The sequence below is a fragment of the Corapipo altera genome, unplaced genomic scaffold, assembly GCF_003945725.1.
Source record: "Corapipo altera isolate COAL_440 unplaced genomic scaffold, ASM394572v1 56, whole genome shotgun sequence".
Taxonomy (NCBI): Eukaryota; Metazoa; Chordata; class Aves; order Passeriformes; family Pipridae; genus Corapipo; species Corapipo altera.
In genome coordinates this window covers 10728841-10872314 of record NW_020884896.1, presented here as the reverse complement: position 1 = coordinate 10872314, position 143474 = coordinate 10728841, and the positions used below count along the sequence as shown (strand labels likewise).

The 143474-nt window shown below is 39.1% G+C and overlaps 4 protein-coding genes across 16 annotated transcripts; 1 reads left to right on the top strand and 3 right to left on the bottom strand.

Moving 5' to 3' along the window:
• Window positions 1-8853: 8853 nt before the first annotated feature.
• Window positions 8854-26737, bottom strand: PLEKHS1 (pleckstrin homology domain containing S1). Its single transcript, XM_027648352.1, has 14 exons — window positions 26707-26737; window positions 25432-25523; window positions 25220-25326; window positions 23748-23882; window positions 22355-22430; window positions 21565-21672; window positions 20787-20882; window positions 17229-17342; window positions 16133-16248; window positions 14630-14839; window positions 14292-14393; window positions 12754-12889; window positions 11864-11954; window positions 8854-10150 (listed from the first exon to the last, which is right to left on the bottom strand). The coding sequence occupies exons 1-13, from the start codon at window positions 26735-26737 to the stop codon at window positions 11886-11888; spliced, it is 1392 nt and encodes a 463-aa protein (XP_027504153.1). The 3' UTR covers window positions 8854-10150; window positions 11864-11885.
• A 4020-nt stretch (window positions 26738-30757) lies between these two features.
• CASP7 (caspase 7) lies at window positions 30758-54222 on the bottom strand. Of its 6 annotated transcripts, none has more exons than XM_027648286.1 (7): window positions 54204-54222; window positions 52692-52792; window positions 35946-36094; window positions 34972-35100; window positions 34308-34483; window positions 32916-33054; window positions 30758-32367 (listed from the first exon to the last, which is right to left on the bottom strand). In XM_027648286.1, exons 2-7 carry the CDS (start codon window positions 52790-52792, stop codon window positions 32144-32146), a joined length of 918 nt encoding a protein of 305 aa, XP_027504087.1. In that variant the 5' UTR covers window positions 54204-54222; the 3' UTR covers window positions 30758-32143. The 6 variants fall into 6 exon arrangements, with proteins under 6 accessions (XP_027504087.1, XP_027504092.1, XP_027504088.1 ...); XM_027648291.1 differs by having other exon boundaries at window positions 52688-52792; window positions 54204-54221; XM_027648287.1 differs by lacking the exon at window positions 54204-54222 and adding an exon at window positions 54072-54128 and having other exon boundaries at window positions 52688-52792.
• A 5658-nt stretch (window positions 54223-59880) lies between these two features.
• NRAP (nebulin related anchoring protein) lies at window positions 59881-110246 on the top strand. Its single transcript, XM_027647872.1, has 42 exons — window positions 59881-60116; window positions 60398-60492; window positions 61190-61277; window positions 63445-63549; window positions 64091-64195; window positions 64858-64965; window positions 65816-65920; window positions 66458-66565; window positions 68084-68188; window positions 70868-70972; window positions 72848-72964; window positions 74695-74799; window positions 75703-75810; window positions 76513-76617; window positions 78978-79076; window positions 79586-79690; window positions 81171-81278; window positions 82100-82201; window positions 82710-82907; window positions 83120-83224; window positions 85492-85590; window positions 87076-87180; window positions 87656-87763; window positions 88384-88695; window positions 89721-89825; window positions 91896-91994; window positions 93811-93915; window positions 94297-94404; window positions 94856-94969; window positions 96325-96522; window positions 98415-98519; window positions 99535-99633; window positions 100426-100530; window positions 100893-101000; window positions 102611-102922; window positions 104505-104609; window positions 105277-105375; window positions 105493-105597; window positions 107132-107239; window positions 107887-108198; window positions 108447-108599; window positions 109831-110246. The coding sequence occupies exons 1-42, from the start codon at window positions 60045-60047 to the stop codon at window positions 109930-109932; spliced, it is 5214 nt and encodes a 1737-aa protein (XP_027503673.1). The 5' UTR covers window positions 59881-60044; the 3' UTR covers window positions 109933-110246.
• On the bottom strand, window positions 99804-132773 carry HABP2 (hyaluronan binding protein 2). 8 transcript variants are annotated; one of them, XM_027647876.1, is made up of 15 exons: window positions 132607-132684; window positions 124649-124685; window positions 120528-120674; window positions 119508-119633; window positions 118318-118425; window positions 117784-117900; window positions 117312-117431; window positions 116136-116307; window positions 115618-115706; window positions 115268-115493; window positions 114583-114725; window positions 114110-114244; window positions 112478-112623; window positions 111406-111598; window positions 109307-110459 (listed from the first exon to the last, which is right to left on the bottom strand). In XM_027647876.1, exons 3-14 carry the CDS (start codon window positions 120610-120612, stop codon window positions 111422-111424), a joined length of 1644 nt encoding a protein of 547 aa, XP_027503677.1. In that variant the 5' UTR covers window positions 120613-120674; window positions 124649-124685; window positions 132607-132684; the 3' UTR covers window positions 109307-110459; window positions 111406-111421. The 8 variants fall into 8 exon arrangements, with proteins under 8 accessions (XP_027503676.1, XP_027503677.1, XP_027503675.1 ...); XM_027647875.1 differs by lacking the exons at window positions 109307-110459; window positions 120528-120674 and adding an exon at window positions 99804-99994 and having other exon boundaries at window positions 132607-132773; XM_027647874.1 differs by lacking the exon at window positions 120528-120674 and having other exon boundaries at window positions 109307-110000; window positions 132607-132773.
• Window positions 132774-143474: the final 10701 nt, after the last annotated feature.

Here is a 143474-nt window from a genome sequence, read left to right as displayed (position 1 = left end):
CTGAATTAATGCCTTCTACAAATCAGAGCAAATTTGGGGATTCTGTTTGGCAGGCAATTGATTCTAGAGGTTGAATCTTTAAGGAATTATGCACGTTTTTTTGGGCCTTCGAGGTCTTTTTCCTGACTAATTTTTGCACCAAGTATGAGCGGCTGGAATAAGCACCCCAAAGTCAAACCTTAGTCACAACTCTGACATCTTCTTGCTTCTGTAGTTGCATTTTCAAGAATGACTATTCCTACAGAGAGGGAGTACAGAATCATAGAATGGTTTGGGTTGGAAGGGGCCTTAAAGGTCATCTCATTCCCACCCCCGTGCTGTGGACAGGGACACCCTTCACTAGACCAGGTTGCTTATCCAACCTGGTCTTGAACACTTCCAAGGATAACACAGGTATGTGTGTGGGCTCACAAAAGGGCGATTTGCAGTTCCATTAGTTTGTGCCAGTCGGTAACACAGAACTGAAAGAATCTGGCTTTCAGTGTGAGGCACCTTTTGCCTTCTGTGGCTCTTTACCTCCTGCTATCAGTTTGTACCCTGTTACCCAGAAAGAAGAGTTGGGTCCTTTTTAAAAGCAAACTCATTTCTGAAACTAACCACAAAACTGTGTGTCTTGGAAGACACTGACATTGGCATCTGCTGGATTGACCCAGTCAATCCTGCCCTGATGTGGAACAGATGGTGATGGGCCTTACTTCAGTCAGCAGAGCAGAAATGGCTTTAGTGCTTTATCCCTCGGGTCTGTTTCCAGTTGCCTGCTCTGCTGTAGGTATTTCTGCTTTCATTCCTCCCTCTTTCTGGTTTGTATTTGCACTTCTACTGGCTGTTTTTTGTGGCTAGATGAATTCCGCAGCATTTCATCCACCTTCATGTTGGGACATCTCTGTGTTACCCAGTTACTTGGCCTCTTTTGTATGGAAAAAAGTCTTTTCAGAATCCAAACTCAGGAATAAGTTATTTTTGTTCTCTTTATTGTAAAGGAAGAAGATTAATAACAGGATTAGATTGCTTAGATTGCCTAGGAGGACATATTACCAGATGTGGAAAACTAAAGAGAACTAACAAGAATTTTGTGGGAAGATTTTGTATGACAGGACCTTTTCCTTTGTCTTGGTGATTCTGAGGGACATCTCTCTAACCTCAGCATGTGAAGTCCCCTGGGGAGTGCAGACCTGGGATAAACCCGATGTCAGTGTTATTGTGCAGGTGTCATTAATTAGGACTTAGGGCATGGCTCCACTTTTCCTAATGGAGTAAATGTTTCTTTTAGTCTTTGAGCAGTGCTGGCATTAGAGATACAGAAGTGAAAGCATTTATTATTTTGGTTTAGAGAGGAGGTTCTGACTGCAGCAAAGGTACCACCTTTTCACAGTCAGTAGATGGGGACTTTTCATCTCTGTGGTGTTAAAGGAAGACCACACCAGGGTACTCTGGTCAGTGGGGTGGATGAATCAATCTATGTCCTTAACCTCACATCAAATGACTCACATACTGACATGAATAATACCGGATTTTACTAAAGCAAGATGGGCCTGTGAACATCTCAGATGCTCTTCCAGTTTGTCTAATGCTGGCAGACTCAGGGCAGAAGGCAAAGCAAATGAAAGGGGCAGCTGTAACACTTGCTTGATCAGTGCCCAGAACAGTTTTCAAAGCCAACCACTCTAAAGAATCACTTTGTATTTCCCATCAGGACTCCTGCTCTGATTACATATCGCCCCAATAGGCAGATAAATGAGCTAAAAGCAACTCTGTTTGAAAAGGGTAGCAGGAGGGGAGAGGGGAAATGAGGAGAGCAGCTCTCTGGCTGTGCCGACTCAGGCAGTGGGTTTCAGGCTGGCTGTGATAAATAGGAGCACCCATGGCCCGTGGCTGCTACCGAGGAGGCTTCTGGGGGGGAAGGAAAGTGCAAAGCATTGCAGAATAAAAGCATGTGGGCAGTTAAAGGGAACTTCAAGGTGCTGGTGTCTCTTTACACCTTGATGTGAAATAACAATTGATAGCAACTTGGAGTGGGGAAAAGAACTGAGATGCCGTTGGGGTGGTTAAAGCATTTCTCTTATTTGATGAGACCTGTCTGCTCATTTGAGCTTAGTAAAGGCTATTAAGATGAATTGCCATCTGAGTTTTTTCTTTGCTTTTTAAGATAGTGTGACTTCAGATATATCCTTCATGCAATTAGGGATTGATTTTGACTGAGACTGTGTTTTGAATTTGAAGACTGCTTCAGGGGGTTATGTGGGAGACTTGTTACCATGTCAGGGCATAGATACAGTTATTGCCTTGATGTGTTTTCTGTGTCTGAATAATTTTTGGTGAGTTTTCTTTGGTAGGGGACAAAAAGCAGATGAATTTTGAGAACAAGAAAATGCAGCTGAAACTTTCCCATTCTTCCTTAGCTACAGAAAACCAGCTGCTGCTCATTTCAGAACCAAAACAGATAAAAGCATCACTTTTGAGGGTGGTGCTTTATATGTTTAGGCTTTATAGTCAAAGGATGCAATTTTAAATTTTATTCAATAGCCACCTTTCCAAATCAATTGCGTTTACAAAACATTCAGTGTTAATGTTTGTAAAACACATAGTATTAGTACCTAGGGGGAAATATGACAGGGATGAATGAAATTCACAGAAATCATTGAAAATTTGTCAGTGCCAACATTAGAAATTGGAGCTCCTGTACTGAAGTTTCACATCTTGGTTCAGATTATAAATGTGCATTTGGAGTGATGAATTTAATGCTCTCCAAAGCAGTGCAGAGAAAAGCTAGAAGGACCCTACAACCCTCTAACAGAAATGAAGGGACGAGGCAGTCTGTCACTGTTTGCAGATAAGAAAAACAACACAGGAGAGCTGACTGCTGCCTTTTTGCTGAGTCTAACCAGCTCTACCTGCTGTCTGTGGGCAGGAGTTTCAGTGCAAGAGCAAAGGCAGAGTCCTGCACAGCCTGGAGGCCTCCTCTCTTTCTCCTTTCTAGTCTAGACCTTTACCCAGTGCTGTACAATGGCACCTTGTTATCAAATCTCCAGCAAATACTTTGGCATGGAAAAGGCTTTTTCCACTCTGTCACATCTGCTCTGGTATCTCAGAGCAGATAGGGACTTGTTTGTGCCAGTTTCCAATATGTTCTTACATAAAACAAACTGTTTTTAAAACCTCTAAGCTTTCCCATTTGGCATTTGAATTAAACTTCATTTACCTTTATTTCTATATATTGTTTTGGTTGTTAAGGCCAGAGGAGGAAAAAAGTTCATCATCTCGGAGAAAAAGATACCAATGGTGCACCTGAGGAAAAGGGGACATGAGGACACAAATGTGAACAAGGGTGACTTTGAAGCCGAGTTCAGCAAGACCAGGGCTGGCTATGAGGTTCTACATGTGCTGACTCCTGCTGCTTCCCACCCTTCCTAGCTGCACATCACCTTCCTCCCTGCAGAGACAGTGATTTCAGTGAACTCTATTGTGAGAAGCAGATTTTTTCTGACTGGTCTGGTCCTTTGTCGGCTCCTAGCAGAGAACTCCCCAAATGTGGCGGTGCCAGCAGCAGGATCTGACCCACTTTTCAGCTCCTGTTTCAAAGAAGAGATGGATCAGAGCATTTATCTCAGCAGGGCTTCCTCAATCAGAGAAAGGCAGGTTGGATTTCACTTGTTACTGAGGCTATGTTATTTGTTTGGCTCTCTGCCCTGCTCTTGGTCACATCTCTTGCCTGAACAAGGGTGGTAAAGCTGAAATTCGGCTCTTTGTGCTGCTACCCAGCGACCATCTGAGGAATTGAGCTCTGCAGCACAGCAGGAGCCTGGTTTTTCTCTAACGCCTTCATGGTCACTCAGAGCCCAGCTCATTCCTCCCTGCTCTTCTGCAAGGGAGAGTGTCTGTGGGGCCCACAGTCAGGCAGGGGAGAGCAACATCCCACAGGATTGCTGGGGCAGGGACTGACAGCCCTGGGTGGGCAGAAATGGGGGCCTGGGCCACAGAGAACACCTAGAGTGGGTTGAGCAGAGCTGTTATGGACTATTGGTGCCCTCAGGGCCATAGCAAACACTTCCAGTTAGTATGTGAAGGTTCCTGATTTTCTGCCATATAAAATACAAAGTATTCTGTATTTGACAAAGGAGTGGCAGGGGAGGGACAAATGTGGCAGACAGTGGTACACTTAGTGACAGCTCATTAGGAAATGACTAACTACCCAACTGCCTGAAGAGATTGGTGGGGTGGGGTGTCCCCTGCGCTCATTTGGCATGACTCACAACACTGGAAAAGCTAGGCTGAGGACAGCAGGGTGAGAGGCAAGCAAGGCAGGGCTCTGTGGAGCTGCTGTCAGCAGCAGCTGGGGGTCCACATCCTCCCTGCAGTGGTGCACACACCAGCACCACCAGCAGACCTCCCCCACCACTTCAGTGGGAGTTACTCAGGGGCATTTTGTCACTCTAAACATTTCTAAACCTCCTTTATGAGCACCATTTGCTGACAGTGTCTTGGTTTCATCCTATCTGGAGGACCAGGGCAGGAACCCGACGTGAGCATTCCCTGCTCCATAGAGTTTGAGATGTGACAGCAGCTCTTGGGTCCGTGGGCTCTGCAAGGGCTCTGGATGGGGCACTGCAGGAAGATCTAATGGCCCTCATTCACCTGGTTTTTACACCAAACAACCAAAGGAACAACTGCCATCCAGTCAGCCTGATTCCTCCCACTTCAAATACAGCCTGAGAGGAGTTGCCAGTCATCTGCTACCAGTCATCTGTGAATGAAACCAAAAGGATTGGGGGACACCATCAGGCTCATAAAGTACCTCATACACCAAGTGATTCAAATCAAGTAGTTTCCTTCTGTTGACCACCCACTTCTTTCTTCCTTTTTCCTCTTTTCATGTTAATCCCTGGAGGACTACTAATTTCAACTGCAGATCCTCACTTGCAAATCACAGCCTAAGCCAAAGGCAGAGAGAAAAGGTGGGAAGGACTATGAGTGTATCTGTAATAAATATGATATCAGCAGAGTGTTCTGGAGTGAATGAAGATCTGAAAAGGTTGCAGACTGCACCAGCCATGAAATGTGATGTTTAATCAATTAGAGAATTGCACAGCAACAGAAGCGAATGGTCAGTGGCTTCAGTCAAACCCAGCAGGGGTTTGGGCTCTCATGTCCCAGTTTGGTGTCTTCCAGCTTGCTCCTGAGATGTTCATTCAAGCAAGCAGCTTGATTCCTATGCCTGGGGCCAGCAGACATCTATCTTACCTTTGACTGCTACAGATCTGGCTGTGACCCTGGGCTGTTCATCATGAAGAACCGGGAACAAACATGACAAGGACTAGCTGAACAGGAGCCTATCACACAGGACAGCTGCTTGATGAGGTGAAGAACTATGGCTCAGATCACACCTCCAGCTACACCTTGAAGCTGCTACTTTTCTTCCCTTTGCCCCTCTTGGATGTTACCACATGGTGCCACAGCCCCTGGGGACACAGCAGATGTGGGTCTCCTGTGGGGATGACAGCAATGACCACCCCCTCCTTCAGGCACAAACATCCCCCCATCTCCTGGCTGCAACACCAAAACATCCCTGCAGTATTCCTCAGCATTTGTGCTGTTGGCAGAACTTAGACAAGACAAACAGATGGAAAGTCCCAGGAAGCCCAGACAACAATGCGTGTTTCATCCAGGTGCCAGAGAGACTGGACACATATTTATTTTGACTTATTTCAGTGTTTTAGCTCATCTTGAAGAGTAGGTGCTACTTACTGCCATTTGTCTGATGCTAGGAAATAACCTTAAGCAGATGTTTTTTTTAATCACTAAATATAACAAAAATATATTTAGAGCAGAGAACTCCTGTTTTATCATCTTTTACTTACTTTTTTCCTATCTACAGTCCCTCTTGCTGTTTATAGGTATTCCTCATGACTGAATTTTTCTTCCTCTCTATTCTCTTCCTCAGCTAACTTTCCAATACTGAGGATCTCTCAGAAATTGTTATTCTTAGAAATTGGAGCACAAGGACATTTGCTTGGAAGCAAAGTGACATCTATGAAGAATGACTTTGGACATTGAATAAAATAGAAGAAGGGCAAATTGGAGGGAAAAGGCCAGAATTTCTGTCAAGCATCTAATCAGTTTTAGGACATTAATCATTTAAATGAGGTTATTTGGGCAAAATGAGTCCTGGCGTGGAATATGTGACTGATCACTAGGGGCTGCTGAGTGGCAAATACTCAAAAACATTGGCTTTTCCTGGATTGTGCAACCTTCATTGCTGATGGAGGTAGTATCCTTCCAACAGCCCTTGAAGCATAAACCATGGCTCTGTGTTTTATAGACAAAGACAGAAACACATTTCTTGGGAAAACTTATAGAAGCAGAAAAAAAATGGATGTGGCTTAGTGATGTCCATAATGATGAACATCACAAACATTCAGCATTTTAAAACAGAGGATTAGCACCACTGATAGCCATGGTCTTAGTGCTCTCACCAACTGCTTAACTTGACCCTCCACTGCTGAGTTGTAAAAGAAAAAAAATTCTCAGGCACAGATCAACCCAAGCACATTTCAGGATGGAAAACTGAACATGGCCAGACACTTGCTGTGGCAAGTCCAGTCCTGCTGCCACCACACTGGTTTGGTGCCCTCTGAAGAGCTGGTCCTGCTGTAAGGTGGAAGTGGGATGTTTGTGTCACCAAGCAGCTCAGCAGCAAGCAAAAGGCTCCTGGATGCTGAGAATCCTCCTCTGTGGCGGTGCAGAGACGTGGCTTCTCTTAAGGTGTTCCTGCTGAATGAAAGATGTGTATCAACCTTGGCTGGCCTCTCCGCTTCTTTAAAGGATGCGATATATTAGGAAGTGATAAAGGGCCAAAGGGAACATTTGAAATTCCAGTGGCATTTCTAGGAACTGCCTGTCACACTCCAAGTTCCTTGCAGTGACTTGCTGGCCAGCCTGCAGGAAGGGAAGTGCTGGCTACAGCAAGGCACATATATGGAAATACTGTTTATCCCTGGGAAACAAACCAAAAAAGCTCTTAAAGCATGTCAGATTACCTTGTCAGCTGCATAGACCCAAAGGTAGACAGTCCTGTGGTTAAGGCTTTCTGCTGAGGATTCAGTGCACTCTCTAGCCCCTGCCGTGACAAAGGGAGTACGAGCAAGGAAGCACCCTTGTAACTATTAGTATGTCCCCTAATGGGACTGAAGTACTGGATGAATCCATTTGAATGAGACTTCCATAGACCCTGCTGAATGCAGCTCTCCATAAGCAGCACGCAGACGAGGTAAGCCAGTTCCTTGCAGGGAAGTGGGAACATCACCCAATGTTGCTTCATGATGGAGCAGTCTGAAGGGCAACTCAGGGCAAGACAGTTTCTACAGGATTTTAGGGATGGCTTCTTCCTTAGCATGGAATGGGCACATCAGCATCTCTCCATAGCATGCACTCCTGAACCAACCCTTTTGCCTGTAATGTACAGGTCTGATGGAGGCTTTTCCAGCGATGTTCTCAGAGCTAAAGCAATTCATAGTATTGAATGTGATGCTGGAGATCATGTCCATGGTAAGAGACAGCATGATGCAAATGTGTCTGAAATTACTTCTTGAATTTTACTGTGTGTGCAAGGAAATTGCTCTCCTGAGGCGACCAGAAAATCTGGGGCAAAACATAGATTAAGCACCTGGTGTCTCCAGCTCACCACTGACCCACTCTCTGCCCAGTATGCAGGCTGACATCGCTCTCCTTTAATGCAGCTGCTCCTCTTTGACTCCATTTGCAAAAATTCCAGCCCCACTGAGGCATTTAGATATTTAGATATCTCTGTTAAATACATAGATATTTATTTAGATATCCCTATTAGATATTTAGATATCCCCTCAATCCCCCAGGCTGGGGGGACTCTAAATAAGCCAGGTACTGCATTACGCAGAGCTTGTCTCTGGCTCAGTGTCACCCTTGAGAGGAAGTGTGGGGGTTGTGTGGGCTGGTTTGTTCTTGCTGTTCAATGGGCTTTTTATTTTTCTTAACTTCAATGACTTCACACTCATATGGAGACTTCTCACACCATTACCCTTTCTCTGTTCCAGGACTTGCTTTTCTCCTGGGCAATTGCCATCTTCCTGCTAGAGAGTTGGAAAGAGTATGACTCATATTTGGGAATTCAGAGGGCAATATGAGCAGACAGTATACAGTGAGTGCAGCATGGGAATGTGCCACAAATTAACAAGCAGGGAAACAACCTAAAGGCACTAGCTGTATTCAGTGAGAGGAAATAAAGTTGTTAGTGAGGAGCATGTTAATTGCTAACTAATCACATACTCTCTGTTGCAGTTGGTTGGGTTTTGTCTCTCATACACCCAGTTTGCAGATGCTGCTGCTGTTTTACATAGACTTGTTAATTTGTGGACTCACTGAATTTCATCTCATGCCAATTTTAACATTAGTGTTCAGAAACCCTGAATAACCCAAAACTTACCTGGAGACTGGATAAGAAATGATTTTGACACCACGGAACAACAAGCTTCTTGATGCACCAAGAAGTTACGATAGTACCTATTCCTTTAGGAGTGTGTGTTTACACAACACATTTCCAATACCTATAGGTGATCTAAAAAATGACCAGTTATCCCTCAGATGGCATGGGTTTAAAGACATTCCCTTCAGGTGTTTCAGGACTAAAAGCGAGCACTGGGTAGTACCATGCATGAAATCATTTCCCTTTGCTGTTGATTCTGGAAGCAGCCAAGAGATTTAGCAGAATTTGCTAAATTTTCACATTGGGAAAAAGTGTTCCAGAATGAGGTTGATCTTTTTTTAAGAGTAGCTTTTTAAAAACGGGCTGTTTAGTGACTCAGCTTCAGGTTATTGGGAAGTTACAGGTGGTCTTTGGAGGACAAAGAGGGGCTGTGTTAGGAGAAAGCGAGGTATTTTGCAGCCTACAATGTGTTCTAAGTGTTAACATATTTATTAATCATATGTGGGCATACAACTTCACACACCCTACCAGAATTTACTGTACCAATGTCATTTCCATATTGTATCTCTGTAAGTGTTAGGAATCAGCCAATATGTGACATTAATTATCTGCATTTAGCATTGTGCAAGCTGACATAATGATCAATTATGGAGTAACACATCAGTAACTGTTTACTGAAGTACAGAAGTAATCCCCCCAGGTTTTCTGAAATATTCTGTACTTAACTACCCAAATCCTATTTTTTTCCAAAAGTAACATTTTTCCATGGCTGACAGGTGCAACATGCAGTACTCAACTGCTTCAGCGGCAATGCCTCTTGCAGGTTACGTGGAGGGGCTCTTCTCCCACCACCACATGGGAGCTTCTTCACTAGTTCACCTCTTTTTGGAAATGTTTTCTGTGAAGTTCTAGAAAATTACTCCATGGCTTTGAATTTCTTTTTGAAGAAATTCTTTGAATTTCAATTTCTCACCTCCTTTGTTCATCTATAACTGGAAACACAAGGTATTTGTCTCACAGTTCAGTGACATATGACCACTTGCAGAAACTGTTTGAAAAAATGATGAAAGAATGCAGGATACTTGGTCTAAGAAAAAGAGTAGGGAGAACAGGCAGAAAAAAAACCACCTTCCACAGTGAAGGTTCCTCTGGAGAGAGTGGAAATCCAAATATTCCCCATGCCTACTTAAAACAAGGCAAGAAAAATCAGGTTAACTTTCTGAAAAAAATGTCTAGGATAAACAGTAGAAAAAACTTCCTAATTTTAGAGAGAGATGAGTCTTGGAACAACACAAGAAGGTTTGGACTTTCCTTTTCTAAAGTTCAGAAGAAGAGCTTAGGCAAATCTTGGCCAGGAAAGACTGAGGATGACATCCTGGTGAATACTCTTGAACTAGACGATCTGTGATTTTAGGGTTCAGGCCATCAGGACTGTCCTAGCAGGCTGACACAGTTACAGAGCTGGAAGAAGCCCTGTATAATGATAGCCAGCCATCCAATCCTTCAGAGATTCCTTGGGCAGAAATGGATTTGCTGTGCTCAAAGAAGCAGTGCAGAGCAAAGGAGTCCCATAGCAGCTTTGGAGAAGAACTCCTTCTTCTTCCATGTCTCTTCTTCCATTTTCAGCCTCTGTAGCTCCAGAACTGGGGTTTCCCTCTGTCTTTATTCAGAATTCAGCACAAACAGGCCTTTGAACTGAAACAGAAATATCAAAACATGATCCTTTCCCACCTTGAGAAACAAGCATGTCCTGAACACTCTTATCTCAAAAGCAGAAGACACAGGCTGTGAAAACATTCAGTCTGGAAATTAATCTTTTGAACAGGAGCTGAGTCTGAACAGATTGTATATATATCTGTGTTTGCTTGTTTTGAATTACTTGACACTTTTCATCTTCAGCTAAATAAAATTTTCTAACGATTTTTTTAAAAGTCCAGACTGGATAGACAAAGCACATTTGTGAAATTTACTACTGCAGTAAGTGGCACCAATGCTGATTTTTAGTGAGTGTAGTTTCTTACTGTAGTAGCTGACTTGGCCTAATTCAATTGGAAGCTGGACAAATACCACCCTTGAGCCAAATCCACCTTAGTCAAAGCTTATATAAATCTCTTAATATCAATAATCCCGTGCCTGCTAAACCCAGGAGTTATTTTGGTTGTATCTGGCAAGATAAAATTATCTGTACTCAAACCCAGTGATTCTGTTTGTTGCCACACCGTTGTGTATCAACACGACCTATTTTACAGCAATATATATGTGTGTAAATACAGCCTCACACAAACATGAATATGCCAATGTGTACATGTTCATACAGAGCACAGGTATGTGTCATACATACAGGCCATGTCACACCATGGCTCTGTAAGCAACAGAGGTCACTGTAAGACAGGACAAAACTCCCTTTTAGCATCCACCAAAGACACCCCTGCTTATCAGGTTTCTTTTGATGTGATATTAGCTGAAAATTGTTCTTGTTCATGTGGTAGCAATGGAAGGAAGACATATCCACAAAAAAAAATATTTACATGAAATATCCTTGTTTGGGAAACAAATGAGTACTTTGCTCTGGAAATCTGTGGTGCCACTGACATCCCTGTGGCAGAACCAGGCAGCACCAAAACAATTTCATTGAACTCTGTTTGCACTGGACTGAGAGCACATGCCTTTGGATACATGACTTCTCTCTGGTTTTCCCAGCTGTCTTTACCAGCAACACTTTCAAAGAGCAGGCCAGCCCTTCTCTTTCCCAAATCCATTAATTCATTTTTCACTTAGGGCTTATTTCGGGTGCCAATTTGGAACCCAAAGGTGCTCCAGACACATTCGTTTTCTCTAACCAGCTCTTTTTCCTGTCATCCCTTGAATGTATTCGTGTGATTGTAACATAAGAGTAGCATAACATGAAAGGAGGCCCCACTGAATCACTACACAACACCAGCCTTCCCTCCAACACTACAGCTCTCAGCTTCCTTGTGCCTTTCTGTGGCTAAAGGGAATCTAGGAAAAACATGGCTTTCTCCCAAATGCCTGGTGTTTGCACACCCCTAACTGACTAGGAGTTCAGTATAAGTCAATGTAACTCAGTGTAAAGAGATGGGGCCAGACATGAACCAGTACTTTCTGCTGAAATGCAAAGTATACACAGTGCAAAGGTCACGTAAATTATTTGACCCTCTCTTTTTTTTTTCATGTAAACAGATGCAGAAACACATGCCAACATGAAATAGAAGCCAAATACACGCCATTTATGCCAAAAAATAAGTTATTAGGACATAAAATGAAATAGTCATTCTCTATTCTTTTTACTTCAGCAATAAAAGATGCCTGGAAGCTCAAGAAGATAATCTCCATACACTGTGTAACACATTCTTCTCCCTGATCTTTTGCCTGAGCTTTGGTACTTACTTAATCACTGAGGTCTTTTTTTTCAGGAACATGAGCAGCCTTTAGCATGGAAGATATCTGACTGTGGAATCCTACATACAGTAAGTTTCACCTTAAAAAAGAGAATAAAAAAGGGACATTTTTGTAGCTTGTTTTATCTGATCAACATTTGTGCATCTGTGTATCTGACTTGTATTTTAACTAGTTAAATAGAAATTTCCTACTAAGAGAGATGAGTACTTTTTTCCTTGCTGAGACTGGCTATTTTTTCTTTAGATGGAAACAGCCTCTAATGACCTCAACCTTCTCAGCAATATTCAAATATGAATGTGTTCAGGTATGGGTCATGAACCTTTATACTGAAATAGGAGTCCACCTCCACCTGTCAGAAACACATGTAGTAGATCACTGTGGAGTCAAGGAACCTCTTAGAAATCTCCCACTTTCTTCAAAAAACATGGTATCACACAGGGAGATGCATAGCACTTGATAAGCAATAGGAGGTAGGAGTCTAAGGCTCTGCCCTCAATACCCAAAACCACTATAGGCAACTATACATCGACTAGAGGCAACTATTTATTTCCCAAAGTTTGCAATTCCTAGGCCTTGGCCAAAAAATACTGGGTAACTCTAATTTATGGTTGCCCAGTAGAATCTCTTTGAGTTGCTCAAGCTCTTCTAGATCAAGTCCTCCAACACCACTGTACTGACTTGCATTCCCCATATAGCCCAGGGATAAGAGATGCCACATCAGAATGATGTCGAGGAGCTGTTTGGTGCTGAAGTTATTCATGCCAAACTTAAACCAAAGTAAACTGGTTTGAATAGAGCCTCTTGAAATGCAAAAAGGAAATTGCTTTCTCATTTGCCATGATGCCTTTGACTATTACCTTCAGGTTAGTCAAGCTTACCTCCTTTCTTGTGGACCTGCTGATGAAGAAGTAAGCCTCTTCCACACCCTGGGGTTGCAGATCATTCACAGCCACTACATGATCCCCGTGGTTAAACAAACATCCCAGTCTCTGAGGACCAGTCCAGTGTGAAACGCTGTGGTACGTGGAGGGTAGCAAGAAAGGAAACATTCAGGATATCCAGTCACTGCTCACAGATGGCAATGGCTGAACAGGATTGCATTTACAGTACTGCCCTCTGGAAATAACATACAGGTGGAATGACTTTGTAACTTTTTGATCTGGTTCTAGCTGAAACTAAGCTGCTTCATCCATACAAAGGGCATCCTCCTAAAAGAGCACATGACATTGACACTGCAGCATGTTAACAAGTGAGACTGGTGCTAGCAAGCTCACCAAAGTTGGGGATTCCAGTCTAAAAGCAGTGGCCCAGATTTGCTGTAGATGTTTTAGCCTGATGTTGGACTGATATGATTTCTGAAGTCATCCCAAGAGAATAAAATTAAAACTATTATCATCTGTTTTATCTATGTTATAACTGCCAGGATCAGGGATCCATTGCTGTCCAGATGGGACCCTTATGGAAATTCCAAGATCTTTTACCTGCTGGTCTCTGACAGACTATCCTTGATGACAAGCTATTTAGGATTAGTTGACCTGACAGTCAGACATGGTGCTCTATTCCCTTCCAGAACAAGCTCACAGTTCTTTAAACATGAATTTCTGCTGAGAAGGCTGTGTAGATTTAGATGTAAGTTCAGTTATTGAGGTTATTTTCAGACCCTTTTGCAATAGTATTTTTTCTTCTTGCTGACAGTGACTGAAATGAAGTGACTTGCTATGCAGTGCACTTGATTGGTGTGAATATGAGAGCAGTAGCAAAAGAAGCATTCTCAGTCCTGTGTGTCAGTGAAAGATGAACAGGAAGGACAGGAATATGCATTGAGCATTTTTTTTGCTCCATCCTCTTTATCCTAGTCACTGATATAGAAGGTCTAGGGAGAACACTAAATTTCAGTGAGACCACTAAGAGGATGCATATGCTCTAGCCCATAACATCTCTGCCTAGCCCTCTTTCCTAGCACCGAACCACTGCTGCGATTAATTCGGAGAGAATTCTGTGCTCACATCCAACTCGAGTCAGCTTGAGGCTGTCTTTTCCTCAACTATATCCCCTCACTTTATCTCTGAGACACAGCATCACTGTGGTTCAAAGGTAAAAGTAACTAGCAGTAATTAAGTGATTTCACACCAACATTAGAATAGATTTTGTGGTGGGACTTTATCACTAAGTATTACACAGTATGATAAGGGATCTTGATTCCTTAGAGCCCTCTTCAACAGCAGTTGAAATAGAAACTCAAGAACATGAAGAGTTAGAAAGAGCAGAAAGGAATCACTCAAGTACCATCATGCACTAATCTTGCCCTGTTCTGCAGTGCCACAACTGTACATGGATGTCTATACTTGTACACTTCTGTACCTGACTGTCACTTATTCAGATCTGACAGGCACTGTCACAAGACCTTCAGACTTACCATATTCGTCCTGCTGCTTCAGTAAATTTTAGGTAACTGTTAATATCAGTCAGGGGTACAAAAATATCCAACTTCTGCAGCTGGGTCTCATCTGTAACTTGACTGTGAGAGAAAACACCAGAGACCATAGAATTATAGAATATCTCAAGGGGGACCCATAAGGATTACTAAGCTCAACTCTCTACTCCTTGCAGACTACATAAAATTAAATGATATGACTAAAAGAGGCATCCAGATGCCTCTTGAATGCTGACAGGCTTCACACACTCTACTGGCACCTCAGCTGAAACCCATGGACACGTCTGTCTTCTCTGCAACAAAATAGAGAAGACACTCACCTGAGCAGTATAGACAACTGAACCACTGAAAGTGGTAATGAATTTTGCCTTCTCTGGAGGGTTGGCTGTGGGCTGGTGCTGCTTTCTGGGAATTCTATGTCTCTGTTTGCTTCCAAGTCTCTTAGACATGCACTGCTGTCCTGGCATTTGGGAGGAGATGGGAGCCCATCATGTCTGCATGTGAGCTGGCATCTCTCATCCAGCAACCTACTGAAGAGAAATGATGATAAAAAATTAAGTGGTTTGACCATTCCAGGGACTCTTGCAGTGTTTGAAGCTGGATCAAACAGTCATCAGTAAAGCAAAGAATAACAAGTTCTTGTAGAATATCCAGTGGACAGAATTAAAGCTAAGTAAAATAAACAGTCCTTCTAAAAACAGACCATAAATCTCAAAATAAACCTTGCCAGTATGTAAAAACTATTTATTAAGCCTGAAAATATCCCAGCTAACAGCATGCCTTGACAAAGAAACTGAGTATAGATTGTCGGCCTTGGCCGTAGTGCGTTCTGCAGGGATGTAAAGCTGTCCCCTGGGAGATACAATAACTCAGACATGCTTGAACTCATTTTAGCTTTTTTTGATGAGCCTTATAATGCCTGGAGCTGACTTCACACCATGCCCCAAACAAGACTGGGGATAGTACCAAAAGCTGTTCTTGGTATGTTTTAACTCAGATGACATAATTTTATAGTAATGCCCTCTGGGGGCTCCTAAAGACACAGACAAGTTTGAATAAATCTATTGGAATAAACTGGTTAATGGGTCTGCATTTCCAGTTTCCTCCCACAATATGGCATCATATCTGACTGTCTTTAGATGGCAGGCCATAGCCAACTACTGACCAGTCCTCTGGCTCAGGAGGTTGGCCTTACTGTGTAGGCACACTTCTCTTCAGTATTCATTGCTGTATTGTGGAGGTTGTAAAGTTTCCTTGTGGCACTAAAACTGTGACACAAAGTTCAGGTCTTTTTTTGTGACGTGCCAAACACTGTAGCTTCAAAATACACAGCATCAAATCCCTTCTTTCAATGGGCAAATGTGAGGAAGGAGATGACTGAACTCACATAACTTCTTAATGGAAAAGTAAGGAGCTAATGCCCCATCTCTACTTTTCTCTTTTAACCACTAGATAATGCTGCCTGCTTGGAGAGTACCTGTCCAAAAGGTTGTTGGAACTTGGCTGCAGTGTCTCAGTAAAGTGGTGGACTGTTGGGTCATGAAAACCTAGAAAAAGTATTAATCAACAAAAAGTACTGTATCCTGTAGTGAGAACCTGTCTAAATGCATGAGTTTGCAATGTGAGCTTAAATTTCATGTTGATGAGTTTGAATCTGACTCCAGTACTCCTCTGAGTTCTGAATTATCTGAACCAAGACCAAACAAGGACTCATTCAAACAAGATGCAGCATCTAGACCTTGTTATCTTAATACCACAGATGTCGTCTCTATCTGTCCTAAAATGTCACTTAATTTGCAAACCTTAATGAAGTTGTTACTTACAGTGATTTCATTGACATATAAATGTTCTCCTTTACTGGGTTGTTTTGCACTGGTTTCTCTTGCACAGGGACATCAGTTCCAGCTGTAAGGTCAGGCTTTGATACTTCAGCAGCGCACTGTCAGAAACACATAACAACATGACATGTAAATATTATTGCTCTGCCTACAGAAAAAAAAAATCTTAATTTCCTTAGATTGTTTAGTGCTTGTGCTGTTTAAACACATTGGCTAATATAGATTGGCTTTCCCCAAATAAGTCAAAGGTATTTGAAAGTTACAAGTTAATGGTGGTATTATTAACACTGTCAGACTAGGATGTAACCAGCTATACTCTAAATTACTACCCCCACCCCAAAAAAAGTTACATTTTAATGTAAGCAGACTGAAAAAAGAGACTTGTACTTTGTGTGTGCTTAATTTAGAGCACTTAGATTACATAACAAAATCATGTTAGTAATGTTATTCAGTCAGATGTACAGTCTCGGGAGAGACTCCAGGACTTCTGCAGAAAACTGACCACTTAGCGTCTCTTGACCACTAACTACGTGGAAAACCTAGAGGAACTAGCCTCCCAAATTAGCTGTTAAAATTTGTTTAAAATTATCAGAATGATTTCTCCTGCTCCCTTGTTTCACAGTGAAATGTAGATACTACAGCGTACCACACTGTTTTAAACATACTGCTTCATTTTATGAAGCTTACTGATGCTTCAACAGAATTATATTTTAAAATATATAAAACTAATGCACTGTTATATTCTCTAAATTAAGTTTTCACTTTCGGGAAAAAAAACACAAACCCACCCTGTTATACAATAGTCAAAAGCCATTTACAATGAAACAGTCAATTTGGGGACTTTCAACAAAATCAGCAATGTTTTTGTCAAAATGCCGCTTTCTACCAGAAAGATCCTTTGAATGAGTCTAGTGCATTTTTTCTTGTATAAATGAAAGCTCTATTACCTACTGCTTTATCTATGTATTCCTTTTGCAAGATACAAGGGCTTCCTCATACCAGTTCCTCTTTGTCTCATTAAATGTCTCCTGTGTCCTTGGAGCTGTTAACAAACCAGCAGAACTCACAACTGATAAACTACCTGTGCTAAAATATTGCTGGGAGTTTGATAGTAATCTTCTTCATCCTTTTGGATGTTTTCATCTGTATGTGGTGGCAGCAGATTTTCCTCACTTCTTCCCAGAATTTTATCCTGCTAAAAGAATGGTTTTGTATTTAATGGGATCAGTTATACAGATTAACATGTATTTTTCTATTTACGTGGAGAAGTAATAGAATCAGCACATATTCACAGAAAACATGGGAAGACATGTTTCTTCTTGAAGTAAGATATGCTCAGAGAAAGCCTGTTTTAGAAACAAGGTTTCTATATTTGTGCTCCTTCCTGTATTTTTGAAATTCAATGCACACAGACAAAACTGGTCACTGGTATTAATACTTCTCAGAGATGAATTTGTGGTAATCAGGCAGTTGCAACTGATCGCATGATCACAGCCTGTTATTTTGTTTAAAAATGAAGTGGGTTAAACACTTCATGTGTGAATCTGGATGGAAAAGATTTTTTATTTGCAATTCAGTCCTTACGCTAGGAAAAAAATCTGTAGGAAATCTAGGAGTTGACTGGGGCATATTTGTCCTTTGTAAGCAGCTTTTAACTGCTACCAAGTAAAGAATGAATTTGGGATTTCCCTGACTAATGAGAAATCTATTATCTCATACTGCTCTATGAACAAGAAGATACCCAAAAGACTGGAGATCCGACACTGAACCCTTTGTATTGTGAATGATATTCTGTCTTTATAAATACCGGAAACATTAAGTTTGAGGCAATTTGGTAAGTCAAGGAGAAGTTTACCTTTCTAAGTCACAAAGATAAATTATTTATTTTTATGTCTCCTTGTTGACTTCACTATAGTGAAGAGTATGGTAATTAGTATTTAGCTGCCTCCCAATGCAATTCTCTATGCCATGTTTGTGATGCAACTGTTTTTTATCTCTACACTTACATCTGTGGTTTCCATGGTGATCGTTTTAATAATTGCTAAATATGCCATGAATATATTACTGTTTTCAAGGAAAAGTAAATTAAACTAATTACTTTCTTACATATAAAGAGAAGAAACTGGCATTGAATATAAATTAAGGATGATTAATGTATTTTTTTCCTTGTTGGTATGAATGACATTAAAAGCAACTCACGCAGCAGGAGTCAGAACAAACCTCCAAACAGTCCTTCAAGAAGTGCAGAACAAAACCACAGCAGAAACAAGACTGGCTCTATGGTCATGATCTGAAGTCATGAATGAGTTTCCTAGTGTCTTTTTAGGGGCTTTGGATCAATCAAGGAAGTAAACATTCGGGGAGAAGGAGAAGAGAAAATGATTTTATTAAGTCTTGAGATTCTCCAATTCCTAAGAAATCTCAAAGAGCAGACAGCACTCATCAGCTTTCCAAACCGAGCTTTCAGTCAGTGACAGTGGCTATCTTTTGCCAACTGCATAGTGTTTCTCCTTGGCACCATCACAGATTATAGGGATAATGGGAAGAAGAAGGATACACTGCAGCAGTCCTGTGCTTCCCTAAAGCAGTTTGTCAACATCTCCGTTCCTCCAGGTCTCTTACCAGCAGGGCAGTGCAGTCAGCCTCAGTGTACAGTTTTTCTCAACTGAACAGCTAGACAAGTCCTTTAAGTGTCTGTTGAACCATAATATGGATTTACATTAGAGAGAAAGTACACTGTGGAGAAAATTGGCTGTAGCACAGGATGGAAATGATACCTGGAGAACAACTGAGTAATTGTTACCTATAAGCTCCTTAGGGAAAGTTATGTATTGCCCTTAGACAGAGGAACCTCTCTTTCAGAAAAACAGATGTGTGTAACAGATCCCAACAAGGGTGCCTAGGTACAGGGTGGTGTAAGTCAGGACTCTTTATTTTGATGTATTTTAGATATTGAAAGCTGTGTATCAAAACAGCTGAAGCTGAATTGCTGAGTCAGATGTGGTTTGGTAGCTTCAAAGTGTGGGTTGAAAAGGAGCCAGGTCCCCAGACCTCTCCAGCGTCCCTGCCAGCAGGACTAGACTCACTGACATGGTGAGGCCCCTTTGCATGAGTAACGACTACTGAACAAAGTGTTCTCGAGATCTGAGCCCGGATGAGGGAACCACCGATAAACAGCAAAATATATCAGATGTTTGGAATGGGAAGTCATACTTCTAAAAGGAAGTAAATACAAGGGATTAATCAGGAAGTCAGTTGTCTAGATGTCACTGAGCAGAGAATAGGTCTGGAGATGTTAGCAGACGCTAAACTTATAAGGCAAGTGAAATTTTTTTATCGAATGAACAAATATTTTTGTTTCTTGTTCTCTGTACAACAAAGTTATTTATTTTCACACATGCCAAAACAGAAATATGAGCTTCCTGCTATTCCCTCTGCTTAGGCCAGAAAGGTAAAATCCAAATTCCTTTTTTTAACCGTCATGGTCAATCTGTCTTAGTCAGAACAGCTGCAAATAATATATGCCATCTGAGGCATCGTAAGTATGAGAAGAATTAATGAACAAGACAGAAAAGGCATGCATAAGAAAGAGACACAAAGAGACCCTTGGTATGCACCTGGAGAAGAACTAGTTAAAATCAGACCAAGGGTTAACTCAATGCATTTCAGAGCTCAGAATCACAACTGAATTACTGCAGCTTTATAAATTACTGTGCATCAGCTGAGCTATGCTGACTGCCATGGCATGGCAATGTAGTTTCAGCTATTTTCACTTCTTTGCACTAAATTTAGCTGTATTATCTCATACATGTTGCTGTCAGCCTATATACAAGGGTGGTGATTTCAGCATGATTTACCACCCTGTTAGCTGTGAAAGCAGAACAGAGTCTTTGCCCTGTATCTTAGCTACTCCAGATCATAGTCCAGTGCATAAACTGTCAATAAAAGATGGGTTTAAACTGCAAACTGATGTGATAAGTCTTGGTTGTGCCTTCTGTCCTCTTGGCTCTGCTGCAAAGGCAGTAATCCACGGCAGAAGAAAACTGCTGCAGGCGCTTGTTCAGGGAACACAGGTCAGAACATTTAGCCAATAATGCATGATAACATTCATATTTTATCTTTCCAAACATTCCTGCCAAATATGGAAGTGAAATTACTTGAAGTCATATTTATGCTGACAGAAGGTCAGTTCTGAGGTGTGCCTCAATTTAGCAAGCCCTTGTTTTGTAGTTCAGTTACATTGACTCAATTGCTACTGGCAAAGGCTGAAGAAATAAACCATTTAGGAACAACTGCAGTGCAGCTGAGAAATGCGGTGGTAGAGTCAAATCCTCAGTCAGTGCAACTTATGAGTGTTCTTCATCAAGTTTGTAAGAGCTGCCTTAAGTTGCAGTTGCTGCACAGAAACTCTGAGGATCTACCTCCAAAGACAAACAGGGTATTTCAAGCAAGTTCTTAGAAGATTATTTTCAGTGCTAAACAAGAAAACAGACTAAATATCTAGGCAATTTCATAATGAAAACCAACTCAATGTGCTGGGAAAGCAGGTGGATAATCTATAGTCACAGGTGAGATAAAAGCCAATAGTCACTTCTGCAGACTGAACAAGACAAGAGCTGTTTGATTTTTTTCTGCTCACCAGGCTGGGAAACACTCCTCTTGGTGACTCACATTGAGCCTGATGAGGGCCAGGATCTGAATAAGGCCTGTTCTTGTCTTCTGAGCAACCATTCTCCTGAATACCAAAGAAAAAAGTTGATTTCTCGTAAAGACACAGTGGAGGTGCTTCACCCGCATTCATCTTCCTCTAGCTGGCCCATTTACACACAGCTTTGTGACTACAGAAACCCAACAATTCCTTGGCTGCTACATCACCCTGTTACCAGGGGATGGGGACTGCAATTGCTTGAGGACAGCAGCAGCACTTTCCTTCCTTTCTATTTTAATACTGAGGGGAAAATCTGTAAGGCACAGAGGATCTGGACCTGAACTCCCCTCTAAGCCTGGAATGAGAGAGACAAAGAAAAGCACAATTACAAAACAGGAGGAATGTGGCTAGAAGCTGCCAAGACAATCATCACATGCCTTTGCCATGACAAGGTGTGTCAAAGCAAATCTTCAGAGTCTTACTTCACGCCCAGTAATCTTTGCCAGTCAGTTTAGACAACCAATGAATATAATTTCTCATTGCCTTTACTTACATGCAGATATTACTCAAAAGAATTTCCTTCGTGGGGACCCTCTGATGTTATTACCCAGCTCTTACTCAGGAACCCCCACCAGAGAGCAGAACAGACCACCCAGGTATGCATTGCAGAAGATCTGAAGAACTTTTGATGTAAAAAAGCAACCATACAAATGAAATTTCAGTCATCCCTGGGCACAGACTTATTATTAAGGATGGCTAATCTGTTTACCTTCTGGCAGCTTTGCCTTTCTGTGAAACTGGTCATATCTATGGAATTTAAGAATAGTGGCAAAGAGGAGGGTCGGCTTCTGACTCCCAGATTTGGAAGATCTTGGTTCTAGAAATAAGGTAACAGCAGTCTAAGAAAACAGGCACCTGATAGGTGTGGTCTACAACATACCAGCACATTCTACTAGTACACATTTTACTTCTAAGGGCTCAGAGAGACTGTCTACATCACATTTTTAAGGGAGACATAAATTTGCCCTGCTGGCACTTTGAGCTGACTGGAAGCTGCAGGGATGTAAGTAACTTTGTGCCAAGTCTGAACCGGTAGGCCTGGCTGGCTGAAAAGGTGCAGAAACTTGGGCCTGAGCTTGAACTAACAAGGCTTCCAGCTGGTTCATAACATTGGCAGACTAGATGTGGTTTGGTTTGTAAAATAACATGTAAATATAACAAAAATACACAAGGTGAGGATAACACACAAGTTTTCATTCTAATGCATTAAAGGTGCAGTTCACTGAAGCGTAATATCAATCATCTCCTAATTTCCATATGGTTTACTCTTCAAAGAGATTCCTTCAATGTAAAATCAACCCAGCACAGACTGTGCAATACTTGCTTAATGCACAAAGCCAGGGTACAGGATTTATACGGAAAATGAATGAATGAAAATTCTAAATAATCAAGGCCAGAGCCAAGTTGCAGGGCAAAAATGAGGTAAATTCCTTTGCAGTTTTCTAATGGAAATAGAAACATCCTTTTTTTCCCTAAAATCAAGTACAGTAAAATGTCACCTGAGGGCAGCATCCACCTTGTTTGTCCTCCCTGCAGACTGAAGATATCAGAGTCACCCAGTCCTCTGTTTCCTGCCTGTAGGTTGGAACATAAGAAATGAAAACTTATTGACAGGTAACACACAAGGAAAATCCATTTGTCTACACACTTCTTCCTAAGGGGCTAAAAATAACTGCACCTTTATTTTTAAGAGACTGCTCAGGTAGTCATAGCCAGATGGCAAAGTTTGACCTCAGAGAGGTGCAGCCCAAGGCTAGGAACTAAAAGTTTTGCAGGGGGGCTGTGTGTCTGTATGCAAGAGACGTGGAGACGTGGGATGGTGCTTGCTGCTTTCTTTACTATGTGTGAGGCTGCTCTGTTGAGTTCTGCCACAAAGAGAGTTAACAAGGCTTGGGAATGCGTTTGGATGAGGAGGATGAGAAACATGCCATGGAAGGACCCTTGAAGCCCTGTTTCATGCTTGCAGTGTATTTAGTTGGATTAATTCTGGAATGCTTCCCACTGAGCAAGGGGTGTGAGAGCAGAGCCTCAGGGGAAGGCGTTGGGTGGCACGCTCAAGTAACACTCAGGTATGTGTTTTTCTTCTGTGCTTATCAGAATTTCACACATCAGCTGCTCTTCTGCATAAAGGCAAAAAAACCCCCTGATACACTCGTGACTGGGAACCTGAAGAGGAGAAGCTGAGAACCAGCAGCATAGGAACAGTGTGACAAACATCCTCCCTCACCTAACTGAGCTTTGGCTCATCACCTTGACAGAAGCAGTTTCTGCCCCTGCTGAGGACTGAATTGCAGCCTGGGAAAGCGGGGACCATGCCACCCTGTTGCAGCCAAGGCCCTAGTCAATACTTTTGGGATGTGTTTTCCCTTGGGAGAACTTTTGTCTTCAATCTGCTTCCCTTGATTAATAGCGTACTCTTCAGGCAATATTATTTGCTGCGATTTATCCATAAGGAGCAGAAGCTTTTCTAAGTCCCAGGATATGCTGGGTGAGAAGACAAAGGTCTCTGTGCTCTTTCTTGATCTTTAACTGGTACAGTTTGAAATGGTGCTGCCACACTGATGTACCACCACTGCTATCCCCACTCCCAACCCTGTGTTCCCACTACTTTCAGGTGTTGGATGTAACAGTGTGGCTGCAGGGAAGGTTTAGCTCACCTGTCTGAACCAGCAAAAAATTAAGTCAGCCACAGGGGGAGGGGAGAAATTACATAGAAAAAGAGCTGTTTTCTGTTGGATCAAACAGCTGAATCATTTCATCCCATGTAGCTGAGACACATGGAGGGAAGGGAGCGACTGTGAAGGAGCAGGACCTTGCCTTGGGGCAGCAGCTTAGTGTTCCATTGGCTTAACTGTAATGTCATACTGCATTTGCACATCATGCTATGCCTACCTGCTGTCCCCAATGAGGTAGTAACATCTGTTTCCAGTACTGATGGACATCACCTGCTCAGGAAGGCATTTAAACATCTTCCTCACTGTTTCCATAATTTCAAAATTTCTTATGCCAACTTCAATACTTATGATTCTGTGAAGATAAGCATATGAAACATCCTATTTAGCTATACATACATATGTAAATATACACACACACATATATGTGTGTTTGTGCATATTTTACTCTGAGTACAGCATAGTATGATGAGATCTGCATGGGAAAAGATAAACATTTTTCCACAGAAAAAAAGCTCAAGAAAATAAGCACAAATATTCAAAATGGATGGTCTTTCAGTGAAGAAAACTTCCAAGCAAAAAAGAATTAAATCAACTTTTGCAAAGATTTGGATTTTGGATCCTCATTTCTGGAAAAGCAGGCTGTTAGTCTAACACAGAACCTTGAAAATAAATGATAGTAAGAAAAATTTCTTGAAGAAGTTTTTTAACTACTATAAAACAATAAATTTGATTTGAAATTAATTGTATATTAATAGTGTTTTAATGGAGGGGAAAAGGAACAGAAGTACTCTTAATGGATACTTGAAGCATTACTTCCATTAACTTCCAAGAAGTTAATAAAAATAATAACAACAATAATGATGGTAATAATGTAACCACATACCACTGAGCAAGCTGCAATATTTTTGAAAGCTTCACAAAGTAAATCCATTTAATGAAAGAAGCACAACAGCAATGTTGTTCAGGGACCTCCATGCTGAACAATTCCAGGAACCTAGAATATTAAGCTCCAGGTCTGACGGGTAAAATCTTTGCATTTTCTGTTTCACTTCCAAGTATCTCACACCACCTGTGACATGGTAAAGGGTGCTGGTACAAAGCCAGTGACACCCAGTCTTGCTGCAGCGGGCACTGTACTGAGAGGAATGAAATGATCAACCCAAATGTGCCAAGCAGTGCAATTTCTTCATGGAGTAAGAGGCAGTGGGGCACCAGCACCAGCCCAAAGGGCCACATGAAAGCCAGGAGACCTCTGCACAGCCTGCAAAGCACCTTTGTGAAGCTGTAAGTAGGAAAAGGTTGTGTGACATAGGTAAGAGGGGCATAGCCAGTCCTTCTTCACATGTGGATGAATGCATAGCACTGTCCTCACAGGAGATAAAATATCTTCCGCTACAGAAATACAGCCTTTGGGGTCATGGAGCCAAGATGTCTGGTTTGCAGATATGACATCACCATGATCATTCACATAAATGTATTAAATTTTAATAAAGTAATTGAGGATTTTTACTTCTACCTACTGTAAGCTGCACCCAAATCCTACAAAAGCCTGCAGGGCTCATTTCTTGACTTCCGTGAGATTTGAATCAAGAACCTGAGTCAGGAAAAAGTGTCTGTACAACCAGTGGTAATTGAAGAGTGTTGATACATGACTTAAAATAAAAAAGGTGATGCATTTGAGTTACATACTGATCAACAGCTATGGAGCCTTTTACATGTTGGCCTTTTAGATACTTCAGGATGTAATTCCCCTTGCTGGATTTGGACAGGACAAAAAGACGCCTTTTCCAGGAATTCTGCCAAAGAGAAAGCAATTTGTTTGTCGTTAAAATTCAGGATAGCAGATATAACAGCTGCTTGTTGAAGGATTGCTGAAACATGACTAATCTGTGCTGGTATACCTGTGAGCTGAAAAGTTGAAGAGGTGGTGATTTGATGAGGAATCCGTGCTTGCAGACTCCACCTTCAGGGCAAAATGAATTTTGGATTCTCCCTAATCAAAAAGAAATGAACAGCACCATTACTTAATTTATTGCCAATTAATCTCTTACAAAGACCTGCTTGAACTGGAAATTGTTGCTGAAGGCTGGTTTTCTGTTCTCAGATGGCCATAAACCATATTACAATTAGAGAAGAGAAACACAAATCAAGGCTATAAAACACAGGGCCAGGCCCTACTTCCCTGATATTAATTTTATGGTTGACAACCAGCCCAAACTGTAAGCAAATGATAGTAAAAATGTAGAAGGCTCAGAAGATATCATGAGCCTCTGTCTTCTTTAAATGGTTTTATTTAAATTTGGAGTCTGGTCTTATTTAACTTTATAATTAGTGATCTGAAAGACAGTAAAGCCACCCCTAATGCAATTCATAGATGGCATTCAATCAGCTAAGGATAGATTATCTTACACTGTGAATCGTGATGTCACAACAGGAAAAAGTCTTACAAGTAAAGTTTGAGCCAAAACCTTGTGGGGAAAATACTTAAATGTTCAGGATCCTTCATACTTTGTGACCAGCTATGGTTTAAGATTCACATTTTTTAATCACTGGTGGATTTCTGATCCAAATTCACTTTAACACAACAAAAGGAGTGGCAATCTCATTCAATTTTTTAAGCATGTAAAAAGCACGTAAACCATGTATGGTATATTAAGAACTTTTGAGAAACCAGTGACTGAAAGGAACACAGGTAACCTCAGTTTGGATCTTCTAGTAAAAAACAGCAGGCAATATGCATAACTTCCGGGAAGTTTAACATGAAAAACTTTGTGTCTTAAGTGGAGGCAAGGCTTCATCACCAGTGCCTTGGAGATATTGACTGTACCTTCCAGTTCTTAGTTAATTTTTAAGGATTTTAAAATTTTTAACAAATATCAGTTCAATGTCTTTTTCAGGGACAAGAAAAATCCTGCTATGAAGGGAAACACTGCATGTAAGACATTTCCTTTAAGGAAGGAAGTAGAGGGGCAGAATGGTCATAAAGTGTACATCCAGATGAGATCTCAAAATTTCCTAGTATGCTATTTCCCCCTGCTTTTCACCTACTGTTTGCCACAAAATCCTTGACAGCTGGACGGCAAAGAGAATGGTATCATACATTGACAAGAATGGGTTGAAACCAAATTCAGCCTTACTACTGACAAATCTTAGTAAAAGAAAAAAAAAATTTATACCTGCAGAATTTCTTTTATTTGTAGAAGCCATCCTGATGATTTCTTCCACCCAGATATTAAAGACAACAAAAATACTGAAGCTAATTCCTTTCACTTTGCTTGCTGCTGAGCAGCATTTCACTGCACACACAGTTGCTGCTGAGAAAATAGCAAATATCTTACAAGTGTTAATTTTCATACTGATGATTTAACTATATAAAATAACCATAGGAAAATATCTAATAAACTATATATATAATTATAATAGTTATTACACGTAATATTTTGTTATAGATTAAATTATATGTTATATGCTATGCTATATTTATTATAATGTAATAATAAAATAAAAAATAATAAATATTATACATTTATATAAGTCAAAGGTATCATTTGCCTAGAAATGGTGAGACCTGCCATCTGAACTTCATTTTACCCTTTCTTTTGCACTAGACACAACATCTGTAACCCAGGAATACTGCATCCACATATGGTTCTGACACTGCTTTGCCAGTTGGAAGAGTCCCATGTAAAACTGGCATAGCTTGGCCTAGAGAGTTTGAAGTCTATGCAGAAAATACAATAGTAATACTATGGCAATTGTAATAACTTGCAAATCTGTGATATTCTTAATACAATGTCTTTTCAAAAGTTTCCCTTTTTCTTACCCTAAAATTGTTTGCGAAATCAAATATTGGCTGGAAGTTGTCTGTAGCTACAAGGAGGTTACACAGAGCCACATGAGCTGCAGAGCTTCTGGGAAAATGAAGGATTTGCAAGTGCTGTTTTCTAGTTCTTGCTGAGCTCCCTGGCTGGACCGAGAGATTTAAGGGCTTTCCTTTGCTTCTGTTTCTTCAGTGATTTACCCCATGGTGCTAAAAGTAAACATGGTATTGTCAGGACCGGTGCTCAGAAATGGGGTGGGTTACACACAAAATTTTACCTCTGACACATAACTAAAGCTACAGACTTCCACACCTGTTCCTGGCTGTAAATGAGAGTGACCCTCTGAAAACTTAGGTCCATTGGAGGTCTCTGCAGAACATTTCTACCTGTACTTTTGGAGTTTTTTTTAGGGAAACTTTAGCAATTTTTGCCTTTTGGGGAGAAAGATTTATTGCACAAACGCTGTGATTGACTGTTATAAAAATTTACTTCTAGGGTTTTCATCTAATGCCTACAAAAAAAAAAAAAAGGAGAAAAGAGCAATTTCCAAAACTAAAAATAACTACACACAAAGTCAATTTGCTAGTGCCAATAGCAGAGGCACACACCCAGGGTTGCAATGAAAGGCAATGCATTATTTTGTTCAGTGTGGCTGACAGAGTCACCTCGACTGGCAAACGATGCAATCATTACAAAACAATGTTCCAAAAACCTATGACAGGATAAAAGTCTCCTCTGGATGTCAGTAAAAGTCAAGATTTGCAGGTGAGAAGACAAACACCCAAGAGGTTACAGTTGTGCTATCTCACTCTGCATTTTTTGGGAAAAAGTTTTTAACTGCTACATTTAATTGTCTTTTCAACAGAAAGCAACATTTTAAATAAGTTATGTCTAATTCAAAATAGATAATGCCAATTCCATGATTATACCCTCTCAGATTTTTGTATGCCTGGCGTTAAGAGATTTGATTGTTTCAAAGCTTTTGAAATGCAATGAGACACTTCAGTCAAAACGCAAATAAAATGCTTTACATTTTTAAGATGTAAGCTATTATACAACTTCAAAAATATAATACCAAGATCAGGTAAACAACCTGTGTTAATACTTACAGGCAAAACGACTGGTTTCAGAGAAATACACCTTTAAGTATATCCAGATTCCCTGTATCGCCTCCTGCAGCAAAACACAGTATGTCCTTGTCCTGCATTGTGACTGACTTCTTATAGTCCGTGTAGAAATACAAACATCCTGAAATATGACCCACAAGGAAATGCCTGTCTCTGCATGGGAAGCAAATTAAAGACCGTTCTGGAGAGGGGAAATCCAGAAGATTAATATTCACAAGCAACGAAAAATACGAACATTTGAGGCAGTGATAAATGTCTCCCATACAGAAAAAACGCCGGAGACATCTTGTTTCTGTTGGTTCAGCTTTCTGAACAGTCCTCTTCATTTCCCCTGAGCTGTGCCTAAAGCATAATATCCATCCATGACTGGAAGATAAAATAACATTAAGAACTCTCAAAGATCATACAAGTACCATAAAATGTAGCCAACTTCAGATTTAAAGAATTGCATTTTCTAAAACATACAACAGTGAAGCAGGATTTCCTGAGCTGCCTCTATCACGACAATCTACTTCATTGTAGGGTCAGTGTAAATTTTGGTTATAATAAACAAATTTCTGGGGATTCTCTCCCGAAACAGTGTATCATTAATGATAGTGGTTTTACACAGTAAACCGTTTGGCTAATCCTGCAGATGCCAAGGGAATTGCTTTTAGATAGAAAATAGTTCTAAATTTGATCAGGAAAAAAAGCTAAAATGCCCTACAGCTTTTAAGTTAGTATTCAACAACCTGGCCTTGCTTGACTGAAAGAACCATTCTGAATGGGTTCCTTCAGGTTCTTGGGCTGGCACAGCCCTCAGCACGTAAACATCTCCAGTCAGAGGTGATGTCTGTCAGTAGGAAATTTTCTTTTTAAATAATATTAATGTTTTTTTGATCTAAAGTAATGTTCCATCTAGCAGAGACACTGGTCTTGACACAAGAGAATATTTTTTTCTTTCACTACTACTCTAAGTTATTTTTCCTCTCTGGCAGCCTCTTTGTGTATTTTATGGTGATGTTTGTATATCTCATATCCTAGAACTAGCCCGAAGGTTAAGATACACCCTCTATTTCTTCCTTTTGTTGTCAGCTAGCAGGTAGAATTGTTGTGCTCCTTTGTGCCACACCATCAGCTTTTTCCAGGAAACCTTTGGTCTGCCAGGAGAGCTCTTGCAAACATTGAGAGTGCCTTGTTGGCTTGCCACGTTACAGCACTGAAGAGTTTCAAATAACATTCCTACTTTGACTGTTTTCTTAGATAGACAGTTACTTTTTCTCCTATGTGTTGGAAAGTCCCAAGCTGCCCTCATTTGGAATCCATCATGGTAAATATATAACAAAATTTGACACAGGCTCCTGCTGCCCACTTTTTTTTTTTTTTCTTTTAGGCAAGTCCAGTAAGGAAAATAGTTTTCTTAGTCATAGATGAAACTCAGTATTGTTAACTCTGATTCTTCCCCAGCAGTCCCTTGTAGGCTTGACCAGGGACTATTTTAAGTAAGTTTTATATCTCCCCAATGCTTCCAAGCTAAGAAAAATTTGTTAAAGCTTTTTAAAAATAAAATACCATTCTCGAAGAACCTTTAAGAAAAAAAGCACCACACATGAGGAAACGTGTTCCTTACCTGTTATGCTGTTACAGTCCTTTACATTATTAAAAAAATTAAACTGCCCTGTTTCAGAGACCCTACTTGCTCCTTTACTGTTCCCAAGGCTCTCTGGCTTCAGAGCTACAATGTATCTGAATAAAAGGATGGCTTTAGAAACGGGAATATTGTTAACAGAAGTTTAAAACCAGGCTAAACTTCAACCAAATAAACACTAACGAACTATAAAGACATGAAAGAGCTTCCGGAGAAGTAATCAATACCGAAATGTTGACTGGACTCATTTCCCATGGTGAACCATGAATATTGCTAATGCCAGAAAATAGTTTAAGATGGAGCTATTTGCCAGAAGTAATGGGAAGAATATTTTCATATCCACTGCTACACCACTGTACAATTTACTGTAAAAATGGTAGATCACTGGCAGATCAGGGTATTTCTATTAAAATATTTTCAGTAACTTTGATTTAGCCTAAGAGAGGATTTGGCCTGCCCGAGCTAAGTCCCCCAATGCCAAGTTACTTTTCTACCTTTCAACTGACACTAAACCTCCTCTTGAAAAGATGCCAGAGACCATCTGCATTCTTGAATGACAAAGGTACTGGGATGTACTTTGGTTGGTTTCACTTCACCAGACTGAGTGACAAACATGCAGATATTCACAGGAAATTTATTAAAAAAAGGCCTTTATTGATGTCATGCTCAATACGTTCATAAAACAACCATTTATTTAAACAACTGTAAATCTGACTTATGAAAAAAATATATGTCTCACTATGTCACAGTATTTGTAAGAAAATAAACTTAACAATTTTGTAACTTGGCCTTAATAGTATGTACTTATTTTCTTAGAGGATTGCAAAAGAGTATAGAGTACATTAAGTGGGAGAAGAGTGAACAACTGATCATTTATTAGTTTAACCAAATAATTAAATTCACTTTTGTGAGCTAGCTACCAACTCTAAAGAGTATATAAAAAGAAGGAATATAAACATCACCAACGTAACTCTGAAACACAAAATCAAGACCATACAGTAACTAAGAAGGCACTTCTGGTTTCTGATTCAAGTAAGCATTTACAGTTTTGGCAAAACTCCTCACAAATAGAAGTTAAATCTAAACATACATTTGTTAATGGAACATATAATTCTATCATTTCAACATTAAATTTTAATATTTTAAAACAAAGCCTTGCCATTAACCTTCTGAGAGTTCAAAAATTCTGAATCAACAAGCAGACATTCTCCTTTCTGCAAGCAGAAAAACTGCAATACCACTGTTTCAGACTGTTCTATCAGTCAACTGTCATTTGCAAAGCAAAAATCTTTATAATGGCACTTTAATAAGGCATCATCCAATTAAAGTTTGCCAATCTTTTACAAGGGTTTTGAATTTCATTTTTCTACTTGTTACATTTACATATTGTTCAGGTAAATCACCTATAAATATTGATTTTTTAATATATTCATTTTATGCTAGAGTGACAACTAAGTAAATTGACTTCCAGGTTAAGCACAGAGCAACCATTAGCCTTCATTACTAATGTTCATTAAAAGGAAATTAGACTAAGAAACACCCTTTTAAATGGCTACAAACTGTTTGTCACTGGACATACCCAATAATATGATCGTCTTTGGAAATTTTCAAGGAGATTATGGTTCCATGAGCTAGTAGTAAAAGAGAAGGAGTCTCATGAACTTTTGTTTTATTCTTAATTTACAATCTGCTTTCTGCAAAAAACCTTTATGGGTCAGGAAGGTGATTCTCAGAACTTGTTTAGTAGCCAAAAATCATGACAGCCACACTAACGGAAATAAAGATACAATAATTTAGAGTTGTGTAATGTGCAGTCAACCATATTCTTCTTCCTAACAGCTGTCAGGCTGTCCCCCAGCATTTATTTCTTTAAAATACTGCATATTGTCCATCCATCAGATACTCGAGCTTATACAATATAAAAATCTAGTGTTATTACATTTCTGTTATTAAAAATGTATTGACTCCTGTTTATAGTCAAATCTCCACCCAACACCATATCCTGATCTTTCATTGTTGGCTGCATTAAAATACACTTTCAGAAGTAAAGTTCCTTCGTGAGCATAGAGACCACGCAGGGAATCTGCTTCTTCTCACTGAAGCGTGGATCATCCGACTGGGATTCAAAATTGGTGGCAACCACATAGTTGACCCGTGTGAGGATCTGCATGATCTCAAGTTGTTTTCCATGCTCATTTAGCACAGAGCACAAAGACTGCACAAACCAGGAGCCTCTTCCAGGATTTCTCCAGGAGTAATAACCTTACAGGAAAGACAAGTAAGAAAGTACAGGGGATTATTTTTACTCTTTTGTGTGAAAGATTCTGGGCAAAGATTAAAAATCCATACAAAGAAAGTTTAACTCTTATCACTTGTGTCACATATCCTACTTCATTAGAGTTGAGAATAATGTGTATTAACTCTCCAAACCTCACACTACTAAAGCACCATTCTACATTTTGGCATTTGGGAAACTGTGAGAAGTAAAATTTCACGGGTTTCCTCTCCAAGAATAAGTTTTGTGCTGTAACAGTTCCTCATCCTGCTTTCATCACATATTCAACACACTTACTAAACTGGGACATGGAAGGACAGGATTCCGAGAAAACAGTATTGCCTTTGCCATCTGTAATCTCCCATTTCCTATGCAGCCAGTGTAAAATGGGTGGACACAACACACTGGCCCAATGTACACTGGGCCTTTGTGTTTTGTCCATCAGTGTACAATGTGTCATCAATAAGGGCCCATCTACAATCCAATCAGTATGGATGATTGGCTTCTATCTCCACCCTGACTTTCTTTTCTTTACCTGGCACTGTGGAATATGCAAATAGGAAATCTGCTTCTACTGGGATTTTGTATCTCGGGTTGGCATCTGTTTCCAGAGTGTCATTTGCAGGTCCAGAGTCAGTTTGTATACCTTCATCAAATTCAGAGCCTCTGCATGCCTGAAAGCAGAGAAGACAAACAGAACTTGTCCAATAAGGAGAAAAAAAAGTGTTATACCAATAAGTATTCATCAATATTTTTAATAGATTCAGTTTTAAGCAGTATTTTGCATGTATTAGAAGCAGAAATGCAATTCTGGGGGATACCTAATTGTTCAATGATAAAGTCACTGGTTTAACCATTTTAAAATATACATCCCATACAGTAAAGGGAGGTAAAGGTGTTGAAGCTCAGTTGTTTGTCAAAGCGCCAGGGGAGCATTAGTTTATTCTAACCATGATTACTTTTACTAGTCTAGAGTCATTCTCAGAACTCAATTATTACATAATGCCTTGTGCAGCGGGACTTTTTAATATTTTTCCATTTATTTTTTTTATTCTTAATTTTCTCTTAATCATGGGTTCAGCTAAAGGGCACACTGGGACAACAGTCCAGGTTGTTAAGTTTCAGCTCTTGATCAGTAGTTTGACTGACAGCTCTTGCAAAAGAATAACTGTCTGACTGGCATGTGTAACAGGGTTGGTTGCCTTTATTAGGATAATTTTAAAGGCTATGAAGTAATCATTCCAAACTTATAATTAAAAGAAACACCATTTTAGTAGCATGAAGAGTCTAAAATAGACACAGTTTTCACTTCGAGGTTGAGGATTAATTGATGGAACAGCTTAGGGAAAACCACATCTGCTGCAAGTCCTATACATATATAATAGCATGATAAAAAAGAGACTTCATCCCTGTGGTATGTCAGTTAATAGTTTGAAATAGTGGTCTTCACAAGTTTAACTAATATGCAATTATTATATGATAATTTAAAAATGCAATATAAGTTTTTAGGCTACAGAGGAAGGGAAAAATATTTCTTTAGCAGAATTCAGTAATCTGTAGAGGCAACCATAATTCAAAGAGACATGGACAGTATTACTGCTGTTGATAATCATGTACTGTCCTTAGCTCTCTCTGCACAAGAGGAGTTTATCTTTCTGCTTTGAAGTTCATATATTACCAGGAGAAACCATGTACAAAATTACAGTGATAATGTTCTTTACATCTGTGAAACTTGTATATAAATTACCTTTTAAAAACAAACAATACAAGTCACCCATAGACAACTTCTCTTAGCACATTTTTTTCCCAACACCTCCAGCAACATTCAGTAAATTAACCTACGAGGCTCTTCTAGAGCAGACAACCAACAGAGCATGTTTTCCCCACTGCAGCAGGTAGGATACTATATTTACCTTAGGGCTATTACCTGAATGAAAAATAATTTGGGTTTGCCTATAAGGCTTTTACACTTGTCCCCTCTGAACAGCGCAGTCAAACTCTTGATAGCCATGGGTCCATCTGTGCCATAGATGAGTCCTTCTTCCCCATGGCTCAGAAGGATACAGGCAAAACAAGCGGCATCACTGTGATTCTCCTCAGCAGCTACGAATAAAATACTTCTTAGTCAAAAGGCAGCAACATTTTAAACGACAATTATATTTAGCAAACACATTTTTTTGAGACTAAATATACACTGGGCCTCTACTGGAAGGCACGGGAAGGAGTGGATAAAGACCCAGTTTTTACAATGTGATGAGTACCTTGAACACAAGGATACATCCTTTGCTTGACTCTGAGTCTGGCCCACTGGAATCAACAGGCTGGATTCATTATCTAATATGACAAGGCTCTTCACCTAACACCCAGGACAGGTGATCACAAGAACACTGTGCATTTCTGAATTCATGCTGGAGAAAGAGGTAGGGAATTAAGCCTAATCCCTTCAGAAACCAAATCCTTCTATACAGAAAATTGTATGTACGGGGCTTAAGCAATCTGTTCTACTGTAACCTTCTTTGAGAAGGCAGAAGATTCAGTGACTTCCAGAGGTCTTTTCCACTCTAAATTATTCTATGATTCTAAATTTTTACCTTGCTTCAGTAATTTCTCCATATCATCACGACTTCGGTCATTGTACGTATAAACCTCAAAACCTAAGTTTTTAAAACTCTTAGCCAGATCTCCAGCATCTTTATCAGTGCCATTGCGTGTACCCATTCCTGCCGGAAAACAAAGAATACGGTTGACTGCACGTTACACAACTCGAAATAATTCACGTGTTCAAAGGTAAATTTTTAGGTTTATAATTGGTAAACCTAAACAATGTCATGGTGACACGTTTTTAAAACAATCCTCCAACAGCAAAGAGAACAAATCGTGAGACTTTAAAAATAATGCAATGTTCAATGTAAACACATATCTTATCCTGAAAAATGCTGGCTTGCCTCCAGCACCTTGCAACATAGACCTCTGTGGATTATTCATCTCCTTTGGGTTTTGCAGTGTAACACAGGCATACAGCACCCCATGGAAAAACTGTTGAAAAGAGTCCCTGTGGTACCCAATAAAAAGAACTGATATATAATCTTTGCAGAAAACAAATCCGTGTGTTTGCCAAGTGTATAGGAAAAATCCTATAAAGCTCATTATAACACAAGTATATGTCCACTTTGAAACCATATGTGGTCTGAAAAGTTAAATGCAAGAGTGTGAACAGAGCACAGTTACAGCTATTACCTTTTGTAGCTCATAGCTGTAGCTCAGGGACAGAGAATTTATAACATGGGTTGCAGATGCCAAAGTTCAAATTTTAACAACACAGTCCTAAACTCTGGGATAAAGGTTTAGTTTGAAGTTGGTAGAGCAAGGAGACATGGTCTTTGAAACATATACCTCAAGGAAGTTGAAAAGAGTTACTCTAATGTAAGTTTTAAAGAACAGGAAAAGTTTTAGGAACAACCATTTATCAGAAAGGATAAATACATTCATTAAAATTCCATGTCCTAAAACTAAAATGCATATTGATTATGCTCTCTAATGTGTATCTTCAAAGGAAGAACATTACCTGTTTTGTCCTCAAAATTTTTGTTGTTTATAATAATACATTTACCAACTTTCTTGTAGTCCATATTATACTGGAATGTGGGTGTAACAATTCGGTATTGATTACTGAGGGAGGGCTTTGGCTGCTCTTCTTCTCCATTCTTCTTTTTTCTAGGTGAACCAAATGAAATTATTGTTAGTGACCGGTCACATGCATGGCCTATTTATCGTAATTCAAACCATTCGTGCAGCCCTACCCAATGTTTTTCCTTCTCTAATGTTTGTTTTCTTCCCTCAAGGCATAAAGATCTTGTGATTTCCATGAAGTGATTAGTGTCTGTGGTTGGATTCTGATGAGGTAAAAAAACTCTAGAGTGGACTACAGCCAACACCAGGATACGCAGATCCTGACCCACAGATAAAAAAAATGTCCCAAACACAAAGTCAGACTGGCAATAACCTTTTGCAAACTGTTTCTAGACATATTTTACTTTTATTATAAGTAATTAATGACAAACAGATTTCCCGTACTAACTATTCCAAGCACATAAAGACATGCTGTTTACTCAAAGGTATGGTAAGATTTGTTTAGTCAGTCACCATCATCCCTGAATTCTCTGAAAATTAAGACCAAGCAGTAGGTAGTTTCTCCTGATAAAGGCTACAAATGTGAGCAAGTCATGTGTTAATTTAGTTTGCCAAATAGCATTCTGAACTCATGCAAAAGCTATGCACATTTCAATGTAATCATGAATACCTGAAATTCACTTCAAATAAAACCCATGAAAAACCAGCCCAAACCAAAATGAATTATATTAATTGGTTATATTAATAAATATTCTCTGGTTATATGACTGTGTACTGACTTTTCTGCTGTGTATGGGAGTCTTAAGATTGTATTAGAAAGAGATGGAAAGGGATAGCACAAACATTAGTCACCAATTTATTCTAAATGAAGTAATAAAACTAGATAAATGACAGCCAGCATGCATGCCTGATGTATAAGCATGAGGAACTCATCAGTACTTGCTTTGAGAAGTGGACTTCTGGTCCAGTCAGGTGGCTTCAGTTGTCGGTAAGATCTCCTCAAGCAGAACTGAAGCCAGTGAGAGTCTATAAAGGGTCTGATTCAACCTCAGAATTATAAGCAAGCTTTGGAGCAAGCCCAGTTAGAAAGAATGCTCAGAAAAGGGCAGGAGAAGTTACTGGCATCTCTCTTATTTGGTCCAGTATCCTGCTTTCAGTAGTATTTATTGCTGATGTCTGAGGAAAATACGACCTACTTTCACAGCACAAAGAACTGTATAATACAGTTGGTTTTAACAAAATTAGATTTTTTCCATAATTTCAATTAATTTAGACACTTTCACTCTTCTAACTCTGACATCTTTCTAAAGAATTACTAAGTTCTTTGCTTCAATAACAGCATAGAGACATGAGATTGTTGTGAACCAATTAAATGTTGATTAGGTAATCTATTTTCTTACCTGCCTGATTTAACAATGGTTGTCTTTTAGCTTTAATTGTATTTTTTTATTACTAATGGACAAGACTAATTGGAATCTATAATAATCCTTCTTTAAATGATTCATCATGTATAAATGGTACTGCAATTCAATTTTAAAACAGCTTCTTCTTATCTCTGAGTGTTGTCATGTTCTGTTATACAGGGCCAAATTAAATAGCTGCACCTGGCACTCTCTTTACATGTGACCATCCTAATATCATCTCCTCTTTTAGACTTCTCTGAGAGACTACAAAACAAGACATTGAATCATATCTACTTGAAGATTTTGTTTGATACTCTGGAAACACATGTTTTTTTCTTACAAAATGCAAGTATCGGTATTCTCCTTGCATACTGCTTCTTGAGCACTCTGGGAGTAATAATTAAGTATGCTTTGCCTCAAGAAAAGATTTTAACCATTTTCAAGAACTACTCAGAGCTGTATGATGCTAGTATTACATCTGGCTTTCAAAGAGATCTTGGATTCTTATTTTAACGTAAAATTCCCCCAGCCCTTCATCATTAGACAGCACTCTGGCAAAGAGAGAAACAGAAATTTCAAAACAACAAATAAGCACTCAGGTCAATAAAGAGGCATTTCCTCAGTCCACAAATTCAAGTTTCTACAGATTTATCTGGCTTCATTGATTTCCTGAAAAAGCTGTATGACTAACAGTGGCTGTAAAAACACAATAGGATATTTTCAAGGGGATTGTAGACACATTTCTGTTTATGTCCAACTCATGAACAGCTGTGAACACTCGGGACAGATCCACATGAGCAGTATGGCATCATGTTTGCACTGTCTGCTGTCCTAAAATGCTGGAAGTAATCTAATTCTAGTCCAGAAATCAGGCAGCCACATTACCCCACAAAAAGCCTCACTGAAAATAGCTGCTGGGGTTGAGTGGCGTAATAACACAGTCACACAACTTCTCTGAAACCACTTTACTTCTGAGTTCAATAGTTTGCACTCATTCATGCAGAAATACTCGTGAGTTTAAGGGATGTAGCTACTATTGCAGGTATTCTCAAAGGCACGCCAGAGGCTCTGTGATGGTCAGTGTCAAATGTCACAGACAAGCCTTGGCAGCACAGTAGTGCACACAACTATAATTTCCCCATTCCTTTACAGAGGTTTCTTGAGGCTTTGTTCTAATGATTCCTCCCAAGCTGAACAGGTTAATGAGATACTAAAAAACCACAGCATGCTTTGTAGGGTTATGCCTATCATTTCTTTACTGGCAGACAACAAAAAGTTCCAGAAATCTTTTGGTATCAGTCCAAACTGAATGAATAAGGAAGCAAAGGTTGCGGAGTGTACTTATCCTGGGCCTCCAGTCCAGACAGAAATTCTTTTTTGAAGATTCTGTTTCCTGTGCCAACATAATGCAATATGGGAATTGCCTGACTGGAATAAACTGACTGTATAATGTCCACCTCTTCAGTTTCAATAAGCTAAATCAGACCTTGTAAATAATGAGTCCTTAAGGGAAATGCTCTGTCAGTGACAGGCTGGCTTATGACTGAAAGCCTAAAGCTTTATTTTCTTAACTTTGAACTAGACACCTGTAAATATAAATGTTTACTGCTGTTGTTTTTACTAAGCTTTCTAATCACTGTATTTTCTGAAAGGGTTTCCATAAGTTAGTTATGTGCTGTTATTAAATGTCTTAAACTACGTGCCCTCAGTTTTATTTCATTCTGCTTCTCTGACATCCAGTGTCTTTTATTTCCCTCTTTTGGGAAATAAAAATTTGAATTTCATGACTGTTAACTCATTCTTCAGCTCCTAATTACAACTGTGCCATAACTCCTCACTCCACTAGTGGTCACTGATTTCCCTTAGACAGAAATATTTTTCCTATCAGTGCTCTCACATATTTCATGTCCTCCCCCTTCGGTCAAGAGTTCAGCAAAAGTGAAACTCCACTCTGGCACTCTCATAGAGCTTGCACATTTTCACCCTTACAGTGTGTATAATTCCAGGCCTTAGGCTTGACAACAGTATGTCTGGGAATGTGATTTCATCAAGTCTAGACTCAATCAGTGTCAACCCTATGAAAATTATTATCATCAACTTCTCACTTTCCAAATATAAACCTAAAGTTATCCATACCATTTATCATTTTGTTGTTGAACTTTTAAATAGTAACAGTCAAATTTCTTATCACCATGAGTGGCTAAAATTCTGTCACAGTCCATGGAGATATATCACTTGCACCTGTAGTGGACTTGATTGTCTACAGGACTGCTATCTATCACAACAAATTTTCATTTTTCTTATACTTTGAGTAAATTATGATTTCATTATGATTCAAACTTTAAGGATAAAAATACCACTAATAACATTTAACTACATCTAAATATTATCTAGAAAAAATAAAACAAAATAAAGCAGTGTGTCTTAGCAGATGAGATTTCCTCTCCTTTGGCTTCCTTTCTACTGACACCTTCCTGCAATTCTGGTTTGCTGTAACTACATGGACTCCCCTTGGAAGAATACCAGCATAATGTAGGGAAAGTTCTCAAGAGAAGAGTGGAAAAAAGGGAAAAATTAGGAAAAGAGTGCAATCTCTAGGGTAGATACTGCTACATCAATTCATTCAATTAACCTCAACATTAACAATAATTAAAAAGAGGATGATAATAAATGACAGACAATAGAGCTCTGTGACAGCACACAGAAGAAACAGCTCTCCCTGAAAATAAACAGACACTTAAATAGTCTTTCAGGTAGAGGATTAGATGAATAAAGACAAATTTTACAATCATTACTGCCCAATCACAGAATGGGAGGACTTTCCTCTTTGTTTGGTTTTTTTTCTGTTTGTTTGGTTTTCTAAGAGGAAGTTAATGTCTCAATCAAAGTGAACTCTAAAAATGATTTTGCAGATGGATACCCAGGCTTCGAAACTCTTATCTCCCAGCAAAGTTAGGGACTTTTGTTGCTGTACTGAAAAATGTAAGCAGATAACAAAAATTCTACAGTTATGACACTATTCAGTTTAAGGAAGTTGACGTTCAGAGATGGGTGGAAAAGGCTATACTGATTCCATTCATTTTTATTTCAAGTGCACAGACACAAAAGAACTCTGTCTTACTCTGCTCTATGCAGTTCAGTAAATTTGAGTTTTATTTGATAAGGAATATCTCAGAACATTATGATAGTTTTTACTCTGTCCTTAATACAATGTGCAATCATATATAATTTTTGAATGACTATTTTAAAAAGAAAATTTGCCTTTAAAAATATGGTGTCTCTGAAAACTCACTATTTCAGGATCCCTTCTAGAGTCCAAATGCTTTTTGGCATTGGAGAATAGTTCTATTCCAGTTTCTGTCACACTGCCAGCCCGTCTGTTGAGTCCAGGTAAGATTACAGCAGTGGTACAGTGACAAAGTGCACAGGACAAATATTCTCAGGTAATCCATCAACATCCACCAGGACTTTCATACACTTCTTGTTGTGAGATGCAAGGCATCTTAAAACTGCAATGCTCTTTTTTCTGTTACAAACAACTGAGACGTTTCTCTTGTGATTTTTACATTTGGGGACCTCTTGATAGGCTTCATTTAAATAAATTCCTCATTAAGCTACAATATTGTGGAGTAAGTGTATGGGACAATACATTAGTTTTAAGATCTCTGAAGAAACTTACATAGCCTGTATTGCTGATTTATTTTTATGCAGTTTGTGTGGCTCTAAGCTGCTTTTTCTGCCTAAAAAACCCCCACTCCTTCCAGTATAAATTATGTTAGTGACTACTGTTCATCATAAGCGCTGTTTGCTGGGGAAAAATCCTGGATTGGACTTATTTACTTAAATAGATAGTTAAAGGATAGACAGAAAACAATGAAAATGCAAAGAGGAATGTGTTTGAATTCACAAATTTAAAATTCACCAATTTAAAGCTATTCTTCAAAAAAGTAAACAGAATTCATAAATCAGACAAATATTTTCAATATTTCAATATATTCAATATTTTGTTCTATGTTTCTATCTTAGCCTCAATAACTATTTGTCTATTTGTATATCTGATACTTTCGCATAATCACACATTAGTATGTCTTACTTCTAGATAACCTTCTCTCCAAACCATCAGCTTTAACATTTTTATCCAGATTTAATACTTTTATGCAGTCTAATTTCACTGTATTTAGTACACCCCTAATTACTCTGCACTCTCCCCTCCTTGATTTTCTTTTTAATCTTGAAACCTATTGGCAATAACAAACAAAAGACACTTGTTAAACTTGACTAGAGCTTTTTAGATCTTAAGTTCTTTAAGGCAGACTCTTTGTTCTTTGTCAGATCCGTTTTGGTAGTGTCATGTAGATTTAGAGCTGCAAGCAAATAATAGATTACCCTGTTGCCTTTTCCTATTAATATTGCATCAGGTTGGCAGCAGCAACATTTCTGGACAAGAAGAATGTGTCACTACTTGAATTGTCTTTTATAAACATGAATATTCCTTTGCTATTGAAAACCAGAAGGCATAAATTATATGGTATAAAGACTAAATCACAAGGTCTAGACTAAATACCAAAACTGCATTACAGTGCATTTGAAGGTGTGATCCTGGGTCGCACACTGAGAAGGCAACATGCTGGAACAGTAAAGGAAGCCTATGGCAAACTCTGATGAGCCACTGCAAAAGACACTGGCATTTCAGAGACCTCAATTCTGTTTCCAGTCTGTCACATGCTATGGTCTCACAAACCTTTTCTCCTGAATATACTCATATGACAGGTGCAATTTTCATCTCTTTTCAGACAGATAACACTTTAACACAGACTCTTTTGAAAAACAGCTCAATAGCTGAAACAAAAGTCTCCTGAGGAAAAAGAGACAACACACTATATAGAAAGAAGTTCAAGTAAGTATTGCATACTTTCAGTTTCCCTACTGAAAGCTATTAGCAAGTGAATACTGAATTTGATAGATGAGCGCCAACAAAATAATCAGTCCTTAGAAGGCTTTTTCTAAAATATATTCCAGATAGATGTCAAAAGAAAATTTTAAAAATTTCTAATATTAAATCAATGTCATTATTTCAGTGCAACAGAAAGACTCCATTTAGAAGAGAGAAGAAAAGTGGTTGTACAAAACTGCACATAAAAGCTCCTCAATAACATCTAAACATTAGTTCACCTAGTTTTGCATACTATGGCAAGCAGATGTCTCACTCAAAAGGCATGAAAACTGACAGCTGTGATTTAGAATAGCACATAAATGTAAACAGCACAATACAACACACATAGAGAATATTAAAACAAAAAAAACAGTCGAGTGATCCTAGATTTCTGTTCCCTCTCTTGGTCTTGTTTTGCCTGTTAAAAAAATTTAAAATTACAGTGAAACATACTAAACTGATAATACTGGAGTCTGAAGTTCATATTTATCAATGACATACAAAGTCTGTGCAGTCCTTGCATATTTTTATGCTATTCTGGTGAAATTCCTAAACTTTGAAAGTTAGTTTTGGGAAGGGGCAGAATAAAGGGAAATGGCCAGTGTGCTTACTGGAACACCACAGTGATGAGCACACTCCACTTTCCTCTTGGGAACAGGCCTACTAAAAGCAACAGGACTAGTCAGGCAATAAAACAATGACCATCTGTAAATGTTATCAAAAACAGGGCCATAAGAATTATTTACCCTTCAGTTTCTTTTTGAAAAGCCTTTTGCTTGAATGAACCTGAAGCTAGGAAGCTGCTAGGGCAGCACCGCTTGTTCCTTTGGAAACCCATGTCCTAGGCTCTTCTAATAATTGTAAACACAGTAATTTTGAACAGAATATATTGCTGTAGCAGTCTTGAAAGAAAGGAGTTAGTTAAACTACAAGATTATTTCCTTGAACTTATAATAATAATAATAGAGATAATAATAGAGATGGGATGGACTTAAACTATCATTAAAAAATTCTTTGCCCAAGACTGCACTGAGTTCATTTGTCCAGTAAAACCACATCATACTAAAAACCTACTTTTGTTCTTGTTATGACTTATGTAGCAGTACTGTTACAGATTTCACAAAAAAATTGCAAAATAAAACATTTTAATTTATTTAAAGAAATCCTTGTATTTCCCTTAGTTTCCTGTAGCATGCTATATCACCTCCAACAGCAGAACGCAAAATAAAATATATTTATTATGGCTATATGCTTGCTTTGCTTTGCCCAATGAACTTTGTTAAAAGTATCAAACAAACCAAAATGTTCAACAAGGGGGATATGTTCTGTTATCCACTAAGACTCAACTGATTGTGCTCTGGATGGAGAACTGAGTGTAAATTGTGCTTCTACGGTTGAGTACCATTGGGAAAGTAACTCCATATCTCTGGGTCTTAGTTTTCCCATTACAAAATGAAGCCTAAAAAAACTTATTTTATAAAGCAATAGAAGATAGTATGGTTTTTTCCCATGGGGATAATAGTGGTCAATATTTTCCTGGAAGGAGTGGCTGGTACCCCAGAGAGCTGTGCAGCTGTTAAGAAGGACCTTGACAGGCTGAAAAGATGGGCAGAGAAGAACTGTATGAAATTGAAAATAAGAGTCCAGCACCTGGGGAAGAATAACCTCATGGACCACCACAGGCTGGGGGTGACCTGAAAGGACCTGGGGTTCCTGGTGGACAACAAGCTGTCCCTGAGCCAGCAGTGTGCCCCTGTGGCCAAGAAGGCCAATGGTGTCCTGGGATGCAATAGGAAGAACATTGCCAGCAGGTCAGAGAGGTGATCCTGTCCCCTCTACTCAGCCCTAGTGAGGCCATATCTGGAGTGCTGTGTCCAGTTCTGTGTTCCTCAGCACAGGAGAGACATGGAGCTACTGAAGCAGGTCCAGTGGAATGTGGCAAAGATGATTAAGGGACTGGATGATCTCTCTTATGAGGAAAGGCTGGGAAAGTTGGGCCTGTTCAGCTTCAAGAAGAGACGACGTAGAGGGGACATCAACAACATCTGTCAGTATCTGCAGGGAGGGGTCAGAGGATGGACCAGGCTCTGCACAGTGGTGGCCAGCAGTAGGACAGGAAGCAACAAGCAGAAAGTGATGCACAGGAAGTTCCACTTGAATAGGAGGAAGAATTTTACTGTGTGGGTGACTGTGCACCAGAACAGGTTATCCAGAGAGGTTTTGGAGTCTCCCTCTCTGGGGATATTCAAGAACTATCTGGACACAGTCCTGTGCAACGTGCTCTAGGATAACTCTGCTTGAGCAGAGAGGTTGGACCAGATGCCCCACTGTGGTCCCTTACAATCTTACCCATTCTGTGATTCTGTACAGTAAACTAGAGAATAAATTTAAACCCCACTATTTTGTACACCTGTACAATGTTTATGTCCAGTGTTTGAGTTAGCTTACTGACACATGCCTCCTGGAAAAAAAAAATCTGTGAAACAAAGGCATTCTTATTGTCCACTGTGGAGATTTACAGTGGATCTCAGTCCAGAAACAAACTCCTGTCTTTGATTCTTACACATTAACTTCCCTGAAGAGAGAAAACTGCTAGTACCTCCACATGATTATTTAACATCAGCTGCAAGAATGACAGGGCAGCAGTTCACAGAATATGGCATTCCCCCAAAGTATCTTACAGCTCCAAAGGTCTCTGGGACCTTGGCTTAACAGGCAAGCTACCACAGCTCATCAGCTGAACTACAGCAATGGGTATTTGTACATTCCTTTGAAAGCACAATCCGAAGTGTATTAGCTTGTATCACAACAAGGCCTCCCCTATCACAAAGACATACAACTGCAACAGTCTCAGCTGTGAACAAAACCAATTAGTGAGCTGCAGTAATAGTGCTGATTGTAGTAACTGACTCACCTGAGTGTGAGCACACTTTTCATTTGATCCCTTGCAAAGCAAGCCACAAACAAAAATTCACTAGTTTCTACACCCCTGCAGCTTCTGTTTAATATGCAGAATATCTTTTAGATTTATACTTAATTTTTTTTGAAAAAGATCTATTTATGGATTAATTTATGAATAATTTGCTTAGAAAAAGGGCCTCCTATCTTCTGATCTTCCATCACTTATATCTTCATATAGCACACTATATATTTGTATAGTACAAGCAAATTATCTTTCAACTTTAGTTAGAGGAACTAAATACATTTTAAATCCCTCATTATAAGACATTTTTCAGACTCTCTTGTAGCTTTTTTGTCCCATTTTAGTTTCAGACCCATCTCCACTTAGGAGGGAGAACCTTCTCTAAGAACCTGGAAAACAGAGAAACTAAGTCCAGGACAACTGAAAATTCATTGTGTAATGAAAAGAGTTGAGCTGTTTGAAAGAACAAGGCTCAAACCACAACTTCTGGTATACTTTGTAAACATCTTTCGGAGTTCTGATAGTTACATCTAAATATGTCTTCCTCTCCTTTTAATTATGTGCCAGTGATGGCCTTAATATAATTCAAATCAAAACCATGGCTGCAATTTTATTTATTATATACAAATGAAGCAGACTAAGTTCACTGGGACTAAGCCACCTGCACTTTGTACAAAAGGTTTCAACACAGACTTATGTCTAATATTGTCCACACTTCACAACAACCAAAAAGACACAAAAGTTAAAAAAAAAAAAAGGTAGCAGAGCCCTAGTCTTTGTGCACTTAATATTTTAAGTATTGCTTACAACCTACATGTCAATTTTGTGGTGTAATGCCTGCAAAACAGAGTAAGTTCTAAACTCTCAATCATCACTTTGTAATCCAGATTCAGCTTCCCAATTAGCTGCACGGTATCTACTGTGTAGGCCTCACAATATTGTATCCAACATAATAGTCAAATAACATTCAAAAGATAATTTTTTACAAATAAAGAATTTTGCTTGCTGAAAGGCTTTCTGCTGATTTCTAGAAAACCTGCACGTACATGGGTGTTCTGGAAACTGAAATCTTGCATGTTCATATCCTAGGCAATATAATGTACACAGGCAACTGACAACTATATGCAAAAAAAAAGAAGCTTCTCTTACCTATCATAGGTACTAAGAGCAGTTAACAGGTATATATGCACTGCTTGGAAAATGACTCAAAATAAACCAACCTCTTCAAATGCTCTTTCTCAGAGAACACTCTGGAAAGGATTATCAATTGCAAAATGCCAGTGGGGTTACAATTAGCTTGCTGTAAGCACTGAAACTGAACTCTTTTTGAGTACCAATTCATGAGATTTCCAAACAGGTGGCAGAGAAGGAAGGAGACGAATAACACTCTACAGTACCTTGGCTCATCATCAAATGGTACTCCACACTGCATCTGAAAACAGCTTCAGCTTGTCCTCAAGAGGAAGTCTAATGTTCTTTGCTAATGCTAGGAGCCCACCATGCTCAGGGTTACATTGCAGAGTGAAACAGGGTGCTCTGTGTGCTCAGGCCCAAGGATTCGCATGTGTCAGCAGTGGGTCACGCTGGACTGTTCTGTGGGGCTATTCAAACCCCCGGAGCCATCACCCTGCAGGCTGAGGTCATGCAGGCCTGAGCTACCTTTGCTGACAAGTGGAAAACACGCTCCCATCGCCCTGATTCTATCACTGCTCCTAAATAAGAGTAGAGAAAAATAGAGCAGATTTTGAGATGGAGGTGGGACAGCAGACTTCCCTTTGTGATATGTCCTTCTTCCTTTTGATCCACCATTACTACAATATTTACTCAATGAGTATTTCTAAGAAAACAATGCAAATTAACTTGCATAGTTTACAAAACCTCTATGTACTTTAATTCATAGAACTACTTCCTAAATATTTACCCTTAAACAGTTTTGGTTTATTATAAATTTGGCTTAAATTTGTTTGGATTGCTTTGAAAGCTTAAACATGACACCACATAATAGCTGTCCTCCAAATGTTGTACAATACAGCCCAGAGTTTGCTGCACTGAAGGAAATAAATTACTACACTAAAAAGTAATTTGGGTACTTGACTGTGATTGCTGCAGATACTGTTCCTGGATAACCCAGTGTTTGCTGTTCTTAACAATATAAAATCTCTAAGGAGCCTAGAAACAAATGTTGACTGTGGATTAATGAGTTCTGTAATTTAGACTAGATACTATTTCAAGGTACTTGGGCATTTCCTATATGGTGCATCCAGTAAGTGTCTGAGGGAAAGTACAAGTACCAACCACAATATCCACTTGTTAAATACTCCCACAGTGTTCCCAGAAGTCGAATGCCAGATCTAACAAACATTGCGTTAACAAAAATAAAAAAAACCCTTTTGACTTTGAAGAGAGTAAGAAAAATGAAACATCTCTGTTGTTCCATGTTACAATCTCTTTACTGTCTTTGTAAGAACAGGCTATAGATTACTTCTGAAATTTTATGTTCAGTGCTTTGGGGTGAACATAAAATACAGATATTTAGCTTTTGCTAAGCAGAACCAACATACTCCAAACAAAATTAAAATTACATTATGATAGATTTTGGAGTTATGACAAATAAAAGGAAAGATCATCACCCTTTTACAGGACAGACTAAGGCACAGAGTGATTTGCTTAGAGACATAAAGGAATCATGAGGCTGAAACAGGTCAGTTCAGATATGTGAGTTGCAGCCCAGAGCATAACTTCAGATAATGATTCGTCAGCTGTTATTTGTTTCAAAGTAACTTGCTATTTTTAGTCTGTCTAAGGATAAAAGAGATACTTTTCTAAGCAATAATTGAGAGGTCTGTAATATTCTGACACCAAAAAACCCATAACAGAACTGCATTTTTAATTTTAAAATTGTGAAAGTTACAATAAAAAAGATGAACTATGATTCAAGGAATCATCTGTATTTGAACACACTAATTTTAAGGCAGGAACAGTTGATATTCACACAGTGGAGGCCAATACAGTTTCTTTGTAAACAGACATTACTAGCAGTAGCACTTTTTCTACAAAACAAGTAATTAATTTATAAGATCAGTGTGTTGGGTTTATTTCTCATTACCCTACTCTGATTTGATTGGTAATAAATTAAACTAATTTCCCAAGTCAAGTCTGTTTTGCCCAAGATAGTAATTGCTGAGTGGTCTCTCCTTGTCTTTATTTTGACCCATGAGTCTTTTACTGTATTTTCTCTCCCCTGTTCAACTGAGATGGGGAGTGATGAAGTGGCTTTGGTGGGTACCTGGTGTCAAGTTAGGACAAACACACCACAGATCAGGCCCACAGTTTTGAAACGGTCTAAAAAATAAAAAATGGACAACTCTGGAAAACATATGCATCTGCAGCACTCTGAAACTGTTCTTTGTAAAGTTCTACCTGCAAAGCAGTTTCTTTTACAAATCATATAAAAATAAGCTGTTAGCAAACAAAAGTGGATGAAAAATAGCTCCCTAAAAGAGCAAGGAACAACAGAAGAGCACAGCTGAAACGAAGACAACTTTCCACACCTGTTACAACTCCAAAGCTGAGGTTCAGCTGACATCGAATCTCAAAAATGAATATTTATTCTTTGACGGATGAGGCTATTTATTTTGGGGAAATATGGCTATACTGAGAGAAGGGCCAAGAAGCTAAAATAGACAGCTTCAGTAACATCTGTGCTTCCCCACTTGGATGCACTGTGACCCAAATAAACATTGGACACATGAAGAGAAAACTTATATATCCATGAATTGTTTTCATCTAAATAGTAGTTTAGAAACGTGGTAGATATCATAACAATACAAAGATCACAAGCATTGAACTGTAGAAGGCAAGATGCACACTGACATTTCCAGGAGACTTTCAAGTTAAGCAAAACGAAAAGGCTGCAGTGTTAAACAGCTGAAGCGCTTTTGGTGACTATAAGGCTGTGTAAAAAGCCTCTCAAAATCCTCAGTGGGATTTTCTTACAGTATTTCACATGCCTCCATTAAGGGCATTACAAAATCTCACAGTTTCAGCTGTAACCAAATAAGTTACAATTCAGAGTTCTAAAATATATATCTAGATTATGTTTTCTGTTTCCAGGTGAGAAGGGGAATATTGATTGTAATACAAGACAGTAGGGCTAGAGCAGGTAAAAGTAACCAGAGGACAAATGGTTCTATACAATTAAATTAGAATAAAATTGGTACCTTGATACTACTCACAATCACCCTCTTCTATGCTATGTTTTGTCAATGAAGCCCATGAACAGTCAGGATTATTGACAGTGCAAGTTCAAGTCTAACGAGCCTCAGGAACTTTCAGATGCATCTTTTTTTTTTAAAAAACCAACTTTGATTAGGATTAAGAGAAACCTTAGCTCTACTTAATACAGTGGAACTGCAATTTTATTCCATTTCATGTTACATTATGTTTCCTGGATGCTAAAGTAAGTTTGCTGCTATCAATCTCCCCAAGAGTGTTGCCCAATAAAACTCAAATGATACTAAATGGAAGATATTAAATTACCCTGTGAAGAAGTGAGACTATTTGTAAAGCCTTGAAAGTGTGACAGGAGCACACACAGCATAGAAAACAAAAATTTCTATGGGAACAATTCTAATAGTTTCTAACTATTACATAAAAACAGATACAGTTTTGAAATTCTCAGCTTAATCTTTGTTTAACTGTGTTTTAAACTTTCGTTGTGCACAGACTTGCCAGAGTGTATCCTGCTATTTCTGCTTTCTGAAACAACTTTTTGCTCAACTGCAAGGCATCCTTATTTTTGTTCGCTCTTCGCAGCAAAGAAAATTGATACCCTCCTGCCATCTAGTGGCCAAAGAAACCCGGCACCAAACACTGCTGGTAGATGTTAATCCAAAACTTTTTCCAGCTCTTTTCCCCCACCAAACAGTTTTTCCTCTGCAATATTAATTAAGTAATAGCACTTTTTCAAAGAGAAGGAAATACATACATACAACAAAACTGTTGAGCAGCCAGAAGAACTTGCCTCCCCTGGCATGTTCTGGCCTCTGTGGTAAAGGAGGCTCACAGACTCCTCAGAAAGACATGCTGTAGTGAGAGTAAGATTTTAATTCAATTCTATTTACTGCTCTTGCAAGATGGATCTCCAGTCACAGCCAGAGAGTGACAAATTGAAGCTGTGAAGCTACTGGAAACAGCTGGTCTTTCTGCACAGCTTTAAATTCAGTTTCTCACCACTCTGTTCTCTCAAATTAAAATTGATGTGCTTATTTAACAACATAAGTTACTTGTTTTCTTATTGGACTTATATATTTTAATCAATACAAATGTAATGCAATGCAGAATTTCATTGAAAGTACTGCACAGCTGGTAAATAATGGGTTGCTAAAACAAAAATAAGGGACAACAAAATTGTAGTCCCTCTAAGCCTTTCTAGACATTTTATTTTACAGGTTCATGTTGCCAAAATGAAGCTTTGGCAATCAAGACACAGAGACACATTGCTTCAAGTAAAAGTACATCTATCCTACTATCTGGTACTGATTAGTAAAGAGTTTAAAGAAAGAAAAGAAGTTGAGTATAGAACCTATTCTGACAGAAACCTGATTTAGGAACATCTTGCACCAAAGATTTTAACATTGATATTCCCACTGGATTTTTCTTCCACAAATACATCTAATCTCTTCTGAACTTATCTAAATTCTTGACATGTGCGTATCCCATGACTTTAAGTCAATGGCATTCTGCACTATGTGAAAATCACATCTTACCAGTTGTTTTAACCCTATTGCATGAACTGTTGATTGAATGACCCCTAGATTTCCTGTGAGGCACAAAGAATGATCATTCTCTCTTCACTTTCTCCTTCATTACAGTCACAATTTTAGATCATATCCCATCTTCCTTTATCCTCCCACATGGTTCTCCTATCTTTCAAAGAGCTTTAGCTTTTATAAGACAAAGACCTTGTCACTGTGCTTGGATTTTTAAGACCTTCATTGTCAAGCACCTCATTACTCTTTAGGCAATCATCACCTTCAAGAAACTGATAGATTTCTCATTTTTTCCTACAAAATCCAAGTTGAAACTTCTCAATCACCTCATACTTAATCTGAGCAATTTTTTACTTCTGAACAAAAATGTTTCAAATTGTATCTTCAAGGAGTTCCCAAAAGATGAATGCCTCAAACTGATGAATAGCCAAATTATTTGAAAAATTTCTTATAGAAATAAAAGAGAGAAATGCTGATTATTGCCTTTGGGAATTATTAACTTTGAGTTGCATAATTTAATAATAGTATTAGTATATCGCCTCTTATAAAGAAGACCAATTCAAATATTAAAACACACATTTCATAATGTTTAAAAGAAACCTTTGAAAAATCTTTGGTAAGATATAGAAACAAATGTTACATTTATTTATTTTTTTAAATTAATAAGACATACACATCATGAAACATATTTGAAGGATAACAAGATGAGACAGAGAAAGTACAGAGATTTTCTTAACAGCACATGAAAAGTCTTCCAAGACTAAAGCATCTTCACTTCTCTCACAGATTTGCTACCCCTACTAAACTCATAAACAGCAAAAATAAAAGTATATTCTCCATGTACTTTCTCTGAATTACACCGTTCACTTGAATGTAAGCGTCCAACAGTAAAAAAAAATCGAAACCTTTCTGTAAATACATTAGCCTTTGCATTAAACAGCTCTTACAAAATCTCACTAAATCCAATGTGAAGTAGCCTTTTGCTTACACTCAATAGTATTTATAAACTTCGCATGCTCATTTCTCATCTTTTGCATTTTCAGTCACATCGATCTCATGTTTTCAGGACTACATCAAGCAGTAAATAGTTCTTGCTTCCTATTGATTTAATTAAAGCCTATGCTTCAGTGAGACTACTATGCTTTAGAATGAAAGGCTTTTCATGTATTCTGTAAGGAGTTACATCTCTAGACTTGGTGAGGCTTCTTTGTGCTACAACCTAGATGGCACATCCAGGCTTTAAACTAACTTAAATAGTCAGCAGGGGATTTCAGTGATGCTGCAGGTTAGCTGAGCTGAATGCAGTAAAATTAATGGCATATTTAATTCCCAGCTCCACCAAAGGGTGATGTTTAAGATCAAGGATTATAATTGATGCTAAATGAACTTAGTGGTCTCTTGACTGCCAAATAAAACTTATGGGAGATATTATAGGTCTTCCTACAGAGAGATACTATAGAGAAATGCTTTAAGGTACAGACCAGATACATTAAACTCATACATCATAAACCTTCTCCCTATCCAGACCATCTATGACATTGTGGACATGGTAAACTGAACACCAAATCCATCCTTTTTATGTTCCTATGGTTAGAAGGGTAGCATGACAGCTGATACAACAACAAGAACAGGAATAAAAGCAGTAACTTACTTTCCAAAAAGTGAGAATCTGCTACTTCTGTCTGGCCTTGCATCAACTACATCTTCACCTCCCTCCTGATTAAAGTGGTCACTGTGCTGATCTTCTGACATCTACAAATAAAAATGCAAGAATGTAATGTTTCTCAGTGAAATACTTCTATAAATCAAACCATTAAACCAGACACATGTGAGGTCGTTAGTTATATACTTTAAAATATTCCATCAAGTAAGAGTGTCTACAGACTTTTGGCCCTGAATTGAGATGGCATTGCACATGGTCAGCCGTTTGCATTGCTTTGTGGCAGTTACTAGAAGAACACGTCAAATACCACTCTCAAAAATGCAGATTAGAGCAGAGCTAAAATTAATTTTATGGTGAAAGATCACAGAATCATAGAATAGAATCATAGAATAAAATCACAGAATATTCTGAGTTGGAAGGGACACACTAGGATCATCAAAGTCCAGCTCCTGGCTCTGCACAGGACAGTCCCAACAATCACACCATGTGCCTCAGAGCATTGACAAAATCTTATGAGTAATTCCCAGATAAATTTTCATGGTCTGAAAAGAAGTAATTGGGATAAAAGCAAGGGCAACTAACATCAAAATATTTGTATTTGCAATTCTATCCAGGACTAAATCACCCAGAGAGCTCTGGTGTTTTCATTTACATATACAGTCAAATGTGCGTGTAAGCGAAAAAAACCCTGTGTTATCTTCCATAGATGGTTTTAATTTAATATAGATCATTACGCCGGCAGAAAACTACAAGAAGGAGTAATTTTTCTGGTAGCACAGTGCTCTGCACCAGCTCAGCGCAGGTAGAGAAGTGCAGGGCAGCTGGGAACGCAGGATTCCCAACTTCACTCCCAGCAGGATGCGCTGAGCCATCTTGTCCAACTCGGGCTCCAGATTCTCATAAGGAAAAGCAAGAGTGATTCCTACCCCTTCTCCATATTTAGGCTGAATAAACTTGCTTTTATCATCCATTTACTGAGACGACCACAAGTTTAAAGCCACCTTGAAACCCACCCCGGAGACTTTGCAGCAGCAGCTCAGGGGTCACCAGTGACTCCATGGCTGCCAGCACCTCTCCGGCCGGGTGGCTGAGGTTTAGGAGCACTCTAAGAGTAACTCCAGCTCCCAAAAGGTGGGGATCTAGAATCGGCTTTGACCAACAAATACGCTTTTTAATCACCTCGTTAAAAAGCAGGAAGCGAGGAGCGCGCAGGCCGCGGGTGGGGCAGTGCGGAGGAGAAGCGTGGGGGCTGCCCCGGGCAAGCAGATCCACGGCCAGGAATGCGAGTGGGAAGCCAGCGCCGGGACGGAGGTGCAGGGGGAGCGATGGAGGGGCCGCGACTGGGAGGGTGTCGGGGCCGGGTCTTGCCTTGGCGATGGGGTCCGGCGAGGAAGGACCAGGAGCGAAAGCGAAACCTAAAGCGAAACCTAAAGCGAGAGCGGCGGGTGGTGCCCCCGGGACGGCACCGGGGCGGGGCGACCTCCGGCGGCCTGTCCCTACCTCTGTCTCTGTCCCTGTCACTTTCCCTGTCTCTGTCACTATCCCCATCCCTGTCCCTGTCCCTGTCCGTTCCCCGTGGCAGAGGGTCTCGGGCGCATCCCCCGGGCCGTCCTCGCTTCCCAGGTAATGACGGCTACATCACAGCGAAACCGAAATTACCACTTCTTTAATAACTATGCCCCGACACACCCCCGAGAAAGAAGAGCCTTAAGTTTCATGGTGACACGAGATTGTCTAGATCTAAGGAAATTTTATCCCCTTGTATAAACTTCAGTGGCATTTCCCCATCTTCCCAATTATTCTGTGTGTTGCATCTCTGCTAATTATGATATCCTACTGTGTAGCTGTTGCATCAGGCCCAGCAGTCCAGTACATGGACTGAAGACTGGCACAGTCTTGCTAATTACTCCTGGATGTAGGCTCCGATCCTACAAAATCATACACCTACCCAGCAGTGTGTGGCGTTTAACATTCACTACCTGAAGAGATTTACATCAAAGAGACATTTTTCAGCGTAACTGCTTCATAATTGGCACAAAACACAGGCATGGTAACAAACAACCTTTTTCTTCACAACAGGTCACTGCTTCGATGTGGTGGAGGAGCGTCTGAGCAGCACAGGGCTCTTGCCGTGTGTCTGCGTGCTACCACTGGGACCAGGCTCTGCTTCGTGGGGTTGTGCCTGTAGCTCCTGGCTGGATACGTAGCCAAAGTTTTCTCCTGAAAAATCAAACAGAATCCCGTGGTTCCTCTCACGCCACCTGTTAGCTGCTTCTTTTCAAGAAGACAGCATCACTTCTAAATCTGTAATCGGTCATCATGGAAAACAGATACACTGGAAATGCATAGATCTTCAAGTACATGCATGGAGGGGAGAGTGCTGTCACCAGTGATGACTGGCAGTGGCACCTGACCTTCAGAATATCCAAATATGCTTTCCTAGCAATGTGTATGGGACTTATCTAGGAAATCCAGAAGCAACTGTCTTCTATATCTTGATGAAAATGTTTATCCATTACCATCCAGCCACCACAGCCAAATTAGCAGACCTTAGAAATGGCTTTTTTGTAAAGGTTATTGTATTGTTATCAAAAAAGTGGCCTGATAATCCTTGCCAATTTTCAAGAGTTTGCCAATAGAATTGGGTATGGGACACATCTGAAAAAATGGTTTCTTTTTTTCTTTTCACATTGGTAGCTGGCATTCACAAAGACAAAATTTGATTCCTCAATGTGCTGCAATACCTTTCTTCAGTATGTGTTAATTTTAATGCAGTATAAGATGCTAGATTTTTTTTTTCCCAAAATCTTGCTTGTTTCCAGTATGGAGTAAGGGAGAAATTAAAAAGACAGTAGAAGTAGGAGAAAGTTTCTTGCTTCAGGGCGTGGAGTGATTGCCACCTAGGGAAGGGTCAGGAAGAAAAAACTTCTCATGTGTAATGTTGCACAGCTGGCCATATGCATTACTGGGTAGGGGGAAGAGCCAGCAATGTGATACCTATACCATCAGCATTCCTTTTCTTATCCATGGAGACTCTCTACTCCCTAAAAACAATAATAATGAAGTCTTTGACTGGCTGTATGCATTGTAGAAAATAAGTGTTTAACCACTGCGTAAGCAGCTGCAGGATGACAGTGGAGAATGCCTTTGGGAAATCGAAAGGTAGATGGCAGGTACAAGGCTCGAGGCAATTGAATAGTACCTGTCTGGAATAATAACTGTGTGCTGTGTTCTGCACAAAGTCTGTGAAAACAAGAATGGGGCTTCACTGAGACCTGGGAGACAGGTGTGGGAATACTTTTAGGATGGAGGATTTGAGTGACTCACAAGGTGATCACTCCTAAATGACAATTGTTAGGTTTTTATATATTTTGCAAGAAAGGATGGATGGTTTTGATGTGTTATGGGGAATATGGGGGCAGCGTGGTGTGATTTGGCACACCATGACTTTATGGAATTCCATAGAATAATGCATCTCAGTCAGTTTGGTGTGTGTGTTTCGGTGGGATTTCTCTGTAATCAGGCAGAGATGATCTGTTGCACGTGCCATGTTTTATGAGTTTTAAACTTGGGTCTTTTTTATGTTATGATACACAATAAATTGGCATATTTGGACACTGGTAGTCTCATTGTGTGCACATGGGCTATGCTGTGCATGCTTTACACACATTTCTTCAAGCTTTCAGCTTAAATTGTAGCACATCCTCACCAGTTCTTTCTCTGCTCTGTAACAGTGATGCCTTCTTCTCCTGTTGGTTCTTTTTTCAATTTCTCTTTTACTTTGTCTTGCTCTATTAGAAGCATTTGCAAAATCCCTACACTCTTAGGTTTTCCTGACAGTGGCAACAAAGGGAAAGTGTAAGCATAAATCCTTTTAGTCATGAAATGTAAGCAGCTGTTGATTGGTTTCCAAAACAGTGAAAATGTAAAAACTGTTTGGAAGGTGGTTCCTTAGAAGTTTTTCTTTGAGTCTTAGGAGATTTTGGTCTTGCTAAATCTTTTCCAGCTTTCTTTCAATATTTTTGCAAGCTGGATTTGCTACTATGCTAAATTTCATTAGCATGGAGAGACTGTATGAGGCAAAAGACCCTGAGTCCAGGTAACTAATCAATCACGGGATTCAGGAAAGATTATAAAGAGGCTGATCTAGTGTTTGAAATTTTACAGGCAGCTTTTAACAGTGCGTAACACTCCCAGTTTGTGTAGTGAACCAGCACAAGTTTGGGGGTTTTTTTTGCAAGCAGAGAGAGGATAGGGTTGCCATAATCTGTGGTGTCTGACTTCCCGCTATTCATGTGGTTGAAAGGGCACAGCTCCTATTCAGGAGGGACAGAGGGGGTGATCTTGACTTGAATGTCTCTCACGAGGTTACTTTGTGTAACTAATGTGTGCTTTTTAGATTCAGATTGAGGATGCAGACGTGCTCCAAGTTTTCTGTGCAGTTAATTCAATGAATTTAAGGAGGTTGGAGAGGTAACAATGTTTCTTCCTACTAATTTGCACTTTCAAGGTACTGTCTCCTTGTACTTTATGTGTAACTACAGTACTTTTAAACCACATTGATTAAGGTTCTACTGTTAAGTAAAGCCTTTTAAGATTTTCATTGATATCAAAAAGCCTTTATGGGGCCTTACTAAAGGAGAAAAAAAGCCACAATGAGCTTTTAACTGAAGAGAAAATGTCTTGCTAAGATTTGTCAAGATAACAAACTTGCACCGGTTTTGTGATTTAATTCTTTGCATGATCAAAATGCAGTGCTTACTTTGTAATGAGACTGTACAATGCTTATTTTTCAATACACTCTCTTTTCTGTTAGCAACTCAGTGTTAATCCAGGGTGGTGAAGAACAGTCCAGGCAACAGGACAGTTTTGAGGTGCTTAGAAATGGGGAAATCTTCAATAGACTCCAGCAGAAACTGTGCACAATGGATGTGAGGGAAGTAGTGTGGCTGGGAAAGACAGCGGCTGTGTAGGACATTGTGGCTTACCATGCTTCTCCTCTTGAACATGCTATAACTTGGGAGAAGCAGAAGAACTTGGAAAATGTATTTTCTGACTTCCAGCCAAGCTGGTAGTGTCTGTCGCTATGAAAAGAAGCAGTCTTTGTATAACTTGAAATGAAATACTATTTATCTGTGAAATAAAGGGCTTCTAGCTGTCTGAGAGGCTTCTTGGAAGGGACATATGGTCTCATTCCTTTCAGGGACCACTAATAAGCTCTCTGGGTGCAGAGTGTACATGGGGTCTATACACTTATGATTCCCGCTGGAGTCCTGTCCGGATGATCACTGTTCAGGTGGCTCCTGAATAAAGTATTTGTTCTGTAGTTGCCAAGACTATGTTTTGTGTGGTTCAGGGATGTCCTGCTTTCAGCACCTCTCCAAACTCATTTCAGGGGGTCTTAACCAATGTACTGCCTGTGCTGGGACAGGAGCAGGCCATGCATCTTTTATTCTTGCTAAAATGTGAGATAAGGGCTCTAGCATAGATTCAGGTAGTGTGAAGACAACTAGGACTATCGAGAAAATATACAATATAGTGACGCTTAGAGTACATGAACACAAAGAGGCAGCAATTGGTAATGTGCCAAGTGCTAAAGAAGGAGGGGACAGCCAGGCCACTGTGACCCCAATATAGGTCACTTGCATAAACAGAATGGCAATGTGGGACAAGATGCAAAGCTGTGTGAGAAGGGAACTGGGAGAATTCCAAACTAATTTTGTTCACAGGTGTGAGTGGGATAAATATTATTGTGATGTAACTTGGTCAACAAAAATCGCTCTTGATCCCAAAAGGAATAACATGAGGTAAATCAGCTGTTATTTTAATACAAGAAGTTATGTTGTGTGGGCATTTTTTTAAAATGAAAAATGCATCTGTTTATATACTGATATATCACTTTGAAAGACCTCAAGTGTTTTCAGGACTTTGTGCCACTGCTCTTCAGATTAGAGACTCTATTTTCAGCACACCAGTTGCTGACAGTACATTGTGCCAGGACATTGTCAGCATTCAGTAAAAGGAGTAATAATAAGTTAAGCAAAACTGCATATCTCTGTGGAGAGATGAATAGGAGGCTCTGTAAGCATACCTGGAAGGTTTAGCCAGAAATAATTTTGATGGAATTGTTTGTAGTTTATAGAAAAGGAAAGTGCTTAGCAATATCCCAGGACTGCTGCAGGCATGGGAAGTGGTGCAGATGTATGAATGACTGAGTAGACTTTTAATCAGATTGAGATAACTCTTAGCTGTGTCCCAGGGTTATGGAGCCCTGCAGCTGGAAGTATTATGATTAGGTGAGATACAAATCTCAAATCCTGACCATTTGTAGCTGGTAGAATTTAATAGCTTCTTTTGCTCAGAGAAGACTTCACAACCTTAATAGCTTGCTTGAATTGTAATATCAGATATAATAATTCCTTATCGTTATTTGGTGAAGGAATTTTTACATTCTGATCTGTGCCAGCCTACTCATTGGGAACACTGTTAAACAGCTGCTTTGTTCATTCTATGCAATAGTAAATGGTTCCTTTTTGAAGTTTTTCCTGTAGTAGATAGAAGTTTGGATTTGTGCCCATCATGTTTAGAACTATTTGAGATAACAGTCTCTTCCTGTCTCACTATGCATCCTCCTACAGCTGGAGATGGAGTGACAGGTTGATGAAACAGAAAGATATGAGAAATGAGTGTGCCCTGCTCTGCTGCCTGTAATGCACAAAGAGAAACTGAGCTGGCATCAAGAGAAAAAACTAATGACTCATCTGGGACAATGGTGCTACACCTCTTCTAAATCCACCAAAGGTCCAGGAAGCTCCAAACCCATCTCTAGCCTGTATCTCTGATGGTACCTTTTATTATGAGGCTGTTCCTAAATGTGCAGTAGTCCTCCGTGAGGTCACTTGTATATGAGGATGAGGAGAAACTATGATAAATTGCTGCTACTGTGTATACTTTTCTCTTCATCCTGGGCTTATGACAACAAAACTGAAATACTAAATGATCAGGCTCTAATATTCACATGGACATGATTAGTTTCTGTGAGTTCATTCTTCTATTTAGAGAAAGATATTGCTGCCCTCCCTTACGCACTGACACAGTTGCCAAAATAACCGCTCTTACTAACTGGCAGCTTTAAAAGCCAGCCTGCAGCTGACTTTGAAACAGAAGGTCAGCAAAAGGAGCAGCAGACTTCAATTCAGAGCTTTAATGGGAGCCATTGACCACAGCAAAAGGCCCTGACTGGAGTGTCTAGAGTGTGCTTTGCACAGGCCAAAAAGTCACTTTTATACTCTTTGAACCTTTTGTATAAACCTATATATTTTTCACTCTGAGGATTTCAAGATGAATGTGCAGCCGTGTGCTAGATGTGGCTATGGGGTTTACCCTGCTGAGAAGATTAACTGTATAGATCAGGTCAGTTCTCTTTCTTTATCATTTTGGAGTATAATAAATGTACAGATTGGCACTTTAAACACAGTGCAAATCTCTTGGTTCCGAAAGTTCTTTACTCATAACTGATTTCAGAACTGAAATGAGTTAATTATACATATATATTTGAAGAAAAATGCTTCAAATTAGTTAAATGAATGGTAAGGTTAAATGAGTTTTAAAACTTAAATGAGATTTAAAACTTAACAGAATAATAATGAAATACAAATCATGTCTGTTTGGTTTCTGTTTTGTGGTATTTCTAGACATGGCATAAAGCCTGTTTTCACTGTGAAGTATGCAAGATGATGTTAACAGTAAACAACTTTGTTAGCCATGAGAAAAAACCTTACTGTCAAGCGTAAGTGTGTTTCCTTTTCTTTCTCTTTTTTTTTTTTTTTTTTTTTTTTTTAAGTTTTAATTTCCCTAATTATTTTAATGTAATAGAACATCACCGTTTGGACTCAGCCTGGTTCCATGTGTGATGTGAAATTAGGTATTGTTACTGCCTTGGTGCATATCTTTGGGAAACACTTGTTACTGTACATAAAGCTTCCTCATTTGTTCAATGTGTTAAAAGATGGCAAATTAAGTTCCATTTTGGTATTATGGGAAGAAAATAAACCCAACCATAAAATTCAGCGCTTTCCAAATCAGTGGTTAAGAGTTAACAAGGTTGAGCTAATCATAAAGAAAATATATAAAATGCAGATTTTTGAGTTGGTTTGTTCTAGGAAGTTTTTATTTTATAATGATCAATTCCTGTCAAATTTGTCGGCAGAAAAAGGAGAGATGACAGTTGTTTTTTATTCTATTATTCTCTTTTGTTATTAGAAACACAGCATTGATATGATGATCATTAAAATTAATTTTGCTCTAGGCACCCACTCCATGCAATAATAACTTGAATGTAATCTGAGATCTCTGTGTAAGTGGGGGAAAAGTTATGTATAGAGGGGTGGAGGCTGGTATTGTGTTCTTAAGTGCTCAGAGAGAACCTTTCTGGTGGGCTGCCTGGTACATTCCTAATATCCTTTTACACTTCCCATTTTTTTCAGGCATAATCCAAAAAACAATGCATTCACAAGTGTATTTGACACACCAGTAAATATGAATGCGAAAAAACTGTCAGAAATTGTAAGTGAGGTAAGAATCTCGATGGTCAAATGTGTTAGTCTTTGTTCTACATTTTGATGATGTGTCTTGCTTTATAAATATAAATACGTGCTTTTACTTACCCCCTGCATTCTTTTTGAGCAGTAAGATTTCAGTTATGTTTGAATCATAATTTTTTAAATGCGATTACTCATGAGAAAGAAAGGTTAGATCTGAATTTGCTTCTGCTTTCAGAAGGAAAAATGGATAGAAGCTTCTCACCTGCCATATCTGAGAACCTATATGGAATCACTGCTCACATAAACTGCCCAGAGCTCTGTAAACTTAGCAACTAAGGGGGGCTACACAGGCTTCAGAAACAGGAACGACCTATTTGCTTTGTGATCTCTTCAGAAACTGTTGTGAAACAATAAATGAATTATACCCAGGCGGCACGCAGGCGAAAGTTCTCACAAGTACTTTGTGAAGTATTTCTGGCAAATCTGAGGCGCGTAAACGCGAAGTCCAGGGATCTTTGCACGGTTTTGCTGGAGGTGTTGGGATGGAAGCGCTTCCCGCGCCCTTTCAGCCGCATCCACCCTCCCAGGGCTGCTGTGCCCCGACCAACCGCGAGGGGCGCTCACGGCCCGCCGGCTTCCCAAACGCCATCCCTGGATTTGCACTGTTTCCCTACAAACACATCGGTTTCAAACTTGCATTTCTAAGGATTTAATGAGATTAAGATTACAGGAACGGCCAAACTCCGATAGATATCTCACTTCTCCACGTGATAGTATTTTCTTGGATATCACGTCTTTTTATATTGTCAAAACAATGTGTTTTAATGTGATTAGCCATCATTGTTGTATTTCTTAGATTATAGTATATTAAATTCATTCTGCTGTTCTGTGTCAGCTATACAAAGTTGATGCACATTAATAGCCTTCAACAGATGTTGTGTCTTTTATCATTTTGTACAGCAATTCTTGTGCATCAGTTGTTGCAATATCATGGGCCGTAACTACTCCAGCAGTGACTATCACACTTTAAACTGTATGTGACGGATCTGGTCAGGAATGAGTCTGGGATTACTGCAGGTTCTATTTCTGGTTTTAGGCAGTGATATGAGACTGATACTTCCAGTGCATGTGAATATACCAGGCGGACAAATGATAGCTCAAAGATCACTTTCCCTTGTTCTATACACCTAAAGCACCTTCTGTCCTTTTCAATCACATAATGAGGTTCTGTTCCAGAGGGAAAATTGTTAAGAGTAAAGAAGCTGATTCTGCAGAACCTACTTAAAGGGAGTGCTTCTGTAGAGATTTTGTGAGGAGGAGAAGTTTTTTTCATACTAATGTATAAAATAATGATAACTTGGGAAAAGGTTTCACTTGCTGCTGTAGTTTGTTGGTTTTTATATGTAAGGTTATTTTTGATGCAAAAAATAGAAGGTGTTTCTTCAATCCTAACATGATGTTCTCACTTAAGTCTTATGCTGAGATGTCAACTCGAATGCAGAGATAAAAATTAAACTCACTCTCTCAACACAGAATTTCTGTGTGAGCAGATGAATAATTTAGCTCTCTGCACTTCTGTGCTCAATTTATAAATGGGAATAATGGTACATATGGTCAGTAATATTTCTGTCCACTCAGTTTAAATTTTGTAGTCTTTGAGTTTTTACATCTGAAGAGTGAGTTCTATACCAGAGCTGTGATTTCAGTTGGATTTCTATATGCTATCATGCTAAAAGTAGCAGTAGGAAAATAATGACCCAGGACTAAATATAGTAGCCATTTACATATACAGAACTAGGATACCTAGTGGACACTGTGCAGGGAAAAAGGAGAATAGAATATTGCTCATCTGGTAAAAGTTCTTTCATCTAACGCTACACTGACATGTCCTGCTTAAAATGTCTTAATTATTCTCATATTTTATCTCATCCAAAAGTATCATCTAATTATCAAATTATTCTTTCAGACTGTCATGCCATATTTCAGGTGTAATACACTGCTCCTTTAGAGGAGCTCTCCAATATTAGCAGAAATCTTAGGTAGAAGCTGGGTGTGAACTAGAAAGCAGAATTTTGACCTTAGGGCTAAATGCAATCTTCACCCTGTTTGTCTCCCTTCGTGTTCTTCTCTGAAGGGGAGGAGTGTTGTTATCTACTAATAAGCTACCAAAACAAGTAATTATCTTTTTTTTTTTTCAGATAAAATATCGAGAAGAGAGTGAACAATTCAAATCAGTCTTTCAATGGGATGTAAGGTCCAGAGAAATTGAAGGTGTCTATAAAGCCCAACAACTGGCTACCCAGGTAAGAAATATCCCTCAAGTCTTCAAGCTACTAGCCTGCAGGAGACCAAGGATTGGCACTGGCAGTCCTCACTGTTAGAGGATTTAGTCACAGGATTTAAGTGCTAAAAAAAAGCCATTGCTTCTCATTTGGCTAAACTTTTCAAAGTAACACAGCTCAACTATAGCTTAGGATGCAAGAATCAGAAGAGGAGGGAGTGTATCTGTACAGTTAACTGTTTGGACTGCTGCATGTACAGCCATGCTCTATGTATCTTCTCTCTACTGGCACTGGAGCTTCACAGCAAGTGATCTGATTCCCAGAGAACATTATTTGAGTCTCACTCCAGGATCCTAGATCCTGTCATCTTGATGTCAGTTCTTATTACACAAGTTCTGCCTTGGCATTTTCTGAAGGTATTTGGAATGTAGGCCTTGTGCTGTACATCCGCAGATTTCACTTCCACAGCACTATGTGTGTTTCTTTTTTTTTCTGTCAGATCAGCTGTTTGAGTATTAAAACAAGGGTGAAGATTGGTAGTTATTTAATTTTTGTTTTGTAGAATGCTTACTATGCTGCCTACGAGGGAGGAAAATCATGGTACTCAGGAACTATCCCAGATCCTGAGATGGTCAAGATAACGCAGGCACAGAAAACTCTGAGTGATGTAAGTGGACTGATACTTGGACTAGCTTTATTGTCATGGTCTATCATATTCTGAAGACTTACAAATGCATCAAAATCAGTGTTTTGTAAGAGTCACCTCCAGCCTTTGCATGAAATACGTCTTTGGTAAGATGTTACCGTAGGAAAGACTGACATGTTTACTTCTGTCAATAACAATACTTAATTGTGGAAGTGATTAAAGTCATGTAACAGTTCTATTGCCCATTCTAGATATCATACATTAATATATTTTTGTAACTGAGAAGCACTTCGACTATGACCAAACCGAGGTGACCTGATCTAGTAAGTGGTGCTGTCTCAGTAGAGCAGAACTCATGATGGAAAACATCCTGTTTCTATTGACTGTATTTCCATGACCGATGAAAATCACTTCTGAATTATGACTGATTGTCTGTGTCCATACAATGGGTTAGTGACCCAGTCAACATAGCAAATTAACAGTGGATAATTGATATGAATGGGAACTGTTTTCTGTTCTGTGTAGGAAATAGTTTTACCTAACAAACTTATAAGGTGTAAGTTCTTTAATTTGTTTACTTTCAAATAAAGTGATACATACCTTTAGGAAGCAGGCATTAAAAGAGGAATCACATTAAACTATGATGGGTTCTTCTGTAATGAGAAAACAAATTAATTTTCTAGTTTCAGTATACAGAAGAATATGAGCCAAGGAGAGGCAAAGGCAGCTTTCCTGCTATGATCACTCCAGGTTATCAGGTTGCTAAGAGAGCCACCCAGCTAAGCAGCGATGTAAGTCACAGGGGTTTTTAATTATGTTTTAGACTTCTGAAGCCGGACAATCCTGGATTCAGGCCATTCACTTTAGACATTAGATTCTATTATGAATAACTGTTGTCCTGTTAATTCTACATAATGAGAAAATTTTAACATGATGCAGAAAACAGCCTTGACAAATTACTTGGCCTGGGAAGACAGTTATATGGGATAAATGACAATATAGGTATTTCCTGAAAAATGTAGTGACTTTTGCTGTAGTTTATCACAATCTGAAAAAGATTTTGACTCACTCTAAAATGTTAATTTAATTAATTACCTTTGTTTTCATGTTATGGCTTTATTCATCTCATTATTTACATTTGAAATTTTTTACTTGCTTTATTATTTGAAGTTAAAGAACTGTAATATTAAAATTATTTTATCTGAAAGCTACTTAAATATATGCGCAGAAAATTGCTTAGTTATAAAAGTAACTTTTCAACTGAAAAAGATCAAGTAAAAATAAATCTTACAGAAGTAATTTTAAAGTATTGGTAAAGTATTGCATTGTTTTCTGCAAACACTGTCTGCATTGTCATTGCACTATAATCTTGGGCCATTATTGACTATTCTCATGACATTTTGATCAATGTATGGCTCACATCAATCTCATATAATTTGAAAATTTGATTATTTGGGTCCATTTCTGTCTACTTCTGGGATTAACTGTAAGGAAATTGGGCCTTAAATATAGTGATAGCTTGACTGTACAGTGGGGAGTGCCATGACAGCTGTTGCTCATTTTCTCTAGAAGCTTTCTGATAGGAAATATGTATTTGCTGCTTATTGTTTTTAATATGGATTTATGTGTTTTTCTCTTCAGGTAGAATACAAGCGTGGACACGAAGAGAGAGTTTCAAAGTTCACCTCTGTTGTAGACACTCCAGATATACTTCATGCCAAGGCTGGATCACAGCTTTCAAGTGATGTAAGTGAAGCAAAACAGATTGACCTCTTTCTGACTCTCCAAGTGATTCTTGGGATATTTATAGATCACTTAAAAATATGAACACAAAGAAAAATAAAAAATAATATTTTAAAGGCAGGCTCATTTTACAGTTAAGTATTTAATACTTCCAGTTACAAAGACCATATTCAGTTTTAGGCCATTTTAGGGATTAGCTGGCTAATCCCTCTGCCTAGAACTGAAGGCAGAGAACTAGTTTGTGCTATACCCAACAATTAGGTGCCATGCGAGGTAAAGAAAGAAGATGCCTGACTCTAATATAAATAGAGCAGGCATCTTGCAGACACCTTCAGTATTTTTTTTAAACAACTGTCCTTCAGAAGATATGTGATCATGTAGTTAAAGACTACATTGCAAAGATTCAGACTTCATGGTTCATCCTCCTTTTGGTGGATGACAGCCATGGAGCGCCTGACTTTGCAACTTTGAAAACTGACTAAGTGTGCAATCAAGATACATTTGATCTAATTTCTCCTGAACTATCTTGAATTTTTACAGTTGAAATACACAGAAGACTTTGAAGAACGGAAAGGAAAAGGCAGCTTTCCTGCTATGATCACTCCAGCTTATCAAATAGCCAAGAGAGCAAATGAACTAGCTAGTGATGTAAGTGTCCAAAACAAAGTTTTTTGGGGGAAGAAAACAATAAATTATCATACAAATTTTGGATTAAAACATTTACTGGCAGCAATTCCATGAACATTGTGGAGTTATGTTAGCAGTGTACTTCACACACAGATTTTTCCAGTGACTGTCTCTTCTTGCAGGGATAAAGGGTGAGTTTTATGCACAAAAAGAAAAAGAGGCATTTGTGAATCAACACTCTGGATTTTTGTTGGCAAAAATGTCCCCTTTACCCAGCCTCATGTTGCATACAGCTGAGAAGAGCAACAATAACGAGTCAGCTGGAGCTCTTTTGATTTCCTTCTCCCCAACTCAGTATGAGAAATGAAGTCCGAAGTGCAGCTCTTTTACACAGTCACAATATTTCTGGGTGACCTTTTATTGGGGGAGGGCTGTGTTTGCAGAGCTCTGCTTTGCATGTATTTCTATGCTCTGAGTGGATCCTTACTGTTCATTTTCCTATTCCTGCCTTTGTGCTGTTGCAGGATGAGGCTTGAATATGAACTTAAGAAACTGCCTTTACACAAGCACATGACATAGTTACACACACAAGCACATGGCACGGGTATAGATTTATAAACTACAGCTTTCTACTCCACTCATTTTACTCTCCTTACTTTTTCATGGGTTTTTTTAAGCTCTTTGGTATACTGATCTTTATTGGCTTAATTTTCCTTTCCAAACATAACAAAACCACAACACCACTGTACTCTCAAATAAGCATTGTAAAAGGACGTCAGTATTGCTTCAAAATATACAGTTAATTTTGCTTTGTTATTGGAAACTGAAAGAAAGGCTCTTTTTGTTGGAGAAGATAATATATTGCGCTAACCCAATGGAAGTGAATTTAAAACATTATTAAGAGTCATTGAAGAAAACAAGAGAAGATCTGTAATTCTGAAGGCAAAAGCAATTGACTTTTAAAAAATTTGCCTTTGATCTGTGGAAAACCGTTCATTTTTGTCAGCAAACACACATGGTGATTAAAGGGCAGCGTCAAGTACAGGCATTATTTTGACTTCAGCAAAGGTAGTGCAAATCTTGGTCTAAACTTGAAGGATGCTTAAAATTCCCTTGATTACTGTGGAGATCAGCATCTTTCAGAAACAAATGCATTTATTGATGGTGTTCAGATGATTCCCTGGTTAAAAAAGTGCTCTGTGGTAACCATGAAACTACGTTACAATCAGTTCTATTTTTTTAAACTTCTGGAGCATCAGGGATTAACCACTGACAAGCAGGTGGTTCTGAACACACTGAACTAATGGTCTGGGTTGAAATGGCAAGTCCTATGTTCCTAGTGCATTATTAAAAAGGACATCACTAGTTTTGTTTTTATACCTTCAAGCGGCATATTTGACTTGTGTAGATTGGTGGCAATGAGAATTTTGACAATCCTTTATTGGCAACATATGCATGTCATTGATTGTTATTTATCATGCAGCATCTGTGTACCAGACTAAACTCACGCAGATTATTCATTTCCTTTTTTCCTGTTAGGTAAAGTATCATCAAAGATACGAAAAAGAGATCAAGGGAAAAGCCAGTCATACAGCTGGAACAGATGTTACTTCTGCAAGAGAAAATGGAGATCAGTATGGCCAGGTATGCAACATCCAAGAGATAACCCTGCTGATGTTGATCATTACTACAGCTGATTGCTCCAGAATTTAGAAACTACAGTGAGACCTATTGTCACGTTTTTTTCCTGCATGAGAAAACAAAGTCTCAAAGGAAAGGGTGGTGTGCGACTGCACCATGCTCCTAATGTGTAATACGTTTGGCATTGGCTCTTAAAAGGTGAAACCACAAGGTGCATGCACTGTCTCTGCCTGACCCTTGTGGTAGAGTCATTCCAAGAGGTGAGCCTTACCTTGGCAAATTTTGTCTCTGTGTATGTATGCACTATACATTTCTATTTTAGTGTTGTTATGTATCACACTGAAGTGTGTTTGCTTGTGGAAATGCTCCCACTCCATGAGTAAGAAAATGTAAATTCAGTCAGGAGAAAAGTCAAAGGGTTATGAAATGGTAGAAAGTTGATAGATAGCTAAGCGACTTATCCCTGTTTGTATTTTTACAAATCTTAGGAGCTTTGCAGCTCTAAATACGTGTGAGCAGCACTAAATCTCTTAGATTTTAGCTCTTCTACAGAAGGGATATTATGAGCATGACAAGCTGTAGTTCTGTATTTGTGGAACCAAATAGCCTTTAGTTCTGTTTGGGTCTGTGGCATTTGTTTTGCTTTTGTTTAATTTTTAAGGAAATATAGTTGGTTTTGTGGTCTTCCAAAATTATATTCCAAATAGCACAGCTAAACAGAACTGAATACAGCTAAAGGGAACTTGAAAGAAATTGAATAGTGTTCTTGTATAAAGAAAACTATATGGTTAATCTTAGGGTTTTTTGTCCTAGCTCCTCAGTAGATCCATATACTTTGGAGAAATGAAGGAACAGGGATTGTATTACCCTAAAATATTTGGGATTTTACATTTCTTCCCTTCTGTCCAAATCTACATTTAGTAATCTGTGAAAAGCAAACCATCCTTGAAGAATATGAGTTTAGAACTGTAGCAATAAAGCCTTCAATTAGTTTCTGTCTTTTGAACTACTACAAGTTTTAATAAGAATAAACAAATAAAATGAATTTGAGAAGGCACTAATTACATTTTCAAGCATTAGAATGCTTCTGTCTTTAGAATTGATTTAAGTTTCTTTCTTTGAAAGTGTCTTTGAAACTTCAGTCACAGACTTCAAATTCAATTTGAGTTTTAATCTTCATAGATTGGATACTGATATTATTAGTCAAATAACATAGAGTCACTGAAATTAATGGATCTTTCTGAGTAAATTGTGACTTACGATGGGCAAAGGGATTAGATTTCTAACTGTCGACATCATTAGGTACATTTATATACAACATGAGACAATTTAAGTAACCTTACTGTAAAATTCCTGTGTGCTAAGCACCAGTTTTGTTTGTGCTTAAAGATCTTAGAAGCAGCTAGAATAATTTTCTTAACACTGGAAATACTGTTTTGTAATATGAACAATATTAGAAATTACATAAAAATTTATTTGAGAAAGAAGAAAAAAACTGATTAGTCTGAAGAATTCAAACTCATTAATGATATTTTAAAAAACTGACTCAGCTGATTATTCAAAGATATTTTGTATTTTCTATGCCTGTTTATAGAATAATTTAGGTGAGATAGCTATAATTACATTATATTATTCAGAAGATTATGGTATGACCTGTCTTACCATGTGATTGATGGTGCACAGAATGACCTGCAATGGATTGTTTTTCACTGAGAATTCACAAAATGGTTATCCCAAATATTTATAGGCTTTCCTATCTCTGCTCTCTCTGACATTCTTGACATGCCACATATTATATTTTCACTTAAACTGCCTCTTTACTATAAAGGACTTACAAAATATTGCAGAGAAGACATATTACAGTATATCTTACTTGTTTGTGTATTTACCATATTCTCCCCAGATCTTGCCATGGAAAGCTTTGGAGTGGCCATTGGGCATGACCATTTGGAAAAAAACTCGAGTATTTTGTTACTAAATTATCAAAAGGGTTTTCAAACTGTCAAACATTTACACAAAAATTTATCTATAGATAGATTTAAGAGCATTAATTTCACAACAATTCTGTTTTTTTTAAAATCAAACAAATGGCATTAAAATTCCGTAAGGAGTCTACCATTTTAATACCTAGGTATTTATGCTTCATTAATTAATCCCTCTTCAAAATATGTCACTGCATCAGAGAAGTTTTATTTTGGGTCAGTTACAATGTGAAAAATGGCCATGGAAAGATCATGCGATCTCTGTAACACTACAGAGGAAGGCTGACCCTACGTTAAACTTGCTAAATATAAGCAAATCTCCTGTCTGCCCAAACCATTAGGTATTTTTATAACATTTGAGGGAAACGTGTTGACACAGAGAGAGGCAAGTAGATATCATCTCTGTAAGAAATGAGGTGAGATTAGAAGATGTATATCATTGTATACTTGAATGCTGTCTTGACCATGGCTATTATCTGCCTGAAGTTCTCTTGCAATGAAGCACAACTAATTTTACAAGTGTAGTTATTTTAACAGATAATTTTATTCTTACATTTAGTAATTTTATTATATTCTTCATTTAAAAAGAAATAATTGAAGCAATGAACCTTCCTACTAACAAGGTCTACGGGGCTTTGTAGTATCACCCATGGTCCCACCTGCTCATGTATGATGAGTAAACAGTATGAATTTTCTTCAGGGATATATGGATGAATTTGAAGAACGCAGAGGGAAAGGAAGCTTTCCTGCTATGATCACTCCAGCTTATCAAAATGCCAAGAAAGCAAATGAATTGGCAAGTGATGTAAGTATGAAACCTGAATCAATACAATTCATAAACAATTAAAACCAGCAGTTTGTCAGAGAAGTGCCTGGGAGGGGAATGCTAAAATTACACTTGAGAAGTAAACAAAAATGACATTTCACTGCATTGCTGGGAACTGAATGGCTCAGGGGATTAATAATATCCATTAATAGAAGGGGGCACAGCTCCAACTTGCATGAGGGAGGAGATGGATGTAGCAACTAATGGGGATCCCTACTGTTAGGTTCACCCTCCTGGCAAATCTGCACCTGTATTATTAATGAAACCTTCAACTGCCTTAATCATCCTGTGGACTGCTGTGGTATTCCCAGTAGTGAATAAATGGAGGATGAATGAACTGTACTGGTTTTGATATTTTGATGTATCATGCCTCTAGCACAAAGCAAGTCATAGGGAGGAAAAGAAACCATAGAGTATGACACTGTCACTTCACTAAAGTGAGCTTATTTCTAGGCTGGGAATTTTTAGTTTTGAGTGGTAAACTAAAGACTTGGCAAAAAGGTGGTGATGTGTGATTCTTGCATACAGCCCATCCATTAAAGAGCCTCAGTCCTGTTTGAGGAGACTGTTTCTGGCAGTGGCAAAAAACGGATCAGTCTGTAGGTCACTACCTTCTGGCTGCTCTGAAGGGTTCCTGTGAATGACAACCTTTGTAGTGTGGACACCTGTCCCCCATGGGGTTGTCTGAGCTGATGAGCTCAGTCTGTTTTCTGGGGAGCTAACAGATGGTTGAGTCTTTCAGCTTGCATTAGCCTGGACCAGACGTGAGCAGTGAAGTAGAGTGAAAGGATCGGTCATGTTCTGTTACCTGAGCTTATGACTGAGAGAATATAAAAAGCCTCAAACCCTTTGTGACAATCCCTATTTTGTTTAAACATGGAATATTTAACCTTTCCAGATAAAGATGGCGGTTTCATAGGTTTTCAAAATGCTAATGATCAGTAGTTTCCTAATTAGTTTGTAATACTTGGAGTGAGGAGGAGGATTGGTTCACGGAGGTAAGATTTGCACACTAAAGTTCTTATCAAGCTACCTTACTGCTTTAAAGCTGGAGAAACTACATGCAGGCTTGGAAAATAAAAGCCCCAAACACTTTGCACTCCAGCACACATAAAATAATTCAATATTTTGTAAATTATGAATCCTATTTTTAAGCAGTAACATAAGATGTAGATCATAAAGCATCTCCTCCTATGCAAGAGCTACTCAAATATATTCCCAACAGGGGTTTTGCTGGACAAAGTTTGGCAAAAGGCCAATATATGTATTATCTCTTTTCACCCATCTGAGCCCAATTTAAGTCAATAACCCGATGTCTAAATTAAATTAACAACTCCCTTATTTCAATCTCTGTTTGGTAGAGAAATACAATTCCCCTAAGAACACTAAGAGTGCAAAAATGTGTGGCTGTTTTAAAAAGCTGGTTTCTAGAAAAGGAAAAGTTTACAGAACATCTGATGACCATCTGCAGTTCTCTGACTAGATATCTAAAATCGAAGTACTGAGAATTAACTTCAGTAATAGAAGAACAGATGAGCTCCAACCAGTTAATAGCTAAGAACCTGCTAGTTATCTATTCAAACTATGAACAACAACCAGTGTTGTTCAAAGTACATATAAAATGGATTTAAAAAAATGCTTTCTAGCAAAATGTCTTGACAGGGATTTTAGGGCTGTGGGGTTATATCTGGGTTATTTCTGGAAGTAAGTACTTGCAGTGATTCGACTTAGCAATTTCCATTTACCTATCAAAGCAAGAATAGGAAAAATCTTATCCTGACTCATGAAGCGAGTCTAAATAGTAATAATGAGAAGGTAGACATCTATTTTATAATTTTCCCTACTTCTTTTCAGATAAAATACAAGAAAGATCTTTCCAAGATGAAAGGTGCAGCTCACTTTCACTCCCTAACAGCTGAAGACAACCTAGTTCTTAAACAAGCCCAAAGTGTTAACAAGCTTGTCAGTGAGGTAAGGACTTGAATCAATCTGTTAACAAGTTTGAGAGCAGCTCATACAAACATTTGTGTCTGATGAGTAAGGACTACAAATATAAAAAGATGTTGTTCTTACTGCACTGTATGCAACAAAAATCATCTGTGTGTGGCACAGTAACTGGAGAGAAAAGTTCAAGAACAGATCTTCAGATACTGTTTCCTGGCCTTTCCAATGATCTGCATGAAAACATGGGAAACTAACGCCAGAAGGGTATTTCTAATTCTGACCACATGAAGAAAAGAAATCTGAAAAAAAACCCCAAACCTGAACTGTGCTCTTAATGTGCTATTAAATATAATCACAAGTGCTTTAGGATAACTTGTGTGTGTACCTTAGAGTATTTCAAAGAAAGTTTTTCTATTAATTAAAAAATAACATGAACAAAGCCAAAATTCATACCATTCTGTTAACGCAGATTTCTGTTTTCTTCCATAATGTGAAAACCTGTGAGTTACTGATAATTGATTCTTTTTCTGCTTGGCAAGGGAAGATTGCTAGAGAATTCTCAGTAGATCCTGAATTATTAATTTATTTATAGTGTCATATCAGCTATAAAGCTATTAATAAATGTGAGTTTCTAGAACTTCCCCATGGCAGTTTTAAAAACTTATACTCTTGAGATGTCAAAGTATAAAACCTTCAATAATGAAAAACCCCTGGAACTAGGACTAGAAGGGGCCTCCTGGGCCAATGATTCCTGGTTCCTGCTGTTTTGACACAGTATTATATTATCCTCCTCTTCTAATTCCTAGCCTACATTTATTCCTGTCCACTTTATTACTCCTGTGTTTTGTGCTAACATTGCCTTTTAGTTTTAAAAGTTCTTCTCCCTGCATGACTACCTTTTTGAGATGTTTACAAATATATAATTTTCTTCTCTCTGCCTTTGATTTCCCAGACTAAGCAAGCTAAATTCTTCTTGTCTCTCGCAGTCTGTCACTGCAGCTGTTACAGGCTGAGTACACGTTCCTTAAACAGGAAGGATTATAAGAGCACATAAGTTCTCGATGAGGTCTTGCTGGAACCTGGTACATAGCACATGTAATTCCCAGTGCCTGCTCGAGGGTCTCCACATGGCCGTGTTACTTTTGCACCTTGACTTCTTTCTGTGGTCATCCTACACATGAACAATTTTCTCTTTCTTAGCCTTTTCAAGTGATGAGCTCTTGTAGCTGAAATTTTTATGACTACTCCCCATATATATTAAATTCTACATTGCTGAATTTAGTCCCATTTCCAGTAACCCTTTTAATATCACCCCAATATCCTACTTCGGAGCAAAGGTACTTGATGAAAATATCAAACCTGTTCTGTATTTAAACTTACTCTGAAGGATTCTTCTGGTAAACTTTCCCCTGTTCAATGCTTCCTGCTTTTTCTTTTTTTTTTCATTTGCTCCATGCTCACCTTAAAATTCCTTTGTTTGTCATTGTTTTTGTTAATAATTTTCCTCATGTCACTGTCTCATACACTTTGCAGAGGTCCAAATGGATGGAATTGCTTGCATTTCTTTTGCTTATAAAATGAGAAATGAGTATATGAAACTTCTCCTCATATTAATTTTCATCATATACCATCTGATGAAAACTGTGTATCAAAATCTCAGAAGAGTTGGTCTGGCTAATAAAAATTGTGTGAAGGAACTTGACAGAGCAGATTAAGGTTTCACTGTATCTTCCCCTTTTGCATTTTTTTTTACTAAGGTGGAGTACAGGAAGGATCTTGAAAACAACAAAGGCTACAGCATGAACTACTGTGATACTCCACAATTCAAGAATGTGAGCAAGGTCTCAAAATTCACCAGTGATGTAAGTTTTCAGCACCTCGTGTGTGGCTTACTTAACCTGACAGCTACTGGAATCACAAGTCATCTGTGTGTGTGTGTTTCAGAGAAGCGCACACTGGAAATGTGATTATAACTGATTTTTACCCATGTGTGTACAGCACCTATCCTAGTGTGTCCCGATGAATAACTGGGACTCATTTTAAATAGGATTATGAAAAGAACTTGTATGGTATATAGATGAGAGGTTACTTACGTTATTACTGTTTTCTGTCATAATTATTATTTCTTTCATTGTATGTGTCCTGACTGGAAAGTTAGACAGAAGATACTTCACCAGAGTTCATGCCAGAGAGAAACATAATTACTGTGTTAAAGTAACCAGTGTTAATAATTATATAACTTGTATCTCATGATCATGAAATATAATTTTGTTTCATGCTGCCTCCTACCATTCTCTGAAATGCCAGAAGAGCAAATAGTTTGCCATACAGTTTAGATGGTAGAGTGATTAATGTTTCTTGTCAAATTCCCCACTCTGGGCTTGGTGAAAGATGCACCAAAGCAGCCAAATTTTGTTTATTTGTTAATGTACAAATATTGCCTCCTTGGAACTTTTCCCTAGGATTTATTTCTGTTGAAATAATATGCAGCAATAGAATGCAGAGGTATCTTCTTTATGTGGCAGCCAGGTCATATGAAGAACATGTAAAGGACATCTTGTAAAACAGGAAATTCACAGAGGGTTTTTTTAAAAAATTTTTTAAAGTTCCAAGGTTGTGGACTAATGAGTTTCTGTATTGACGCAACACTAGCAGACCACAGCTGAAATAATTTGTCTCCCTACTGTGAAATATGGAATAGTACAACTGAACATATTTTCTCAGAGTATTTTTGCTTTTTTTTTTTTTTTTTTTTTTTTGTACAGCTTAAATACAAAGAAACCTACCAGAATGAAATGAAAGGTCATTATGTAGGTGTCGGCATGGACAAGAGAATGCTACATGCCATGAAAGTTGGCACATTGGCAAGCAATGTAAGTCTCTTTTAATCACACCTGGATGGTTGGTGCCTGCCTGTCTTTCATTTTTTTCCAGAATTAAGTTGATAGAAAACTTTAGATCATATTTTACCGGGGATCTGAAGAACAGACATGTTGGGAAGAGGGGAGATTCTGGAAACCCTTTTGTACTGATTTATAGCTCACTGTGTGGAAGAAGTTAAAATAAGAAATTTCAGTGATCTGGCAACATACTGAGATCCTGCGGTTTTCTTTGACATCAGTAGGATGCTGAAAGTTGTTTGTCACCACCCCCAGGGTCAGACCTTTGCTAAAAAAACAGTCTTTAATGAAGATTTCTGGATTCCAATTTAATTTACTGGGTTAGTCAAGAAGCTATTTCATTACATACCATTCCTTCAAGTACATTATTTACAAATCTGTAAGAAGCTCGAGAACTAAGCAGAAAGATAAAAGAGATGTGTCATAGGTGGAAGTTAAGTTAATGCTCCCACTGTTGGCACTGGATTAATTGAGGAGCTGAAAAAGAATCAATTAGTGGCTAAACTATGCAAATAATTTCATTTTCTTTGTCACTCATGACATTGAACTTACTTTGTTTCCTGCATTTAATATTAATATTATTGTTTCTCCTTTCCTCTTGACTGATTATTATTCAAACAAATGACAGCTGAAAAAAAAAAGAATGATTTTTTTTTTGTTCTCCTTGTGTTTCAGATAGCCTATAAATCTGATTACAAACATGATGGTGTTGACTACAATTACCCAGCTACTCTCACTCCTTCATACCAGACAACAAGGAAGTTGGTCCCTTTGAAAGATGTAAATAACTTCATGTTTGGTTTGTGGGTTTTTTTTCATGTGACTTGCACAGCTCATCATCTCTCTGTAGGAGAGATTGTGATAAATTGTATGTGTCAAACAATGATTTAATCATGGGAGCAAGTGGTAACAAAGTTAAAGCAAAAGCTGCAGTGTCAAGGGGTCTCAGAGGAGGAGGAAGTGCTGCCATGTCCTGTTGTTTGCTTCAGTTCAGCACAGATTGTACAGTGATGTGAAATAAGTGACTTCTGTCCTGTCCCTGCTCTGTGCTGCAAAACGTCTCGCCATCCTGGACAGCTTTAACAGCAGCATCAAGCACTGAAAGGATGGTGAGACTGAAATAGCAGTCTCATCCATTGTAAGTTCCCTGAAGATACGTGTTCCCTTTTGAGGGGGAACTAACTGGTCACATAAATGTCCATAACCTGCAGTCCATGCAAAAGAGATGCCCTCTGTGCTTGGGGTTGAGTTCCTGATGGAAAGGGGTGAGGAAATTTGTGTACTGCTGTGATTATATATGTTCTATAGATAAATGGAGGATGGCAGACTGCACAGCATAACATACTTTCACCTTTCACAAGCATTAAAAGCTTGATTGATCTCATCTGTGATTGGGAACTTAACCTGGGCCTTAGTTAGGATCATAGTCACTAGGCATCATGTATAAAATCAACAGGAAGAGAACAGCAGCTGTGCAAGGTGTTTCTGACTACCTAAGATGTACATAACCTGTTTCTTGCCATTGAAATTGCAGAAAAAAACAGAAGCAATATGCCCTAGAGAGGTCATTAACATTAAATGAGACTTATCTGGGCATAAATACCTCTTCCAAGAAAGAGGTGGTAGCATGAATAGCCAGAACTGAGAACTCTCATGTTTTTGAGGAAGTACTTGATATACTGCAGCTGTAAGAAATTACTACTGCCTCTTCAGTAGTAATTTCAGCTTTGTCTTTGTGAAAGTTTAAAAAAGTAAAGTTCAAGGTTTGATTGCTTAGTGTTTGAGAGAGCTGCATTCTTAAAGAATTCAAAGAAAGTAGGAATTCATGTCTGAAATGTACAAAACCTTTCAGCACTACCTGTGACTCTACAATTCATAGTCAACATATGGGTTTGAAACATGGAAATCAATTGGCCACAGAGATTCAGTTGCACTTGTCATGATCATCATCTAGTATTTTGAAATAGTCTCAGGACTCATCTGCTCCCTGATAACCAGCTTTGTTACTCTGAACTCTTTTAGGAATACAATTCTCTCGCACACTAAGCAATCACAAGTAGCAATAAATACATAGTTTCAGTTAAAAAGAAATGATCCCTTTCTGTGGATTTAAAATTCTCTGTGTCTCTGAGGAAGCAAATGAACTGTTTTAAGTACCTTGATCACTTTGGACCTGTGAGATAATTCAGCCCTTTCTTCCTAGTTTTTGTCATTCTGGCAGAATGAGTAAGTTTATGTGAGGATACCTGAAATAAGAAGGTTCTCATTAAAATAGTTTCAGTAACTCAAAGTCTCTAGAAATGTACTCCACTTTAATGGGAAAAAAGTGCTCTTGAGGAATGAGTTTTACGCAATGGGATTTGCAATGTTTGCAAAGTGGTGATTAACTACAGTGAATATTAATTATGGCCTACAGAGAATAATAATTGTGTTCTGTAGTATAACACTGAGTTCTTTGGCAGCAACAGGTTTGAAAGAAAGCTTTGCTATGATTTTTTAATCTTGCATAATTTTGGGCTTCTTTAGCTTATTATTGTTGCTACCATGTTAATTTGTTAGGAATGTAGTGGGCTCCAATCCTGATGGCTGATGTTAAAATGACTTTTTTTTGGTACCATATGTTTTTCTTTTCTCATCATCCACATTTCACCATACACAAAAATTCTGTGATTAATTATTACAGTACAACTCAGTAAAGAAAAAGGGTAAGAAAGTCCATTTGCTCTGTGCAGTATTACACTGGACAGACCTCTTACTAGACAGTTATAGTATTCCTTGTCTGAGAAAGATAAAAATGGACTAAGTGATGGTTAAGAATATCAGTCTTACAGCAATGTTTTGGGGGACAAGCTAGTACTGCATCTTTTAAGAATTTGTGGGTTTGTTGGGGAGGGGTTATAAGGAACTTCGTTTTCAAGGTGGGATAAAAACTGTGATCTCAGACTAGGAAATTTTCAGAGCATTAGCTCAGATCTAACCCAAAAGATCCTGACATTTTTCCTCATCTCAGTTTATTACGGTTTAAGTAATGTTTTATCTAGAGTGTTATTTAACAAAACTTTGTCTATTCAATCTCTCATTTTCCACTCTGACCATTTCTTCCTTTATTAAATCTTTTTTTTTATTTTATCTTAAATTAGGTAAATTACAGGCAAAGCATAGACAAGCTGAAGTACAGCTCTGTTGCCAACACTCCACAAATTGCTCAAGCCAAAATAAATGCGCAGCAGCTCAGTGATGTAAGTTCTGTCATCATTAGCCATCATCATTTATTAGAATTATGAGATAATTTGATTTCAGACCATTTATAGTTCATCAGCAGTTTTATAGCAAAAACAAGAGTACGTACTGAATTAAATCACTTCCAACCATATAGCAAGCATACCAGTAGGTCTAATGCTTGTTTCCATTTTTAAGATTTGTATTAGTGTGCTTTGTTAGGAATCTGTCTCCTGTGTATTTATTAATACATGGTTTTTAATAATATCTTTTGTACTTATAGATAATCAGTAGCTCTTCCATTTATAGAATAATGTTATGCTTCCTACTAATTAGGTTAGAAGTTATGAAGTTATGAAGTTATAATTGCCTTATTGCCCTCATATTTACATCAGCCATACTTATGAGAGTATCTAGAATGTGTGGCACTAATGGCCTTAAATTTAACAGCAATCAATCAGTCTAATGGTCATATTTTTAGTGAGTTAAAAATAACTAAGATTCTTGTTGACCTTTTCAATATATACAGTTGAACTACCGAGCTGAGTATGAGAAGACGAAAACAAACTACACTCTGCCTCAGGACGTACCTCAGCTAGTGAAAGCAAAAGCCAACGCTGAGTTATACAGTGAGGTAAGTCAAGACACTTGGAAATGTTGGCATTCATGATGCTGTTAACAGATAGAAATGAATATAAATATAAACATGATGATACTGTTTCTGAAAGCATTTAGCATTTATCATCTGCCTTTATACTAAACAACATGAAATATGGTACCCAGAATAGATAGGAATCCAATCTCAAGGACAGTGAAACCACTAGACTTTTTTTTTTCAAGACATTTTCAGATGATTTGAATTTCTTTAGTAAATCAGTATTCACAAAATTAACTGCTTCTGAGGTGATGTTAGCATGAAGAACCAACATTTTTACAGTTCTAATAACTCAAAGCCTGCTGAAGTCAATGAGAAGAAACAATGACTTCAGCAAACTTGGATCAAGCCCACTCTTGCTACCATTCATAATTCATGACAATATATAGAGATTCACTTGGAGACCTGAGTGCTAAAATCAAGTGCTTGCAGGAAAAATTGATCTTCTATTTTATTTTTAAAGCATTTTTCAAGCCTCCATTGTTGTAGATAGTTTTGGAGGGCAAAAAACCCAATAAGATAAATAAGTGCAAAATGAGAAAAAACCTCCAAACATTCCTGGTGTGACTTATTTTTTAGCCAGTTTCATAATTTTTCATGGTTGTGAGTTGGCCTTACTGGAAGTTTTTCATATCTTGTGTTCTTCCCTAAGTTTTACTTGCAGTGGTGCAAATAAAAAGTTGCAGTGGTGGAGAGTTGTGGAGCATCACCCATTGTGGCATGGGTGACCCTGCTCTACCGGAATTTCAAGTGGAATCTTGAAAAAGAGCTTAAAAAATATTCCTTTAACTTCCACTAACTTTCAGTAGTTAAGCACATGATTGTCATGCATTTAATCTACATTTGTGGTTTGTGTGGCTCATGAGTGTGATTTTGAAGAAAATCTGATTGATCGTAAGGTCTGCTCCACTGAGCTGTACTTCACATTGTGGGATGGTCTCAGAGCACATGAGCTGAATGCAGCCAAATTGAAAGATGCTCTCCAGCAGGTCATATAAAGAACTGCAGCTACAAATACACATTCAGTGCATGGGACCTGACTAATTCTGGTTTGGGGAGTGGGAATGAAAAATCCTGAAATGGGCAGTGAGACATTTGATTCTTAACACCAGTTGCTCTGTCCTATAGATCAGCTCCTGTAGGTCTACACTACTTGCATAAGAAGACATAACCAGAGGCACTTTTGAAAAACCTTCTCTCCCCTGTGTCTGTTTGAAAATGAGAACTGTTGGTGCATGTTCTGGAATTTAAAGTGCCTGTAAACTCCAAGAAAAAAAAATTCTCGACAATCCTGGACAATTAATTAGCTCAACATGATAATGAACTGTGACTTAAGAATATTCCAGTTTGTGGACTGAGCATTTTTAAACTTCTGTTTTACTCTTAATAATTTTCATGTTTCTTTGAAGATCTTGTGTGTTTATGTGTTACTGACATATTGCTGTCTTTCCTTTCTCAGATTAAGTACAAAGAAGGCTGGGAGAAGAGTAAGGGCCGGGGCTTTGAAATGAAACTTGATTCTCTGCCTTTACTTGCTGCCAAAGCTTCAAGGGATCTTGCCAGTGATGTATGTTATATTTAGTTACCTAGGAATTATTCTTTATATAAGTCTCTATAGCCCAGGGAAATAAAGCTTAGCTGGCTTCATCTGGATTTTTAAGTCCTGCATTTGGTTGCCCGTCTTTCTCACTGGCTAATGAACAGTTGGAAACTTTCTCAGATTCTGCTATCAAATTTCACTCTCTGAAAATTATTTTCTATTAAATCAAGTGTACAGAGCAAAGCAAAATTTGCACAATAGCCCCATAGTAAAATTCAACGTTTTGAATTGTTTATAGCCTCAAAATTACTGTTATCATTCACTACAAAGGGAATGCATATTTCTTTAATCTGCTTCTTTAGCATAAACAGATGTATGTAAAAAAATTTCCAAACAAAATCTTTCTAAACAACTTATATCATGGTTCTTACCCTTTGGAGAGGCAGAAAAGGCAGAAACTTTTTTATGCAGCTGGAAAGTGTTCAGCAGTGATGGAGATTATGAAATCTCACCTCATTAAGAAAATCAAATCTCGAATTCCTTGCTTGAATTGATCTCTTATCTTTGCCTTTAAGAACAAGGTAATTTAGCTAATCAGAAGACTTTAAGTTTTTAAGCATATCCTCCTCAGAGGACTGAGCCTTAAAGAATGAGGTTAAACACCTCTTAAATGAGACCAGCTTCGTGTCTCTGGAATTTCTGAGAAAATCTAGGAAATCTGAAGTGTCAAAGTGAGAATCAGATTAAGCCCTTCTAAATTTTTACCATCCAAATAATTATTGAAAAATATATTGCTTATCTTTCAAGTAATAGGAAATGTCCTTTGACTTGAACTGTTTTTTTCACAGATTAAATATAAAGAAGAATATGAAAAAACAAAAGGAAAAGCAATTGGAACCAAAGATTCAAGGCTTTTGCACTCTCTGCAGATGGCCAAGATGTTTAGTGAGGTAAATTATTCCTCTTACTCCAAAGGTGTTTTTCATAATTATGAATCTTTCAGCAGCAATATAGAGTCTGCCACTGTTACTGCTTTCACTGTAAGAAATTGTTGGAAGCATTTAACAAAATTGGTTTCCTTCCTCCCTCTGTTAATCTGCAGTGATTGCACAGTATATTTGTTCTCATAGGACATTTTGGGTTATGGTGTCCTTATTTTGGGGTAGGAAAATAATACCCCATTAAAACCTCAATATAAAAAGAAATCATATTAAAACCACAATATTAACATTTCTACCTAGAACTTTCAAGTCAAGAAAGGTATGTTTAAAAGTAGGATGCAATGTGATAGAGAAAATTCATGCTGGCATTTGGTTTGTCCCTTATAGGAGTTGATTTCTACGTGTGTTTGGGTTTTTTTTCCTTAATTTGCACAAGGACCCAAACAAGAGTGGTGATTTAAGACAGCTTTGCAATTTACTGATACAAACAACTTATTTTCATTGCTTCTATTTCTAGATTGCCTACAAAAAAGGTTTTGAGGCGAGTAAGGCCCATTTCCATCTGCCTATGGATATGATAAACCTGAGACATGCTAAGAAGGCTCAGGCACTTGCTAGTGACTTAGATTACAGAAAGAGACTCCATGAGTACACAGTGCTTCCAGAGGATATGAAGACCAAATGGGCAAAGAAGGCTTATGATCTCCAGAGTGATGTAAGATGATGTACACTCTAATGTTACAAGCAGTAAGAGGGCTTATAGAATTTTTCCGTTTCATGTTAGTTCTCATTTCGTATCGATGCTGTCTGATTGTACTGTGACTTTTTAAAATGTCTTTGCAATGTCTTTGAAACCGGAAAGGTTGCATATGTTCACTTGGAAACACCTGTGGACCTTGTGCCAATAAATGTAATTTTCTCCTACAGCTTCAATATAGGGCAGATCTGATGTGGATGAGAGGAGCTGGGTGTATCACAGAAGGAAGTCTTAACATACAACAAGCCAAAAAGGCAGGAGATTTGGTCAGTGAGGTAAGCAAAATGCTCAGGATTCTGCCTGTTCTAAGGTTTATGCACATTCATACCACTACAATACATGGAATAGGTAAGGAATTCCTAATAAGGAATATCTGATAAATGATAAAACTGATGGACATCATTTAGTTATTCTATCATTTAGGAGTTCTTTGGTTAAAGATTAAAATTATGTTTTCCCATTACATGATTATTGTATCAGTTTGTGAGGCAGAAGTCCCCATAGTTGTGCTTCCACCTCTTTTCACTCACCCACACATGGAGCAGAACAGCATTGAATTTCCTATGGCACATGCTACATGAAAAGCACAGAGGTTTTAAGGAGTAACACTGAAAAATTAGATATTTGTTAGCCGTGCTTGAAAATTTCCTTACTCTTTAGCAAGTAAGGGCTGTGACTTCAGTGGCAGCTTCAGCTTTTGCTGATTTTCATTACATTCTCTTGATTAATTCATGGTTTTGCACTACCATTAACCTTATGCAAGTATACTTCCTCAGCTGCTTAGCTATGGTTGAGTTGTCTCACTAGTGCCAGGAAAAATAGAGGACAGAGAGAAGAATAAATTAGGGGAAGTTTGACAAGAACGATGAAATACCTCTTAGTTCTGGAAGAAGAAACAGAAGCCAGTTAGTTACTGGGGATCACACTCTGATACCTTGGGTCTCTGACATCCTCTCACTACTTCTGCAAGGGGAAAAAAAAAAGACTTAGAAACAAAAGAAGAGCAGCTACTCTCAGATCTGGTGCCTTGCTAGGGACAGACTGACATCTGCTGCTGGGGGGTGCAGTAGTAATAATCACTTCCACAAATATTAATCCATAATGATCTGCCTTTACATTCCAGTGCCGCGTAAGGCCAAGAGATGGCTGACAGTCACTTAAACGGGAGACTGGTAGATATTATTTGAGAGATCTCTACTGCCATACAAAGCCTGGCATTTTGTCATTTCTTTGCAGAATGTCACTACATTGTGTTCCATGCAACGTGACAAAACATACTGGTTTTCATATGCCTCCCTCCCTTCCAGGTTCCTAAAATAAAGCTATGAGCACCTCTTTGAAGTGCTGCATGCTTTTTTAACTTCTGTTTTGTGTTCCCCTAGCAGAGACACAGTGCAAACTGATCTGTTCACCCATCAGTTCAAACAGAAGAATTTATCTCCTGAAATACCGAATAATGAAAAAAAAAGCATTTAAACCCTTTCTAGATGAAATGCCCCACTTCATGGTTAGAATAAGAATTTGACTAAAGTATACAAAAAGTGTTTGCTTGGTCTCCCCTATCATGCCATGGTCTTGAAATATAGTGCTGCATTTCCTTGTACTATGACAAAGATAGAAAGAGATGCTTATTCCACTCTCACGAGTGATGCAGAAGGCTGAGGCAAAGACATTGATTACAAACAGGTTTGATCTAAAGCCTGATGAAGTCTGTTGAAGTTTTCTGTTCCCTTTGGTATGTTTCAGATGTAAAACAAAAATTAAAAAGGAATAAAAGTAAGGTTAGTCTCACTTACCAAACTAAAACTCTTAGTCTCTATGCACATTTGTCCATTCAAATAGATTTTATATAAGTGCTGGTACCAGAAGAAGAATAAAGGAAAATGTTTTTTCCCATAGCCAAGACTTGAGCCTTCAGGAGGCCTCTCATAGCTGTTGGCCACAGAATGGCTTGACTGCAGTGTCTATGCTGAGCTCTGCTTTGAAGAGAACTGTGACATGATGGGGAAGATTTTGAATTCAAATTACTTTCAGGACACTGAAATTGCTTGCTCTAATTTAATTGTTATCTTAATAATTTACAAATATCTCAGTAGCATATGTTCAGTGATTTGAACCACACATGCACATGCTTGGGAAGCCTCATGGAAGAAAATGAGATACTAACATGGACTATGTGGCTTATGAGCTCTCCTGGGTCCTGATTTAATCATACCCAGTTTGTGAACCCCAGTCATTGGCTGGTGTGCAACCTAGGTCTTATAAGATATGTAGATAGTACATCTGGCACCAAAGAGTATCCATGCTTGGAGTGTTAGCAACAATGCATTTGGCATGCTCTTGTACTACCCTTCTCACCTCAAAATACCAGCACTGGGTAGTATTTGGCAGCTTATTTTGTTGACACCTGTGCTACAAATATCTTCTGAATTTACAGGGTACTTTTGGCTCTATCAGTCATGTACTTTTTGAAAGTGCTACATTCTGGGGGGAGGGCAAGTAGTGTAGAAAATTGTATGTAACTTGCTTTAATTTGCTGCAGAAAAAGTACAGGCAGAAGGCTGATGCTCTGAAGTTCACCAGTGTGGCTGACAGTTCTCAGATCAAGCATGCCAAGAAAAGCCAGGAACTTCAAAGTGATGTGAGTCTTTAACTGAATTTGTCTATTTGCAAGTAGTTTACTCATAATATGGCCATTCCTGACATAGGTACACACCGAAGTGATGGTGGAAGAGAATGCAGTCACAAAACCTTTCAATGTATAAAATTTCTTCAGATTTGTTTCTAATATTTATTAATATTATTAATATTAATATTTATTGTTTATGTTTAATACTCTCATGGAATTCTTTGAACCAGAGCAACAATGACAAAAAACAAACTCCAATCGAAATGGAAACAGAGGCTTCTCATAAATGATGTTACAGACCAGAAAAGGAGGGGATATCTCTACAGACAGTCTTGGTGACAAACTTGTGGGTGGTGCAGACTGGATTCAAGTATGGCTGAAATTTATTCTTGGCAGGATACCTGAGTATTCAAGAGTCATTAATGTCATCTGCACAAAAATTGGTTATCCACGGGGTATTAAAGCAAGGAAGGAAGATGACAGTAGACATTAGCACAGGAACTGATATACATCCATCCCAGGTTCTGTGTTTCTCTCCACTGAGGGCCCTGTCAGGCTACTTAAAGTTGTATCTGCCCTGTTAGACCACTCATTCTTCAGCTGTTATTATTTTACTTTTTTGACTCCTCTGTGTCAATAAAAACCTGGCCCTTCCTTGAATGAATGTTGTGTCAAACATGACATCAGACTGAATCAGAGGAGAGCACCAGTCTCCTGACTCCTGTTACTTATCTCTTGTGTACTGGACATGCTACCTTTCTGTACGTGTTTTGAAGTCAGAATAGTAACCATGGATTTATAGGTTTATAGTAGGGACTTTTTTTTTTTCTTTTCTGTGAGATGTAAGAAATGTAATACTCTGTGAAATGGGACATATTTTCATAGTTTTTTAACAGCTCCTCCAACAGATTTGTGGGCTAAAACAGAGCAATTCATTTCTCTGTTGTCATAGCCCTGCGAGATGATTGGAGATGGAGATGATTGCTACTTGGATCATAAAAGATCCTTGATATTTTCATTCAAAGTTGGAACATTAGTCCTCACTGGAGTATTATGTTAGCAATTACATTTAGGTCACAAATGTTCTCTGCAGATTCAATTGCTTAGTATTCTTCATTTCATCCCTAAAATTCTCTCTTTCTATGTCCTATTAAAGACTTTCATTGTACTTAAAAAGTAGCTGCAGTTTAACATTGGAAGAAATATGCTCTTGCGTACATTTCATACACAGTATAAATTACTACCAGCTTTATGGCCAGCTAAGTTATGTATCTTCTTCCATTTTCTCTGAAATTTAACCATGAGTAATTTGGTCAACCTGACTCTTTAGGTCAGCTTTTAAATTAGTATTTGACAAAAAAAATTCATGATGTTAAAGAATAACCAGATAAATTAACCCTAAAAAATCCCTGAATATTTGGTGTGTTTTAATCAGTATTCCTTCAACATTAAATGTGGACTGCTGCTTGCTGACCATGCTTTGCTTTCTGTGGACAGGTTGCCTACAGGTCAGGAAAAGAGCAGTTTCTTCATCAGTACACCATCAGCAAAGATGACCCTGTCTTCATACTGGCCAAAGCAAATGCTGCCAATATCAGTGAGGTACTGTGTAAGAGAGATTTGGATTCTTTCACTCTTGTGAATAGTTACAGCTGCTGTTGAAATATTTGTTCTGTAGATAAAAGTTAGGTTCTTTCTCTGAGTAAGTCCACGTGTTTTAGATGTAATAACTTTATATCTAAATTTAATTACTTGCTCTTAGTAAATACCAGTCACATCTGCTGTTCTGAAGACTTGCCACTTTTAGAGTTTGAAGCTGTGCATTTTTCACATGCTTCCAGAGAAGTGGCACATTGACAGTTTCACTGGAACCGGTGAGATAATGGGGTTACAGTAACCATAGTATCCACAGTTACAGTATGTAAGTGGAGACACCAGGATCTGATCCCTAATCATATGGTTGATGGGCATGGAATGTAAGAGGGACTCATGCTACTTGAGACCTTTCACAGTGAATATAGAACAAATAGAATATCTTTATAGTAATAAAGAGACTGTGTTATTGTCATCTCTTTAGAAACTCTACAAGAGTAGCTGGGAGAAGCAGAAGGAAAAAGGATTTGTGCTTCGTCTGGATGCTTTGTCATTCTTGACAGCGAAGGCAAAGAGGGATCTGGCAAGTGATGTGAGTATGGAGTCCATCATCCTTCTTTATTCTTAGGACAGCTGACAGTCCTGGTTGCTGCTAGTGTTGGAGATCTGTCACATATGTCTCAGTGCCCTGAGCCACCCTCACTCGATTCATGCTAAGGAGCAATGGAGGAGTTGTCTGGGTGATTGGCATTCCATAATTAGTCAGAAGGCTTGCTCTGAGCAATTCAGAGCTTTTCCCCACATGCTGACTATGTTTTCCTATTCTCATTTTGACCTGAGGGTGAATTTTAGAACTCAAAATGAAGCAGAAATCTCCGTGAAACATCATAACTTAATACGTCTATGCCTGGCCAGAAAATTCCTGCAAGAGCCTTCTGACCTCAGAACTTGAAGAATGTTGTTTTTCCTAAAGAGAGCCAAAAAGAAAAGATTTCTTACAGCTTTTTGTGAACATATTATTATTGAGAAAGGGTTTGTTCTTTATAAACACTAATTTCTAAGGTATTCCAGTTCTCCTTTGCAAATGATCTTCTTACTTACTTTATCGAGGACCCAGCGCGTCATAACAGCGACAGACTATTGTTTTACACTGGTAGAGCTGTCAGTTTGGCAGCTTAGATAATTTACTCTCAGTCTCTATTTTCTTCACAGATTAAATATAAGGAAGGGTATGAGAAGATGAAGGGTAAGCTCATTGGAGTAAAAGCTGTGGAGGAAGATTCGAAGATGGCTCATTCCCTGCAAATGTCAAAGTTGCAGAGTGATCTGGAGTACAAGAAGGCCTTTGAGGACACAAAGAATAAGTTCCAGGTCTCCATGGATATGGTTAACCTTGTCCATGCCAAAAAGGCTCAGAATTTGGCCACAGACAGAGGATACAAGACATCCCTCCATCACTACACAGTCCTGCCTACTGATAGGAAAGTGGCATGGGCAAAGTGGGCCTATGGATTGCAAAGTGATGTAAGTCCAGAGCTTGATGTCTTTCAATACCCTTTCATTCAGCCCATTCTCAGCCCCAGTTAGGGCTGAATTTCTTCAGACATTTATGGTTTTAATACCATGACATGTTCATGCACCTAATTTTTCAGCTATTAAACAGTTAATATTAAAACAGTAACCACTTATTTTCTCAAGACATATATTTAAATTGTACAGTGTCTTTGAGGAGAGTTATGATTCTGTTTATGAGCATGGCTTCTTCAAAACCTACTTCAAATATTAATAACACACTAGGATTCATATGTGATGTACATTTATTTTTTTTTCCTAATGTGCAGGGCAGTTAAATAATGTATAGTGATAAAATTGGTGATAAAATTCCATATAGAGACAACATGTTCAGCTGTAACCATCAGATGAACTGTGTGATACTGTAAACAGTTACTGTGTTAGATTTTGCATTCTGAGGTTTTAAGTCAGAACTTTTCAAGACTGAGGTAGAAATGTGTACAGGTCTTGTTGAGGTATGGCTGCTGAAACCCTTTTGACACCTTTGAGAAACCTGACTTACAGTCAAGCTTTTGAAGTTCAGTACTGTTGGTAGGAGAGATTTTATGAGGAAAGTGAGAAGTACTCCTGTACTCTTCCTCCTTAAAGACACATGGAAAACCAAACCAAACAAAATGCTTTCCCTCCAGTAAAAGAAAATGGTAGGGTTTGGGAAATGCTAAGGATCATTTTCTTGTAATTGCAAATCTTGAATTATCTTTTAAGCAATGCTCTCTTTACTATAAAACTGAAGTTAGAGTAAAAATTGCAAGCAACAGTAAGGTGTAGACTACTTCTAAAAATTACTTTGCAAGTGTTGGTGAGTCCTGATACTTTTATTTCATTCTGTATTTTTTTTTGCTTTCCTTAAAACAGTAGTGAACAAAACAAAACCAGGTACTAATTTGACTTGGTTGTTGTTCCTGAGATGTCTCAATCTTTTAATGGCATTTTAAGTGCATGAGCATCAACAATAGGATTTTTTTTTTCTTTGTCAGAACCGATACAAAGCAGATTTGAACTGGATGAAAGGAGCAGGATGGATAGCCACTGGGTCATTAAATGTGGAGCAGGCTAAGAAGGCAGGAGAACTCATTAGTGAGGTGAGATTTCATGACAGCATGTATCAGAATTTGCTGCATAATGCGTGCAAAATGTCTGTATAAAATTAAAATAATTTCCACTCAAAGGGGAAAGAAAAAGGCGTACCACATGAAAGGCCTCAAAACCAGGGATAGGACTGGTAATTAGAGGGAAACTAGATACCAAACACATAGCAGTAGGAGTCCATATAGCCTTTGCAAAAACAACGTAGGTGACAAATGATATTATGAATAATAATGGCAATCAAACAGTGCTCAATTGCTACCCACTAGCCTACCTTTTTAATGAAGCAAAACAGGACAGATGATTAAAAGATGGAGTCATTGGACCCAGAACCTTCTTTTGTAAGAGATACATGATCCTTCTTGCTCCTTTTCCATATATATTCATGTTAGCTATTGAAATTCAAATAGATATCTCTGTCTGTAGCAACCTATCAGCCCAAGTAATTTTTATTCTTATTTCTCCCTATAACCATTATCACTTACAGGAGAAGGCAAAGTCTAGAATCCTTTGTGCCCATCCCATGAGGCCTTCAAATGAAGTTTTGGTGGAAATGGTTAAAATATTCTGTTATTTCACAGGGAGTCCTAGTGGCCAAATCTATTGCCATAGGAGACTGAATCCTGTGATTTTTAGATACCCATGATGCAGGAGTCATCCGTCCATTCACTCAGTGAGAAGAACAGCATAACCATGGGTGCCCTGTCTCAGAAAAATAGTTATCCTTTCACAACTGACTGATTGCTAACACTACTTTTCCCCCATGTAATCATCTATAGTGAAGAAGGATGATTTTTTTAGACAAAATAAATGAGATCCTCAGGTAGTGTAAAGCAAGGCAGCTTCATAAAAGCTAGTACAGTAATGCTGGCTGGAACAGTAACAGTGAATCTGGATACCTATTCCATTTTGATGTTATAGTAGTGAAAACTGCTGAGTAGAAATTTCACCTGCTGAGTTGTTCATCTTGACCTTTTCGTGAGTGCTAAACAATGTTGGGTTGCTATGAGCCACGTCCTTTCTTACATACACACTTCTAAAACTGCTAGAAGGCAATTGCCAGAATACAATTTCTAGGAATTTTATGTAGAGATGTTCTGGTAAACTCTGCTTCGTCTCTAAATCTAATCAAGAAAAAGCATAAACCACTTTTGTCCCCAGTTACACTTACTGCTCCTTTTAAAGGGATTTCTTTCTGAAACCAAAACATTGCTTATAAGCTTATAATACCTTAAAAGTGTTTATGTGTTTTACATTAGTATTTTGAGTCACCAAAGGGTCAAGATGTTGCCTCAAATAAACTTCTGTAGATCACAGCTCAGTTTAAAGGAAAACGACATGCCATGAGTTCATCACAGGCATTTGGAATATTTAGTATGTGCTATTTGGAGAAGTTATAAGAGTATTGATGTGTTTAAGGAAACTCCTGCAGGAAGGGAAACTGTTAGTGACCTGGTCATGTGAAAAAAATGTCATTTGGCGATCAAACAGCCTTAATCTTAATTATGTATATTTAAAAAAAATTGTCTTAGAAGCTACTATGTGTCCTTTACAGCAAGGAAAATTAATATCATTATCTAGAAGATATACCATAACAATAAGGTACAGTGCCAATGGCTGCACAGATTTGATGTAGGTCTTAGAAGGAAACCTAAATCACCAAACAGTAAGTTAAATAGTTGACATTATTAACACACTTCAACTGTATATAATTTCTTGCTTAAAGAAGGTATGGATGAAAAATATAATCAGTCATACTCTATTTGAACTAATCTAATAAGATTTTAAAATCCTAGATTCTGGAGTATTTGGGTAGGCAGAATCTGATTTGGAAATGTTTTCCTTATATTTAGAGAGAAATACTTCAATACTAATTGGCAAAAGGTTATTGTTAAATTGAAACAAATATTAATCTGAAAGTACCTAGGACATAAAGATGAGGAAAGAGGAATAATAATTATGTTCACAAATTCACTCTAATCTCCAGCAACCTATGATTTTTCTCTTTCAAATAGCATGAAAGAGCAGCACAAAATTCACAGCTTTGATCTTTTTCTGCTCAACAGAAGAAGTACCGTCAGCATCCATATGCTTTGAAGTTTACCAGTATTAAAGACACTCCTGAGATGATCCAGGCTAGAATTAGTTATAACCAGGCTGTGGATGTAAGTTATAATGTATATACATTATGATTATAAGAGTGGTATCCTCTTTGAACGACCTGATTGAAGCACTGGCTTTCTCTCTCTTTCTTTCTCTGAGATTATCCTTGGGAACCATGAAACTTTTGTGTTCTGGTGTGGTGCATCCCACAAAGAGCATGTTTCTAACTTGGAATGGGAAGTCATCCCACTGAAGTGAATGGGATTTTCAAATAGAGATAGCTTTCTGTCCAGTTCTTTTTCAGAAGCAAAACTTAGGAGTAAGACTGACCTTTGACCTTCAGAGACTTCTGGCCTTTTGCGATTCATTGAGGAAGAACACATTTGGGGTTCTTTCCCCTTTTCAAACAAATCTTTCAAATTTTAGTTTCTGCATATTCTTCAGAAACAAAATGTAAGGCAGCATGACAAGGAAGAAAAAATAAATTATTTCAAGCTGTCATCCTGCTGAGAGAGAAATCCAGGAGGGGAAACCTTAAAGAAAGAATTGAGGCTGTTTGGTGTTTAAACATGTTTATTTTTAATAGAAGAGCGATTTAAAAATATTGTAGACTTAACTGGGATAATGCAGAAGCGAATAATAAGCAAAAGTCACTCAAAAAAGACAAGTTTCAAACATGAGAGGATGTTTTATTGTGAAAACAGATATTTTTAAAGTGAAGGAGAAGATAAAAGACTTTGTGTAAAACATATGCTATTGTAATACTTATAGTGTCTGTGCCTTTGGTTTAATTAATAAGATCCAAAAGGCTTACATCTCAGACAGGATAAATATAAGTCATTTTGTTCCACTGAGCCTCAGTCAAAATCAGTCTGGTGCTCTACTTCTTCACATGTCGAGTTTTTATTAGTTTTCCTCTTAAGGAGCTGCAATACAAATGGGCCCAGTTGCTAAAAAAGTGGCAGCAGGGTGAAATGCTTCATTCTAACCTAGAGAGTCTCAAACTCTTCTGCAGAAATAATGGCTTGGGAAAGGCAAGTCAGGTGGTCAAGACAGAGGTCATATCTAAGGCCAAAAAAATGGGGTCCGTCTGTACTCATCTGAAAGTTATGGTGCAATGTAAGAAGAAACTAAGCTAGGAAAAATTAATATGAAAAATGAGAACTCTGCATAGTCATTGCAGGCAAAGATTCAGTTAATTGTACAGAACTCATCTGTCTGCAGACATCTGAAAGTTAGATAGTCCTGGGCCAACCCTATATTGTTCCTTCAAAGGTTGATGCAAATAGCCTTTGAGGTCTGAGACATACACCTGTTTTATGATGGGATCAGTCACCTTTTGATGTTTTTTAGATCTCTTACCATTGCCTATTGAACACCCCCTTGCAACTAGCTATGGAATAAATTTGGGGTAATTACACAGATAATTACCATCACATTTATCTGCTAAAAAAACCCCCATCTTTGGAGAGATGTGTTTGGGGAACTTCAACTCTCCAAATTTCTGTGGAATTTCAGAGCACTGGTGGGCCACTCATGGCTGCACATCCTTAATAATTGCTGTTTATTCTTCTTCTCCCTACTCACATATGTTGGAAGTCTTGACAAATTAATATTCAAATATCTCAATTTTCATATACCTTGACTTACATGCTCAAAACTAGGAGTTCCTCTCTAGCATACTCTAGCTGACAGGTGTATCAGACTCCCAAAGCTTTTTGAGTACATTTTGACTGATACAACTGTCTGTATTTATTAATGCTACTGTCACTTTTCTGTAGTGTTTGCTTTTCATTAACCTGTCTGTTAATGTTTTAGTGTAAGTAATGATTGAATGTGTAGTTAGTACTTGCTACTGAAATTCATCTCTATTTGCAGAGGCTGTACAAGGAGCATGCAGAGAGTATAAAGCATCAGTATACACCAACGACAGATCTTCCTGAAATCCTTCAGGCCAAATTAAATGCTATGAATATCAGTGAGGTATAAATCTAAGTTTTAATATTTTAAAGGAAGGTTGATAGTGCTTTGCTGTTTGTCCTACACAGGAAATCATTGTAAATTTCTTTCCTTTCCCTTAGATCATTCTATGGTCTAAATATTTCTGAAGTAATATGGGAAATTAAATTTCTTATCAAACTTCTGCTACATTAGAAAGATTAAGAATGAACAAACAAATATATTTTCATAATGGATATTTGTCATGTGATAATTCCTGTTGTGCATCGATAGTTTTGTTTACTTTAAGCCTTTGCTTTAGAATAGAATGAAACTAATGTAATAACATTTCTAGGATCTCAGTAACGCTGCACTGTCAACCCTCTGAACAGCAACTCTGCTTTATTCCTGTTCCATATTTCCTAGATTCGTTACAAGGAGTCCTGGGGAAAGATGAAAGATGGTGGTTATCAACTGAAACTAGATGCCATCCCCTTCCAGGCAGCAAAGGCTTCGGGTGAAATCATAAGCGATGTATGTGAACTTATTGCTGATGTTGTCCAGTAGGATATGTCAGTCATTCCAGACTGTATCTGCTCTGTTGAGTGACTCTTGATGGAAGCAGCATGTCCAGCCAACTCTACATCTGGGAGACATCTGGCCTTGGACTAGTTAGTTGTGCTTTTGAAGGCACAGCCATAATGAAGTCTTATTGGTAACTAAGCAAAGGAAGGTTTATGAAAGCAAACATCCATTAGCAAAGCTGACCAGTTTACCTGCTGTAGTGACTGGGCGGTCACAGGGGTTGTTCAGGAGCTGTCAGGTGAGGTCTTCTGAGCATCTGCTAAAGATTGATTCAGATTTGTTATCGCAATGAGTATCATCAGAATTTATTGTCCATAGCGCTTTTTTATTCAGGTTTCAATAATCAGACTAATGCTTCTCTTCACTCCTATCCACATTTGTATTCTTATTTCCTTTTTAGCACAAGTATAAAGAGGCATTTCAGAAAATGAAAGGACAGATGGCTGGTTCATGTGGCCTGGATGGTGATATTCATATTGCTCATTCAGTCCATGCAACATCTCTGCAGAGTGATGTAAGTAGGAGAAATGAGATGGGGGCATTTTTTTAACTGATTTCCTAACTGTAAGTAGTTCCTTATGGAAGATGCATTTAGCTGTGGACTAGCTGTGGACTAGCTACTTATTTAAAACTTAGGGCTTTCTCTTCCACTTTCCAGATATTTTAATATAATCATGATATTCTTGCCATTCTTTTATGTCATTTGGAGTAACAATAATTTTACAATAAAAAAAGGCTGTGTTCTTGCACTACCCCCTGCTGCATGCCACTGTTTCCTTGCACAGAATATTTTACTCTGTAAAGGCAGGTCTATTTGGGAATTAGCAGTGGTCTTTGTACGGAAGTAAATTAAATTTGGTAGAGACACAAAGTTTTTCAGTGTTTATTTTCAATTTACTGTTTTCCTGAAAGACCAAAGGATGAATGAATTTATGAAATATCAAATTGGACTTTTTTGGTTGGGGAATGGTTTCTACTTGGTCTTGAGATACACTAAGAGTCACATCATTTGTTCATTGTCTATAAGAATTGCAACTGTTCAGTGCATTTTGAACACTGTGGCTTGATCCAGAAGGATATACGGGAGTGTGTTCACGGTTTTCAGAAGTGTTGGTCTTGTACTGGCAGTCTTTTTTGTGTGATGGTATGCTTAGACACGCAGGTAACAGTAAGTGTCTGAAGAATTCATCCGTCTGTCAGGTTACTTTAAGTCAGTTTGATGATCATCAATAACTCTGTATGTTCATTATTCCAATGAACAGCTTGAACATCTTGAATTTGCATAATCTAATAGGGAAATGTCATGTGAAAAAAGTTCTTTGAAGATTTCTATGCCTTTCTTTTCCTGGACAGAGACCATAAGTGAAAAACACCCCCACCACTAAAAATTACATTTAAAACTGTGAAATGAAACTGGCCAAATCAACAAATATTTTGAATGAGGATTTGTACTAATTCTAATATAAATAAGGCTGTTTGTATGTTATCTTCAGGCAGTACCTTCCTCTTTTTGTTGTACTTTCTAGAAATGAAATGAATTAAGATTTCATTTACCAGTTTGGTTAATTCTATAGATTTGATGTATCCAGTTTTAACAAAAAAAGAAAAAAAAAAATCTCAGCTTAATTGAATATAATGTAGATAGCTACTTTTTTGATGAAGAATAGGCTACCACATATTCTAATTATAACTGTTGATCTTTCACAGTATAGTTAAACAAGTTAGGGAACTTACTTTTAAAAAGAATAAATTATACTTGAAAATGGAGGAAATGTGGAGAATGTCTCTTCTGATCAAAACCTGAATTCTCTTTGCCATGCTGGGATATGGTCTGTTTTTAATTTATGTGGTCTGTTTTTAATTTAATAGGTAAAATATAAGCAAGGTTTTGAGGATACAAAGTCTCACTTCCACCTGCCACTGGATATGATAAACCTGGTACATGCCAAGAAGGCCCAGTCTTTGGTCAGCGAACAAGAATACAGGCAGCTGCTACACCAGTACACCTCTTTGACTGATGATGTGAGGTTGAGATGTGCCAAGAATGCCTACAAACTACAGAGTGAGGTAATTGCAAAAAGTGATATTTCCCGCTTGGTTCTGATGCGAGATAGTTCTGCTCCAAATCATGACAGCTGACAACGTGTGTTTGAGCAGCAGCTGAGAGATAAACAATGGCTGTTCCCCCTTGATTACATATAGGAACAAGACATTTGTCTTACTGGGCAGTTGTACAATATGTGTGATCACACTGTACTGAGAGATAAAGTATAGTAGTCCTTGATGATTCGTAGAAGAGTTTTTGCAAGTGAGAGTGATTGCACTGTTGGTGAAATGCTCTTTTTAAGGTCTTGTTAACAATGCAAACTGTTTACCAACTGGTATTTTACAACTTGGTTTTCATCTGGGTGAAATTCATGTGTGCTCCCACAAGAAAGATACCTGTTGTTAAAAATCTGATTTGTAAGAGACTTACAAACTCTGGCCCAAGACATACTCATTGAAATTCTAAGAAGTATGAGCTTAACTCCCTATGTAGTCTTAGTAAAATTATCTGGATATTGCCTTATGAATTAGTAAGCAGAGCCATGAGCAAAGGCCTTTTCATAGATCACGTTGTCTCTGGAGACCTCAGAAGGGGATGTATCTTAAAAACTTGTCTGGGCAGAACATGCTATTGTGTATCAGTTTAACACTTTCAGCCAACAGACTTAAAGATGGCAGACTGCGTTCAAACAAGTGTAAGTATCAGCTGCCAGTTGTGCTGCCCTAACTCGGGTGAAAACACATGTAATCAGAGATTCTGAGGAAGGTTTCCATCCATGCCTGTCTTTGAGTTGAGTATGAAATGCTAATTGGCAGCAACACATTTTAGGGTTGCAGAATTTACTCTCTTACCAGCTGGTGCTAATAGCTAACAAGAGGTGAGGTCCACGCTCTAGCTTTGTGCTCTCTTTTCCTTCTGATTCACAAAGGATATTTCCCATAAACAGCATCATGGTGCCTTTGAGTCTAAGGATTAGCACTGGACAGACCTGGATGGAATAGGAAGTAGTTCTATTCTCCTAGGCAGCTAAAAAAAATAAAGGCATAGTCTATTTCCATTATAAGTGGTTGACTGAACCAAAACACCTCATTAACTAAAGCTGGTTCTACCCTCAGTAAGCAGTAGCAGTTTCTACATATCCATCAAGTAGGCAAATCTACTCTTTACTAGTTATTTGGTCTTTACAGATCTTTTGAAGCAGAAAATAAGATGATCTTCCTCCTCTTCCTTCTTGTTATCAAATCAAATAATATTGTTTTAATGTATGTATCAGTAACTGATTTATAACTTTTGAAAAATTAATATTTACAGTGAGTCACTGCTAGATTTGTTGGTCTGGAAAATATTTTAACAAAGATTGTACAGTGGCTTAGTGCAATTTTCCTTAGTGTTCATTACTTATATTATGACCATTCAGAACCATTAAAAAATCAAGGCTATTTTGTCTGTAGTTTCTCTTATTTAAAAGTTAATAGCTTTTATTTAAATATACTTTCTTATAAATAAATAATATCTAGCTGTGATTCACATATTATATATGAAAAAGATTCCTGTACCTAGAAAAGGTTTTTTAAAAGTTACAAATGGAAGCTAGGATTTGAAGTATTATTTTTATACTATATATCTCCTATATAGAGTATATACTATATATATATATATATGTATATACTATTTATATGTTACTGAGACTCAATGGTCCTCAGAATCTTGCATCTCTACTGTAGATCTGTCACGGCTGTATGCACACCGACATACATAAGCACAAGATTGTAAGGTAATGCATATGAACTCTCTGTGGTAGATACTAATTTTAATGGATTTGTTTGAATATGGTTATTGTGTATTTTTGGGTGAATAAATATAGGGCATCTCAAGTGAAAACCTGTAATTACTTCTGCTTGGTTTTCCTTAGAATTTATACCGCTCTGACATGAACTTTATGCGAGGAGTCGGATGTATTACTCCAGGGGCTCTAGAGATTGAAGGAAAGAAGAAAGCTTCTGAACTCATCAGTGAGGTAACAAAAGAGGGTTTTGATTTCTCCACTATGAACAAGAGTTTGCCAGATGTCTTTCTATTAAACTGGGCTGGCAAAGTGACTCACTGGATAATGCAAGACTCCCTCCCCTTACTTTGATCATTCCATTTGTGTCCTAACTGCAAATGGGTGAACCTGATGGAGTTCAAGGCTTTGCAAACTTTGGTAACTTTTTTTGTAAATATTTTCTGCTGTGTTTCAGACCCAGGAGGTAGTTATTTTATGTTATTTATTTTAGAATTAAAATGCACTTTTTTGACTAAACATGAGGCTGTGCCTATCTATAATAACTGCCTTGTATTGTTTCTCCAAAATTAGACTGTGCTGTGGACTACCCAGTATATTCCACTGTCCTCAACTCTGCCCCTGCTTTACAATCTTAATCTGTTTTTCACTTGCTGCTTTTGTGTGTTATTGTATTTCTTTTATTTTCTCTGTCATGTTCTCTTTGTACAGTCTCTCCTAGTTTCAAACCTTGGATCTTTTGCCCATATTCACATAGATGTGAAATGAGAAAAAATAGGAGTTTTCTTCTAGTGAATAGATCCCTGCTTGCAGTGATCTTGCAGTTGTTTTGTTAATTGTTCTTATATAGGACCACAGGCCAGGTGGAACCCTGATTTTCTGACAAAAAAGTTTGGTTGGCTTATGCATTTCCGTCTCTCTCTAGGTTGGATTACCTTTACTGTAATTCCACTAGCCCAGGTTAATGACACCAAGGGATGAAATAACCTCATTACTGTTTTCAGCATATTTAGCACAGCAGCATTATTTAATTTTTTTACACCTTATTCCTTATTTACTTTTCATTTCCCCTGTGAGACTTGAATGCACCAAATTCAGAATAGCAAAAAGTAAATTAGTCTGAGGATTAATAGACAAACTAGAGTTTTAAGCACAAGAAGTAGTACTAGACCACTGGTATTGGAAAAAGTCCCTTGTCTGACAAGACAATTTAGTTATTCTGTTCATTTTTCTTTGTGTGTGAACTCAGAGTAAATATCGTCAGCAGCCACATTCCTTCAAGTACACATCGGTGACAGACTCTCCTGGCCTCCTTCATGCAAAATTCAGCAATATGATTGCTAATGAGGTAGGCTCTCCTAACGTGAATCAGAAAATATGCTTTTCAAAATGCAGCAAGCTGGGGATGGAGAAGTGGGAAAGAGACAACCCTGTTCTGAAAGCAAAATGCATCAAACAAAAGCAAGCATTCCTTGTCTGTGCTTTTTCACAGTTAGATCACATTTTATTATTTCCAAACATTTAATACATTTTTAGTTCAATCTCTTTGAAAAAGCTTAAATAGTATCCATGCAACAGAGTCCCATTATCAAGTTTTTTGCATGAAACAGACTCAAAAATCAGGACTATGGGGTGTTCTTGAGGGAGCTCATTTGCATAGTGTGGTCCACTTTTGAGGACTGCGTAAAAAAGAATCACTTTTCTAAATTCTGAAAAAAACAAGACAAAACTCATAGAAAAATTATCAAAATTATATATGAGGAAAAAATTCAAGCTAGAAAATGTGGCCAGTCTACCAGAAACAGCTACCCTTTTATTTAACACACATTCATGATGCTCTTAACATTCTTAGGTCTACTTTTGGCCTGCTGGGAACATAAGAATGCAAGGATAAGAATGCAGTGGGTTGGCATCATTATAATATATTTATAAAAAATAATGTAAATGGTTTTTATACCCAGCAAAAGCCCCACATCTTTATGCCCAAGAAAAACTTTGCAATTGCAATGGTAAAATCTTAGCTGTTCTTAATGATGGCTGACTATAGTTGTCATAATCATTGACAGTTTAAGCACTGCTGTTATATTATTGAAACAATAGAGAAAATTAACTGCAATTGTGTTTTTGATCTCTTTCCTAGCGCCTGTATAAAGCAGCAGGAGAGGACATTCAGCATCACTATACACCAACACTGGGTCTGCCTGAGTTTACACGGGCAAGAATAAATGCAGCCAACCTCAGTGATGTAAGAATTTGTCCTGTATTTCTTATATTTATCTAGGATGAAATATGAACTATGCAGTGGCAAAGAAGATGGATAAGTAGAGAACATTTTAGGTCTTTTTAATCTATGCTTTCCCTGATTTGATTATAATGATATTTATCTCAATTAGTACATATGCGGTTGTGAGTAAATTAAATCTACATAAAGAACGAGACATGTTTTGTCTGAGTTAGTAGGATTTCCCAAAGATAGTTTAAAAAAATCCTTTGATTATAAAGAATGAGACTGTAACACAGAATAACAAATGAAAGAGGGTTCCTTTGTTTGTTCCTTTGTGCATTTAAAAGTGGAACAGCAGTCTAAATGTGCCTTTCCTACTTTAGGCAAAATACAGAGAATCTTGGCATAATCTACGTGCTCAAGGCTACAAGCTGACAATGGAAGCACTCCCGTTCCAGACTGCCAGGGCCTCCAGAGAAATTGCCAGTGATGTGAGTTGAATGATTCAACCTCCCTTCTTGCCTAATTTCTGTTAACTTCATGTAAAACAATGTCTAAAGCAGATTTTACTGAATTAAAGCAACTCCATAACCATGTGAGACAAGTGTGGGACAGAATATATTACTTATGAATGAGATTCTTTGTGTGAATTAGAAAAAAAAGGGAGAGGAAGAATCGCTGCTAATCGGGAACCAAGCCAGGTTAAACATCTTCCAGTGGGAAATAGCTAATGAATTACAGTATTTGCAAACAGAAAAAACAAGGAATCTGTTCCTTTTCAGGCTTTCAACTCCTCATATGATAAAGTACCCACTAACTCTGTCCATTCTGTTTTGAGATGACTTTTGGCTTAGTTATTCCAAATTGAAATGAAGTCAGGAAAAGCTGAGGCTTCTTTGAATCTCTGAAAATCAGGAGTTACCTCTCTAGTTAGGAAGTAGAAATCAGTGAAGTTCCTGTAAATATGTATCCTTAAGTTCTGAAATAGAGGAAACAAATCATCTTATCTTCAAAAATATCCTATCTTTTGGATTGTTGTTTGCAAAACACTCAGACATGGTGGTATCCATTTGTCAGAAACCCTAAGTTCACCTCTTCTTCATGAGAAATTTAATAAATTCTATGAAAAGCTGATGATGAAGCTAAATTTAATTAAAAAAATTCCTCATTTTGTGTAGTATTTAGTGGCATATTTTATATCTAATATGATTAAATATGAATATATTTCGCATGTGTTTGTTTTATTAAGCAACCATTTCTAGCTCTTATTTATAATGTTTACTTAACCATATTTTACAGAGTGCTTTTGGTTACAGCTTCAGATCTGCTCTAGAGGGTAGAAGTCCATAATAGAATTACATCCACTTACAACAAATCTGAATTTAGCCCTTCATCTTGGAAGCACTTTATAAACATTAGCTGCTGTAATTTAATCCCCACAACTCTCTTGTGTGGTAGATAAGTGTTATTATCCCATTTCAACTACATTACGAACTCTTCAGGGCCCAGGCCTTCCCTTTAAAGTTCTAAGCACCCTGTTGATGCTATATAAATAAGCATTATCATCATCATCACTATTTCACAGAGAGGATAAATGCAAGATCATAGAGAGAGTCATAGTCCCAGCTAAGATGAGAATGAGGGGTTGCTGGTTCTTACTCTTTCCATGAAAACTGAATTTACTCTTTAAAATAGCTGGGTGGTATTTGCAAATCTGAAGGCTACAGAGTGCACAGTGTTTTGCTTTTGTGTAGATTTTTTTTCTTTGGTCTTTTGTTTGTTTCTCTTATGTTCTCATCCCTAGTGATGGGAATAAAATTCTCAGAGACATAATAAAAGTACATGATTTGAGGTTAAATATGATCAATGCTTTGGGCATATTCAGAAAATGTATTGAGATGTGCTTAACTTTAATGTTGCAACTACTGTGGTATTTAAATTTGAGATCAATGTGATATTCAAACAGTTGCTTTCTTGTGCTACGTACCTTGACTGGTTTTACAGAAAACATAGATGTTTCAGTGACTTAAGTTAGTTAGCTAGAGTATCCAGTCTAAGTTTGGCACATTTTCACTTTTGCCTTATTTTTTTTTATTTTTAGTACAAATATAAACATGACTTTGTGATGGAGAGAGGAAAACACATCGGTGCCAAAAGTGTTCTGGATGACACCAGGTTGCTGCATTGCTTGCATGCTGCCAAATTGCAGAGTGAACAAGAGTATAAGAAGGGATCCCAAGAAGTGTGGTCTCAGTATCATCTACCCATGGATATGGTGAATCTTGTCCATGCCAGGAAAGCCCAGGCCTTAGTGAGTGATCAAGATTACAGGAAGAGACTGCATGAATTTACAGCACTCCCAGAAGACATGAAAATGAAGTGGGCCAAAAGAGCCCACATGCTACAGAGTGAGGTAAAGTCTTTCTTTCTGTTAACAGCAAATTGAATTTAGCAAAAATATACCAAAGCTTTGAGTGACTGGCACAAATTGTGTATTGACATCGTGAGGTGTTTTTAGAAAGACTGTTTGTAAATTTATGTACGTGCAGCAGCAAGATTTCTTATTGCTCCTCACACATGGAATATATGTGAATCAGAAGTTCTCGTGTTATGAACCTGATGGAAAATCACAGTGGTCCATGTTACTTATTCTAGAGCTGAGGGATAAACACACTTGTCTCTCAGCTGTTTGGATCACAGTCAGTCAGGGGTTTGACAGTCACTGTTCTACATGCAGAACTCTCTGAGCAGGAGGTTAAATGCTGATTTGAGATACATAAGAAGAGATATTAAGAAGGTAATTTTTCAAACTGAAATGGTCATATCAAATAGCCAGTTCTCCAGATGTGTTTGCAGAAGTTGCTCACACAAAAATGTAAGTTGAGACAAACTTCAATGACGAAAGTGATGAAATCTCAGCATGGGCCACACCCATACTCAATTTGCCTTCAAACCACTGGGGATACTGTAACCTTCTTACCCAGTGTACCTGCTATCTAGTATCCCAAATGTACTTTGCATTGCCAGAATTTTTGGGATACTCTTTGGATGGTACAAAAGCTATTGCTAAATGTAGTTCTTTGCTTTTCCAACTCTCATTCCTGCCTTCTCCTGTAATGGTTCACAGATGGCATGCAGGTAGTTAGATCCAGGAAGGCAGGATTTTTTACTATTTATTCATGTGTCGTGGGGGATCACATGATATTCAAGTGGTATTTCCAGGGAACTAGTCCTTGGGCCCTAACAGCACATATTTCAGACCTTGCCTACAGAGGGACAGGATAGGAGATAAGAACCTCAGCACTTGGCTCTTTGCCTTTAGAGCCCCCAGGTTAGGAATCCCGTGAAATATGAAGATGATTTTGTCTGATACCCTCACTATCTAGTAAAGTAATGTACAACATACATGAGTGAGTTGGTTGTCATGTTCTTTTACATATAGGGGGGAAAAAACCTGAAAAAATGGATGATTGGATTAAAGTCACACAGTGAGCCACCATCACTCTGAAGTCAGGATTGTTGGGATTGTGGGTACTTTACTGACTTCCACTTTTTATTGGGTCTGCCTGATTTTCTTTGCTAGATTAGGAGGTAAAAGCAAGCCTTTAATGTGAGTAGAGAAGGAGTAATGTGTCCTCCTAGAAATGGGGTTAATGAGGAAGCAGGAACCAGATAAAATAATTAGTATTCCTGACTTGAACTCACCTCAGAAAATTATTTCAAAAGAGGTTCTTTTACGCCCAGTACAAACAGGTTATTACTTACTGCTTTGAGTCATACTAATTCACTCGTGGGGCCTTCTCTTGTAACTTGCATATGATACATTATTTAATTCCTGGTGGAATGAACAAATGCAAACAGTTTGGCTTTACGATCTGATATGTGCATGGCAAATGAAAAACCTCAAAATGTGAATATGAATCAGGGAGTTTTTTTAAAAAACCTTAATAGCTGTGGATACAAAACTGATAGTTAACGATTTTCATTTTTAACAGCTTCGCTATAAATCAGACCTGAACTTCATGAAAGGAGTTGGTTGGATGGCTCTGAGATCTCCTCAGATAGAAAGTGTAAAGAAGGCTGGAGAGCTCATCAGCGAGGTAACTGATAAATCTTTCATGGGATAGCAAGTCTGTAGGAATTGTTTACCATCAAGACTCCTCGTTACATGACACTTACGAATGTAGCTTATCATTTCCTTTTGATGTGGGAGCCTGTTTATACAAGGTGTAAGTTACCAAGAAGCAGTACGGGAGACGCAAGTCCACTGTGTGACACCTGCTGAATATTTTCCATTCCAAATGAAACACAAGAGTATAAGCAAAACATGTACCAATAAATAAATGCAGTAAACTCCATTATGAAATTCTAAGCAGGTGGTTATGGAAGTTATATAGAAAGTTACAGAACTGACAACCACAATGAAAGGGCATTTGCCTGCTCAGTATCATGTATTGATGGAGAAAAATTATCAGCTGTCAAGTGTAGTGTTCAAAAGCTTTTTGCGTGTGAATTTTCAGTGGGAAGTCCTTCTTGCACATACACACGAAAAGGAGTTTGGTGCCTGGACACCACAGGAATGATACAGAGGCATCCCCAGTCCCTAGCTGAAAGAGCAACTGAAACTTAAGCAGAACGGTAGCTTCAAGAAAGTGTCTTTTATGTTTTACTCCAGTTATCACACACTCAGAATTGTCATATATCATTAACAGAAGCATCTCGTGTTTTTTTCCTTTGTTTGTGTTTGTTTCCTCCTCCACCTCTCAGATAAAGTACCGTCAGAAGCCAGAAAGTTTGAAGTTCACTGCTGTGGTTGACTCTCCAAATTTGATTCATGCCAAAAACAGCTACCTCCAGTGCAGTGATGTAGGTTTCATTTTAATGTAAAAGTGATCTTAACTTTTGTTGTACTATAATGCATAAAAGAAGTGATCTTGACATTGCTTCCAGTATCAGTTTCATTCAATGATTTTGGCCCCACAGAGACTGTACAAGGCTGGAGGCTCTGAAGACAGGCACAGGTACACTCTGCCTCCTGATCATCCAGATTTTATCCGAGCCCGACAGAATGCACTTCAAATCAGTGATGTAAGTAAACCTTTTCCTTTGAGGAGGTCACTTGGTAAGCTTGCTGGGGAATAAAAACCTTCATGTATGTAGAAGTCAGGTTCTCTGAGCCTGACCAAATCTAAAGAAAGCCAGAGGCTGTGAACAGCCAACCTGTTTGTAGTTTTGGGCTGGAGGAATCAGGAAAAGTCTCTTCATTTTTCTTTTGAGAATTCATTTAACTTTCCAGGGCAGTAAGCTATTATTAAGGATTTCAGACCTTCAGTATAGTTATGGTTAATTACAAATTAAAATACTTTTGCTTATGTTTGGGTGAGGAAGGAGGGAGAATCCTCTTTCCTTGACTATATAATCTGCTTTTCTGAAGCTGCATCACTGTGTTGAACATAGTCATAGTTGTCATCAATATGGATGTAACTGAATCCGTGAGTGGAGTTGGTGTAAAGAGAATTTGTTTCCATTATCTCATACAGAGGAACTCAGTCTATTCCTGATGTCCTGTTCCCTGATTAAATAGCTGTTGTCTTTACCTGTAGGGTCAGAATGACCTTAGTTTGTAAGAAGTTTGTTTGGTGATAGATGCTATATAGGTGAAAGAAACAAGTAGGACTCACAGTTTTTGAAGTGATCTAGGAGAAGGTAAAAAGGCAAATATTGTGTGCAAAGACTGCACACAAATGAAAGGTCAGGCTGTTAGTGGGGTGTACAGTGATGCTAGCGTTGCTTCTATCCAGGCTGTCTTTTAGGATTTCTACCATCTCAATGTATCTTCAAATTTAACACCACCTAGCACTACTTCACCAGTGAAACAGAAGGTTATCTTTTTAAATGTGGAGTGGATTTTGTGCTTGTTTTTATACGGTCACAAAATCCAGAAAGGATGAATCAAAGATTTACAGAAAGCAAAGTAATAAAATCACAAAGGGACAGACGAAAGTGTCAGCTAAGATACCATGACCGTGTAGCAGGACCTGCAGACCTGAAGCTATTTAAAGAAAGCTACTAATGGAAGAGGAACCAAATCTAGAGCAATTTCTCTTCAGGATGTAAATGTGCTACACATCCTCAAAGTCACATTAAATATGTTAGAACTGGCTGTTATTCTGTATGAGTTAATGAAGCCACATGTGGCTGGGGATAGAGACAGGGATCATTTGAAAAGCTTGAAATAACTGGTATTGAAATTATGATGCCAGGAAACCCAAGACACTGCGAGTGGATGCATCAAAAGAGAGAATAAGGGCAATATCAATGCAATATTGATGTGACTGATGCATCACAGTTTCTAATAGAAATTAAATCACATCAAAACCAACCACATTCAAGTACAAAAGGAAACCCTGGTGGCACTTTTCAGATGAGGCATTTTATCATTATGGTGAATAGAAAAGAAGTTGAAGTACTATAGAACTGGATCAAAACCTTGGAGATGGCAGTGATGACTCTTGATACAAATAAGCCCAGTAGGATAAAACATTTATTATTGCAGTTATGGGACTGTGTTTAAGAAACTGCAGGGGGAAATGACTGTTTTGTTCTTTTCTTTTCAACACAGAAATTGTATAAAACATCTTGGGAACAGACAAGGGCATCTGGCTATGATTTTAGAATTGATGCCATCCCATTCCAGACAGCAAAGGCTTCGAGAGAGATTGCCAGCGATGTAAGAATTGTTCTGCTTCAAACACTTCCCAACCCTCTTCCTATGCCATCCCATCCTATAAAAATGGGTGAATTCTGACAAAAGTGAACTTTGCTCTGGTGTGGAAAATTGGTGATCCAGTGAAACCGTTTGCTGGTTAGGGTTAAGTGTAAAGATTTCCAACTGAAGGCTACCATTAATAATGTCCAATACCAGGCTGCCCACTTTCACATCCTAAGACTTTTTCTTGGGAAGGAGCCATATTATGATGTAGTCAAATAAAATAGGTACTAGGCTATGAATAGTTAAAGCGTGGTCTAGAATAAAGAGGGTCATCTTTGAATATGGAAAATCACAGTGGGCAAGAAAGCTAAAGATGAAGGAGTTTCATTGCTTGAGCTGTGTATTGGTTGTGCCCAAGAGTGCAACAATAAGGGGATCTCTGATTGGTTTTGAGCATTTTGCTCCCCCTAAGTCTTTCCACTGCTTTAAAAATGAGCAAAAAGTTCATTCTTCTAAAGCATCTTGTAAGATTAGGAGATATAGTTTGATATCAAACCCCTGGTCTTTGTGCACTGCAGGAAGCATGATTGATAGCTAGGGGACAGTAATGGAATTCGAAGGTAATCTGAATGTGAAAACAAGATTTTCCTCTGCACTTCCTGCAGTACAAATATAGAGAAGCCTTCCTGAGAGACAGAGGCCAGCAAATTGGATTCCTCAGTGCAAATGATGATCCCAAAATCAGACATGTCCTCAGAGTGGGGAAACTCCAGAGTGACATCCAATACAGGAGTGATTATGTCCAAAACAGAGGACAGTTCCAGAGTCACCTCAACCAGCCAGGATTCCTCCATGCCAAAAGAAGCCAGCAGCTTGCAAGCAACGTTAACTACAGGCAACCTTTGCACCACTACACTTGTGATCCTGAGCAGCTAAATGTGAAACATGCAAAGCAGGCCTACAAACTGCAGAGTGATGTAAGTATAGCTGAGTGACATGGTCCTTCCATGTGCTAGGAGCTGTATGTGGCAATGTGCTTTGCAGAACTTACCTATCAACAACATCAAGCTCTTGAAAAAACTACAGTCTACTTGCTAAAAATGAATAATCTGTTTATTACCAACTTTGCTGTTCTTTATGTACTCTCTCTTGAATACCCAGGGTGTGTGATTTTATTAGAGCCCAACAAAACGAATACAGACTGGGGTATGTTTCATTCTCTCAGGTGAAATACAAGTCTGACTTGAACTGGCTCAGAGGCATTGGCTGGACTCCCCCAGGTTCTCACAAGGTGGAAATGGCAAGGAGAGCTGCTGAGCTGGCCTACCTTCGGGAGATGGGATTGCAGGGTGCTGCTGCTCAGTATAGACCTGGAATTGTAAGTAGAGTAAACCCCACAAATCCCAAGAGCTCTGTTCTTTATGGGTGCACATCCTGTTTAATACTTTTGAGTGCTCCCCGGAGTCTACAATTTCTCTGTTGTTTGAACAGGATATGTACACTTCCCTCATGATGCTTTGTGGCATAGTGTACATATTAATTTGAAGGAACCTCTCAAGGGAATTCAGCAGTTTCATGGCTGAGAAATTACTGTAGGGACTAGGAAATGCCGTGGAATGGGATTTACTTATGTGATGGGATGTGTTTCCCTTGACTTGTGGATGTTGTCAGAGCTCCGAGTGTCCTGGTACCTCTGTGGAAAGCAGAAGTAGAGGTGGAAGGAACTCCCTGTGCAAGTCCCCTTCTCTTTTCCTAATTTAAGCAGGACACCATGTGTTGCAATATAATTATGTGATACCATGTAATCTGGGGATTACATGTTGACAGACTGAGTGTAGATTCCTAACAGCATAATGTGTGCTGTGGGAGGCTTTTTGCAAAGAAGGAATGCTCCTCTCCTCCACCTCTGTCCAACTCAAGATTAAAGAAATTACAGACTGGAATCTTTCAGGCTTCCTTCTCCCTACCTCCACAGGAATGACTCCCAATCTGCAGTGCCCCAGCACTATAAAGCAGAAGTCCATACAGGGGGACCTTGTAGCCCTTGGAGTAAGAAAGCATTAAGTTACAATAAAAGAGAAGCACTGCATTTCAAATACTTGTTTCATTTAATTTTTAACTTTGGAAACAAGTCAAACAATAATCGTGCTCAAGAGAAACAGTGGATATCCATGATTTGCATTTCCATCTGAAAAGTTACTCAAGAAATAAATGAAAACTATGGATGAGTAATGCAAGCAGAGGGAACTACAGGCAGTATCTTCTTAAGTTCTGGGTATGATAATGATTTGATGGTCCAAGGGAAACCTACAGGTGTGCAGTCCATGTGAAACTCAGGTGTTTTCTGGTTTGCTTTTTATTTAGGCTCAAATTACAAATTAGGAGCACATTTAATCCTTTGGTATGTGTGGTGTCTAACTTACATGAACAGATCCACTTTTTGCACTTCTCCACTGTAGAAATTCACTCAGTGCGGAACAGTGATTTAGATTTTGTTCATTTGCCAGTTGTGGCAATTTTTAATATGAAAATATTTTTATAGAATTATAGTTAAAGACCTCTTCTGTCAACTGGCTGGTTTCACAATCTATTTGGATATGATTTTACAGGACCAGTTGGAGACAGAAAGATCTCAGCAAGTCGGAGTCAACCCTGATGCTTCAGAAATTCTGCAATTCAAGAGAAGGCAGATGCAGCTGTATCAGAAGTAAATGAAAACATGACATAAAATAAATAAATTTTCATCTTGTCCTGAAAATCCTGTAGGTTTTCCAGTTTTCTGGAAAACACAATAGATGGCATTTAAGAACTTTTTGTTTTAAAATGCAACCCAAATGCTGCAATTTGTAAGTCATAATTTTATTTTGTGTGGATACTTTATGATTTATCACTGTATGTATTACAGATTCTGCTATTTATTTGAAGCTGTAAATGAAAATAGTACTAGGTGACTGGCAGGCTCAGCTTTGTACCATGGATGGTAGAATACGAAATAATTTCTAATGAATAAATCGTGTGAATCTTATTCCGTACTTATAATTTTTGGAGAATTTTGTGTTCCTGGATTATTGGCACCATTGACCTAAGAGAATACAAAAATATGAACGAGACAAAGTCCAGTGGGAGCAGAGTTATCACTGACTAGCCAAGGTCAGGTCTTCTAGCAGACATCAGGGAATTTGCTCTAGATTAGCAGGATGTATTCAGATCACAATTAGTTCTTCTGTCTTTTTCAAACCTTCCAAAGCAAAAAAATCAAAATGGCTATTTTAGAAATTATCACCATAGGAGTAGCTATTGATAGATTAGGTAGCTGCTTAGAGAAGGTTGTAAAATCTGGAATTCAAATGAGATGGACATTACTATTTTAAGGAATTGGCTCTTCACAAACATGTATATTCTTTATATACTGATTTAATACCAATCACTTGGTTTTCATATGGCTGTGCAGAATCATTGGGCAAAAATCACACAGTTTTGACATGCAAAACTTATGAAAACCTCAATATTATCCAATAGCTTTTGAACCAGATTTTTTAAATGTCATTTAGTACTCACTGGGTCTCACCGATACTGTTAAGCACATATACCATTGTAGATCTGAAGCCTAGTAAGTAATTATCCTTTAATCTGGAATAAAGTGGATAATTCTTATATTGAAAGTTGGGGTTTTTTTTTTCAATGTGGAGGGCATCACTGATGGAATTTGTGGTTGTTTGCCCTACCAAAGTACTTTTAAAAATAATTCTCTCTGATCCTCCCTCCTCAGATAAGTCCAATGGCTGCATTCATGAACATGGTGATTTTTATGTTTGCACTCACTTTAAGAGCACACACAAATAGCTTTGGGGTGTAAGGGTCCAATGAGTGTAGAAAAAACACATCTTCAACTGGAGCATAAGGGAAAGAGGGAATGGCTGGCAGCAGCTGAGCCTGCAGAATTTTCATGGCTTGAAAAGCAGAACTAGAAAGATTGATATTAGGGGCTTGGATTTATTTGAGGAAGAACTGGAGCACCTTTACTTTCTGATCTCTTTTTTTACAAAATGTGGGCTTATTTCAAAGCCCACAACAGAGGTGGTGAAGGATGCCCTGTGTAGGCCATGAGAAAAGATCAGAAATATCTTTGGTCAAAAAGGAGATATTTGGGGAATTGATAAAAATAGTAAATACCTTAAGCTTACCATTTGTCATTCTCTCCTAATGACGTAACCTTGACTCAGCCTGAATTGTAGATTTAATCCAACTGAGAAATGTTGTCACCTGGGTATAAACTCCTGGCTTGTTTTTTAACCCACAGCCATCGCCCCAGCTCACAAGGCCATATATGTAGTGGGAGTTGTTTTCCACACAAGTCAATGGGCCTCCGGAGTCCCCCTGATGAAGGAAAGCACATGTTCAAAACATGCAGCAATATCAGAGTGCTTCTCTCTCATCATAAAATTTTGAAGCTGCAATGATGTTGTTTACCTATTGGATTTATCATCAGATACTGCTTAGTCCCTGAGTAGACTTGCAGTTCTGGAACTAGGTCTAATGATACCAGACTTTTTGGATGTAAGTTTTGGTTTGTTCCAGTCTGTGACATATATCTGACAAGGTCACATGAAATTTCCCAGGCGTGAAAGTACCAGGCATTCAGAACCTGAACTCAGAACGATAAAGATGTGATCTCTGGCACAAATGAAACCTTAATCTCTCTCATATCCCTCAAATAGACTTATTCTGAGTTGGTTGGCTGGTCTAATTTTCGGTTTATTTGTGATTTCTATTGCAATATATGCTTTACAGTGGTAGTTTGAATCTTAGGAAGTGTTGTTTAAGCTCTTCCCTACCTTTCAATGGTATAAGAATGAACTTGCTTCCCATTTGTGCCATCTGTAATGAGAAGAAACATCAATACTGACTCCCTGCAAGTCTTAGCTCTGATAGTGAAAATCAGATTGGAATTAACGCTTATGGCAGAACCCATAATAAACTTGAGGAAGAAAAGGTGAGTTTTCAGGTTATTATGATGAACTGTCTCAGAAGCCAAACTTTCCAGGCTGGTATCTAGCTTCCATAGATCTGCCTGTAGGTGACAGTGACAATATCAGCTCTGGGGATGTACATCTCAAAGTGTACTGAAGAAAGGCTGTTGATGTACATTGATGTGAGAAACAGACACACATGCAGCACCCTACCAAAGCTATTACTCTGCACAGCCTGAGTCTTCACACAGAAAATTAGTGTTCTAATACAGAAAAGGCAACAAACCTGACAAGAGTCAATTCCAGGTTTTCGAAGTTTTCCTGCACAAAACATGCTCTCATCCAGTGAGTTATTATGTAGTTCACGTTCATTGCATTTCCTCTGTGAAATTAGCTTGACCCTGGCATCTAACAGCTGATCAGATGGTTTACCTATGGGATGTGCACCAAAAAAGTAGTCACTTTCCTCCCAATACTGTATGTGTTGTCTTTATTCAAAATACGAGGTTGCTTGCCATATAGATGGGATGGGGAAGAGCAGGGGGGATGCATGTGCTAGCCTGGGAAGAAAAGAACTATCTGTCAAGAATGATAAGGGTTTGAGTTGGGGGCTGGAATCTTCCCTCAAGACACCGAGTTGTTGCCTGAATAAAAGCAAAGTCATGTATTTAGAATTTAGCTCCAATCAGCTCTACCCTTGCAATCCTACTTTTCCAAGGTACTGGTTGTCTGCAGCTCCCACAGGTCCCCATGGGACTTTGAGCTGCTCAGCACTTCTCAGGCTGGTGTCATTAGATGTTTTAACATGCAAGCTAATGAAACAGATGAAAACTGAAAATCATACAATATTTAAGGGCAATGATTAATTACAGTGAATCTAAAGACATAACTTGACATCTAAAGGCAGTAGCCAGAGTTTCAAAGCACTACATCTGTAGATAATTAAAGGTAGTTTATAAGTTTGGTTCTGCTTCAGTTTCAGGAAATATTCCATTTCTGCAGTGATTTCCTGAAATGCTAATAATAGCTGTGCTCAAAGAAGGAGCCATCTAGTCTGAACACGTACAGGGTACTTGATACTTTTTGTTGGGGGAAAAAATAAATCTCCCTGTACCCTTTATAAGGAAGACTTTTTATTTGGAACTTTTACAAAATGTCCATTAAATTCTGTTGGTACATTCTGATCAAATGAACACGCTTGTCTCTTGTAGACTTCAATGGGAGTTACATCAGAAGGGAGAATTTAGTCCTATGTATCATATCAGACTGCATCAGTCACAAAGCACTAGGACACTTACTGCAGCCTCAGTGACACGTTTTTCTTCTGCTGCTTTACAGCAGCACATCAATCAGAACATGAGAAAATGCATTTTTTAGAAAATTACCATTATCTTTTGTTTTAAGAACAGTAATTTCGCCCCTTAGGATTTACTGCAGGCAAGAAAGGTTTTGGATAGAGCTGGTTGAACTTGAAAAGCTTTGGATTTTTTTGGTTTTTTTTATTTTTCAGTACATCTGAAGATCCAGATACTGCTTCTGAAAAGCTTTATCTGACACAATGGGCTGGAAAACCACGTGAAAGTCTTTCTTGGTCCAATCTTGAAACACACAAGCTATACAATAGCCTCTCTTGGTACCTTCTTGCTTCTGTTGCTGGCTTCCGATGAAACCATGACATAGTGAGTCATTTGGCAAGCAAAAAGATGCATCAGGAATTTTTTCAGGCCTCTGAAAGATTTGCTGGTTTAGCAGAGATTTCTGCTAATGAGTAATTTCTTTGGCATGTTTGAGCTTGTGAACTCCATGACATGGTTTCACTAGGGCCTAAGTTCACATTTGGTTCTGGCAATTACTACTGAAAGTACCAGCCCACCCTGGCACCAAAGTGCTCACCAAAATCCAGGTAGCCCACAAATACCTGTCTCTGTCTCGCCCCATCCAGAAATGAAGCAGTCAGTCCCAGCGGGAAAGAAGAAGTTAGGGAGACAGGCTGTTTTCACATATTTTGTTTCCACTGCACAGAAACCATCAACTGGCTTCAATTTAAGTAGCGCTGGAGGGGAGATAAACAACAGCAAAAAGTATTTGGGGTGACATTTAACCCCTAACCACTGTTACCAGCCCGTGACACACCCCTGTGCAAAGCTGCCTGTACCCCACTTGCCATTTGCACTCCATATCGGACCTGTCCCAGTTGTTCTGCTCCTCCTACAGAGTCACTTCTGCCTGCCCATTACAATTTACATCCCAAAGATTCAAATGGGCCTAGATCACATTCATCCTAATTATTTCCAGAGAATAGTCTCAATGAGAATTTCAGTTGGAGACAAACAGCTTCAAACAACTGAGGTTGGAGGTGAGACACGTGAGTATTCAGTGAAAGGGATTTACCAATATCATTGTATGGGACACCACCTCTATCGCTGTATTCGTCATGTACAATGATTTTCTCCACATCAAATCTTTGCTCATGACACTCTTTCTTCTTCAGGTTTTGCTTTCCAAGGGCTACTTGGATATTTCCTTTTCCGTTTCTGAAAAAAAAAAAGAACAAAGAAAAAAAGTAAATTACACACAGACATTGTTTATCTGTTGTGGTGAAAACCTGCACTTTCAGTACCAGGAAGTCAAGATATTGCTTCCTGTTGTTGAGCATGGCCAGAAGATTTCCTAAGATCATTATAGGAAGGCTTAGTTAGGAAAGCAGTGGTGTTGGAAAATATATGTGCTCTTAATTGTTGCAATTGTGAAATAAAGAGATTTAAAGCTGCACATACATGCTTTTCTTTGCATTTTAGGGCAGAGTAGTGGTGTGCTGGAGCCATGGGAGTACAATTGCTGGATATTGTCTGGGCGTATTTAAAATTATCTGTGTTGGAATGATCTCCAGAATGTAATTTATCTGTTTCCTAGGTGGCTTCCAACTAATTCAATGCAAATATCAAAGGAAATATTTAAAGCTAGCTGACACAGTTACAATTGAAAGCAAAATGCATGTTTTGATTGTTTTGAAGAACTTAATTCTGATTCTAATTTTTATACACTTATCTACCCTAATTGTAGGGCATGCACCTACTCAAAGCAGTGCCCAGCAGTAAGAACCCAGCATGATTTAATTAGCACTCCACCACAGAAATGTTCACTCCCATCTGGAGTCTTTGTCTGCACAGATGCCATCCAGGGATGTTTGCCAGCTGTAGCCTTGGATCCACCATAGATCCTCTTGAGTGTTCCACGAACTTCTGGTTGTCCACATGTTTCGAATATTTCGTTTGATTCAGGTGGGTCTGTTGGCTCTACATCTGTGTTGGAAGTGACAGTAGATGTATAATGCAGAGATAATATTAGACTGGGGGAGTTAAGTAGCAGTACCCACTGCTCTGGACCACCTACACACTGCCAAGTGGTTCACTCTTAATTCTTTACCTGAACAGGGTGAAACATCACAGAATTCCCAATCTACTTCCTTATTTTTTCTGACATAGCACCAGGGTTTTTCATCTTCATCAGGATTCCTGAAGGGAACAGGTGAGAGAATCAGCCAGTGGGTGTGGGGAAATCTCCATGAAACCAGTGAAGGAGCTGAGGATGCTTAGGGGAGCAGTCTCATGCTCCCATAGAATCTGGACTTCCAAAGATACTCTTTCATAAGATTTGACAAAGATGCTTGAGATAAAAGGGGGCCTTCTTCCATGTTGCTGTCCCCATACCTGTCTTAACCATAAGAAAACTGTGAGACTGGTTCAAAGAAAAAAGGGCTGCTTCTGGAAGCCACACATCAGTATAGTCAGAGAAGACATCTCTAACATTCTGGTGTTTTATAGACAGGCAGTGTCTAGAAAGATGTGAGATCTTAACATCATCAGTTTCTCAAACTCATGGACAGTTTGCCCTCAGTGCTCTCTTTGATACAGACCTCTACAGCTACTTCTTCAAAATATTACCTGCAGAAATTATGATCACCAATGCCATAAAAGTCAGCATCCTCCATAAAGGCATTAAAAGGGAAGTCCAAGAGATGGTGGGAATTCCAGTTCAGGCAGGTCCTGCCATCTACTGCTTGATTCACTCTTCCCCTGTAGTTAGAGGAGTCCTCTTCATAACAATCATCTGGTCCTGTAGGAAGACAATACTCATATGAAAATGACTTTTGTGTTGTTCCTTGCCCAAAGTAGTCTCTCTTCGTTGCCTTCTTTGTCCTACATTAATTTTATGGAGGATCAGAAGAACCTACTGGGCCAAGTAATGATGTTCCTTATTGTACACAGTCCAGAAATAAGACTAATGTCCCAGCATTTGTCCACCTTTTAGCTTGATTTACTTCAAATGCCTAAAATCTCTTTGCTTGGTAAAGACTGAGCAGTTGAGAGATATCTTAATTTCAAATCAGAATCTCTCCACAAGTGGCCTGTGCAGGAACTGGTTCTAAGTAGGACTAGGCAGATCCCATGGAAGTGGGCACAGTGCTGCTGTCATGCCAGGGCAAATTATGTGCCAAAAGGAAGGTTATGGGGCTGTGAACCTAACCTGTAGGTAAGGAGAAGGAAAAGTCACCTGCAACGTGAAGTATTTAGTGGTACATGGGGTTTGATGGAGTTTGAAGTGCAATCAACTTTTAAAAGAGAAGGAGAAAGATCCTTTTCCTTGGAAACCTGTGTGGGGTGTGGTGCCCACAGTGATGTTGCAGAGGCAGAAGGCTCTCTGTGCAGCAAACTGGGGTAATCCCATACCCTTGGTCACCCATCAGAAGCAGTTCCCTCAGCCTGCGGAATCACAGGCATTAATCTTCACTACATCAGATTTCAAGTGTTTAAGGAAAATTTGATATTTCTTCTCCATGTGACATGTGCAACCTCTGGGAAATGCGTGCTCACTCATTATGTACCTTGCCAAAGGTACCAAGTGGGACCTTGCCAAAGCACATCTGGAAAACACCGGTATGGGAACTGTTTCAAGCCCCTTTGCCAAGTCAGCTTCTTCCTCCAACCCTCTCCCCAAGGACGTCGGTGCCCAGGTGTAGTCGGGCAGTGACAGCATCAGTCAGTCTGTCTGCAGGGTGAAACCAGCCCTTGCTGTCTGGAGGCTTCTCCCCTACCCCCTCCCCCGGAGCCGTGACATACCGATCTCGCAGAATCTCCCTCTGAAAGGTTCAGGGCACTCACAGGTGAATTTTGATCTCTTTCTGTTCCGTATGCAGGTACCTCCATTTTTGCAAGGGTTTGGACTGCACTGCTTAGATGCTGTCAATGTGGAAAACACAGAACAGCCTTGTTAATCTGCTGAACACTATGCAGCCATTTGCATGCCCAATGGAAACTGGAGAGAGCTCCCACTTAGCCTGTTGGCTTTGAGTTCTTATGAAGTCTTGCAAAATGCCCAGCACTGGGTGTTTTACCAGTGACTGAACCACCACCCTGCAAACCAAGCATAACTCATCACTGGCCAGCCACACAGGTGGGAGCTACGGCAGACTCAGGTTGCATGACTAGGGCAGCACCACCCTCTGCAGTGGGCTGCAAGGGATTTCCCACTGCAGACCGGCCACGGTGCTGTCCCCAACACAATTCTCTCACTGTCCTGTTGAGTGCTCACAGCGTTGGCAGAACGATCCCTTGTATGGAGGCTTACAGCTGCACCGAAAATAAGGCGGGCTTAATAGAACCAGGCAGTCACCAATGCGGCAGTTTATGTCCAGGCACATGTCCTCCACTGTGGAAAACAGAGACACAAGGTACTTCATCAGCATTTGTGTGTACACAGGAGCTGTGCCCTTGCAGGGATCATGGGAAGATGCTTTCTCCTGATGCCCCAAGGAAGCTTTCATTTGACAGGTGTGGACTTGCGATTTCTCTTCATATTCATGATATTTATGGCAAAATATCTGTGGTACCAATGAGCAGCTCCCCTCTGCCTACCTGGCAGGGGATAGATGCGCTCCTGAAGTCTATTTTAGTGGATGCTATCCAGACAGACTTTGGTCTGGATAAGGCACTAAGCATAAGATCTACGAACATGACTGCTGTGGGCAGTTAGAACCCTTAGCCCAGCAAACAGTGGGTTTATAAAGCTGTAAAAGCAACATTAACTGCCAAAATAAAGAGTGTAGGTTAGCCAAAGAGCCATTACCTTTTTCACATGTTGTCCCACCATATGGCTTGGGGCAGGCACAGCTGAAGTCCCTTCCATTGGATGCACACCTACCACCGTTCTTGCAGGGGTCAGAGAGGCATGGGTCTGCAGAGGTAAGGAGGAAGATCTTTCAGCTTCTCAGCCTTCGTCACCTGCTTTTTCTTCTCACATTTTCTGACTGCAGAAGGCTGCCTTCCTGGGCACAGCATCCGGTATAACATGTGCTGTGCTTATGCATCAGTTCAGCAGCCACAGGAGTGGTGTGAATTGCTGCAGAGTTTATTGCAAGCTGTAACAGCTCATGGCTTTGGGTCTGCAGCTCCTGTGCTGCCTTTGCCATGTCCATTATGGAGCTGCAATGGGGCAAACCCCTTTCTTTGCTCAGGGATACATTTGCCTCTTTGGCATTGCCTCTGGCTGTCTACTTTCATGCACTTAGTCTGGAGGTATCTGTATTCGGCATTGTTCTGTTTGGAACACAGTGCTGAGTTTCCTGTGGAAAAGCCATCCATCACTGTTAGACTCTACAATACCCCCGGGTGGCTGTTGCTTCAAGGGAGCAGATGCCTGCTGAGAGTCACTTGCACACTGCTCCTTACACCATGCTCAACCTCCCTACTGCAGTCCAGGCTGCCAGGAGTAATTGATACTGGGGACAGTCAAATATAAGCTCTGCTTTCTTTGTACGGGGGGATAACTCAGGGAATGTTACAGGCAACTTCCCTGTCTTGCCTTTTGTGTTTCCTGAGCAATCTTGAGGATCCTTTCCTGTTCTCCTGAAGTTTGGCAAAACAGAAAAAGAAAAGAAAAAACCCTGTAACTGATAAAAGAAAAAAAACCCAAACCTGCTCTACATTTGGTTCCCAGCATAAATACAGAACATACATCCCATGAAAACAGCAATTACATCTTACAGTGTCTATAGACAAATAAGCCTGTGCTTTTTTGTAGTAGCAATCAGAAATGTTCTGCATGATCACAATCCATCCTGTGAAACCTGGAGATAAAACACAGCCTCCTTACAAGAGAAATACAAAGAAGAACACTGCAAATGATCTTCCTAACTCATCCCTTTGATGCAGGCATTTTGAGAGCAGGCTGGCAGCCAAGACCTGCCACACTCACACTGCAAGCCAGGGTTGGGATTTTACCCCTTCCTTGCCTCCCTGCCCACCCCTCAGAGGTACCTGGCATGGTATAGAAGTCACCTATAGATGGTTCAATAAGGCTCACTTGCTCCCAGGAATGGTGCTGGAGGCTGGGGTCCTGCTCCTGTTCCGTGGAGTCATAGTATTCAAAGTCATCATCCTTGTCTGCAGGGGGAGGTGAGAAGAGGGTGAAAGAACAGAGGAATCAAAACTGTTGGAAGGAGACAAGGTATAAACGAAGTTATTCCCTGAGATAGACAGTCCTTATCTCTTTCAGCTCATTTGGGATGTTGGTGGGTCTAGAGACCACATCATCTTGAGAACCAAAGGTGCCATTCAGCTCTTCTTTGGCATAGGCAGAGCTCACCTAGAGCCCAGCATGGGCACCCTGAGCACCACTGGCCTCAGTGCTGCCCTCCCTGACCCTCTGGAAGGGCGCTGGGTCCCTGGCTGCTCAGCTGTCTCCTGTGATGGCAGCTGGAATGCCCCAGAGGGGATGCAGGCCTGGGCTCTGCAGGCATAGGCTTAAAGAGCCCCTCATGTGGCAGCACAGCCAGAGAAGATGCTGAGGCTGGTACCAGTGCAGTGAGGGAAGGAGATTCAGATTTCTACAAGAAGAAGGGATTTTCTTTGTCCAGATGCTTTGATCACCAGCACATCGTTGCTGCAGCATGAGGCATGACCCTCCCCTGCACACGGGTGCCTGCTGTGTGTGGGAACAGAGAGTCCCATTCCAAGGGCAGCCAGGGAGCATGGAAAGCCTTAGGCACCTGCATGTCTGTGTGACTCCTTGCCCACAAAACACCCTTCAAGGAGCGAGGGCCTGGCGCAGCCGACATGTGCTGAGGAGCCCATCCTCGCCCTCACCAGCCCAGAGCCACCAGAAGCCAGTGTCCTCACGGGAGCCTGCTGGGACCTGCAGCTTTGCCAGCTGCGCTGGGGGGATCGTTTGATTAAAGTGGGCTGGCAGCTCCTTGCACAGGTACAGCTGTTGTCGATGGAAGCCACTCCAGTGTTTCAAAGACAAGGTATGGTAATGAGCACAGCTAAGCTACGTACAGAGACATTTTAAAAAGCTCTTCCCTAGGGCTGGACCGATGGCCCCACGGATAATGCTCTGCCTTGAACTGATTATCGACTGCATTATCTTAGTTTTCTCTCCTCATTCATTCACTTGCAGCCTTTATCTTTATACTTTCTTTGCTTCTGAAAAAAAGAAAGAAATTCCACGTTTGTACAATGGGTGTTTTATATTTCATATTAAAATAGATCAGTCTTTTTTCTTCTTTTTTTTTCCTACATGCCAACTCTCGTTTCTCACCGAAAAAAAAAAAAAGGGGAAAGTTTCACCTCATTTATTGCTATGTCAAGTCAAGACTCCTTTTCCTCAGCTCATTATTTCCACAGGAGCCGAGTCTTGACTATGTGCAAGTGTTGCAGAAGTATATGCCTTGCTGAGGAACAGAAGGATCTTGCTGGAAGATAAGGACATTGTCTACAGTGAACAAAATTAAATTTAATGTGATGTAGTTAAGAAAGAAAAACAAAAAGGAAGTTTTGCCTGAAATACAGCCTGCAAGTTCACTTTGTTGGAGAGGAGATTTTGCAAACGACTGGAGTTTGAAGGAAGTGTCTGAAGGAGTCTGATTTTGTTTCTCCTGTTTATTTTCAGAATCTTAGTGGGGCATGTTGACTTTTATTCCACGGATGCTTTAAAGAAGTATTCTGAAGGATGGGGTAGCCCTTTTTATGGAAAAATATACCTGCTAGAAGTTATGAAGGATGAAGAGGGGAGTTATGGATGCCAAAAGCAGACTGCAAATACGCCAGTATGCTTTACAGAGGCTGGAGAAGACTGTCTTGAATCAACAGAGGAAAAATAAGTGCCCCAAATGAGCACAAATTGCTAAGCTGTTGTAGAATCACCTACTCTGTTTTTTTAAACCATTAGTACAAGTATGGTGTTAAGAAATGACATTACTGTCACTTGACTTTGTAACATTGGCATAATTTCTTAGCAACGGATTAATCGTTTACTAACAATACACATGAAATTACTTGTTGACACATTATAGACTATTTTTAAGTGCATTTCTGCAGTAAACCCCAAGTTGGCCAGGATGTAATTCAGGTTTTGCAAGATGTCTGCTTCTAGTGGCTCTGACATATGAAGGAGCACAACCTCCCACTTCGATGGAGCAGTTTTGGGATAGGTTGGATCATATCTTAGGCCAGTTTGGCCTCCAGCACCCCTCGAGAAGAACCATTTCAGGTGACCAGGGCTGAGGTCAAAGAGGTGGCACTGAGCAGCCCCCTCGTGGACTGGCAATTACCATTTCAAGAGACTTTATGATCAAGTCATGGTGTTACGGGTGTATGTGGAAAGGGCTCAGAAGTCACCAGCAAACCCTTTTGGATACACTGGCCCCCACGTGGATAGTGGGAATTGGGAAGCTGAAGGGACTGCCCTGGAGACCAGCCAAAGTGACGTGAGAGTGAAGCAGATCTTTATGAAACTGTGAAAAAGACACAGCTTCTAGAGGTCACATGAGTGATGCTTCCCATCTCCCAGCTACTCTGTGTCCTCTCCAGCTGCACAAAGCAATGAAAAACAAAGGCCAGAAAACCCTAACTTGGGTATATGACACCAAACTAAAAGATGTCTTCTTCTTTATCACTGCTCTGACATTAAATAGCTATTTGGCTTCCACATCTCTTATTTAAGAATTGCTCCCATTCCATTTTTTTAATTATTCATAACAAGCCATAGGTTTAGTAAAGTAAAAACAACACTTTTTTTTTATCTGAGCACATAATTAAAGCACAAAGTCTGATACACTGGTTGATTTAAACATATTACTAAATCAGAGTGCTCATTCTTTGTAAGTGCTGGAAAACCTTAACATGCTTTAAAAAAGCAGTGATCTGACATTTGTCACTGCAATGTGACTATTACATGAAATTAAATTAGACATCCTGCATGCAAATTTTCAAAGAATAACTTTCTTCTGTGTAGTACAAAAAATCCCCCCATAATTGATAGACAGAGATTGACTTTTAAAGCTTCAAATCAGCTTTGAGGTCTGGGTGATCTTTTAAACTGCTCAAGCTTTCATCTGCAGTTTTTCATATTGCCAAGAGCTGTCAATCAAGCAATGGATTTCTGATCAATATCCCCTTGTTCATTAGCTTACACGAGCTCTCTGTTACTGAGAGAACAGATATCTCAACGTTGGCAGTCACACTGTTTTCAAAACCTTCACTGGATCAAGTCATGACTAATGTTCTGAGTGGGAAAGTGATGCATTAGGATGCCATCGGGTGACCTGAATTGCGAGGTAACTTTGTTGGACTGCAGTTGTCAAGATGAGTGATGTGCAGAGTTAAAACCTATTGCCAACACACATCAAGAGCACCAGAAAGTACCCACCATTTATTCAAGCTCTCTGAACCTCTGGGGACTGACTGAAATCTGGCCTAATTTAAGCAGGATGACTTTTCCTACCACCTCTCTAAATACTTTTTGTCTCCAGCTCTGAGGTTATTGTAGTGTTATTTTTATGAGGCTGAAATCCTGACTATGTTTTAAATAATGAGATATTCCCCATTTACTTCTGCAGAGATGAGACCTCATGGTATTTCCTCCCTTCTAAGCAGGCTGTGGCTGGGAGTATCTGCAGCTTCAGAAAGAAGGGAGACCAGCTAAGAACAAAGCCAAGAAGCCTTTCAAATAGTTTTGTGGTTGTTACTTAAAAGGAGTTTTGCAGCACCTTTTCGCTCAGAGGGATGGATGATGGGTGAAGGTGGACCATGATGGCTGAAGGAGTGGAGACTTGCAGGGGGATGGAGAGTGCAAGAGAGTAGGTACAGTGGAGGGACAGATTAAGGACTGTACACCACAAGGGAGGGAATGAACTGAGAGATGGTGAGAGGGATATTCTACCAACAAAAAGCAAATCAAACAGTTTGCACAAGGCTGCAAACTTGTGTGTAAACAGGTGTGCAAACCCTGAAGTCAAGTGTATGACTCTAGGGCCAAATATTTGCAGAAGTCAAATATTGAGCTCAGACACACAAATGATTCAGAAATTTGTTTTCTACATACATGTTAGAACAGCAGCCTTGATTTGGGGAAAGAAGCACTGCTGTATGAGCTACAAGGTTTCTGGACTTCCAGGTTTGATCTGAAAGCCAAAATGCCACTGGAATGAACAGGAATGCAGATGGATAACGAGTGCATAGTAAACCCCACACTCTTTTTTTGCAGAATAATGAACAAAATTAATGTAATACTTCATCAGATACACATTATAAACTCAGATGCAAGATCCACTGTAATCAAGAAAAAGAGGAGCTGGGCTTACCTGCAAAAATACTAAACTTATCAATAAAAACATAGTTCTTCTACGTAGACCAAGTAGGCTGCAAAAGGATGTACAAATCCTCACACAATTTACGCATCCTCACACAAAAATCATCACAACTTTTCCTTTATCAACATCTTAATGCTATTTAATGATTTTTAAATATTAGCCTTTAATGATTTTTTTACATGCATGGGCTTATAAACACTTTTTGAACCTTCCTGCACTTTGGACAGAGCCTTGCAGAAATAAGTTCCACAGTTAGTTGTAAGCTGCAAGGGAAAGTCAGCTTTCATTTATTTGACCTTCAGTTTTCATCCACAACTAGGCTCTCTACTTATCCTTCTGTGAGGTTTGCATCCCAGCACCATGACTTCTCCTCCAGTCTGTCACCCACTGTGTCACCCACAGGTCCCTAAATCACATGAAGGCACAGAGTTGCAGAAAAGTCCTGGCTTGGAACAGAACTGAGAGTTGCAGGTGTGATCTAGGAGAATCCCATGATCAGCTGCTCATTGGTACTGCTGCTGTACCTCTGTTTTGGGCTCCAGCGTGCCAGACACACTCCTGGTGGGGACACAATGCAGCGTTGTCTCCTGCATGTAGAGCATCTGTGCAGGTCTGAAAGTGCTCGTCGTATTACTTGTCCAAAGGTAAACAGATTTTCTACACAGGCCTTACTTTAAGCTCAGCAAGGCTCTGGATGAAGTTAGTAAAATTCAGCACTGGGCACTAGTGGAGGCTCTTGATGGACCAAGTTGCCAGCCTTTAAGTTTTGTACTCAGAAGTTATAAAGAAGAAACTGAAACCACTTACCTTGCATTTCGTGGATCCAGAGGGAAACTTGGGACGCCTGCATGAGATAATAAAGGGTAAAAAAACCAAAATTTTTGTTTCTGAAAAAACCCCAAAAGTTTCTGAAAAAAAACCCAAAAGCCAACGCAGAGCTTTGCTTACAGTGCAAAGTTTCTGTTTGTCCCTAGTGCTGGACATCCAGATAAGGTTGTTCCCCACTACTGGACTGGGTTTTAAGAGCTCTTTCAAAAGATTGACAAAATGTCAACAATCAACGTGGGATGTCTGACTTTCTAAGCACACAGCCCAAGCTGCTGGGCTGGTCTGTTTGGGGGCAAACCTGTCCTGAGCGAGTTAAATTGCCTCTTAGCTTACGAAGTGATGGCACATGGGCTGTTTGTCCAGCTTCTCTGAAATGCTGACAGGGGCCACACTCCAGCTATCTGACAAAGCTGGAGGCTGGGACATGCCGGGGAGTGGAGGTCAGGCACTGCAGCACAGCCCAGGAGCCTATGCCTGGTGCAGCCAGTGGGATCTGGACCCCTGAGCTGGAAGGCTGTCTACAGCCTGATGCCTATGGATTTTTGGATGCAGGAGAATATTTCTGGTGCTTTCCATTAGGAAATGCCATGTGTCGAACCTCGGACATGTGGCTGCAGCCTTTCCGGTTTGGCTCATGGTCAAGGGCAAGCAACAAAAGGGAACAGAAGATGACGGAAAACAGCTCTCAGCCTTTGAAGAGTGCGAGTGAGGTTTGTCTGAAAGGAGATACACTGACTCTGCACCAGGACGTATCCCCAGCATGACGATTTCCATTTGCTTTCCCTCTTGTTTTAAATCCCAGCTGCAGACAGGATTACCTGCCTGCAAAGAGGATACACACGCTAACAGTGGTGTAAAGAAGGAGATTTGGAGCTGCTATTCTTCATCCTTCATATGATTTTTTTGAAGAAAACATATTTCCAAACAATTTAGCAGCCATAATAAAGACAGCATACATACACGATTGTTATGTGCACCTATGCATTCATTGCTACAGATACAATTAACTGTAAATATATGCCCTGTTTAGTTGTACATTATATACAGAAGAAAGACGTTCTTAGATAACACTGGTTGTGACTAAGAACAAATGAATCAGAAGTAATGAATAAGGAACAGAACAAAAAAAGCTCAGAATTCACATTTGTGAATATTATCTGGAATATATAAATGAGTTTTTGCTTCAGGCACGTTTGTATCCCTCTTGTGTTTGAGGCAGGAAGAACAGACACTCCAGCTCCCCCCTTCCCACTGACTTTAATGAGAGCAACGTCCCCTGAACCACTCAGCTGAGCCCCTTCCCAGGTGCATTTAAGTGAGCCACACACATACAGAACTAAATCCTTTGCAGCTGGAAGGACACATCCTCACACAATCACCCCCCCCCGAATGAGTGCAGAGATGATGGTAAATGAGAAGGCTGTAAAAGCTCTGTCCTTGGTGTATATGTTTCTTGAGTGCAGGTACAGTGTTCGTCAGATCCTTTGCCAGACCCCGACGGAGACTATATAAAGCAAAGGTCTAATTGCTCCATTTACAATTAGTAGTAGCGTTCATCCATAAACAGACCAAAAAAACCCTGAAAGCGTGTTCCTTTCTTTTGGAGGAATAGATGAAACAAAGAACAAGGAAGCAGGATAAAGCAAGAAACATTTCATCTCCCTCCCCCAGCTCTCTGCGCTGCCCTGTTGTACTGTTTGCCTGATGGGGTTGGAAAGGGTTTGGATTTGAAGGGTTTGACTTAAGCGAGCTTGTCCCTGCACTCGGGGCAGCCCTTGGCACCCCAGGGGAATGTCAGAGGATTTCAGCCCAGGTTGAGAGAGACGCAGGACGTGACTGCATCACACTTTTCTGTGCCTCAGTTTCCCCAGCAGAAGAGCAGAGATAAGAGTCTCACAATGCTCACACCCCAAGGAAATAAGAAAGATGAAAGACATAACCCTTTGCTACACTGCTTTCTTTTCCAGGTGACCCACTTACCCCTCCTGTCCAAGCACGGGCACAGCTGACTGCAAAAGGGCCAATATCTTAAACTCTCTCTAGCAGTAAACTGGTACCCGAGACAATGTTCAGGTTTCCAATAACATCCTTCAGAACCGGCAGTGGCTTGGATGCTGGGGTGGCTGAGTCCCAGATTTTGGTTCCTGCTTTTGGATGAAAGTCTCTATCTGCTGACATAGCACAAATGTTATTGGGAACAAAAGCTCCTGGAGCACCCAGCATGGAGTGTCAAAAAGTTAAATACAATGCTCAGTGTAAGGCTCCTGTATCTTATTTTGTGCTGCAGCTTTCCCTCCTTGTGTTCCTGTCACAAGCTGCAGCAGAGGACAAAACCTTGGGCAGAGCTGACTTCTCAGTGTGGAGAGTTTTCTCCTCCTTCCTGAGGTCCAGTGGACCACTTACTGGACCACGCTGGTTTTCAAGCATTTTTGCCCCCACTGGCCAACACAGGGCCAAATTTTATCCTTTTGGCTCCTGGCATGAAGCATGCCACGGTGGTGTGCAGAGCCCATCTCCTTCCCTCCTGTCTGCTGGAGCTACCCCCTTCCTCTGCACCATGACGGGGTGCGGGATGTAGGATTTGTGATGCAAGGTGTTGGATATGGGATGCAGAAGGAGATTGTTAAGAGAGGTGCACGGCGCGGGGGCAGGAGGGGGCTGCAGGAGGGGGTGCAGGCAGGGGCAGTGAAGGCAGGGCCTGCTGCCTGCAGTGCCGTATTGCTCATGGCCAGCAGAGGAGGATCTTGTCCTTCTGACTAGGTGCAACACTAAGCCTAACAAGGAGCAAGATTCAAACAAAAGGAGTGAAGGGGGGCCAAGAAATTAGACTGCGGAGCTAGTTTCACCAAACAGTCTCCTTGCTGCAGCTCGACACTGATACTCTGTGTGCTCTCTCAAGAGGGAATAAATTCACTGGATCCTGTTTGTAGCAGGTCCGCAGAGATGAGGGACAAAGCTGGAAGAATTTGCAGAGAGCAATTTTAAATTTTATTACTTTAGGCTCGTAAAAAAGAAACCCTGAGAAAAAAAAGGCAAGGGGAAACATTTTATAGGGGTATCAGTGCATTGCTGACTGTGGAACAATTACATTTATAGGGCTTCTAGAAAAAATAGTGAAAAAATGGCTGAAATTCAAAATAACCTAATATCACCTGATCTTTGTTGTCTGTCATCATTGTAATGATTAGCACTTCACTAAAACTTCATTTCTCCAAGGAACCATCAAAATTTTGCTAAACAGACTTTGTACTAAGGTTAAATATTGCAGATATATGATGTTCTCAATTTTTCCATTTCAACTCCAAGAAAGAGAGACTAATGAAATGTAATAGATTTCAAACAGGAATGCCAGAACCATGAGCTTTCTTCATCTCAGGACAGAATTCTATGGTTCTTTCTCAGACAAAAATGCCCAGTTAATATCTGGCAATTCTTTGTTAATAAGCCCAGGAAGATTTGACCCCAAATTCAAGGGAAATTATTTACAACTGCCAAAGGCATTCTGCAGTTGAACTGTTTGTTGTGTCTTGGGTACATTGATACACCTTATTACAATAAAAACAAAAAACTAAAAAAAACCCCAACAAACAAACAGGTGGAGAAAGAGAGCAAAAAGGTGACAGCCCAGGGTTAGGCTGTGAATTTACATGTGTGCAAAAACAGAATTCCAGAGAAAACAGTGTAGCTACTCAAGCTGGCATGACAGACTAGGAAGAGAGGTGATAACTACCTCTACACATGCACACACTTCGCAACAAAGCACTACAGGAGTTCAAACATTAAACTACATTAGTAGGAATTGGCCTATTCACTTAATTGCATTAAGTCCTGCAAATTCTCCTGCAACTTGTCATGAATTGGCCTCCATGGCAGAAGAACAAAGATTACACTTTCATTTGTTCACCTGTGCAGTCACAGCTTTGTAGCCAAGAAGGAGGTGGGATGGGGTTGAACTGGAGAATGAAGATGTATATTTGTTCAACTTCCATCCAAAACTGACATCAGGCATGAAGGAGCCACGAGGGCAAACACAACTACTGCCTTCTCGTAGTGAACCCCTTGATCCCACTGACAGCTCTCAGTAAGAACCTTTGTCTGGGCTGCTTGCCAAAGGAGGAGGGAATCAACAGTTCTGATGCTCTTACAATCGGCCAGATTTTTGCCTGCAACCATCTTGGGTAGTGACTGTCTTTGAACTTCAAGGGAAAGTGGCTTTTCCAGCAATGACATTGTGTTTCTCAGCCAAGGCCATGGTTGCAGTATAATGAAAGCAGGGTATACTATCATCTGGAGCACACATGCAACATATGTTGTAGTTTTAGCCTGGGAAACCATTCTCTGAAAGGATTCCACCAAAACCTCTGACTTCTTCACCTCTCTGCAAACAAGACATCTCCTGCCTCCACACTGAGCTGCAATGTGTGCCTCAGAGTAAATGATGTGTCCTTATCAACTGGTCCCAGGGTACCCAGAGAGGTTCACATTTAAAGCCTTTATTTTGCTGATTATTTAATTGTGAACCTTTCCAATGATAGCATCTGATACAAAAAACCACAGGGATCCAGGAAAAAAAGCATGATCCCTCAGAGGTGCTGCTGAAACCAGCTTGGTTCTCCGCTCAGGAGTTACCTGCTCCTGTTTTCCAAGAGATCAAAGTTTTCAAATGAATCTTTGCACTGTGAGAGGTGGTCTGGTAGCAGCAGGTTGTTTTTAAACCTGCTCACTGGTGGGTGAGGTGTGCTCGTGCTCCCACGTGAGAAACTGAGTCAGCCTTGGATGCCACAGAAAGGGGAAGCTACACAATCTGTGTCAGGGGGCTGCAGGAACCAGCCTGTCACACTAACACGAGTGTGCTGCGCTATCAAACGCTTCTGCAGCCAGTGCTGGGAATGCAGGTTATACTGCTAGACTTAAAGCTTATGCAAAGTCATTAAGTCCCTTTAGTTACACGGGATATCAACCTGCATGCTGCAGGGCATAAGCTGATTGCCTTCGGGGGTCAGCGCTGAACGCTTCCCTCTCTGAGAGCACGGTGCAAAATTAGCTGGGGGCGCTCCCAGGGCTTTGTTGCTTTCCTGCTGCATCAGGCAAATTTAGGCGAGTGCTGCAGAAGGGTATCACACCTGATGGGCTACAAACCGAGATGGCCCTGACAGCATTCACTTCTCTTCACAGTGATCGGTTCTCAACACGGTGGAGGCCTTGTGTAGTCCTGGAGTGAGGGTGAGGGGAACAGAAGTGGGAGTTTTCCACAGGAATAGATCCACTGTGGGGTAGGAAAAGATATCAGACAGTGCTGACTTTGGGACACCCTAAAATGTTGGTCTCCAAGGACCTGAGGCAAGGAAGGACATGCACTGCTGGTAACAGTTTCCTGCTTGCTATGGGCCAGGTGAGAGATAGGCACTATTGATAAGTTTTTTGGCAATTGTTTGATCTTAATGTGATACTTTCATCTGTTTTCACTGCTAAGTGCTCTTGGTTATTGCACTGGGCATGGCTAGTGACTTCAAAACACTTTCCATCAAAACTAAGCCAACAACAATTTTTTGAAGTTTCAAACAATTCTACTCTGTCCCTTGCAAGTCTTCCTTCTTACTGCCAGGGGTGTTTGAGTTTGCAGAGAACTCTGATACAAGGAAAAAGCCTGATCTGAACACCTGTTGATTTACACTGGAGCGCTGGGGGATCCAGCTTGGTCTTGTCCTGTTCCAGATTTCTCTAACCCAAGTAGGAACATTTCTACTACAGTGTCTTGCTGAGCAGAAGTGAAATGAAAAACAGGAAAAAAACCAACCACCAGAGAAGACCTGCTATGTCTGAAGACAGTCTTTGGTGTGCTTGCATCATATATGCTAAAATAAAGGACTAAATTTGGTCTCACTTGCACTCACCATGCAGCTTTATGTCCTTTATGGAAATAGTTTGGATTCACACAGGTGAAATCAGTTTATCCTCAGGTAATACGAAAGAACTGAATGGAAATTTTTGCCATAGGGTTCTGCTCCAAACCCACCAGATCCTTGAATGTCTGAGTGTTTTGACTGACTCAACATGAGTTACTGCTTAAAACTTTGTTTGACTTCTGCTATATTTCACCAATAATATTTGTTAATCAGTGTGTATAAAAACTCCTAAAGCCTGATTCAAATAAAAATGATGAAGATAGATAGTTTTGGGATAAGATGGAAATAGTAATTGAGACTGCTTTCCATGGTTTCAGCAAAGTGCAAAATCTATTTTTTCATTCAAACTATTTCAGTGCAACTTTTTCTTTGGGACAAATCATTAAGGCAAAAATGTCCTCTCACAACTTGTTTGTCATGCAATGGTCACATCATGGCAACTCATTCCTCTTTTTTTTTTTTTTCCTGGGATCCATGCCAAGTGCTAAGCCAGAAAACCTTGTTATATTAATTATGAAGAAAAAGCATGTTTTATTAAAAACTAGCCTGCTGAATATTCTGTCGTGCTGCTTTTCAGTGACAGCAGAATTGCTTATGCATTTTAGCAATGTTAATGAATTTTCAGGGTTGGGGGGAGATATACACTACATTTTCTACAGCAATATTTAGGGCAAAGTTAGATTAGGATTGTTAAAGCTAATGAATCAGCCTAACACTTAGGACTAGTTAGGAAAAATCTGTGCAAGACTTCATGTTGTCTAAGACTGTCCGTACATCTTCTTCACTGAGCATGAATTAACACAGCCAATTCATTATGAGCTTATTTATATTAGATTGGGTTCTGACAATGTCTGTAAAACTGGCACTGAACTACCCTAGAACTGATCCCTCAGTAAACTGCTTCATGTTCTGCTGGACCAAGTGCTGACAGAGTAGACACTAATTAATAATTACTCTGTTGTGTTACTAAAATCACTGCTCTCCAATTCACTGATCTCTTCACAAAGATCTACAACCCATTAAAGCCCCTCACTGTGTGTTCTCCCCAAAGAACTCAATCTTAACCTGTCAACATCTGAATTTTTGCAATATATTTCAGTAAATGTGAACCTGCACACATGGGAAATATCACTAAGAAAGTAGTTGTTTTAAAGAACTTCAGATTCCTTCATGAGAAAATCTACTTGATCCCCATGCTTGGAAGAACAAAAGAATTTTTTAAAAACTGACTTTTAACTTTCCTTTGGTTACAAGTCATTCTTCCAGTCTTCTTTTAAGAGGAGATGAATAGGTTTGGGGAAGTATATCAAGCTTTACCTGAGTAGAGCTCTGGCCATATCTAGCTGTGTTGAATATTTTGCCACTAGCTTTCCTCCCACATTAATGGCAATGATAATTCAATCATCCAAAACATATGACTGGGGGAAATTTCACCTTTGACAGAAGAGTTTGCAAAAGTGCCAAGGCAATAATTCGATATTTAGTCTCTTTACCATGAAGACTAGATACAAGGAAGAAAATTTTTATGGTGAGGGTGGTGAAACACTGGCGCAGGTTATCCAGGGAGATGGTGGATGCCCTACCCATGGAAACATTCAAAGCCAGGCTGGAAGGTGCTCTGTGCAACCTAGTCTAGTGGAAGATGTCCCTGCCCACAGTATGGGGGGGTTGGAACTAGATGATATTTAAGGTCCCTTCCAACCCCAAACATTCTGTGATTCTAAGCTGAGCTGCCCATGCTGCAGCCCAGGGTTTTGGAGCACTTCTTAGTGCCCAGGGCTGTCACTCCCCACTGCACACCCCTGGGAGTGGGGTGGCCACTGAGCTGATTGTACCCAGATGAGCCATTCCCTGACAATGTAGATGTCTGCTCCAAAAAACCATAGGGCTTCCCTGTTATGCTGCATTTACTTGGGCACCTCAGTGTCCTGAAATGTGGATACTCCACTAAGTGCTGCAACTGCCCAGGCAGGGCTCAGCACAGAGCAGAGCTGGCACATGGAAAGAAAAGCAGTGTAAAAACATACTCACGCACAAATGTGTGGTCCCAAGGAGAATGACCAATGGGAGAACCTGAAGGGCCAAAGCACTGTTAACCATCCTTATGCTTGTTTTTTTCTTGAAATTAGCTTCTTCTTCTTGCCTAAGTTTTTTCAGACAAGGCACAATCTTGAGGGTGAGCTAATTCAGTGCAAATAATTAACCGTGCTTCAAATATTGTTTAATGTTCAACAGATCGTCCTGATCAAATAAATGCATCCTGTCCAGATAATCATCACATTGATTGCTGGCAAATGTTTCAAATCAGTAAGTGTCAGATGGGAATGGTACAAATTAACAATGAAAACATACATTTTTCTTGTATTAGAATGATCTTTCAACTCTTATTATCAATTGGAAAAAAAAGTATGAATCAGACTTAACTTCTCTCCCACCTGAAAAATAGTGAGATCTAGTATAGATCTAGATAGTGAGATCTAATATACAATTTTAAAAAATATAAAAGTGTACTTTTTTATTATTTTCTAAATTTCAGACATACGCAGACCGTGTTGTCCAGCATTTGTCCATTAATGTGAGAACCTGTAATCATTTTTTTTAAATAAAAATTGAAATTCTTGAGTAACCCCGAGTCTCCTGAGGCTGAAGCATTTGTAGCAACAGCAGCAACTGAGGAAATTACTGCATTACTGAAAGAATAATCCACTATTGTGGAAATGCTGAAAAACTTTTGCTCAACAGATACTGTTTGTGCTATGTCTTACAAAAACAAATGAAAAGACAATTCTTTCTCCTCGACAGCTTAAAGCCTGAAAAGGAAGGAAGCAAAAGAAATAGTGTTTTTACATCACAGCCCCAATTCGCTAGGAATTCCCTATCAATGTTTTCTCTGTTGTGATAAAACAGTTAAATAAGCTAATGCTGAGCACATTACACTGCACCAGGGGAAAAATGAATGTGCTTGTCTACTCAGGAGGATCTGAATATAGTACAGTAAATAAAATGGATGGGAGGGGTGCCCACATGTTGGAGTATGAGGAAGAAAACAGTGAAATCCCAAGCACTTCATCGTTTCCCATCCCAAATGTGATTTTCTGGTGAAAAAGATCAGTTGCTAGCACTTGATTACAGACTCTGTGATAAGTGCTGAAATTCTGATGCCAGAGAACCTTGTTTCTGATGATTTCTTACTATGAAGCATGAACAATCCTAAAGGAGATTTTATATATCAAAAAATACACAAAGAATTAAGGTTTGCTGATTACGTCACATGTGCATACCTTAAGAAGGTGCCTACAAGCAATTTGTGTTTGAGATTTATTGTGTTGGTGGCCAGCCAACACATTTAAGTTTATGAGATTTCAGATTCTTTAACTAGTTAGAAAGACAGCAAGATAAAAGGAGTTAGATAATACACGACTTTATGTAATGTGTCCTTGAGTAAGCTGATTTGCACTGAATTTTAATAGACCCCTGATTCATCAAATCTCAAACAGAATTAAGGTATGGACTGGATCCTAATAACATCATGCTTTATATCCATGAAAGATAAATTAAAGGATGCAAAACTGCTATTGACAAACATTGATTATATGTACTTTGATGGACTTTGAAGTTGTGCCAGATGTGTCTTGTCAGCCTCCAAAGTTTTCTTTTAAATCTCATTGCATAAGGCTTTTACTTTTTAATTATTTTTTCTCTCAGCCTCTTTGATCATGAAAAAATGTAGATCATATTTGTGTGATGTTATTTCCTATGCATTTTATTTAGATATGCCCTTGTGCACAGCTCATGATAAGTAAAAAAATGTTACATGGCACATAGTGATCTTACCCTGTTATCCTGGGTGCTATTTAATACTTAATTGACCTTCTCAAGCTGCTGAGTGAAATCTCACCATGTATAGAGAGTTAATGCAACACTCATATCTTTTTGTGCCACATAAGTCTACATAATTAAGATGTAAGCAACAAGGTTGCTCGTCTCTGTTCCCATGGGGATTTTGGCCAGTGAGAATGTCAGACGGATCCATTTCATTCTGCCCTCTGTTTGTGGCAAAGTGGCCCTCATGTCAGACCCAATGGAAAGGCAAACCTCTCTGCAACTTCTGCTGATCTTAGGAGAGGGACCAAAGTTCAAACAAAAAGTTCAAACAGGTGAAAGTCCTTCTTTCACTTTCCTGTATGTGGAAATATTTTGTCAGCAGGGAGCTCCCAGTAACTAAAAAGAAGCTTTGGAGCCATTTTAATACTTCAAAGTTGTGAGCCCGTATACATCATCTTGCTTTCTTTGTCCATCAGGACATGGTCAGCCCTTCCAGGGCAAGGGAATGCATAAAGTCTCTTGCTGTGCATGGCAAAAGGCTTCCATGTTGGTGCAGGACTTGGGTGCAGATGTTCTCTTTTTCTGGTAATGGACCCTTTCCCTACATCTCCAAGCCCATCATAGTGATCACAGCTTACACATTAGACATGAAGAACTTCTCTGTGACAGTTTAGGTGTCTTCAAACAATAAATGCAGAGAAAAAAATAGATAAGAACCATCAAATCCTTTTATATTGAGAATAAATAGATGAAAAAAAATGTTTTAAGTGCTGGATCAGAACTGTGGTGGACTGGGGGTTTTGTGCACAGCTGTCGATACTGCCTTGAATAAATAATTTACTCTTAATATTCCTTCATTCCCATCAGAAGAGTGTGGGTAGTAACTTCTTTCACTATGTGCTGTCTGTTTAGATAGTAAACTCTTCTGGTTCAGTATTTTTTCCTATATTAATGAGCAGCTTCAGGCAGAAGAGGTGCCCTGTCTTGGCTGTGATGGCTAGTATAAAAGAAGAAAAAGAATAATCTAAAAGACCGTAGTCTCAAATGGTTCATTTGGAATTACTACTAAGTATTATACTCTATAATGCTTGAGAAGCTTTGGTTGCCAGAATAAACAGCAGAAACACTACTTTGTCATTTTCTTTTTTTTTTTCCCCCCTAAAATGGGAATTTCCACAGAAAAATATTTCTCTTGGATATTATTCTGCCACTGTACAAAACACTTGAATTCTGAACCTGGAAAGCATTTCAAGCCCTTTTTGGCTGATAACTCTTCTCCGTCCTCCAACACAAATGAATATTCTGTGCTGGATGTACCTACATGTGTCTGGTGTGTGTGGATTATTGCGCTGTTAGACACACTAGCTGCAGCTTTAGTTATTAACACCAGAATAAACAAATCACCACAGCTGTGAGTGAAGAGAGAAAATTTCTAAGATAAAAGCAAAATAAAAACTTCTACTATGTGACTTTAGTAAAAGCAGAAGTTTTAGAAATACTTGCTGGCATAAGCCAGGGTTTACAAAGGTAAGGACATCTTTCTTCAGAGTCAACAGCAATGCGATGGAATATGCATGGATGATTTGACTTTAGTCTTTTCCACTGCTACTATTCTATGGTTTTCTTTAATTAACCTAGTAACTCAAAAGCTCTATACATTTGTGCTTCCTTTTCAGCGTTCTCTCCACTTCCATTAATTACAAGCCCTTTTCAAACTGCAAATGAAAATGAGAAAGCAGAAGCCCTGTTATTCCTCTTTATACAGAAGGACCAGAGTTGAGAGAGAGTATTGGGAACTGACTCTTAATATAAAATCTGGAAAGGGGAGGAGGGGTATTCACTACGTGAAATTCATCTTGCTGCAGAAAGCCAGCATGAGGTCTAGACATCACTTGTATCAACATTTAAAGTGTTGCGGTCGCATTTTGTTTCATAATTCTCTCTAGCAGTGCATTCTCAGTGATGGTTTCAATTCTTGGGCTCAGATCAAAAGCACAGTAAAAAATTTAAAGACATGCAAACAAACAAAAAACAGAATAAATGCAGGCAGCAGAATGTTCTGTTGGACATGCAAGAGGACTCTTCCCTCATCCACGCTGCTGTAACACAGAAGTAGCTGTGTTATCAAAGGGTTTATGCAAGCTCAAAGCCAGCACAAGAGGCTCAGCCAGTTAGAGAGAGAAGCAATCTCACACCAGGACCAGCAACTTCTCTCTCTCTGACACTGATCTGGTTCCAAACTCTCCCCGCTCTAAAGGTACATGAACACCACCAAGCCCTTGAAGAAGGGTTTCAAGCTTTGTCCGTGTCCTCAGTCAAAGACTGATGTATGCCTGGGTAAAAGGTTTTCTGTCCTCTTGTGGCCTCTTGGGTGTTCTCTTAAATCTTTCCTATAACAGCTCCAGATATTCTTGTTAGCTGTGCTACTTTCTGAGCCCATTTCTGTGTCTTGGAGCTGCCTGCTAAAAGCATTAAAATTGTAAAGCGGTGGATGAAGGAAGACAGTTTTGCTTTCAAGCTGAAAAACATGCATCAAAGCCCCTGTAGTAAATTTACAGAGTATTAAAAACAAACAAAATCTGACCATAGGGTAACATCATTTTAGGAAAGATGCGATGGCCTACCTCAAAGTCTGAATTTAATGTGCACAGCTCTCACTTAACCTGCCTAGGCTATAAATCCCAAGAGTCAAGTTTTGTCCAATCATCCTAAAACAGAGATATTTTTAGTCTGCAAAGGTAGAGCTAACATAGTCTCTCTGCTCCGGTCTCCTCCACAGGCTGCATTGGTCATTCTCCAGACAAAGAGTAGGAACATTAATCCAAGGGAACTCATACAAGAAAAACCACAACGAAGTATGACCCCCATGCTATTTTGCATGCATTTAGAGGCAAGCACAAATTAAGAAATATTTAGATAAAAAAAAAAACAAACAGAAAAAAACAACCAAAAAACCTCAAACCCAAGACATGCCTCCAAAATACATGATTAAAAAATAATTATTGCAATTTTTTTAATTATGCCTCCCCCTTCACTGTAGTGTTGTTACTTTAAAGAAGAGTCACACATTTTTCATTGGGACATGATTTGTTTTCAGTAAAGGAATTCAACAGGAGGTCATACAGTAATACATACACTAAATATCTGGGAATTCTTCAGCAGAATAATTTAGTATGCTGTTCAATGAGTTGTTTTAATGACTGAAATAACTTTCAGAGACAAATAACTTCAGATGCAGTGATGTACAAGTCTTATGAGTGCAGCTGTGCTGTTCTGATAGAGCCAACAAATCTTACTTGAGTAAGAACTATACAAATATTTTATTCTCTTTAAGTGTTTAATTTTCCTTGTGCATCACTCTGAATAAGAATATACAACAGTTTTTAAATTTTCATTTATTTTCTAATGGTCATCACTAAACATTGACAGAGTTACTCATCTGAAGGGTCAGCCAAAAGGATGCACACTGTTGTAAACCCTGCCTTAGTTCCTTGTTCTCATACATGGATGTGATGACATGTATAACAACTCTAGTACTTATGTCATGTTTACCTTGGCTTTGTGTTTAACTTGGCTGGCCTAGTGTGATGAGCAGGGTCAATTTAGTTGAGCATAAAGATGTTGATTACATTTCAAGCCTAGCTTTCCCCGGTTACAATTCCTCTTTTTGTTCCATCATTTCAGATGTATACTTTGACCTGGATTTTCTTTCTGTAAAGCTATTTTTCTATGGACACTGATCCAGTATTCAAGCTCATTTTTCACATAGTTGGAGTCAAACAGGTATTTTTTTTTAATTTAATTTTCTGAAACTTGTAACAGAAGCAGCACACCACTGTTTGCACTTCTCTCCATGTGTCAGTGGCAACCACAAGTAAAATTGATTATAGTTTTTATAAGACTGTCTGGGATAAGAAAGTTATCTCTTGAGCAGCAATACTAAACGTGAGCTCCAAATCAATAACTGCAGGACTAATAGCTTGTAAATTAGTCACTGGAATTGTGAGCAGATCCTAAGGGATTCTGTGTCCTATTCCCACTGAATTCCCCCTTACCTTCCTTTGAAATCTTCAGCCGCTGTTCCTCCCCCTTGTTCACTGCATTCAGCACTATTTGACTGCTTCCTTCTGATCCTCTTTAACTGGCCCTTTTTAACTAAGTGGCTCTCAAATATCTTTTTTTCACTTTTCCACTCTCCACTTTCTGTTCTTCTCATTGCAATCAAACCTTGCAGGCTTTAAAGATACTCTGATGGAAGGTACCAAGAGCCAAGCCCAGTGAAAGTGATGGGAGAAAGATATTTCCAGCCCAGTGGGTTTCTGTGCCCACCAGCACAGTCTCCAAAGGGCCAGACTGGGAATGGACAGACCCAGCACAATGAAAAATCAGAAACTGGGGTTCATAAAGGGAAATGCAGACAGTGCCCACTGAGACTTCCCCTGCTAACAGCCAACAGCTGTATCAGCTCACCAGAAAGTCAGTGTCCTTTTCTTGCTTCAGAGTCCTAAACCAAAAATTGAGTGTTTTTAAGGTTGAAAAACTTTTATATGAGCCTACTATCACAATGTTTCCTGGTACAGTAGTCTAGTGCCTCCTCTCCTAAACCTTGGTAGTAACATGAACATCCTCGTTGACAATCTTTCTGTGATGCATCATAGTCTCCTAAAAAGAAGGAAAGAGCTAAGAGTTACTATGCTTCTATGAAATGCTTCACTAAAAGGATATCAGTGAATCCTTTCAGCTGTTAAAAAGAACTTTTTGGGAAAGAGTTGATATTTTATGTGTAAAGCAGCAGTTTTCATACAGTAAGTTTAGACAGGCCCCTAAGCTTTCACTGCAAATTTTCAATGTCGAGGTGCTGGTATGGGTGGCAGCATATACCAGTGTTTACATTAAAAGTAATTACAGTGATGTTATAATCATTCCTAAGCCAGGCATTGCAAAACTGAATAATTTATTGTTAAACTTAATGCAAATGTGCTTCAAAGTAGAACTGATTCCTGAACAGCCTAATCTTGGCTCTGTAGTGACATCCTGAAGTCAGCAAAGCAATACAGTTACACTGTTCTAAAGTCTGTGGTCTATTCTTGGAGTACATGATTTTTTAAATGTGTATTTATTTCCTCTTTCCACTTTACCATGGTGCCTGCCAGTAGCACAGAGGTTTCTCCTCTCTCACACATTCCCAGACTTTCTCTCCTCTCTTCTCCTCTCCCCTAAGAGCCTCTGTGCACAGCTCTCACAATCCAGCACACAGCAATACATCTTAGTGCCTCTCTTCTGTGCTCCTCTTCTTGCTGCTCCCCACATGCAGACCTGGAGCTGCCCTGTTTACTGGGACCAGATCAAGGAAGGGTTCAGTGCAGGCCTTCAGTTCACATCTCCAGCTCCCAGAGGAAACCTGTCACGTATTGTCCTTGCCTGAGCTAGTGCTCTCGCTTGTGCACCTGAGTGGGACCCAAAAAAATTGAAGCAAAAATCACCTTGAGGAAAGGAGCTTTCTCATCATGTACAGGATGCTTTGGAAGAGAAGGCTCCAGGGAGGAGGATGAGCTGGAAAACCCATTTGCCCTGGCCCCTGAAACTGCTTCTGTTCCCATGAGAGAGCTGCCCAGTTCCTAACATTGCATGCAGCAGGGAATCTGACAGACAGACACTGTAAATACATCCACTTTGCTCTGTACATCTTTGGGTCTGTCCTTCCAGCAGCCTGCCACATATATTCGGTGCTTAAATAAATTCCAGGTGAAGGAAAAAGCACGTTTGAAATTACCCCTTCCCTTTCCTTCTCTGCCCTTTCCTCCCCAAGCAGATATACCTGCTCCATGCCTCATATTTGCAAACTTTTTGCTTCTTTGAGTGATTTCTGTACTCTGAAACAGCATCATTGAATTTTGCTTAGTTAAGGCAAGACGGCTCATGTCAGAAAATGTTTGCTAGATTGGGTCTCATTTTGTAACATTTCCCCTCAAAGGATCATTCAATGATGCATCTTAGAATCAGATTCCAGAGAGGGAACTAAAAGAAACATCAATAAAAAAAGAAACTGTGAGGAAACTAAATATAGAACAGGCCAATATGAATTAAACAACATCCTAGAAATCTTCACACAATAATTGATTTGCTCATTTGTACTTCTTTCTATTCTTTAATCTTTCAGCAGGGCTTCAATCCTCCCCCCATTGCTTTTTTAATATTCTCTGTTCATCTGTTGTCTACAATATTGTTTCTGATCTCTCTCATCCCATCAATCATCTATAAAAAGAGACTAGTCCACACACTCTGGTCTCCAATCCTAATGACTGTAAAGAACTAATCACCTAAACTGAGTGATGTTCATTGTTGTAAGTGTCTCTTTGATTTATTAAACATCTCTGTATAAATTCCTGCATGTTTCACAAGTTGTTTCCTAGAACCTGTATGAAGGCACTTTGAAATCCTAAAAATACCTACTTGTGGGGTTTTTGGTTCACCTAATAAATGCATTCTTGTCATGAAAAATGAGCTTTTACTTAACTGAAAGGACCACTCAATTCCAAATTCAGGCCAGAGCCTCAACCTGAGCTTTCCCTGAATATACAGCAAGCTTACAAAGGCCACTCATATACACTTTTTATTAATTTGAAAATGCTATGTGCATTGCTTTGGGATGTCTACCTACTGATGGAGAGCCATAGACACTATGGAAATACTCCTAATGATGGCATTTTCCCCAGCTGTCACTTTCACATGCTGTCACAAGCTCTTTGGTTGAGCAAGCAGACTTCCAATCTGATTAAATAAAGTTCAAGAACTGAGTATGTTCACAACCTGTCCTAGCTAAAACAACACATTCAGCGTCATGCCATCAGTGTGCAACTATTCCTGACAGTGACAAGGTGTGATTCGAGTTGCCCTCTTTGACCATACACTCAATGCCCACCGAAGGATCTGAGTGTCACCAAAACTGGGGACTCTCAAAAGCATGAAAAATCCAGGTTCTGTCTGTCACATCAAGGACTGCCTCCCCATCTATCCCAATCTCACTTGAAAGAAAAAGAGATACAAAGGACAGAGTAGAATTCAACACGAGCAAGGTATGTTTGAAGACAGCATGAGGCTTTTGAAAGATCCCAACTTGATGTTCTCATGAGCTAATTACCAAAAATGGGAACAAGACAAAACATTATGTGGGCACAGCTTTTGGTAGAAACACACAGAGGACAACACACAAAATGGAGGACCAGTTTCACCAAAAACCCTTCTCTGTGCTTTTCAAGTTTTTTTCACCAGCACCCGAGGGTATGGGACTAGAAAGGAAAGGTATAAAATGTTTGAATGATTGCATACTGGGAAGAATTCTTTGCCAATGAGAATTTTATTCCCCTTTCCCATGCTGGATTTGCACAGAATATAGAGTACCTGCTAAAAATAAATGCATACTCCTTAATGTTCACCCCAGTCTTTACCCAATCCCTGGCTAATGAACCAGCTGTTGTTACAGGCAGGTGAGTTTTATGCATTGATTGCCTTAGTGCCTCATACTAAGTAAAAAGGACATTAATAATCTTATTATTACAGAAACATCTTGGTAACTCATAAATATAGATTCAACAGTTAACTTCACAAATCTGTGAAAACCCTTTTTTCAGCACAGTATGGGTAGAGTTATGCTGGCAGGCTAAAGAAGTGGGGGAAAAGTATGTATAATTTATTCTGTAGATTTGCCCACTTTATCTGTTTACAAAATGTGTATTCATAACTTACAGCTTTTGTATTCTGTAACCATTAGCAAAACAGTCTCCTATAAACCTCTGGTAAGGGTACATCAAACAAGGCTGGTAAATCTTGGTTTGGTGTATCTAGCCCGTATGGATTTCCTTTTCACTTCCTGATTAGCAGATTGTCAAATGTTACTCTTAGAATGAGATTTTGTTTCCTTACATTCTCTTTAGCATTCAAAATCTGCTTTCTGCATGTATCTCAGGATCTCAAACAAACATCAATGGTACGTGATTACAGTTGTCAGCTAGAGCAGCCACAGAAAGTGATTAGCTTCTCCACAAATGCCTAGGCTAGGGGTCTTTTCTCTCTTACTGGTTTTTTTTTAGAGGAAAATGTGGCAATGGTGTTTGGGGGTGGTGGTATTTTTTTCCTCAAATAACTCAAAAAGAAATACAGAGAAAGTAGATTTAGATTTCAGCTCAAGAAAATATTCGTGGAAATGATTAGTATAGTTTATGATGTCCCCATTATCTGCACTCGTGTATATATATATATAGTTGCTGTAAAAAGATATTTCTATTAATATTAGGTGAGAGACCTCCATTAGCCTGTTATAAGAACATAAATAAATAATAGCCATCCACAACACTGGTGTCAGCATCTTTATTGCAGATGCTGATTTGGGCTACATGATTTCCAAACTCTCAGGAAGGAGAGATTCATTTCTATTCTGAAAAGCCGCTGCTCAGAGGACCGTCACACAAATGGACAGAGATTAGGAACAACTGACAATTTCTACCTATGTGAACTCAATGCACAACAGAAAGACTTGCAGGGAGAAATGTTTTTAAAGACCTTCAGAAGTAAAGCACAGGCAGGATAGAGGCTTTACACTGTGAGAAAAAGAGCACCAACAGGACAACTGAAACCTCATGAAGAATTTAACCCCCAAGCAAGTCCAACCAAAACATTTGCTTAGAGTCATATCACATCACTCTGCAGTTGGATCTCTAATAGCATATCCTTAAAATATTTTCTGATGATAGAGTCTATCTACAAATTCGGTAGCTGTGGTTTCACTGAGAAATGATCTGTGATTTTTCTCTGCACACCACTACTGACAATTTCAAAAGTATTATCTCACAACCTACCTCTATCTTAAAAATTATTTTTTCTCTCTTCTCAAACAAATGCTTCCCAAATCTCTGCTGGATAAATATAGTGACAATTTAACCTGTTTTACAACCTATTGAGCTTTAAACATGTCAGCTCATCTAAGAGTGGATATTATATATTTTACACCTCTGTTTTGGGAGAAAATCCTACATCTTGAAGAAAAGAAACAAAGACTTTCCTTTTTGTTTCTGATT

Coding starts and splice junctions, on each gene's coding strand:
- NRAP (XM_027647872.1), top strand. CDS start 60,045: ATGAATGTGCAGCCGTGTGCTAGATGTGGCTATGGGGTTTACCCTGCT. Junction 68,189..70,867: donor ATGGAGATCAGTATGGCCAG/GTATGCAACATC, acceptor AATTTTCTTCAG/GGATATATGGATGAATTTGA. Junction 89,826..91,895: donor CAGGAGAACTCATTAGTGAG/GTGAGATTTCAT, acceptor TCTGCTCAACAG/AAGAAGTACCGTCAGCATCC.
- CASP7 (XM_027648286.1), bottom strand. CDS start 52,792: ATGTCAGAAGATCAGCACAGTGACCACTTTAATCAGGAGGGAGGTGAA. Junction 36,095..52,691: donor AGATTCTCACTTTTTGGAAA/GTAAGTTACTGC, acceptor TGGTTCACCTAG/AAAAAAGAAGAATGGAGAAG. Junction 32,368..32,915: donor TGCATATTCCACAGTGCCAG/GTAAAGAAAAGA, acceptor CTTTCCTGTAAG/GTTATTACTCCTGGAGAAAT.
- HABP2 (XM_027647875.1), bottom strand. CDS start 132,675: ATGGTTAACAGTGCTTTGGCCCTTCAGGTTCTCCCATTGGTCATTCTC. Junction 117,901..118,317: donor TGGGACAACATGTGAAAAAG/GTAATGGCTCTT, acceptor TGTTTTCCACAG/TGGAGGACATGTGCCTGGAC. Junction 111,599..112,477: donor CTGGAATTGACTCTTGTCAG/GTTTGTTGCCTT, acceptor TTCCTTCATCAG/GGGGACTCCGGAGGCCCATT.
- PLEKHS1 (XM_027648352.1), bottom strand. CDS start 26,737: ATGGCTTCTACAAATAAAAGAAATTCTGCAG. Junction 25,327..25,431: donor TTCAACTTTTCAGCTCACAG/GTATACCAGCAC, acceptor TCTCTTTGGCAG/AATTCCTGGAAAAGGCGTCT. Junction 17,343..20,786: donor GAGGAGTGTTTCCCAGCCTG/GTGAGCAGAAAA, acceptor CCATTCTTTTAG/CAGGATAAAATTCTGGGAAG.